The following is a 121,896-nucleotide window of genomic DNA, read 5'->3' on the forward strand; positions in this document are numbered from 1 at the left end:
GTACATCACTTATTGTTAAACTAACAGTCCAATCTTCCTGACTGCTCTCTTTGCCAACTTCTCCCAGAAAGTACAGCTGTTTAACCTCTTCAGTGACTTCTCTCACCGCTTTAGAGTGACATACACGCTCCCAATGTCCCTTTTTATGACACTTGTTGCACTTACTGTTCGTTGCAGGACACTTCCGCTCATCGGTGTGCTGCGTCTTGCCGCACCTCCCGCATTCATCTACTTTGTTGGTTGCCGGACTGCCGCCACCATGACGCTGTCCGCCCTTTTTGTTTTGGCGTTCGTCCCGCCGTCGGGAAACATTGACGTTAGCCAGCAGGGCCTCTGGTTGGTTAGCTTGGAGGCTGAGCTGCTTTGTTATTGCCTCCGCCTGGCGCACTTGTTCAATGACTTTCACCAGAGTAAGGTCCGCTGTGAGCTGGAACTGACGGGAGAGCACCTTATCTTTTATGCCCACTACCAGACGATCTCTGATATGTTCATCCCTCTTGTCCCCAAACTCACAGTGTTCAGACAGCTCATACAATGTCCGGATGTACATCTCCGCTGTCTCTCCTGGCTGCTGGCTACGTTGATAGAAGCACGCCCTCTCATGTATGATGTTACGGCGGGGAATAAAGTAGTCATCGAACTTTTTCAGTACGATATCATAGTCCACTTTATCACCCTCCGCCGCGAAGTCAAACGAGCTGAATATCTTTTCAGCCTCGCTGCCCATTGCATAAATCAGCGAACTCACTTGAATCTCCCCGTCGTCTTTATCCAGCTTTGTCGCGAGCCTGAAGCGCGAAAACCGTTGTCTCCACTCCGGCCATTCAACGGGGCAGTCAAACTTGAATTCACTCGGCGGATTAAACTTCGGCATGACCGCTCGTGTTCAGATACACAGACTATTCTGACACCATGTAATGTCCGTAGACGCCTTGTCTTACTGACATAAGAATAATTCAAGAACGAGCCGACTTCGTAGGTTCTTAACTGTGTAGCTTTTACTAGCGTTCATCCGACATACAACCTTCATAACATGCGCGTCTAACTTCCTGTCTACGTCACACGCACTGCACGTACATCCGTGAGTAGGTCAAGTTAAACACGTGACCTTTCATTCATTACAGTAGACAAAAAGAAAACTCTTTTATAATCGATTTTATGAATGAGAGAGGTTTAATTGATGTATGAAGAGTCCACAATCCCAATTCTAAAGTATTTACCTGGAAAAACAAGTCTGGCTCTTTACAGTCATGAATTTATCTTTGGTTAACATCAGATTCTTTATCCTACTCACATTGTAAAGCTGGAATTATTCCGACACCTCTAACAGACCATAAAGCCATTCTATTGAATTTGAATGTCATCACATGGAATAAATAAAAGGACTCTTGCTTATTGAAAGCTTGATAATTCACTATCACTTAATGAATCTCTAAATTTACTTATTAAAAAATAAGATAACTGAGTACCTGATAATGGCAGAAAATGAAAAGGCTTACGGGAAATATCGGGAACTTCCAAATTTTGAATTGAGGAAACTTAATGGAAATGGGTGCAAATATTAAAAAAAGATAAGAAAAAAGAAGAAAATGATTTGATTGTTGAAATAATTTCCTTATCTTGTATGTTGCCTGAAAACATGTCTTGAGTTTCAAAGAGCACAATTGCAAACGCTGCAAATGAAACTAGATCAGTTACACATCAGCAAAGCCAAGGGAGCTTATGCTCAAGGGTTAAGTGGATCGAAGAGGGGGAACAGAACTCCAGTTATTTCTTTAAATTGGAGAAACAAAGGCAAAATAAAAATGGCATAAGACTTTCCCTAAATGGACTGTTGTTGACAATCCAAAAAACATTGATAAAATTTGTGAAAATTATTATAAAACTCAATACAAAAATAACTTATCAACAGCTGAAATGGAAGATTTCTTCAATTCTTTAGGTGAGGTTAAATCAATTGGAGATGTTAACAAAACAATATGTGACGCCCCAATCACTACTGAGGAAATTAAGGACGCTGGAGTAGATGGGTTGACTTGTGAATTTTATAAAATGTTTTCTGTAGAGCTTGCCCCCTCTCTACTTAATGTTTCTAATGAGAGTATAAACAATGAATAACTTCCTCCTTCTATATGCCAAGATTTAATTACTCTAATCCCAAAGCCCCAGAAAGATGTCTTAATATTGGACAACTGGCATCCCATTTCATTGCTAAACAATTATAAAATTATTGCATTATGTATTGCCAATAAATTAAAGAAAGTCCTAAATTACATTATTGATGAATCCCAAAATGGCTTTACGTCTGGTAGATATATAATTGACAATATAAGACTTGTCCTTGATATCTTAAGACTATTCAGATTTAATACTAGACAACAGTTTCATTCTCTTTCTAGATTTCCACAAGGCCTTTGACTCTATAGAGCATCAATTTATGTTCAAAGCTCTTGATTTATTTGGATTTGGAGAACATTTTTAAAAAAAATCAATACGCACTTTACAGTGGGGAAAATAATTATTTGACCCCTTGCTGATTTTGTAGGTTTGCCCACTTACAAAGAATGCAACAGTCTATAATTTTAATCATATATACATTTTAACAGTGAGAGACGGAATCCCAAAGAAAATTCCAGAAAATCACATCATATGAATTTATAAAAATTAATAACCACCGGATTTAGAAAAATAAGTATTTGATCTCCTACCAAACAGCAAGTATTCTGGCTCCCACAACCAGTTAGTTTTTCTTTAAGATGCACCCCCAATCCCAACTAATTACCCACATAAAATACACCTGCATCACCTCGTTACCTGTACAAAAGATACCTGTCCACACCCAATCAATCAGATTTCAACATCTCCATCATGGGCAAGACCAAAGAGCTGTCTAAGGACACCAGGGACAAGATTGTAGACCTGCACAAGGCTGGGATGGGCTAAAAGAGAATTGGAAAGCATCTTCGAGAGAAAGTAACAACTGTCGGTGCAGTTATCGGGAAATGGAAGGAACACCACACCACCGCCAACCTCCCTCGGTCTGGGGCTCCACGCAAGATCTCGCCTCTTGGGGTGTCCCTGATCATGCGAACGGTGAGGAATCATCCCAGAACCACAAGGGGGGAACTGGTTAATGACCTGAAGGCATCTGGGACCACAGTTACAAAGCAAACGGTTCGTAACACACTACGCCGTCATGGATTAAAATCCTGCAGTGCACGCAAGGTCCCACTGCTGAAGAAGGCACATGTACAGGCCCGTCTTAAGTTCGCCAATGAACACCTGGACGACTCAGAAGAGGCCTGGAAGAAGGTGATGTGGTCGGATGAGACCAAAATAGAACTTTTCGGGCTCAACTCAACTCGCCGTGGTTGGAGGGTGAAGAACACAGAGTACAACCCAAAGAACACCATCCCCACCGTCAAGCATGGGGGTGGCAACATCATGCTTTGGGAGTGATTTTCAGCCAAGGGGACAGGACAACTCCATCACATTGAGGGGAGGATGGACGGGGCCATGTACCGTGGAATTCTGGACCAACACCTCCTTCCCTCAGTGAGAGCGCTGAAGATGGGTCATGGATGGGTGTTCCAACACGACAACGACCCAAAGCACACCGCCAAAGCAACCAAAGAGTGGCTGAAGAAGAAGCACATCAAGCTTCTGGAATGGCCTAGCCAGTCTGCAGACCTGAATCCAATCGAAAATCTTTGGAGGGAGCTTAAAATTCGGGTTGTCATGCGACAGCCTCGAAACCTGAACGATTTGGAGCTTGTCTGCAGGGAGAAGTGGGCCAACATCCCTGCCGAAATGTGCACAAACCTTGTCAGAAACTATAAAAACCGTTTGACATCTGTGCTGGCCAATAATGGCTTTTCTACTAAATATTAACATAGTGTTTGTCCAGGGGTTCAAATATTTATTTTGGACCAAAAATATGCAAATACATTCATAAAATTCATACGTCTTATTCCACTTTTTTTGGTCATATTCTGTCTCTCACTGTTAAAATGAACCTACGCTTAAAATTATAGACTGTTGCACTCGTTGTAAGTGGGCAAACTTACAAAATCAGCAAGGGGTCAAATAATTATTTTCCCCACTGTATATGCTTTTGGGAATAGTTCGATTAAGTTACCTCATGGAACTATGAAAAGATTTAGAATAGAACGCGGGATGTCCCATCCATCCATCCATCCATCCATAATCCAAACCGCTTATCCTGCTGTCAGGGTCATGGCGATGCTGGAGCCTATCCCAGCAGTCATTGGGCAGCAGGCAGGGAGACACCCTGAACAGGCCATCTCCGGATATTTATTTTTACTTCCCATGCAAATGTTAGCATATTACATTAAAAATAGTAGTTTAAAAGGACTCTCAATAGCAGGAAGGATCATCTCTCCGAGTCAGCTAGCGGATGATACAACTGTATTTCTACAGGATAAATCTCAAGTTGATATTGCAATTAAACTCTCTGATACATTTTCTGCAGCTTCTGGTTTCAAGCTTAACTTATCCAAATGTGAATTGCTTCTCATCAAGGCCTGCAGTGATGCAGAAGTTTCAGGAATTCCTGTAAAATTTAAAGTTAAATACCTTGGGGTTACCCTTGTTAAAGACCAAAATGCCAGAATGAGTGAAAACTTTAATCCACTTATTTCTTCATTACAGCAGAGATTTAATTTGTGGATTCAGAGAGACTTAACCATAACTGGGTGAATCTTGCTCTCCAAAGCTGAGGGTCTATCTAGACTTGTCTATGCTAGCTCAGCTCTTGATATCTCATACGAAAGATGTACAAAAATTGATAAGACATTGTTTGATTTTTATATGGAGAAGGAAATCTCATTTCATTCAAAAAAATGTAATGATTAACAAGCTCAGTAATCTACTACTACTTCAGCTGCTCCCGTTAGGGGTCGCCACAGCGGATCATCCGTTTTCATTTCTTCCTGTCTTCTGCGTCCTCCTCTGTCACACCAGCCACCTGCATGTCTTCCCTCACCACATACGTAAACCTCCTCTTTGGCCTTCCTCTTTTCCTCTTTCCTGGCAGCTCCATAGTCAGTATCCTTCTCCCAATATACTCAGCATCTCTCCTCCACACATGTCCAAGCTATCTCAATCTTGCCTCTCTTGCTTTGTCTCCAAACCGTCCAACTTGAGTGGTCCCTCTAATATAATCGTTCCTAATCCTGTCCTTCTTCGTTACTTCTAGTGAAAATCTTAAAATCTTCAACTCTGCCACCTCCAGGTCCGCCTCCTGTCTTTTCATCAGTGCCACTGTCTCCACACCATATAACATAGCTGGTCTCACTACCATCTTGTAAACCTTCCCTTTAACTCTTGCTGGCACCCTTCTGTCGCAAATCACTCCTGACACTCTTCTCCATCCACTCCACCCTGCCTGCACTCTCTTCTTCACCTCTCTACTGCACTCCCCGTTACTTTGGACAGTTGACCCCAAGTATTTAAACTCATATGCCTTCGTCACCTCTACTCCACACAACAGTCTTCCTTCTTCAACTTCTACCATTTGATCTTCGGCGGTGTCTTCACTCGCTTCCTCTTCTTGGTCTCCAAAGTCATCCTACAGTCCACCATCCGATGCTGCCTAGCTACGTTCTCCCGTCACAACCTTGCAGTCTCCAATCCCTTTTAGATCGTGCCTTCTACATAAGATATAGTCCACTTGTGTGCACTTTCCTCCACTCTTGTATGTCACCCTGTGTTCCTCCCTCTTCTTGAAATATGTATTCACCACAGCCATTCCATCCTTTTCGCAAAATCGACCACCATCTGTCCTTCCACATTTCTCTCTTTGACTCCATACCTTCCAATCACCTCCTCATCACTTCTGTTCCCTTCACCAACATGTCCATTGAAGTCCGCTCCAATCACCCCTCTCTCCTCCTTGGGTACCCTCTCCACCACGTCCTCCAACTCACTCCAGAATTCAAGCTCAGTCCTTGATCTTAGACTTGATATCCTTGATATCTTTAACAAGCTCAGTAATGGTGGTTTCAATGTTTCAGACTTTCATACTCTACACGCCACTTTTAATATTAAATGGATCAAAACATACTTGACAAATCCAAATTCGTTATGGAACTTTATATCAACATATGTATTTGACGCATTAGGATGATTTAATTTTATATTAAGATGTAATTACAATATAGAAAAGCTTCCAGCAAAACTCTCCAATTTTCATAAACAGTTACTATTTTGCTGTTCCTTGGTATACAAACATAATTTTTCCCCTCACAAATGCTACATTTGGAATAACCAGTATATATATGTTTCAAGCACAAATCATTGTTTTTTAAGAAATGGGTTGATAATGGCATACTACTTGTCTGTCAATTGTTTAACAAGGAAGGTCATATGTTTACTTATAATGAATTCTTATCAGAATTAAACATTCCTGTACATCCTAGAGAATTCGCTATTGTGTTCGATGCTATTCCGTCAGGTAAATCTCTGTTGTCATCTTCAACCAGAGATATTATCATTCAAACTACTCCACCAGAATTATACATAGGGAATTCAATACTTTTTTGAGTAGAAAAGCTAATAATAAATGTATAAAGGAAATAATCCAGAGGGGCACAATTAGTAAACCTGCTTGTTTTTGTTTGGAATTAATTTATCTATATGGACTGGGAAAAAACATGGTTATTGCCCCAAAACTGTTTTGTTTCAAATAACGTGCGAGGGCTGTCTTTGAAAATATTGCACGTGTTATCCAGTTAATTCTGTTATTGTAAAATGTAGGCTAAATGTTGATCCTCGTTGTTCATTCTGTCACCACACAGATGAAACAATAACTCATCTTTTTTGGGACTGTACCTTTAGTCAAACTTTTTGGTGTGACCTTTATCTGTTGTTAAACAGAAAATTATATATTCAACTCAAACTCAAAATTGAATTCATTTTATTTGGTCTCTTTGATGATGAAATGCCTGTCAAGAAAATATATGTCATTAATCTTGTTTCTCCATTAGCAAAATTCTACGTACATGTCAGCAAATTTGCATAACAGAAAGCCAACCTTACTGTTTTTATGTCTTACTTAAAATCCTACCTGGACACACTACAAGGCTACACAAACTCTAAAGCTGTGAAAACTAGAGCCTTATGTAATGAATTTGATTTAATTTGATTTGTAACCTATTGTAATTTAATTTTGTTTATGTCAATCAATCAAGTTGCATTTCATATAGTGCTTTTCTTCTTTATCCTTTTGTGCATTATTTTTTATATAATTTATCAATACCTCGAGCATGCATTGCCATTTTGAAACTGCGAACATTTTTTAATCTCAATTGTGTAAATAAAGTTTATTTAAAAAGAAAAAAATAGTGTAGTGTTGGTACTCAACCACTGTGTGGCACCAACACATCACACACAGACACTGCTGATTGATTTTTATTTATTTATTTAAATGTCAAAGAAAACACATACGAGACATTACAATAAAACACAATAAACGTACATAAACTTAACATTGAACACAGGGGTACAGTCAATTATTCAAATTTTAGCTTACACTTCTCAAAAATAACGGCTCGAATTGCTTTTTTGTTTATACATAAATGAATGGCCTTGATGTAGTTTTGCATATCTATCAAGAATACACATAGTTTGGGTTTTTTCCCCATTCCATTTCATCCTATAGACGAACAATCTGCCAAGAATAATTAATAAATTTATAACAAACGTCATGTTGGGGTCTTTTTTAGGGAGTTGTTCTTTCTCCAATGCGAGGGTCTAAGGACAGGATGTCGTATTGCTGTAGAGCCCACTGAGGCTTATTTGTGATAATGGGCTATACAAATAAAATTGACTTGACTTGACTTTATCTATGGGGTTAATTAGAAGCAGGATATCTTGCAACTGAAAGGTAAAGATTGAAAGAAGTTTCCTAAGCATAAAATTTGATCAATCCGTCTAAAATTTATTAGCATGTGGGCAGTTCCAGAAAAGGCAGCTTAGAGAGTCAAAGTTATTTTCACAGAATACGCATTTATCATCAATGTCTATTTTAAATCTACTTGCAATAAAACTTTTCACTGGGTCAACTCTATGAATAATTTTGAATGTAACTTCTTTGACCTTGTTATACAGTATTTATGACATTGACTCCAGACATTTTTCCAATTGATATGTTCCACAGTGGAATTCCAAAACATTACCACAGGAGGTGTAATAACATTCTTACAGATTGTTCTAAGATAGTTGTTGTCCTGTCCTCTATCTCCAGTGCTTTGCTGGAGTCGACAGTCAGATTAAACTCCTCTCCAAAATGACCACACTGACAAGAGGGCTCAAGATCACTCTCTTTACTGAAGCCAGATGGAGTAGGGTAAAACTGGGAAATAAACATGCAATGCATAAACATACAATACAATGACGTAATAAACAGCCACAAACAATTTGACTGGCAGGAAAGAAAATATAGTCCGTATATAACTGCAAAATACACAAGTATTGTCATTACAGTTGAAACATGTTTAAAATGACTCAAGAATATATGATATTCATGATCCTAATATATATATATATTTAAATATATATACGTATATATATATACAATTTTGGGTCAAGTAAATTCGTTATGAGACAGTACAAGCCTGTTTCATGCCATAAGCAATCATCAACTGATGAGGGGGGCATGGGAGTTTGACCAGCCAGAGTACATGTGTTTTGTGGACTTGGAGAAGGCTTACGACTGTGTACCCCGTGGCAATCTGTGGGGGGTACTGCGGGAGTATGGGGTACCGGGGCAGTTGCTACAAGCCATCCGGTCCTTGTATAACCAAAGTGAGAGATGTGTCTGCATTCTTGGCACAAAGTCAAACATGTTTTCGGTGGGTGTCGGACTCCGCCAAGGTTGTCCCTTGCCTCCGATTCTGTCTGTGATATTCATGGACAGGATCTCAAGGCGCAGCCAAGGTGAGGAGTGTGTCCGTTTTGGGAACTTCAGAATTGCATCTCTGCTCTTCGCAGAAGATGTGGTTTTGTTGACTCCATCAGAACGCGACTTCCAGCATGCACTGGGGCGGTTTGCAGCTGAGTGTGAAATGGCTGGGATGAGAGTCAGCACCTCCAAGTCTGAGGCCTTGGTTCTCTACTGGAAAATGGTGGGATTGCTCCCTCTGGGCTGGGGATGAGTTGCTGCCTCAAGTGAGGGAGTTCAAGTATCTTGGGGTCTTGTTCATGAGTGAGGGTAGGCTGGAGCGGGAGATTGACAGGTGGACTGGTGCAGCATCAGCAGTAATGCGGACATTGTACCGGGCCGTTGTGGTGAAGAAGAAGCTGAACTGGAAGGCAAAGCTCTCAATTTACCAGTCAATCTTTGTTCCAACCCTCACCTATGGTCATGAGCTTTGGGTAGTGACCAAAAGGGTGAGATCGTGGATACAAGCGGCTGAAATTAGTTTTGTCCATAGGGTGTCTGGGCTCAGCCTTAGGGTGAGGAGCTCGGACATCCGGAGGGAGCGTGGAGTAGAGCCGCTGCTCCTTCGCATCGAAAGGAGCCAGTAAGAAAATTTTATATGTGAGGGGAAAAAAACTTTTAATACATAACAGTACAAGCTTGTTTCATGCGTCGCGCACTGATCAGCTGATCATGTGACTCAACCAAGAAAAACACAGTTTACATTGCCCCGCGTCACGCCCCTAATTTTGTTGGACAGCAACCAATGAGAGGAGAAAACATTTGAACTATTACAACCAATGGGGTAGGTAGTTACGATGCACAGAAACCAACGGTGGGGTAGAAAACATTACAACCAATGGGGTAAGGGGTTGGGGCTTGTTTTGAAAAAGCATTTAAAGGACCAGGGCACTACTGAAATAGCATACATTAAAATATAACAAGGTAACGTCAAATGGGGTAATTTATGCATCTCATATAGTGGGGTGGTGGGGCACAGATGGAAGGGCAGGCAGTTAAAATATAAAAATACAACATCTAATAAATGTCACATGTGTATCATCTAATGGGGGGGGGATAATAGACATTTTACTTGTAGTTACAAGGAAGTTTTTTTTCGTTTTTTTTTTTCGGCCAATTCATTTCTACTATTCAAGGTGGACATATCAGGTTTGCAAATAATAAAATACTGTAACGATCACGGATGAATAAGCTCGGTAGCCCTTGGCTAACGGGTCGGACCCTTTAGTCGACTGGTTAACGTTATCGCCCGCGGTGCGGAGAATCCGAGGTCGCGTCCAGGCTGTGACGGTACGGCCGAGCTGCCCCCCGAATTCGCTACATTGGTGTCAGAAGTGGGATAGGCTCGGTAGCCCTTGGGTCCGACCGGTGAGACCCTTTAGTCGAGTAGTTAACGATGTCACCTGCGGTGCGGGAGCCCCAGGTTCGCGTCCTGGCTGCGGCGATTCGCGGGGAATCCCGAAGGAAGGGGGGCAATGTAACGATCACAGATGAATAGGCTCAGTAGCGCTTGGCTAACGAATCGGACCCTTTAGTCGAGTGGTTAACGTTGTCGCCCGCGGTGCGGGAAATCCGAATTCGCGTCCCGGCTGTGACGGTACAGCAAAGCTGCCCCCCCGAATTCGCTACAACACTTTCCTGCCAAGTACAGGTTACATCTTTTGCCGCTAACTGAATATGCATTGCTCTTTGCAAGGATTTTCCATGATATAGAGTAACCGATATTCTTGTCTACCAATAACCAAATGTGTCGGGTCAAGGCCGTTGCATTTCTTGCATGCTCATTTCTGAAGCTACTCATATGGGCGTTAAACCTAATATATATATATATATACACTACCGTTCAAAAGTTTGGGATCACCCAAACAATTTTGTGTTTTCCATGAAAAGTCACACTTATTCACCACCATATGTTGTGAAATGAATAGAAAATAGAGTCAAGACATTGACAAGGTTAGAAATAATGATTTGTATTTGAAATAAGATTTTTTTTACATCAAACTTTGCTTTCGTCAAAGAATCCTCCATTTGCAGCAATTACAGCATTGCAGACCTTTGGCATTCTAGCTGTTAATTTGTTGAGGTAATCTGGAGAAATTGCACCCCACGCTTCCAGAAGCAGCTCCCACAAGTTGGATTGGTTGGATGGGCACTTCTTGCGTACCATACGGTCAAGCTGCTCCCACAACAGCTCAATGGGGTTCAGATCTGGTGAATGCGCTGGCCACTCCATTACCGATAGAATACCAGCTGCCTGCTTCTGCTCTAAATAGTTCTTGCACAATTTGGAGGTGTGTTTAGGGTCATTGTCCTGTTGTAGGATGAAATTGGCTCCAATCAAGCGCTGTCCACTGGGTATGGCATGGCGTTGCAAAATGGAGTGATAGCCTTCCTTATTCAGAATCCCTTTTACCCTGTACAAATCCCCCACCTTACCAGCACCAAAGCAACCCCAGACCATCACATTACCTCCACCATGCTTAACAGATGGCGTCAGGCATTCTTCCAGCATCTTTTCATTTGTTCTGCGTCTCACAAACGTTCTTCTTTGTGATCCAAACACCTCAAACTTGGATTCATCCGTCCACAACACTTTTTTCCAGTCTTCCTCTGTCCAATGTCTGTGTTCTTTTGCCCATCTTAATCTTTTTCTTTTATTGGTCAGTCTCAGATATGGCTTTTTCTTTGCCACTCTGCCCTGAAGCCCAGAATCCCGCAGCCGCCTCTTCACTGTAGATGTTGACACTGGTGTTTTGCGGGTACTATTTAATGAAGATGCCAGTTGGGGACCTGTGAGGCGTCTGTTTCTCAAACTAGAGACTCTAATGTACTTATCTTCTTGCTCAGTTGTGCAACGCGGCCTCCCACTTCTTTTTCTACTCTGGTTAGAGCCTGTTTGTGCTGTCCTCTGAAGGGAGTAGTACACACCGGTGTAGGAAATCTTCAATTTCTTAGCAATTTCTCGCATGGAATAGCCTTCATTTCTAAGAACAAGAATAGACTGTCGAGGTTCAGATGAAAGTTCTCTTTTTCTGGCCATTTTGAGCGTTTAATTGACCCCACAAATGTGATGCTCCAGAAACTCAATCTGCTCAAAGGAAGGTCAGTTTTGTAGCTTCTGTAACGAGCTAAACTGTTTTCAGATGTGTGAACATGATTGCACAAGGGTTTTCTAATCATCAATTAGCCTTCTGAGCCAATGAGCAAACACATTGTACCATTAGAACACTGGAGTGATAGTTGCTTGAAATGGGCCTCTATACACCTATGTAGATATTGCACCAAAAACCAGACATTTGCAGCTAGAATAGTCATTTACCACATTAGCAATGTATAGAGTGTATTTCTTTAAAGTTAAGACTAGTTTAAAGTTATCTTCATTGAAAAGTACAGTGCTTTTCCTTCAAAAATATGGACATTTCAATGTGATCCCAAACTTTTGAACGGTAGTGTATATATATATATATATATATATATATATATATATATATATATATATATATATACCCACTCACTGGATTATTTTGCTCCTTACAAAGTTATATATATATATATCCTTTAGCGATACTGAACTATGTTTCTTTGTTTGGGAATTATAGAAGAGATAGATAAACTGTTCTAACTTTAGTAATAAAATCTATCCAGTTAAAGAAGTTATCCATTCAGGTAGAAATCAAACTTGTTAAACAAAATGCAAGTTAGCTCCTTTACAAACGTTCATACTAAATACACATTCAGTTCGCATACACCCCGAATGCCCTTCGTTAACAGAAATAAACTTTGCAATTTACATTACATACCAACAATGACTTCAATGACCAGCTTAAAGTCGAAGAATTTGTAAAACACAATGGGCAGCGTGCTTTCCGAACAGAAACAATAGCGGACCCCTACTGATGACGTCATTAATCAAGGACAGATTCGCAAACGTGTTCCTGTGAATTACTAGTTACATTACGTTATGAATTACTAGTTACCAGGAGATGGCGCCAAAGCATAAACTGATACTAAAGAACACAGTCAACTGGCAATAAAACTGCATTGGAAACAGAACACTCCCCGCCTGATACCCAGAGGATTTCACTTTTTAAAATTACACTCAAAACACTTCACATTTTATTAGTCTGGGGGAGTGAGTAAGACTCTCATTTACAGGTCTGAGGAGTAACTTTGGCCTATCTTTTCTGGTGACTTTCACTTGCACTTTGCACACCCCCCTTCCATCTTCACTGGGGTACACATCAGTGATAATGCCTCGAGGCCATTCATTTCTTTTGCACTGACTGTCCTTGAGAAGCACCACACTTCCTTGTTTATGGCTAGGCTGGTCGAATGGCCACTTCCTGCGGAGTTGAAGTGCTGACAAATATTATTTGCGCCACCTGTCCCAGAATGTGTTAGACAGACTTTGAACTCTGTGCCACTGCTGTCTGAATAAGTCTTTGCCTCCATACTCTCCAGCCGGAGTGAGACAAGGGCATACTTTCTGTGTCAACAATGAAGTAGGTGTGAGGATGAAGGGATCTGAAGAGTCGGTAGACACAGGCACTAGTGGTTGGTTGTTCACAATAGCTGTAACCTCAGCTAGAAATGTTGTGAGCACCTCGTGTGTGAGTTTGGATGATCCCATCTGAAGAAGCATCAAATGATCATCCTTTCCCAAGCCCCTCCCATGTGAGAGGAGTGCAGGATGTTGAAAGTCCAAGTACATCCATGTTCTGAGAGAAACTTTTACATGGCTCATTCATCAGTATTGGAGGGAATTCCTAGGTCTTTGGAGGCCCCAATGAAATTAGTGCCCCTGTCAGAACATATGTGCTTCACTGGTCCTCGGAGCACCAGAAACCTTCTAAATGCATTTACAATGCTGGAAGAGTCAAGGACCCAATGACCTCAATGTATATAGCTCTGACACATAAACAGGTCAAGAGAACTGCCCACCTCTTACTCTCAGCATAGCTTCCCATGGTGCGGCGTGCAGATTCAGGCCATGGCCCAAACACATCTATGACAACATAAGTGAAAGGTGGCTGCGTACTGAGCCTGTCCAACGGTAGATCGGCCATTGTCTGCACTTCACACGTTCCTCTAAGCTATGTAATGCATTAAAAAATCAATCTGTTCACGCATCTCTTGCCACCGATGATGCAATAAACAGCAGATCGGACAGCTCCATTGGGAAATTGGTGTCCTTGGTGTTGTGTCTGCTCGTGAAATTGACATACTAAGATGGTCGTCCAGGCAAGAACAATGGTCTTTTTTAATCGGCTCCTACGTTTGTTTCAATAAGATAATCTCCAACACTTAACAGTCCATTCTGATCAATGAAGGGATCCAGGGACCAAAGTGGGTTATTCTTTGGAATGTTGACATTGGATGCGAGGCACTCTAGCTCTTTCTCATAGGCTTCATGTTGGACTGTTCTGATGATGACTGCTGTGCTCTGATTGCGAACATCCACTGTAAGGGGTGTGTGGCACTGATGCCATCCCCTACACTCCTCAGTGGAGTTGTCCTTTCCTTTCTTGAAGCACTGAATGATATGAATCAAAGCACCAACAGCCCTTGTAAGAGAGCTCAAGCATGAGAAATGATTGAAGCGCTGAGACCCAAGATGTTTGAGCACTGCGGCAGACAGTGCTGTCACCTGCGGCTGGATCTCAGAATCTTGTTCTGGCTCCAAAAGCTCAGATGTCTGCACAGCGTGTGGCACATCTTCAGGCTGAGACAAGAATGCTGGTCCAGTGAACCATATTGTGTTTTTCAGATGGTCTGCCAGGATAGACCGTGTTGCAATGTCTGCTGGATTATGTTCTATGTGTACATATTGCCACTGTTGTGGTAGTGTGCTTCATCTGATTCTTTGAACTTGGTTGTTTACATATACACAAAACCTTCTTTTCTCATTGTAGATGTACCCAAACACAATCTTACTGTCTGTGTAAAAGCTGACTGTATCAAATATAATGTCTGTTTCAGAGATGACGACTTCAGCCAGATTTACTGCCATAGCTGCCGCACAAAGCTCCAATTGGGGCAGTGTGTGTTCTAGGTGTGGAACAAGTCTAGCTTTGCTTGAGACCAATCCTGTGTAGCATTTTCCATCTGCATCCACAGTCTTCAAATAACAACCACAGCTATTGCCCTTTCTGAAGCGTCTGAGAAAACACAAAGTTCTGTTAGCTTGGCTGGAGATGATGACACGTATGTGTAAGGCCTAGGGATTCTTAGATTCTGTAACTCCTGAAGAGAATCTCTCCAGCTGTCCCATAACATCTCCTTTTCTGTGGGCAGTAGAGCGTCCCAATCAGAAGAGTCTGTTGTGAGTTCTTGAAGAAGTATTTTTCCATGGATAGTCACAGGGGAGACAAATCCAAGAGGTTACCTCCTGAAAGATCATTTCGTGAGGCGTTCAAGTGCCTGTGCGTGGTTCAAGTGCCTGTGCGCGGTTGTGCGCGGTTGAGGCATTCAAGTGCCTGTCTGCGGTTGTCAGGGAGTTGTTGCCGTTGAGCTCTGAAAGGCGGGGGAGCCATCCAGCTGTTTCCTTTGTCCTTGTAACTTCTTGGTCCATAATGTTAAGAAACTGCATGTCCTCTATTGAAGGAGCCTCTATGTCATCATCCTTTGTTGTCTGAAACACATCACAGTCCAAAGTGTTCTGTATTTCATTAACAAGGCAGTCTTTGTATAAGAGGGGAAGCGAGGGGGCTCATTGTTGCAGTATCTCTCCTTCACAATGTAGTTATTTGGACATGACTGAAAGAGAGAGGTTCGTCCATTTCTTGGTATATTGGTGTAGTTATTAAGAGCTGACCAGGGCCAGTTTGTGATTGTCTCCAATGCACACATCACCTACAATCACCCAACCCAGATCCAGTTTCTGGGTATAGGGTGCATTGTGCGGGCCATTCACCTGTCTTTGGACCTTATGTGCTCTAATTATGTCTCTGCCTAGTAAGAGCATAACAGGGGCTTGTGAATCAAGTTTGGTGATGTGCTTTGTGAGATGTTTCAAGTGGGTGTGATTCAATGCCACTTCGGGTGTTGGTATTTCTGAGCGATTGTGAGGAATTTCGTTATATTCAATTCACGGATATATACCAAGTCCAGTTGCACTTGATTCAACTCCTTTGGATAACCATGACCTGGATGAATGAGAACATTCACAGACATTCAATCAGTGATGGCAATGAGCGCATACTACTGCCATCAATGGGCTCCACCACAAAGTCACGTGCCTGTCTGCCCTATTTCCAATATTCCTGCACATGTCTTCAGAGAGTATGGTGAGGGGTTCCCTGAAATGTTGAATAGATTGAAAAACTCTGTATGTGCGAGTGATCCATTACTTTGGTCATCTAATATTGCATACAGTCGGATTGCAGCAGCAGGATGTCTGGCTGGATACACCCTCACAATGCATATTTTTGAACAAGAGTGTCCTGAGATGTCCTCTCCACAGACCTCAGTGCATGTGGTGGAAACAGTAGCCTCCTTTTGATTGCCATCCCCCTCCCTGCCATTCTCCGGTGAAGGGATTTCTGAGCTGATGGACCATGGGGCGGATCCAGGGTGTAGTGCTGTGACGTGTGTCTTGCTTCCACACTGCACAGCTGATGTGTTCGTCACAGTTCTTTGCTAGGTGTACGGCTCTGCAGCATGTGTAGCAAATCCCATGTTTCTTTAAGAGCGCCTTTCTTTCCTCAATGGGCTTTCCTCTACCATGGCATTTGGATAAGGGGTGAGGTTTTTTTGTAGCAGGCAATGTTTGGCTGTGTCTTCACTGCTAGTGGACTTGGGGTGTCAGTTGATACGGGTGAGGTATAATGATGGATGGGTGAAGTGTTTGGAGAGACCCCCGTCTTGAGAACGACAACAGCCCTTTGACTATCAGATTTAAATGTTTGTTTGTTATGAGCAGGTGGCCCATTACTGAATGCTGCCAGTGTGAAGCCAGGGTCATTTCGCATCCTCGCTTGCTGATACACAAAGTTTAAAATAAAGCTGACTGGAGGATAGGGAATCTTGTGTTCTTCTTTATACTTAAAACCTAGCGTAAGCAATTTTTCCTGCAGATAGAATGGCAGCTTCTGCACCACAGGGTTGGCACTGTGAGGCATGTCTAGGTAGGTAAGTCCAAGTAAATCACCATCTGTCTTTGCAGCTTGCATTCCCATTAGCAAATCCCCCAGCTCTCTTAGTTTTTGACCATCTTTATTGGAATTTTGGGAAAGCTGTCTAGCCCCTTGAGCAAGGAGCTCTCTATGACCTCCAGTGTGTCATAATATTCATTTAGCTGATCCCATGTAGCCCTGAGCCCATGTTCTGGATGATTCACATACAGGGTTCTTATTCGCCTGGCATGTTTGGTTGAGTCTTTGCCTAACCATTTCACGAGATGATCAAGCTGGTCATTAGCTGAGAGGTTAAGGCCTCTGATAGCATTTGTAAAGGATGCTCTCCATGCCCTATGGTATTCAGGATGGTCATTGAACTGCAGGAGTCCTGTAGCCACAAGCTTGCGCTGTGTAGTGGTCCCATTTGCTGATGACTGACATCGCCTGACAGGTGGGAATTGTCAAAAGTCCTATTATAGGCAGTGCCACTGTAACAACAATCTAACGCAGGGGTGGGCAATCTTATCCAGAAAGGGCCAGTGTGGGTGCAGTCTTTTGTTCCAACCAAGGGGTTACACACCTGATCCCACTAATCAACCAGTAGAGTCTTTGCTGAGGAACTTGATTAGGAGACACAGGTGTGCAACTTCTTGGTTGGAACAAAGACCTGCATACACACCGGCCTGATTTCTATGTACAGTCGTGTACAGCTTGACATGCTTTAGAACAGTAAAGCACTCTTCTGCACAATGTATATCATCTCAAATTTCCACCTTTTTCCATTACACCACAGTGTGCACATTGGTGGGATGTTGCTATTGGACTGGTCACCCCTTGTCCTGCAGGGGCGACCCTTCTTCGTTTAAAAGGACATTCTCCAAACTGCCTCTGCTCTCTCACCCTGCGGCCAGCCAGAAAATGTTCGCTGCAGCCACACCTGTAACAATGCATGCAGTAGTTGTTAGTTCTGCTTTGCCGACAGGCAAAAAAATCTTCTCCTGCAACGAGGGGCTGACGTAAGAAAAGGGGCTTGAGGAGCGAATCGCTGCTGGTACTGGGCTGCTTCTCCTCATTGTTGGTATATGAATTGTCTGGGCTGACACCTGCTGAACTGAGCTGTTATCTGGCCCTCCTCCTAGAGGAGGGGCCTGTCTGGGCAAGTACTGTGGCTGTTGCATAGACTCTTTAATCTGAGGGACCTCTGCTCTGAGCTCTTTCAGTACAGCCATGTCAAGACTTCATCTCCCTGAGCTCAGACAACACGCCAGAGTGGACTTTTCTGTGGTTCTGTTGTGTTGATGCTTTCTTTTTCTGTTCAGTTGGAACATCGCCAGACTGAGCTGGATGGACAGCAACAGAGTGCTGTGGTTTTATGATTTTCCTCATGTGTTGTCTCTCACTTTCATAAGCACACGCAATATTCACTTTATCAAGCAATAGTTCATCAGACACATCTGACTGCTCAAGTTATGGCTGGAGTTCATGCTCAATGTTGTCATTCTGCAAGCCAGTCAAAATTGAATGAAGGAACATGTTCTGAACTAGTACCGGGTCAATTTAGGGGTGGGATGAGTGACAAATCTCACGGTTCAATACATCTCACGATTCAGGGCTCACGATTTTGATTCAATATGATACAGTGGGGGCGGCACGGTGGCGCAGTGGTTAGCACGGTCGCCTCACTGCAAGAAGGTCCTGGGTTCGAAATGTTAATGTTAATTTTGGTGTCAGTCGTTTCCTAACAGACATATTAACATATGCAATCCATTGATATCTCAATTGGTTATTTATCTTGACAGAATATAGAGTTTATAAACTGACGGTCATTAGGTAGGAGTGGGCTGCATTAAAATGAGTTTTAGATCAATTGCACAAAAAAAAAGTTATGATAAGGTCTACCTAAGATTGGATGTGGTTTGAACCCAGAACCTTCTTGCACCGTCACCGTGCCGCCCAACATCCTTGTTTAGCTTATTGTTTCCACATATAGAGGCCTGCATGATCAGGCACCTGTGTACATCTGTGACCTGCTCCATCCCCATATCACCAGCAGGTCGTTTAGTTCTTCTGAGCAGGGCTTACTGGTTGTCCCTCGCTCTCAACTGAAAACAAAGGGTGATGGTGCTTTTGAAGTCGTGGCTCCGATACTGTGGAAACAAGACATACAACCTGCAGATGAAGGCTCGTTCATTAAAAGTGGCCTTTGTCTCACCTCGTGCTGTCTAGTGTTTGTAATTTTGTGTGTTTTTAAGGTCATTTGTTGCTTGTGTTTTATTGTTGGCTTCTTTACTTCTTTTTTTTTTAATGGTTTTATGGTCTTATTTTTAACAATCTTATTCTCGTGAAGCACTTTGTGACCTTGCTCTGTGAAAGGTGCTATACTTAATAAACTCTTACGTACTTGCTTACATATTATGGTGTTAAATAGGCTAATCCAGCCAAAATTATTCTCTGTGTTTGTGTCAGATTACGACAACTGCCACTCTGTACCATATCTAAAAGTTAACTTCGCAAAAATACTTTTAGATATACCAGAATTTGTTGAACTTTTGTCACTTTATACTAAGTGCTAGAACTCTAATGGTATACATCTTATTTTTTAGATCAAGATTAATTAGATGGAAATGATCAATATCATCCATCCATCCATCCATCAACCAAGCTGCTTATCCTACTCAGGGTCACGGGGATGCTGGAGCCTATCCCAGCAGTCATTGGACGGCAGGCGGGGAGACACCCTGGACAGGCCACCAGGCCATACAAACTCCACACAGAGGACGACCTGGGATGACCCGATAAGTTTGGACAAGCCCACGGTTTGAACCCAGGACCTTGTCGCTGTGACGCAACCACACTAACCACTGCGCCACCTTGCTGCCCCTAATATCATACAATTTCAAATAAAGTGATGTATGTTGTGTTGTCAGATGGTGACTTCCTGTTGTTGTAATAATAATAAAAATAATAATAATAATGTACTACATTTATATAGCACTTTATCTAGACACCCAAGCACTTAACAGTGAAGGAGGTAACTCACTTCAACCACCACCAATGTGTAGCACCCACCTGGGCGATGCACGGCAGCCATTTTGCACCAGAACGCTCACCACAGATCAGCTTGAGGTGGAAAGGGAGGAATCTTTGGAGATGATTAGGTGGCCAGATGGAGAGAACCAGGCTGGGAATGTTGCCAGGACACCGGGGGACCCCCTACCCTTTTTGATAAGTGCCATGGGCTCCTTATCATCCAAGTTCAAGTAAAAGTGGTGTACTTTGTGTTGTCAGACGGTAACTTCATGTTATTGTAAGTAGGCTTATGCACCTTTGACCAAGAGCCTGCTGAGTTTTGAGCCTGTGGGTTGTGTAACATCTGTCGTCTGAGTTGTGCTCTTTCCCAGCTGCATTGAAAGTCAGTTGGATGAAGAGAAGTTGCTGAGCTCTCTCAGCAACTTCTTGAAAGAAATATTTGTTGCTTCACTGTGCAAATCAGTACCACTTTTAACTGTTTGGTGGCACCCTTTCATGCAATATGTATACGCATGAAACGGCTGCCTGCCTAGCAGTCCAATTAATTAAGATCGGCAAATTGCATTGAGATGAAGCCCTAAAATGAGGAGACAGTGTTGCAAAGTCGTTGCAAAGTTTTTGGCTATTTAGATAGAAACTGTGTCATGCATTTGAAACCCAGGGTTGTTTCACCCCGGGTTTCTCAAAGTGGTGCAAAGCATTTGCTCCCCGTCTTTCCAGAGGGGCCCATCAGTCAGTGGGAGGCGTGAGAGGACTAGCAATGGAGTGAAGAGGGGAGTGAAGCAACAAAACAACCTCGACTCAGCCCCTTCTCTTAGTGTCCTTTCCTTCTCAGCTATTTCACTCTTGACCATGTCCCATTGTTCTTTCCATTGTGACCGCCTCCCTTAGATCCCTCTGCAGTTACACACAGCGGGTTTCCACACAAAAAATGCAATCATGTTTTTCTTATTCTCTTGTTTCATCTTGCTGTGTAGGCCGAGGTCAAGATCAGGACCTCTTTTGGGTTGATGCTGGTTTGAAACCAAGCAGGAACTTAAGCAACACCGTAGGGGTCACACGTGTTTTTGTGATACAAAGGCGGGAAATAAAAAGAACTGTACACACTTTCTGCATGCAGAGTTTTTAGATTTATAACAGAAATGTGTTTTTGGTGGCTTACAAAATGTTCTATGAAACTGGGATGAGAAGCTTTATTCCGTCTTAATCATTTGTCCTAGCCTCGCTGTCGTTTTTCAAGAAATTGCACAATCATGCATCTAATTCTCTTAACTATGAGGAGAGAACATAAAAATGATAATGACTTCAGCTGGTCCTGTAGTTGTTTGTGTCAAGGCAGATGCACCAAAACGTTATATGCATAAGCTGCAGTCATGGCTGTCTTGAGGGATAAACTTAGCGCCGTTAGAGCACTATTAACTATTAATCTTTCTTCAGATCTTGCAGCAAGATATCTGTGAGACACACCACCGGGATGACACTAAAACAGAGCAAAGGTTAACATTTGAGAAGGCCTCGCGATTGGCTTGAGAAGTCGACAGCAGCGGTTGACAGCAGACACTTCAGCACTATTGTCCTCTGCTGCTGGTCTCAGTTGGCGGCAAGGTGGCCTCGTGCTGTTCATCAGGACACAGATCTGCAACACAACAGAGGAGGTCAAACGGAGCGGCCTGGTCAGATACGCTGCTGGATCGTGTGATGCAGGGACAAGCGATAGTGTTACCCTACCTTTGTTTCCTCCAAAGTGGAACACCTGGGGGAAGTTGAGACATGCCGCCTGTTTCTTAAAGACCTCCAGTTGAGAGTCATCCAGGTTCCCGGTCCTCGCTGTAGTGATGAGGGAGGGAGGGAGAGAGAGAGCGAGAGAGAGAGAGAGAGAGAGAGAGAGAGAGAGAGAGAGAGAGAGAGAGAGAGAGAGAGAGAGAGAGAGAGAGAGAGAGAGAGAGAGAGAGAGAGAGAGAGAGAGAGTGAGCAAGCGAGCGAGAGAGGTAGAGAGAGAGAGAGAAAGAGGAAGGGAGAGAGAGAGAGCGAGAGACAGACAGACAGACAGACAGACAGACAGACAGACAGACAGAGAGACAGACAGAGAGAGAGCGGTTATTGGGAGGGTTGACATCATTGAAAACAATCAAAACTTATACCTGATCAAGGTCATCATCAAAGTGGGGGGGGGGGGGTGTTGAACTCACTGTATAAGAACAGGTTTCTGCCTTGTTTGGTGCCCTCTGAGGTTGATATCTCTGCACTGTCTGCCCACAGGATGCAGTCAGGGCAGGTCTCAATGTACTTCCCATCATGCCAGGATGTGTAGAAGTTAAACTTAACTATGGAACAGAGCAGAGCAGCCAGCCGTTTATTTTTCCACAGTAGTCGCGGCTACAATTTGAATAGATAACCCGAGTTAAATTCGAATGAGTCCATAAAAGACGTTTTACTTACAGGAGACCTCAGAGCTGTTGTCCGCATACGTGGAATTAATGCACCCCAAAACACAGTTTTCATTGCTGGAGAAGAAAGGCAAAAGGAATTGGAGAACATAAAATGAGCTTGTTTCATGCATTTGGTTTCCTTCAAGCTTATACTGATTATCTAGTTTGTCAGGAAAACAATGACGTGATGATTATTCGCTGCCTTACATTCTGTCTCCCCAACGCAGGGTTATATTTCCGCTGTCAGCGATAGGGGCGATGTCAATCCATGACGTTTTGATAGTTTTAAGAAATTTAAGGAAGTCTTCAACATCTGAAGTCCCAGCATAGAAAATCCATTTCCCGTAGAGCTAAACACAAATTAGAACAAAACGCAACCTGGATGATGCAAATGTCTTCCTGAACAAAAATGAACTTTTTTTTTGTGGAAATGTCAGCTTTAAGCCTCTCTTTGTATCACTGCACCGTAGTGGTGCAGGACATGAAAATGGTTTTGTGTGTACCCATGCCTAATAAGGAAAAATAATAACGATCTGCTCCTGACAAATTGAAAAGACGCATGTGCCTCTATTTCATACCTAACCGGAACTCCGAGGGCAACTTACCGGGCTGCGGTCGTCCAGTACCAGGGGCTTGAGCAGCTCTTTACAGTCGGGTTCGGATGCAGCTCCAAGGCAGGAGAGAGCCAGCAGACCGAAGATGAGATGAACAGCCATGGTGGGAAAGAAGGACATACGCACTGAGTGCTCTGCTGCAACCATAACAGCTTGTTAGTGCAAGAGTTATTGCTGAGGCGATGGATGTAAAACTCCAAGAGGAGAGCTTATATATAGCTATGTAACTGACATATAGAGGGGAGGAGCACTAAGAGGCAGGGAGAGAGAGTGAGAGAGAGAGCGAGAGAGGGAGAGAAAGGAAGAGGGGGGCGAAGAGCGAGAGAGAGTGAGAGAGAGAGGGAGAGAGGGAGAGAGAGAGAGATGGATAGGAGGTGAGGACCTGTGGGGCATTCATGCAAATGGTAATGCCAGAAAAGAAAGCTAGGGCAACATCTGACAGTATCATATTAATATGTATATTAAATGATACCTTATACATTACTATGCATGGTCGAATACTGTACACGGGTGAGTAGGACAGCTAAAAAGCCCAGTCTTTTGAGTCTATTTGATTTTTCTTTGCTACGTCATAACATAATCCAGGGTGTTTTGCAGAAGACAGACAATTCCTTGTGATTTGTCACTGCCACAAGGGCTCACACACATTTGTTTCACACCGTCTTAATGTTGGGCAAGGAAAAGGGGACAGAGAGACAAATATCGACACAGAGAAATGGAGAGAACAAGATCCGTTGCGATGTGAAACCAAGTTGAGGCTCGGCTATTCAACGTGCAATAACATCCCAAAACGTGCCTGACCTGCAAATCACTGTTTTTCATTAACCACACACACACTCTTGTCCATTAGATATCGCCAACAAAAACATCAGCAAATGTGGCCGTGGGGGTGGGGGGTGGGTGGGGGGTTGCAGTGGGCCCAGCGGGGTGGTGTCTTGGAAAAAAAAAAAGTCTATAACAAAATAATAAATCATAAGCCTATCTTGACACTCTCCTACTGGCTTGGCTATTTCCCTGGTGCTTTTGGTTTTCCCATCTTTAATCCAGTCTTTGACCACAGCAAGGACATTTGATTATCTCTTACGAAAAGGTTTGGGACATTCAACTATATAATGTTTTTGCATTTAATCTCACTGTGGCTAAATACTCGATTACATTGGTTCATGCCATCTGTACATATTCATACCTGTGCAATAAACAGTATCAATAAAGCACAACTGCAAATCTATATGACGAAAGATTCACTCAATAGATGGACATAAAAAACCCCAAAACAATTTAAATCATATTTTTTTTTAAAAATCAATTACTAGAATTCCCACTGTTGTGTAACAGTCCACAAAGTGCCTAAGGTCTACATACGGCCATTTTAGATAACAGATATCTTATGGGTTTCTTTTCAGCTGCACAACCCCAGGAAATTAATTTCACTGCTCACTATAAAGCTAGCATACTAATTTGTTAAAAATGTTCTAAAATGATTTTGCTTGTTTATTTGTCTCATCGTGTGTGCAAGCAACAAAGCTCCAATATAGGAGCTGTGTTAATGCATTTGTAGGAGAGGTGAAGGGGTTAATTTCAGATATGTTCCAAGTTTCTTGTCAGTCTGCGTTTGCAGTGGGGTCTCCTGGGTAGCTGTCTGCCAAGGCTCAATATATAAGTGCTTTTTCAAAGCCCTGTGACAAACTGGCTTGCAGCCACAGTACATTCAATGATCTAGGAGTGAGGTCAATACTAATACATTGCTGTGAAAAGACTTACTGCTGCATCTCTGTTCTTCGCAGTGTCTTCCTTTTGGGGCACAAGATGGGTCGCTCTGCACAATACAAGCAGTATGAGGGGCCGTACAAGCCATAATATATTCTGGTCCTCTTATAAACATATTCTCCTTTCACATTCATACATTTTCACTCTCACACATTTAACATCGTCCTTTCGCATACATATGTTGTTATTCTCATATTTATATATATTTTAACTCACACATTCATACATTTGCTCTCACATTCATATATTTTTATCGCATACATTTATAGATTTTGCTCTCTTTTGTGAGAGTGAAAGGATAATGTAATGTGTCTGAGAGTGAAAATATATGTTTGTGAAAGGACAATGTATGTATGTATGAGAGGGCCAGAATATATTATGGCTTGTGCGGCCCCTCGTAATATATTATGGATTGTACAGCCCCTCATAGAGCAGTGAATGAGTTGTGTTTGCAGTATGCAAAGTCCCATTCTAGGCCTTTCTCACACACACACACAAACACATGCACGCACACGTGCATGCATGCACGCACACACACAGGTGTACCCAATAAAAAGTGCTGACACGTTGACTAAGGGAAGAGAAGCTTTATACCAGCATATTCAAAACTCATGTAGCACTTCTCAGTGTATTTACAAAAGCATAATACAAGAATAAAAAAAGAGAAAATGAACACATCACAAATGGAGTCCCACATACTGCAACGAAACAGTAAAACATGACCCAATTTACAAATGCATCTTTTTTGTAGTCCGACTTATGGCTTCAGATGAACACAAAAACCAACAAAACATCTCAGTTTGATTGCGATGCTGCACCACCAGTCCCACTTCCCTTTCGCTGCTCCATTCTCCAGTTTTTTTTCATTTTTTTTTTCAAATTATAATATCAAATACACATACAAGACAAAGGAGCTACATTTGTGAACAGTACATTTTGCTGTAAGGGAAGAGGGAAGGAAAACGTTCACAAGCATATTCGTCCTTCTATACATAAGAATAATATTACATCTTGGGCAGTGAAAAAGATTTTAAACACTGATTAAAAACAAGCCAACCCTCCAAACCTTCTGAGATCACAGTTTATCCGGATGACAATAATAAATTAAGAGCGAGCGACCTAAATGAATTTATAGGCTTGTAGATTACTAGATACCCCCCCTCCGTTACTTATCCTGAACCCTGACCCCCCCCCATTCTATGTATTTCATACCCCCACCATTTGTTTTACAGAATGCATTTCCTCTCCTTCTATTTCATTTTACTCTCATATTGGTTTTGCCAGTTGTTCCGGGGGCACAATCCATTGAACCATTTTGATCACAAATTCGATGAGAAGGCAGATAAGGAGCCATACAAACACAGCAAACAAAGAAGAAAAAAAATATTCAAAAACAACTTCAATATCCGCTGATGCCGAACATGGCTGACTGAAACAAAAAAAAAACAAAAAAACAAAAAAATCTGGTCTGCATTCGAAACATCTCTCATGTACCGACCTTTTTAAGCCCTTATTCTCTACTCTCTCCATCTCTCCCAGCTCGTGTCCTGTGTACTTGTGCAGGCAACACAACATCACTCGTGGAAATCTCCAGATGGATTCTTAGTAAAGCAGTGACATTTGGGGAAATGCACCGGAAGATTGTGGCGATGGTTTTCTGATGAAAAGTAGAAAGATAGGTCATTTGTGTAAATAAAACTCATCAAACTTTCGGTTTACGCCAGTGGGTATTAAAATATGCACATGGCTTTTGTCTTCTTCTCGTTATTCTTATCATAGACCCTCCATTCCTTCTACGGATAAGGGTTAGGGGTAGAGTTCTAAGTGACTTTTATATTTTGACTGATTGGGTACAGGCCTTGACCCATGCCAAACCAGGGGCCAAATGTATAAAACTGTATATTTAGGTGTAGAAATCTGTGTATACACAAAACAGGAAACATGCATACGCAGTCTTTTTGTCGGATTTATAAAACCCCACGTACATCTATTCCCACGTGTTTCCCCCCCCTCATATATCTCAATCACCCTGAAATTGTGCGCACCTGCACGAGCCTTCTGACCACGCCATAATTTACTGTAAATGGTTTCCAGCACACCTCCAACTGCCTGGTTTGCATATAAAGAGCCAGCATTTAGTTTAGTTTTGAGCAGAAATGGCGGAAGCATTTATAGAAGATAAGGTGCAATTTTAACGACTGGGAACTTGAAATAACAGCTTACCTACCTGACAGAAAAAAAGACGTATTATTTGGGAGCCTAAGCTCTGGCATTACCAACAAAATGAAACAAGTTGAATGGCAGGAAGTGACCGAAGCAGTGTGAACGCCGTTAGGGTCTGAGTCACGGACCCTGGGGGAGATTAACAACTAAAAACAAGTCACAGCTGAAGGTGCAGGTTATTCTTACTCCCTAAAGATACAGAACCATCTATTTATATAAAGATCTTGAGCTATTTGTTTATTTATAAATAAAGATCATTTGTTTTAATGCTTAGTGGAAAAACATATTGTAGTGAGCCCGGGTCTCCCGCACCACGGGTGACTACGTTAACCAGTCGACCAAAGGGTCCGACCCATTAGCCAAGGGCTAGCGAGTCTATCGTTACACTGCCCTCCTCCTTTGGGAAGCACGCCCTCGCGCTTCAACATACACGCTCCCTCACGCCTCTGGGCGCACGCGCTTCCGATGGCCTCATGGTCTCACCATCACACTTCTGACACCAATGTAGCAAATTCGGGGGGCAGCCGGGAATCCACCGCAGCCGGGACGCGAACCCTGGTCTGAGCTAACCAGTCAAGTAAAGGGTCCGACCCGTTAGCCAAGGGCTAGCGAGTTAACTTGTGCAAGAATATCAGGGTAAGCCAATAAGAGGCAGAGTAGGGCTGTTCATGCCTTTGCCATCCTTGGAAAAAAAAATCAGTCGCGGGAGATCGTACCCGCTCAACCCAAGTCACATAGTGCAAGAATTCAGAGTGTGGAGTGGGAATGAAAGAGGCATAATTCTTCCTATTTCAAGTCAGCGTACCACCAAAATGATTTTGAAGCTGTGGTTTTAAGGTAAAAAAAAAGTTACCAAATGTTGCTTTAAAAATTAATATTGTCTTGGTGAAACTAACCTGTGATTAATTTGTAGAAGTGCTCGAATGTGTTTTAAGTAAAGGCCATGTGAAAGAAAGGGCTTAAAGACATTGTTGCATGCTTGTGAAGAAACACCAGGGTTGTTACAGTTGGCGATCTGATAGTGGAAAGATCAAGGACACACTACAGAATGATAAACACCTCACAATCCATCTTTTGTTCTTTGCTGACGAAGAATATAATTTGTATGATCAAAAATTATTATGTACTTTTGTGGGAACAATAGGTTTCTTTATTGAGACTGAGTCAGGGTGCATGTGACAGAGAAGCTGAAATAATGTTGCACTCTTGGTGCATGTGCAAATCTTCCCCTGACTTTCACTTCCCCTGATATTTTGTGTTAAGGATACTCCTAATATGGCCTCCCCTTGTCTCTGACCACTGTGAAAAAGGCTTCCCGTTTCTTCATCTTATCCAGCAAGGAAGAATGTGTTACAATTTGCTCTATCCATCCATTATCCAAACCGCTTATCCTGCTCCCAGGGTCGCGAGGATGCTGGAGCCTATCCCAGCAGTCACTGGGCGGCAGGCGGGGAGACACCCTGGACAGGCCGCCAGGCCAGGGCCCACACACACACACACACACACACACACACACACACACACACACACACACACACACACACACACACACACACACACACACACACACACACACACACACACATTCACACCTATGGACAATTTAGTACGGCCAATTCACCTGACCTGTATGTCTTTGGACTGTGGGAGGAAACTGGAAGAAACCCACGCAGACACGGGGAGAACATGCAAACTCCACACAGAGGATGATGTGGGATGACCCCCAAGGTTGGACTACCCCGGGGCTCGAACCCAGGACCTTCTTGCTACATCTAGTCTGCTGCAAATTTATCAGCAGAACGTTACTGCTGCAAGTGTCTCAGACAATATCTGGTGAAATATTTGGCTAAAAAGCGCTAGAAAACACAAAATTGGAGGCTAAAAAGGGTTACTGTTCATTATAATAACAACTTTAGGGGAGAGGCGTAGTACGGCTATCACCTGTTATTTCTTGAGCCCCTCCTTGTTTGCTACACAGTATAAATTCATATGTAATCCTATGTAGAATGCTTTTCACCTTCTCTGCACAGACACACTACTGCATCGCTATTGAGCTGTTTGTATTGTGTTGTAAAATAAAGCCTCGTTTAGAAATTTAAAAAAAGGACAAGAAATGTTGACTGGTTAGCGCCGTCGCCCGTGGTCCGGGCTATCCGGGTTCGATTCCTGGCTGCGACGGATTCTCGGCTGCGACCTGAATTCGCTACAATCTTTACTCAAGATAGAACGACATCAAGGCTTGTCGAAAAATGGTCGGGGACCACTCACGCGTGAAGTTTTTTTTAAACTATAGCTTACATCCTAACACAATGTGGTGAAAGAGGAAAAAGCTCTAAATAAAAAATGTCATCCAAATTCACACTTTTCTTATCCTTTTTTTTTTTTGCCAACTCGCAACATCACAGTAATCGGACTCAAAAGACTGCGTATACGGTGCGCATGGTGTGAAAGATGCGTACCGGTACGCACATTCTCACCGCACGTGGATTTTTATACACCCGGAAACCTGTGTGGAAAGTGGCGGAAGTACTTTTCGTGTGTACGCACGATTTATACATTTGGCCCCCCGACTATTCATCACAACTTGATTTTTAAGCAATTTTGATTTTTCGCATACACACAAAACATTTGCCAAGTGTGCTTTTGACATGAATCCCAGCTCACAGAGAGCAGATGCTGAACAACACTTCCTTTTTTGCCCATCAGGCAAAAAGAGACGGTAGCATACAGTCATGGTCGAGCGAGGGATCTCTCCTTTTTTTTTTTTTTTGCCACATCTTTGATTAAGATTTGGCCTGGAATTTAACAAGACTGTGGTACAGCTGATTCACACGCCAACGATATGAAAAGCACAACATCTTTGTGGTCCTAAAGACAAGAGTTTAGGATACGTATTCAAATACACCTCAACAAACTGCCATCCCAATCTGAAACGAGTGTCACGATGCTGTCACTGTGAGCTCTCCCCTCAACCTGAGTTCAGGCCAGCTGTCCCCAACCATTCAGGAGAGCAGTGGTTTGCTGTCCACATGGGGGAAAAAAAACCAAAAACACAAAACACAAAAAACGGGTGTTTTCCATGTTTCTGTCATGTGATGTTAAATTGGGCTGAAGTTTGCCATCAATCAAAAACTGTCAGTTTGTCCTGGAACCCTCAAGAATGTCCAATTTGATGTCAATAGGGTCCTGGCCTTTTTCTGTTTTGTTTTTTTTAACTCGGGGCGGGGTGGGGTGGGGGTGGGGGTGTTAGGGCACCTGTTCCATGATATGGTGGAAAACACAAGATCGTCTCTTTTTGACCGGAGCACATTTGACGTGTTTGCACAGTCACAAACACACACACTATGCAAAAAAAAACAAAAAAAAAAACAAAACAAACAAACAAACAAAAAATGCACAATTTCCTCCTTTTTGCTTGATATTGATTCCTTTGTACAGTCTTGGAATTGCAGAGGAGAAACCGCTGAACGGAGGAAATCGGAGAGAAGAGATGTAGACAGAGACCAGGAGGAGGAGGAGGAGTAGAAGGGTGCAGGATGACAGTCATGATCGAAAAAAGGTGTAGGGAAAAAAAGTCACTGGCTTAGGTGACATCACATCCGGTCTCCTTGCTTTTCACCAGTGCACGCCAACTGACTGACGACTGGCCAACCGCCGCCCAAAGCCCTCACACACTCATTGTCATGTTCGGAGAGTACTGCGGGGGAAACGGAGGAAGACGGACAGGGGGATAGGTGTTTAAGCGAAAGGCAAGGCATGCCCAAATACATTGTGAATCATGTGGTTTAATTAACAATATTGAGTATGTGAAAAATCACAACTTTCTGTACTATTTATTATTCTTCTCTAAGCAGTCGGCAGTGATTAACCAGTCCAAACTGCGAAAATACTCGTTCCAAAATCAAGAGTCAGTTTCGTTTGACTGTATGAAACACCAGTCACGTGCAAAGCAACACTGTCAAAATTCAAGCTGAGCAGAAAGATATTCTGTTTTGTTTTTTTTTTAAATCAACTTTTTGTGTACCATTTAGAGGGTCATTCGTATGCGTGCTAAGCGCTGCACATCAGCAATCACTGTAACCTCTGTCCATAGAGGAGGATGACGGACTCACACTCTCATTCTGAAAAGGGTTAAGGAAGTTTCCTCCCATCTCCCCGTCCTCTCTGGGGGTCCCCGGCTGGTTACTCATACTTAGGTTACCAGGAGAGTTCTGCCCAGAGGTGAACACAGCAATATACAGCACAGATTGTAAGGTTTTTTTGTTTTGTTTTGTTAATTGCTTACAAAATCAGGTATGGATCACTTTTATAATCTGTGGGTGCAAATGAATGTTTTCTCTTACTTTGGGGAGACTGTCTATATCGCCAGACCCTGAGAGAAGAGGCATAAAAAAGAAAAACAAAATATGTGGAATCTCAAGTTTCTTGAGCCAGTGGCCATTATCATAATCTATTTAACAGTTTATATCTATATCTATATCTATATCTATATATATGACATATCCCTTCAGAAAAAGAGAGAGATTAACGGATGATGGAAGCATCTGATGCAGACTAACAGTTAGTTACCTAGTGAACCGTTCATGTGATGAGGCTCCATTCCAGCCATTCCCCCTAACGGACCATCACCACCCGGACCCATTGGAAACTGAGCAGTGTGGAAAAACAGTATGACAGCAGACAGATCACTTAAATGTCCATGCTCACACACATTATTCCATTAGCTGCTAACAATGACCCCCCCCCCCACACACACACACACACGTGCCTACACATTATGACCACACATATTGACGCACATAGGCATGCATACAGAAAGAAAGCGATGTTGCCTCACGTTTGGTCGGCTTCCACCTGGAGGGACTGTGTTTATCATTGTGTACATGTTGTCGCCAGAGTTGGTTGAATCTTCACATCCAAAAACAGATTACGAGAACAAATATTATTCCAATCAAATTTGCACTACCTTTTCCAACTGTCCAAGATATTCAGAACAGAAATCTGAACAGACATAGATACAACACAGACACACACACACACACACACACACACACACAAAAACAGTTTACCTGCTGGGCTGGGCATAATTGGGGTGCCAGGCGGCCCCCCTCCACCTGGAGGTCCCTGAAATGATGATTGTGAAATTGTAACAAGGCTTCATAACTAAAATGACTGGACAATAAAGTAATTGGAAACAGTTATCATATTCGACAAAGTCATAGACACACACCACATAACTTCCTGGGGATGCAGAGGAGTAGGGGATCTAGAGAGAATGACAGCGAGAGAGAACAATTAGTTCAGTTTTTTTCCACCTCAAGCTGTTGATGTGTGTATGGATACTCACAGAACTGGTATTTGGAGGATTCGGCCAAGGTCTACCCCCTCCAGGTCCCCTGAAAATAAACACACACACACACACACACACACACACACACACACACACACACACACACACACAGTTTAGTGTTGTGCTTGAAGCCAGTCTCTTTGTTTCACAACTCATTTCGGCGGCGCTGGCATCGTCGAGCCACCGAGTTGCCAGGGAGCGGCGACAGAAACGTCTAGAGAGCACAGACAAAGAGAACACAGCTCCCCTCTCATATCTCTCTCTCCCTCTCTGTGTGAGCTAAGAACTTACAGAGCAGGAGCGAGTGGTTGAATGCACCTATTGTGATGCACTACCAAAGACTTTTGGAGATTTTAGCTGCAGAACGTTTGAGACATTGACCGAGACATGGGCGCTCATCTACATTACGCATTGGGAAGTCGCACAAAATGCAATAGTAAAGCAGAGAGTAAAGCGAGGTAGTATTCAGTATTTATTTTTCTCATATAGGTGCAAATATTATTACCACATACTCCACTCGACTCTTGAGAGCACGTGTGTGTATGCGTGTGTACGTGATTGAACGTGAGTGCAAGCAACACTCACATGTTCATGCCCGGCATCCCGGGGCCCATGAGAGCATTCAGAGGTGGTCTCATCCCACCCCCGTAGCTCTGAAATGAAACATGAGAGGAGACTCAGGAACTACAGCGTACACAATGCTGCACACGCACACACACACACACACACACACACACAAACACACACACACACAGACACACACCAAAAAAACTGTTACAGAAGAAAAATAAACAAGACAAGACAAAAAAATCCAAACAAAGAAAAACCAAAACAGCAATGACGACACACACCTGCTACAGTCTTAAGAGTCTGTTTACAGGCCACTACTTCAAGGAAAAATAAAGACGGGTGTGCCAACCAAAACACTCTGTCACAAGAATCAAAAACAAAGCCCGTACAAACCTGCTAATTAGCAGTGACATAGAGAAACTCAATGCATAAACGTTCGCATAATCTATAAATATGTGTAAATGGTCCTGGGGTCACACACCTGGGGCCCTAGAGGAACCATCCCCCTCGGTGGAGTCATCCTCTGCATGGGTCCTCCCATATTTGGATGTCCTGAAAAATATGAAAAAAAAAGTTTTTTTTTTTAAATTGTCATCATGTAGATTCTGTTGTTTGCCATTTTAGCAAAAGGCTGCCACCCATTGGACAAAGGCAAGATCTAAAGTTTCTCTACGGCAAAGATTTCTCATATGTTTGGCTGCACACATCGACGAACTGTTACGCAGCTGTAACTTTCTGCAGCTGTTCCTGCCCTGGATGCTCTTCAGCTGGAGTTGTCTCACTGCTGTTGGTCGATTCTCAGTGTGTGCATTTCATAACGAATTCCAACTTCGGTGACTATTTGCACACAACACACTTGATATTTCGCTTACCAGAGCATGCTTAACTTTGTGGTCCTGACTGAGTGCACAGTGAATTCTCACCATTGTTGTGGCCCACTTCAATGCTGTATACATTTTGATACACTCTATTGATCCCCGGAGGGAAATTATGCTCTGCATTTAACCCATCCTAGCTGTGTAGCTAGGAGCAGTGGGCAGCCGCCGTGCAGCACCCGGGGACCAACTCCGGTTCGTCTTGCCATGCCTCAGTCAGGGGCACAGACAGGAGTATTAACCCGAACATGCATGTCTTTTTGAGGGTGGGGGAAACCGGAGCACCCGGAGAAAACCCACCGCAGACACGGGGAGAACATGCAAACTCCACACAGAGGACGACCTGGGATGACCCCCAAGGTTGGACAACCCCGGGGTTCGAACCCAGGACCTTCTTGCTGTGAGGTGACAGAGCTAACCACTGGGCCACCGTGCCGGCCAAAAAAAAAGAAGAAGTGTAAATTAGGACATGTAGCTGACACTGACATTGATCAACACTGAGCAAATCACTTATTCAGTGTCATTTTTTCTTTTGGTTTGTCTGTTTTCCAGTTTTGCAGACTGGAACCTCTTTTCTAAGGCAGTTTAAGAGGCATCAAACCTTGTTTATTGCAGAATGCCATATTGTTACCTACTCGTCTAACTATGCTCAATAACACACTGCAAGGGTAGTAGAGAGTGTGTGTGTGTGTGTGTGTGGGGGGGGTATGTGTGTGTATGTGTGTGTGCATGAGTGTATGTGCCGGTGTATAACCTTGTTGTCTCGTGGGGTCCATCCCACTGGGTAACATAGGCTGGCTGCCGGGAACTCCTCCAAGTCCCTATGAAGAAGAGAGTATCCATCATCATCCTCATCAAGATCATTGGTAAGTCATCAACTTTATTTGAACTCTCATACTTTCACGCTCTTCATCATATGCTGTCCGTTTATTTACCAAGTCATCCTTCCTAGTTTTTTTAGCATGCCTTATGGCTTTATTCTGCCTAATCCCAATTCAACAATCTGTGTCTATACAGCCATCTGTGCCACTGCATTCTCATCCCAAGGCATCAAATACTGACACTTTGCCAACTTTTAATGTGAAACTGCAACCTATAAAGTTTAAGTGAAAAACAAACCTTTTAGGGAGAAAAATAAAAAAACTTACAATAATGGGGTTGTTTAAGAGTGCACACCCCTAAAATAATACGTTGTTGAGTCATCTTTTGATTTTATTACAGTACTCAGTCTTTTTGGGTAAGAGTCTATGAACTTGGCACATCTTGACTTGGCAGTATTTTCCCACTCTTCCTTGCAAAAACCTTCTACAGCCATCAAATTGCAGGGGCATCTTCTTTGCACAGCCCTCTTCAGATCACCCCGCAGATTTTCTATTGGATTCAGGTCTGGGCTCTGGCTGGGCCTTTCCAAAATGTTGATCTTTGGGTGAAGCCATTCCTCTGTTGATCTGGACGTAGACTTTGGATTGTTGTCGTGCTGAAAGGTGAAATTCTACTTCATCTTCAGCTTTCTAGCAGACGCCTGAAGGTTTTCCGCCAAAATCGACTGGTATTTGGAGTCATTCATGATTCTCTCCACCTTGATTAAGTAAAGCCCCAGTTCTGGCTGAGGAAAAGCAGCCCCAAAGCCTGATGCTGCCACCACCACGTTTCAATGTAGGTATAGTGTTCTTCTGGTGATGTGCTGTGCTGTTTTTGTGCTAAACACACCTTTTGGAGTTATGGCCAAAAAGCTCAACCTTGGTCTCATCAGACCACAACACATTCTTACACATGGTTTTTGGGAGATTGGATGTATCTTTTTGCTAAATTTAGCCAGGCTTGGATGTTTTTTTTTTCATGTGAAAAGGCTTCCATCTTGCCACTCTACCCCATAGCCCAGACATCTGAAGAAAACAGGAGGTTGGTGTCACATGTAGGGAGCAACCAGTACTTGTCAGAAATTCCTGCAGCTCCTACAAAGTTGCCGTAGGCCTCTTGGCAGCCTCCCTGACCAGTTTTCTCCTTGTCTTCTCCTCAATTTTGGAAGGCTGTCGAGGTTCTTGTTAATGTCACTATTGTGAAATATTTTCTCCACTTGTTGATGATTGTCTTCACAGTGTTTCATAATATATCTAATGTCTTGGAAACTCTTTTGTACCCCTCTCCTGATCGATAACTTTCAACAATGAGATCCCGCTCCTGATTTGTAAGCTCTTTGTGGATCATGGCTTTCGCAGTTGGATGCAACCAAGATGTCAGGAAAATCCTACAGGAACAGCTGAACTTTTTTTGGGGTTAATCACAGTCACTTTAATTGATGGTAGGTGTGTACTAACTACTATTTAGCATGAGTTTTAATGTGATAGGGTAATTCTGAACACAGCCACATCCCCAGTTATAAAAGGATGTGCATTGTTTTTCACTTTATTTTTATAGATTGCAATTTCACGTTAAGGGTGGAAAAGGTTCTGACATGATTTATCTTGGTTTCATTTATTTCCATCTCAAAAACCTGCCATTTTAACAGGGGTTTGTGGACATTTATATCCACTGTATATGACGCACAAGGTACCCTTCGGTGTCTATAGAGAGATTTAGTAGGTGCTCAAAACAGTCCAGTGTTGAACTTCTGAACTAATACATGAATATTAATGACATATGGGTTAGGTTCTGGCTAAGTTTTGGGTTCAAGATTAGGAAGTAGTTAACCCAGAATGTCTATATACAGATGCCAAAGGGTACTTTGCATCTCATATATCGACACTTTGGCAAATAAGACGATATATGACACCGTGGGATGAGAATGAGCTCTCTGCACTTATTTGACTGAGGTTTTGATTGATTTAACAGGTGTTGTTACCTACACAACCTGAGGGTGTCAGTGTTGCTTTTACCTGGTTGGGTAATCTGAGGGGTGGCCTGGGTCCTCCAGGGTACCGAGGTGACATGAATGGCTGACAAGACAAGAGTCAGGTTTATAAAGCTTGCTTGGACATGCTGCACAGTTCCAACCATTTCCTGATTTACTATTCTCTTGGTTTATAAGAGAAAATATTCATAATCAAATAATGATTATTGTTGTTGTACAACTTATGGTAAGTTATATAGTAATTTTGGTTGGGTTTTTAGACTTGGCTCAGATTCCATGATAGCAGATTGGAAAAAAAATAACCATGTTTGCATTAAATTGGGTTTATGGAAAAAGCAATGCGATGAAGAACGATGCTTTATAAAGATATCCATTTGGCTTCTTTATGTGTTTGTTTGTTTATCTCTGACACAGCGCCGCTGACTGCAGCCAAGTTTTGTCGCTCATGCCTGTTTTGCTCGTTTTTTTTTCATTAGTTTTGCCTTTGGTGATTGAAATAGGATAACTTTCTCTGGAGAAGAACTTCTTAACCTCAGACATTAGGTACCACCTCATCGTGCTCCAATGCCTAATCCCATTTGTCGGTAGTTCACTGACTTCCTGTCAAACAGGACACAGCATGTGAGGCCAGGGAAGCTGACTTCAAAGACTGACCCTCAGCACTGGAGACTCTCAGCACTGTGTGCTCTGCTCTCCCCCTCCACATCTCACCACCAGGGATCCTTCAGACAAACTCCTTAAGTATGCTGATGACACGACACTCAATGGACTCATGAACAATGGAGATGATTCTGGATACAGACAAGAGGATGAGCAGCTGGTTTCCTGGTGCAGCTACAACAATGTAGAGTTTAGTGCTCTGAAAATGGTGGAGATGGTTGTAGATTTCACAAGAAATACTCCCTGCCCCCCCCCCCCCAAAAAAAAATCAAAGGCTCCACGGCCAGCAGGGTGGAGTCTCTCAAGTTCCTGGGCACCACAGTCACTTCAAAGGGGAGTCAAATATAAACCCCATCACCAAAAAGGCACAGTAGAGGATGTGCTTCCTGAGGCAACTGAGAAAACTCAGTCGGACTCAGACCGTGATGGTTCAATTCTGCACTGCCATCATCGAATCCATCCTCAGCTCCCCCATAACCGTGCGGTTGGGTCAGCCACCAAAAGGGATGGGGACGGACTAAAGCACATCATTTGGACTGTGGAAAAGACGACTGGATGCAATCTGCTCAGTACCTCTATGAGTTCAGGTCCAGGAGGAGGGCTAAAAAGATCATGGCTGACCCATCATACTCTGGCCACTTCATTTTCCGAACTCTCTTTTCTGAATGGAGACTCCACTCAATCAAAGCAAAAACTACCAGTAACAAGGGCAGTCGCCCTAATCAATCAAGAGCTGAATGTACCTACTACCACTTTGTACATCACTTCTGCACTCCACAGCTGATATACAGCGGCGTCACTATCTGTCTATAGCAATTCTGTCCATTATCTACCTCGTGTTCATCTATCTGTATCTTAAGTATATGTATGTGCAATCCATCCACCCATCCATCCATTATCCAAACCGGTTACCCTGCTCTCAGGGTCACGGGGATGCTGCAGCCTATCCCACCAGTCATTGAGTGGCAGGTGGGGAGATACCCTGGACAGGCTGCCGGGCCATCACAGGGCCGACACACACATATTCACACCTAGGGACAATTTAGTATGGCCGATTCACCTGACCTGCATGTCTTTGGAGTGTGGGAGGAAACCCACGCAGACATGGGGAGAACATGCAAACTCCACACAGAGAACAACATTGGGCAACCCCCAAGGTTGGACTACCCCGGGGCTCAAACCCAGGACCTTCTTGCTGTAAGGTGACTACGCTAACCACTGCACCACCGTGCTGCCCTGTATGTGCAATATTCTCGATAAATTACTGTCGATAAAATCATCTTATTGCAATAATCTATAAATACACTTATACACTTACAGTTTATACGCCTCCTTGCTGTGCAAAACATTGTCATCTATATATAATTTGTTTGTATACTTAAAATATTCTTACCCCAACGCTTTTGTTGCTGTTGTTGTTTACTGTGTGTATTGTATATGGTGGACTACATATTGTCTATCATCTTTATTGTATGTTGTATATATTGTGTATTGTATATCATACTGTACATTGTCTAGCGTGAGTTGTTTGAGCAAAACTGAATCAAATTCCTTGTATGTAGAAACAAAATAAATCCGATTCTGATTCATTCACACTTCCTTGCAGTTAAGAAGAGCAATGACTTCGCCTTGTGTATTAAAATAACAACACTTCTGATTTTATTTCTCTTTGGAAAATTCATCTTGCAGGCACTGGACAAGACAATACTGTAGTGCAAAGGCCAGCCACTAGAGGGCAGTAGCCCATTATTTTCAACAGCGAAGCGTCTCTTTAAATATTCCACCTCACATCTTTCCATTGTGCAAGAAGATTCATTGTAAAAGGAATAATAGCTTACGTGTCTCAGGACTATTAAAGGGCTAGAATAGTTCAAAACCTTATTATCTGGCACACTTGCTTTTCAACAAGTGCTTTTAAGTCAACGTAAATGACTAAACGGGATCGGAAATGAATGGATCCAGGAAAGAAAGAAGGAGAGAAAGAACGTGTCCCTAATGCTTAATCAATAATCCAGGTAAGAAAACTCACAGAGTTGAATCAGTTCATCTGGACACGTTTATTGAGAAAGAAACGTTTTTCTCTCAATAGGAAAGGAAAGAAAGAAAGACAGACTGAATTGACGGACGGATGAGGGTTGGGGTTGAGGAGACATATGGCGATTATCTTATTGGTACATAGCTAATATAAATGAATAGGCTGTATATGGGCATTGTTGTGTTGACTACACAGGTATTCTATGACCGACCTCATTCTCGTAGCGCTCTCTGGGATCTGAATGAGAAATTGGTAATTGTGGCGTTTCTTTCGCTGATAGGCCCTGATAAGACATCGTCTTCAAAGAGCAATCGATCATCAGAAAGGGACGGCTGAGGTAACGGGGAAAAGGGTGTTCACGCTCAAGTTTTTTCTGTAAAGCTGAGCTAAGGAATGACCATGAAGGCTATTGATCAGCGTGTCAGATGTGAGCAACTGAATTTTACTGGTAACGACAGGAAATCAATCTGCAAACTAGCAGACTCCTTCTGATGGAGAGCAAAGATCATCTTGGGCCAGGGTGGGTGTGTGTGTGAGTGAGCGAGCGAGAGTTTCCTGTTTTCCTCCTTCGTAAACACACACACACACACACACACAACAAACTTGGGGACAATTTGGTACAGCCCGATTCACCTGACCTACATGTATTTGGACTGTGGGAGGAAACCAGAGCACCCAGAAACCCACACAGATACGGGGAGAACATGCAAACTCAACACAGAGGACGACCTGAGACAACCCCCGAGGTTGGACTACCCCAGGGCTCGAACCCAGCACCTTCTTGCTGTGAGCTAACCACTGGGCCACTGTGCCGCCCTACTCTGAAAGTGAGGACGTCAAATGTAGCTTCTCTAAGGCAATGTGTTCTGCTGCCGCTACCTCTGACCTCTACCTCTACATAAGTCAAGTCAATTTTATTTGTATAGCCCAATATCACAAATTACACATTTGCCTCAAGGGACTTTACAGCAACACAACATTCTGGCCCTATTAGACCCTTGCATCAGATAAGGAACAACTCCCTAAAAAAAAACTTTTAACAGGGAGAAAAAATAGGTAGAAACCTCAGGGAGAGCAACAGAGGACACACATACATACACATAACATACACACTCTACCACACACACACACACACACACACACACACACACACACACACACACACACACACACACAGTGACATCTCAGGAACTTCCTCAGATGGTGCAATACTATTGTACGCAGGGGGCACAATTTGCCACATGCTCTATTTTCTGTAATATGCCTATAGGTTACCCAGTAAACAACTCCTTTCTACTGTGTAGATATGTTGTGTTCGTGTGTGTATTTGTGTGTTGTATACCTGGAAGAATCCTGGCGGGACTGGCCCTACTGGCATGCCTTCTCCCGGGGGAAGGTTCCCAAGGACAGGGCTGGGAGCTGCTGCTGCACTCTACAGGATGCACGCACACACACACACACACACACACACACACACACACACACACACACACACACACACACACACACACACACACACACACACACCAGGGAGAAACAGAGACAGACACCGAGATAAACTCACAGCAAACAACTAGATACACAGCTAACATCCACAATATGTCCTGCTGAACTTGCCATAAACAAATGAAGGCTCTGTGAGTCATGTAAAAACCCACCTCAGCAAACCAGCAGACCTGTTTTGATCAACTAGACCTCCGCAGCTCCCCAAGCCCTCTCCCTCACACTGGTTTATTTCCTGTTTCTGTTGATACCCCCGGCACGCTGGCCTAGACAGGTTATTTTTATAGCTTGTTTTTTGTTGTGCTTGTCCCAGACAGGCGGCGCTGGGCGCTTTTCAGCACTGCCCCCCGTCTGCTTCCTGTGGCATTGTGCTAAGTAGCCAGGAGGTCCCTCCCGAAGTACTAATCCCATCTTCAATCCTTACTTATAGATATGTAGACGGGACGGTATGTGGTGACAGTGACCGCCTGCAGACGTGCTTGTTTATGTATTTGTGATTGTACGTGCATGATAATGAGTGAAAAGCCAGTGTGTGTGTGTGTGTGTGTGTGTGTGTGTCTGTGTGTGTCTGTGTGTGTGCGCACATGCTTGTATGTGTGAAATATTTTTAGACATCCAGCCCCTCTGCCCCTCTGTTCCGTTGCTATAATCTCCCTCTACCTCTCTCGTCTTTCTGATGGCATTGACTGGGTGTAAAGGGCTCGGGTGAAATTCACCCGCGCGCTCTCTGAAGTTTCCGCCGGCTGACTTTTTAGGTCAGACCGGAACAATGTTTAATCAGAGCCAAGATAAAAGCAAGCTGACTAGACTCCTGTATCTGCTCCACCTCACCACCCTCACTGTTTTCCCCTATTCCCAATCTCTCTCACATCTCCCAGTAGCTTGAGGTTTGAGAACAGGGCGAAGGACGCAGTGCAGTCTTTGGATCCCATGTTGTGCCGCTACGAACACGGAGCCAGTGTTTATCTCAGCAGATGAATGTGCAGATGGACACAGATGGATACTGTATCTGAGTGGTTCAGTGATGAGAGGCTGGATTAAGAGGGCGTGTGTGTGTGTGTGTGGGGGGGGGTGCGCGCACTCCACGTGCATGTTTGTGAGTATACATGCATGCACGTGTGCCTGTGTGATTTGGTTTAAGTTTTGGTTCTCTCTCTTCCCCGTCTTCCTCCCTGCACCCTGGATTATCCACAATACCTTTTACCAACTGGCCGCCTGGAGGTCTGCTGAGTTTGCCTTTGCACTGGGATAGAGAGAGCGAGAGAGACGGATGAGAGGTGAGAGATAGATGAGAGGAGGACAAAGAAGAGATTACGAGAATGTGTGTAAATGTGTTTGAGTGTGTACGTGTGTGTGTGTGTATTTTCTTGTCTAGCCATATTTGTGAGGACCATTTGGAGTTTTTAACTATGAAAGCGAGGACATTTTTGCAAAGTGAGGAAATTTAGCTTTAGTCATCCCAGGTCATCCTCTGTGCGGAGTTTGCATGTTCTCCCCATGTCTGCGGTGGGGTTTCTCCAGGTGCTCCGCTTTCCCCCACCATCAAAAAGACATGCATGTTAGGGTTAATACTCCTGTCTGTGCCCTTGACCAAGGCATGGCAAGACGAACTGGAGCTGGTCCCCGGGTGCTGCACAGCAGCTGCCCACTGCTGCTAGGATGGGTTAAATGCAGAGCATAATTTCCCTGCAGGGATCAATAAAGTATCTCAAAATAAAAAAAAAAGAAAAGAAAAGAAAAAAAAAGTCGAGCTTCACTTGTTTAAAGGGTCTATTTTATGGTTAGGACTTGGCTTTAAGGGTTAAGGTTAGAATTATGATTAAGTTAAGGTTAGGGTAAGGGTTAAGGTTGGAATTATGATTAAATTAAGGCTAGGGTAAGGGTTAAGGTTAGAATTGGGATTAAGTTAAGGTTAGGGTAAGGGTTAAGGTTAGAATTCGGATTAAGTTAAGGTTAGGGTAAGGGTTAAGGTTTGAATTAAGATTAAGTTAAGGTTAGGTAAGGGTTAAGGTTAGAATTATTAAGGTTATGGTTAGGGGCTAAATAATGAATGTAGTCAATGTTTGTGTGTGCATGTGTCTGAGTTTGCACATTGTGTTTGAGTGAAAGACAGGAAATGGGGGAAGGAAAAATCTACCTGACCTGCTGAAAAAAAAAGAAAAAAGGATATCTCTCTTCTCCAGTCCCAGCACCAGCTTCCATCTGCACAAAAAATAAAATTCGCTGCAACCAACACGTCTCGCACTCACTGTCTTCACTATGAACGACTGGGCTGAGCCAAAAGGCCTTTTCCAAAACATAATCACCTGAGACGCACTGACGGGACTACACAGAACAGGACCTGCGCTGAGCAAAGCATCCTTAAACAGTAGTCATGATTCTGGTTTCAGTTTTAATGAACATAGTGCAGTCCCTGGAGTCAGGTTCAGCTCAGCCTGTTCAATATGTACAATAAGATACTACAGCCAAAACAATATCTCTGTGCTGGGATATATATATATATATATATATATATATATATATATATATATATATATGTTACGGCCCCAGTGCCGTGTGTTGTGTATGCGATTACCCTCTTGTAGACAGACCTAGGGTTTGTATTTATGGGATGGGGTGTTACGGCCCCAGTACCATGTGTTGCAGTTACCCTCTCATATATACAAACCTAGGGTTTGTACTTATGGGAGGGGGTGTTACGGCCCTAGTGCCATGTGTCTGTAATTTTCCCTCTCCAGGTGATGCCCCGCCTCCCGTGGAGCTGCTGATTGAGCCCAGGTGACCCCAATTCCTCATCAGCTGGGTATATAACTTGGAGAGAGACACCCAACAGTGCCAGTGGGCCATTGTTGGTAGCAGTGTGTGGAGAGAGGCGGCCAGTGGGCCATTGTTGCCAACCAGAGAGCAAGCTCTTGTGTCTATACTCCTTGAGAAGGAGGGTGAAACTTATTAGTGTTCTTGTTTCGGTTTGGTTTGATCTGAGTTTTTGTTAAAGCCTGGTTAGTTAAGAGCCAGCATCTTTAGTTGCCTGTTTATTCTATAGTTTGACTAAAGGTTCGTTTTGTTAATAAATCTGTTTTTACACCTGGTTCCGCCTCCCACCTTTCTTATTCCCCCGGGACACTTTTATTTTCTTTGTTACTTCCCCTCATCCCCTGGACCTTTAACGGGGAACGTAACAATTGGGGGCTCGTCCGGGATCAATCAGCAGCTCCACGGGAGGCGGGGCATCACCTGGAGAGGGAAAATTACATACACACGGCACTAGGGCCGTAACAAAACAAAAAAAATATATACACTCACTGGCCACTTTATTAGGTACACCTTACTAGTACGGGGTTGGCCCCCTTTTGCCTTCAGAACTGCCTTAATCCTTCGTGGCATAGATTCAACAAGGTACTGGAAACATTCCTCAGAGAGTTTGGTCCATATTGACATGATAGCATCACGCAGTTGCTGCAGATTTGTCGGCTGCACATCCATGATGCGAATCTCCCGGTCCACCACATCCCAAAGGTGCTCTATTGGATTGAGATCTGGTGACTGTGGAGGCCATTTGAGTACAGTGAACTCATTGCCATGTTCAAAAAACCAGTCTGAGATGATTCGAGCTTTATGACATGGCACGTTATCCTGCTGGAAGTAGCCATCAGAAGATGGGAACACTGTGGTCATAAAGGGATGGACATCGTCAGCAACAATACTCAGGTAGGCTGTGGCATTGACACGATGCTCAATTGGTACTAAGGGGCCCAAAGTGTGCCAAGAAAATATCCCCCACACCATTACACCACCACCACCAGCCTGAACCGTTGATACAAGGCAGGATGGATCCATGCTTTCAAGTTGTTGACGCCAAATTCTGACCCTACCATCCGAATGTCGCAGCAGAAATCGAGACTGATCAGACCAGGCAACGTTTTTCCAATCTTCTATTGTCCAATTTTGGTGAGCCTGTGCGAATTGTAGCCTCAGTTTCCTGTTCTTAGCTGACAGGAGTGGCACCCGGTGTGGTCTTCTGCTGCTGTAGCCCATCTGCCTCAAGGTTCGACGTGTTGTGCGTTCAGAGATGCTCTTCTGCATACCTCGGTTGTAATGAGTAGTTATTTGAGTTACTGTTGCCTTTCTATCAGCTCGAACCAGTCTGGCCATTCTCCTCTGACCTCTGGCATCAACAAGGCATTTTCGCCCACAGAACTGCCGCTCACTGGATATTTTCTCTTTTTCGGACCATTCTCTGTAAACCCTAGAGATGGTTGTGCGTGAAAATCCCAGTAGAGCAGCAGCTTCTGAAATACTCAGACCAGCCCGTCTGGCACCAACAACCATGCCACGTTCAAAGTCACTTAAATCACCTTTCTTCCCCATTCTGATGCTCGGTTTGAACTGCAGCAGATCGTCTTGACCATGTCTACATGCCTAAATGCATTGAGTTGCTGCCATGTGATTGGCCGATTAGAAATTTGCGTTAACGAGCAGTTGGACAGGTGTGTCTAATAAAGTGGCCGGTGAGTGTATATCCTCGCTCATGGCTGTCAGCAAAAATAGGTAAACTGCCTCAAAATTTTGCTCGTGTACTGTATGATGCCGCTCAGGAGCTTCAGGATAGAAACTCTGATTACAGTGGAAGTGAGCTTTGCTTTGCTAAACCAAAACTCCACTATTAGCCTATGTTGCCATCATTGCGGTCTCATTGTTGGCATACTTACTTCATTGGTTTGGTGTTAACTCTGTTTAGTTACTTTATACCCATGAAAAAGTCTTTTACAAATCCAGTCATACTGATACAGGATATATGCTTGGGTATGGGTGGCTGGGTGTCGAGGGGTGGGATCTGGAATGGCTCTCAATATGTTATATGTATGGGCGCCACCCGGGCGCCCATACATATAGCATATGTATGGTGTATTTCGTTGCCTATCAACATGGGGCTCGCTGGTTTGAATCCCCGTGTTACCTCGGGCTTTGTCGGGCATCCCTACAGACACAATTGGCCGTGTCTGCAGGTGGGAAGCCAGATGTGGGTATGTGTCTTGGTTGCTGCACTAGCACCTCCTCTGGTCAGTCGGGGTGCCTGTTGGGGGGGGGGGACTGGGGGGAATAGTGTGAGCCTCCCACACGCACTACGTCCCCCTGGCGAAACTCCTCACTGTCAGGTGAAAAGAAGTGGCTGGCAACTCCACATGTATGAGAGGAGGCATGTGGTAGTCTGCAGCCCTCCCTGGATCAGCAGAGAGGATGGAGCAGCGACCGGGATGGCTCGAAAGAGTGGGGTGATTGGCCAGGTCCAACTGGAGGAGAAAAAGGGGAGGGGGGGTATGCTATATGTATAAAACCAGTATATTCAGATGGTAAAGGTGCAGGATCCACATAAAAAAATTACTATCCATATTGAATGTGAAACTATCGCATTTTAGGAGTCGGGTGGCAATGTCGTATGTTGAATGGTGAGACCCCCCACCCCCCCACTCCACCTAATCCCCATGTTAGGAGTCAACAGAGGTCTAGTTTCTTTTGGCAAGGCACCGAATTCCTGCTGTTTTGTAGTGACACTGCACACTACCCTTGCTATCGAAGGGGCCGCAGACAACGGCATCTATATAAGGTTAATCCAAGAGAGCAGATTGGCATGATACGCCGTGAGCTAGCCAGGTCATTTTAAGTGATAGGGTAGACTAGATAAAGCCTGAGGATTTGTAGCCTCATAAGAGGTGGTATCTCTGGGAAATGGGGAGGCGAATTGATGAGTTTTCAATAATGAAAATTGCCCACCAGACTCTTGCTCGCACCAATTTCCTTTATCTCCTGATTTGCGGATAGTGACACCACATTAGTTGAAAGACCTTTAATGTCTATTGTGATCTAAACAACAGAACATAAATCTTATCGGATAACTGCCCGAAATACAATCGATTCATAGATAATTGCCAGTAACACGATTGCCAGTCAAACCAAAACCCAATGATGGGCCAACTTCATAATATAGCTGAATTTAAGCAGGGTTTATCTTACTTACCGCTGACAAGCACATTCTTTTAACACACTAGTCACACACATTGCAGCGGAGGGACTACTGAAACCCTGGTAGGCAGTACTGTTTTAATACTGATAAGCAGTCAGGCTGCGGTTATTCAAGCACTTAACCTTTTCAAACAGAAAAGGCACAGTGTAATTCAGTGGAAATGAGTCGATCATTTTACACTTTGCACACATCAATGTTTACACTTTTCTGACAAGACCAGGACCAAAGAACAATGAGATTCAGCTGATGGCTGCACATGTAAATAGGTGTGTGTGTGTGTGCATGTGTGTGTGCGTGCATTTGTATGTGTGAAACCAATGCAACGCACTTATTTTTGATTCATCTCTGGCTATGGGTCACTGCCGATCATTGCAGATCAATGAAATTGACAGCGAGTGACTCAAAGGTCACAGCAGGGGGCGCTATTTACACTGCAGGCCAGACTAGATGGCCTTTTGTGTAATCTTCATTTACTAAATAATCGTATGTGTATGAGGCTTGTTTGCCTCCCATAATCCTCTACTTAGCTTAAATGTCCTGTTGCGAAGGGAAAAATAGAAAGCGTTAGCACCTTATTAGACAAATAATCCAAAGCAAAGAACAAAACACTACAACGGGAAGCTCATAGTCAACTTGAGCCTAAGAACCTGTGGCAGCCAATGTGAGGCAATATGAAAAAAAAAAAAACAACCGTTAATAGACCTTGTTACTTATTTATATGTATCTATATATTGTTGCAGCACGGTGGTGCAGTGGTTAGCGCGGTCGCCTCACAGCAAGAAGGTCCTGGGTTCAAGCTCCGGGGTCGTCCGACCTTGGGGGTTGTTCCGGGTTGTCCTCTGTGTGGAGTTTGCATGTTCTCCCCATGTCTGCGTGGGTTTCCTCCAGGTACTCTGGTTTCCTCCCACAGTCCAAAGACATGCAGGTCAGGTAAATCGGCCATACTAAATTGTCCCTAGGTGTGAATGTGTGTGTGTGTGTGTGTGTGTGTGTGGGGGGGGGGGTCCTGTGATGGACTGGTGGCCTGTCCAGGGTGTCTCCCCGCCTGCCGTCCACTGATTGCTGGGATAGGCTCCAGCATCCCTGTGACCCAACTTCAGATAAGCGGCTTGGATAATGGATGGATGGATGGATGAATGGATGGAGGGATATATATTGTTGCTATATGTTTTTGGTCCGTTGTTAATTTGGAAAGTAGCCGGAAAGATGCCGGAAGAGAAACACAGGTAGGAACACTATCTGATTCCTGCCCCGTGGGGTTCATGTCGTTACATGGCAGGGAAATTAATGTATCATTGTGTTATTGTATTATGGAATTTATTATGGCTTGTAATGTAAATGAATCCCGACAAAGCCAGTGAAGGTGTGAGGGGGTGTTAATCTGATGGAATCTGAGGCGGTGCAAAAGAAAACACTCACGTCTGGTCTCTAAGAAAGGAACACCTGCACCTCCTGGCAAACTCAACGGCTTTGCGGCTTTTTTTTTTCAGACAGCCGCTGTCCACAACAGCACTTATGGCAAACATTCACACCCGACACACATGACATTACACGATCGCATCACTGGACTTCCACTGTACCCCCCTCTGAAGGAGGACAGGTCACCGCTTGCCCGAATGTGATCCATATTAGTCTCAATAGTGGACACCTCACAAACACCTGTTAAAATTGATATTCTGATTTCCAAATTTAAAAAAAAAGGCTCAGGTAGGGGGAAAAATGCATTGGGGGGGGTGGCCAAAAATGGCCAATGGGGAATGTTCAAAACTTTCTTGTGTAAAATGGGAAAATGTGTTGAGAAACTGCAGATAGGGGATTTTTTGCAGACTTGCGCTGACCTAAAGCACAACTGCAGTTTCTCCACGCTTCAAGTAATCCTCTCCGGGTTTCTATGACACTACACCTCAGTGGACTAAGGGCTCAGGAATACTAACAACGCTTAGACATCTCTAACCGGTGCAACGTTGATTTACTAATTGGTCAAAGCCAAATGCAACATTTTGACAGTGAATCTAAGTCACGACAACACAAGAGTGCTCTCATTTGCTCTCACTTACAACACAAGAGTGCTCTCATTTGTTCTCTTACATATTAATACTAATATTAATAATATTTTTATATTATACTATATATTATATATATGCAAGTCAGGTGAATCGGCCATACTAAATTGTTCCTAGGTATGAATGTGTGTGTGTGTGTGTGTGTGTGTGTGTGTGTGTGTGTGTGTGTGTGTGTCGGCGCTGTGATGGCCTGGCGGCCTGTCCAGGGTGTCTCCCCTCCTGCTGCCCATTGACTCCTGGAATAGGCTCCAGCATCCCTGCAACCCTGAGAGCAGGATAAGCCGTTCAGATAATGGATGGATTATATATATTAAGAGTATTCCTGAAGATCTAAGTATAGTCCTGGAGGTTTATGCGTTGTTGCGTTGTGTTGTAATTCTGTGTAAGTACATAGACAGCCACTAAACCAGAGTCATATTCCTTGTATGTGCAAGCATACTTTGCCAAATAAAGGTGATTCTGGGCATCCAGGTGGTGTGGTGGTCTATTCTGTTGCCTACCAACAAGGGGATCGCCGGTTCGAATCCCTGTGTTACCGCCGGCTTCGTCAGGTGTCCCTACAGACACAATTGGCCGTGTCTGCGGGTGGAAAGCCGGATGTGGGTATGTGTCCTGGTCGCTGCACTAGCGCCTGTTCGGGGGGGATCTGGGGGGGATAGCACGATCCTCCTGCGTGCTACGTCCCCCTGGTGAAACTCCTCACTGTCAGGTGAAAAGAAGCGGCTGGTGACTCCACATGTATTGGAGGAGAGATGTGGTAGTCTGCAGCCCTCCCTGGATCGGCAGAGGGGGTGGAGCAGCGACCGGGACAGCTCGGAAGAGTGGGGTAACAATTGGGGAGAAAAAAAAGGGGAGAGACCCCCCCTCCCAAAAAGAAAAGTGATTCTGATCCCGATTTGCCTCTTAAAACATTACTGTCACTTTCCACACCTGCATGCAATAATGCCCCAACAACATACAGCTACATTGTATCTTCAGTCCAACTAATCACTGCATTCCAATTCTGGTTCTTTGAGGACAATCCTTACCCACACAATGGGCTTTTAACTCTTTCACCACCACACATAATGATACAACAAACACAAAAGTCATCCGCTTAGCTACATGGAAAAATCTACTGACATAATGACAACAGTCATGTGATGTCTAACTTTTTTTTATAGCTAAGTAAGAGAAAGTAATGTGCGAAGTAATGTGTGTAATCGTGTGTGTATGCGTGCGCGTGTGTGCACGTGCGTGTGTGTGAAGGTGGGGAGTCATTCATTACTCCAGAGACTGAGAGACACTCAAAGGGACGTGCGTTGAATCTCAAAAGGCTGTCTGTTTCCATTTTCTCCTTCTCTGTATCTCTCTCCCCCCGCTCCCCCCCCTCTCCCCGCTCTCCCCGCTCTCTCGCTGTCTCAGCCTGCATCAGTCGTCGTCTGCTTTCTCCAGCTCCCTGATTATCAGTGCACTTTGCCTCTCACACTAAAACTACTTCAATATCAAACTACTGGATGCAGAACAATAGGCCAATCAGATGTCTCAGTGTATTATTCAATGATTCATTGTGGAACCATTCCCAATATATAATTTAGACCATCATTTAAGATTATTTTCATTATTGTTTAATCTGTTGAGTATTTGTTTGATTCACCGATTTATCATTCAGTCTATGAAATGTCAAAAATAATAACAAATGCCAATCACAAAGTTCTCAGAGCCCAAAGTAATAATCCGACCAGCAGCCAAAAAACCCGAGTATTCGTTTTATAGTGATACAAATCAGAGAAAGTCCAGTAAAATCAATTAACCAATTAATTGTTTCAGCACTACGGAATACAAATCCTGTAAACAAAAAGTGTGAGGAACAGGTGTACAGAGAGAAAGAAGGGAACGAAATGTACGACTGAGCAGATAAGAGCACGTAGTATAGTGAGAGATGTTTACCAGCCTCTCCTGACTCGGCTCTGGTCGGGTGTGGAAGGGAAGGGTTTTGCCGCCGAGTCTCAAGGCCACCCCCGTTACAACAGGATATACAAATGACACACTACACAGGAAGGAACTCCCTCCCTCCCTCCCTCTTTCCCACTCCCTCCATCCTCTCAAATACCATTAGTCGACTTCCTGGAGGAGGGAGGAGGAAATGGAAAGCGAGATGGTGCCACTCTTCATGAAACACACACATGCACTACAGTGGCACAAACACACAATGAAAAGCAATGCGTGCAAGCATGAGACTGAAAGAGGGGCCAGTAACTGCACTTTGTCTGCAGAATGCAATTACAACTTTGCAGGCCGGGGTTAAATCATAACCGTATATCTGTGCATGCACGACTACGAACGAGATTCAAACTATGAGAAAATCCGTTGACTTGAGCAACACAAGAGAACAGAGACGGGAGAGAGAGAGAGAGAGAGAGAGAGAGAGAGAGAGAGAGAGAGAGAGAGAGAGAGAGAGAGAGAGAGAGAGAGAGAGAGAGAGAGAGAGAGAGAGAGAGAGAGAGAGTGAGTGAGTGAGTGAGTGAGTGAGTGAGTCTCTGTTGCTGGGTCGAGATGAGAATGGGTGTGCTCTGCTTTTAACCATGTATTATTCACAGTCTCCTGTGGCGACCAGAGACAGTTCAACACGCTCCACTGTCCAATCCCCAGCCAAATTCACTTTTCAATTTCAGGGCAGATAGGCTTAAAATCACCCTCTGACACTCGCAGCTCCCCCTTCCTTGCAAAATATGCCAAATACATAAATATATTTTTACACACTCCCTACGTTTCTGCACAGTCTGCTCCTCACACACAAGATGGGGGAAGTTTGCTTAACTTTGCTTCTCAAGCCTGAAGTATGAAACAGTTGAGTTTCTGTGTGTGCGTGTGTGTTTCTGTGTGTGTGTTTCTTGAATAATGCTTCTTACTATCACTCTATTTACGTTTTGAATATTGATTATGTGCCTCTGTGCATGTGCATTCACACAGCAATTCATGCAAATATTTGGTGAAGTGCCTGTGACATACCCTTCCACAGAAATTGCTATCTTCCAACAAAAAAATCTATACACAAAGGAAAGATCTAACAAGACTTCGCCCGGTTATCTCAGATTTGGAGTGATTGAGCGTATTTCAACGACGGAGAGATCACATTGTAGATGGAGAGTCAGCATTTCACAGGGTTACGCAGCGATTACCGATTTCACGTCGAACAACAAGTTTCTTTGTCCTCCCACAAACATGCTCCATCTTTATCTTATCGCACCCTCGACGACACGCTCTCTCCTGTACAACCAAGTTCCCGACGCCGCACAAACATTCTGTGGTGTATAATTAAGGTTGATTACCCATATTTCCCTTTTCAATATTCATCAACCTGGTGTCACGGGGTGATTACAGGTTGGGTAACATCAGCCGCACAGTGCCAAAAGGCACAGGGACCACTGACGGCAATTTCTTTATTACTTATATCATTACCGACCAAACATCTCTGGGTTGTGAAGCTGCTAGCAGCTGGATAATATGCGAGTCAGAGCTGTGTGCCGATACGTTGTCACACACACACACACACACACACACACCACACACACACACACACACACACACACACACACACACACACACACACACACACACAGATTTGCGTGGCTGTAAATGATAGTCACTTTGGAGCTGGGGGGACAACACTCCTCCAGTCGCTATCTCACTTGGTTCACTGACACCGGAGGAGATAAGAGAGATGGACCGAACACGGAGGAGAGGCTGGAGAGACACTAAACTGCCACGGAGACCGATTCAAATACCACATCTCCAGATGAGGAGGAGATTCTGTCAAAGTTAGCCAGATAGTTGTGTATACTTGGCAGACTAAAAGATAGGCCTACGGTGATCTATTTATAAACTGTATAAATTGTGTATTATGTATACACATGCACAAGACATACATGCCAATGACATGATCCAGTCTTTTGTCATAGCTTATTGCAGCGAGGTTAATGAGCCGGGTCAGAACATTCTAGTGAGAAGTCCTAGTTGGTAGTTTATTGTGCCACCCATCTAGTTCAGGAAGTCCAGACACAGGAGACAACACAAGATAAGGACATGGGTGTCTACAACAGAAAAAAAAAACCCACCACCAGGGTTCGCTGGGGTAAAAACGATACCATGCAGCTCTCTCTCCTCCCTCCCACTGTTCTCACTCTGTGGCCTTGTCACAACTCCTGACTCTCGAACCCGCCGTCGATCTCCGCCAGCGCACCGGCCCGGCTGCGCAAAGCATTACGGATTCCTAACGTGCCCTCCTCACACAACCCTTTGAATCTTGCAATCGAACCGCCGCCCAACTGCAAACTGGTCCCTTCTCAGCCCCCCTTGCTCTCATTTACACCTCTTTCAAGTCGTCTACCCTGAGGTAACCTCTCCCCTCTGCTCTCTTGCGTGCCCTCATTGTCACCCTTCCCCACGGCAGAGCAGCTGGCCATGGATAAGCCGAGCTGACACACACACACACACATGCACACATGCACACACACACACACACACACACACACAAACTCAGCATGTCCAAACACGTGTGTGACACGACTCAGCATGACACAGCGGTGGAAAGAACACACTCCACTCCTCAGAGACACTTTGCAAGAAACACGAGCGCAATATGCTTTAAAGGAAAATAGGAAAGAGGTTGGGAGGCAGGAGGAAGACAGAGAAGAAGTAGGAATGAGGGAAGACAGGGAAAAAAAGGGATTAATAGATAAGACTTATAAGTCTTATCTATTAGGCCGCAAAGAGCAGCAGAGGCTGAAAAAGGCAACGTTAACGGTTGCAGGTTTTTTTCTTTCCTAGAGTGGCGGGGCGGCACGGCCGCCTGCGGCGTTGCGGAAAAGTGCAAGCCATCCAGCCTGCGATGAATGTGAAGCATTGAAACGCGTGTTGTCTTCCACCACTGATGTCATGACAACCATCTCCGTGCAATGTCTGCGCAGTCTGTGGAAGTTCCCATTTTTCTCTCGCTCGCTCTCCTTACTCCCTTTTCCACTCTGCTCTCCATTGCCATGGCAATGATGTTACAGTGAGTCACCTCCACATCTTTCTCCCCTTCAGCACAGGAAGAAACGGGGGTGAAACGGGGAGAAGAGAGAAGACAGTGTGTGTGTGTGAGAGAGACAGCACGCAAGAGAGAAGACTGTGTGTGTGTGTGTGTGTGTGTGTGTGTGTGTGTGTGTGTGTGTGAGAGAGCGAAAGAGGGAGAAGACAGTGTGTGTATGTGTGCGTGAGAGAGAGAAGACTGTGTGTGAGATAGAGAGAGACAGACAGACAGACAGACAGAGACAGAGAGAGACAGAAGACTGTGTGTGAGATAGAGAGAGACAGACAGACAGACAGACAGACAGACAGAGACAGAGAGAGACAGAAGACTGTGTGAGAGAGAGAGAGAGAGAGAGAGAGAGAGAGAGAGAGAGAGAGAGAGAGAGAGAGAGAGAGAGAGAGAGAGAGAGAGAGAGAGAGAGAGAGAGCGAGAGAGCGAGAGAGCAGTAGTGGAGAAAGGGCTCTGTTTCCCTGGAAACAGACTGGGGGACTCCCCTGCCCCCATTGGTTCTCAGATGGGTGGAAAACTGCTTGTTACCCACAATGGTTGAAACCAACATAGTGACTGTTTCTAGGTTGTCTATGTCTTCCCTCACTCTTATCTCTCTTCTCTGCCTTTAACACACACACACACACGCGTGGGGGGGGGTCAAAATGGTCAAAATAAATTAATAAAGTTTCCCCACACAGAGGGGGGGGGGTCTGCTTGTAACGTGCTGGTGTGAGTTGCATCTCCAGTCACAGAATCGATCCTCAAGTGCTCAAGGCATATTCTAACCACCAGCCACGCGAGAACCCCCTTTCCTACTTGATGCACATCTCTTTCGATGGTTTTTTTTTTAATCTTCATCTTCGATGATGATGATGGTGACTGTCAAATGAGTAAGAGAAGACACCTCCGTTAAGAAAACGTCAAAGTAGTCAGGTTGGGTATTGTTAAAGGGATGTCACACTGAAAATTACAGCTCACTGCGTCGCTCTCGGGGGCTGCTTACAATTTCGCCCTCGTCAGCAAACTGAAGAAGCCCCCAGTAGGTGGTCATACTACAAGCGTTCCAGAGAATTAAAGTCTTCATGTTAAACAGAGAATCAGTCTGGTCATTCTTAAAACCGCCCTCACGAAATCTAACCGGAGCCTAACCCGAGCTCCTAAACGGTGTAACGAGCATTTCCAGCAATCCTCCAGGCAATGTTAATTTACTTTACTTAAAACAAGACTCTGTTGACTTAAACCCCTCTCAAATACTCACGCCATACTCACAGACGACTGTCCATACCTATTATGTTTACTGTAATATTTGACAATTAGAGCAGCGCCTTTCTGTTCCTCTGCTGACACTATATTGACATTATGAAATGAAAAGGGTTTATTTTTCTTCCTAAATTCATGTGTGAAATACTTGGCAATAGAGCAAAAAAAAAAAGGCATTAATTTAAACGGGCAGAGTGATATCGTTTCATATTTCGAATGACTTGATATTTGACAAATAAGTTAGACTACCGTCCATCCATTACCCAAGCTGCTTATCCGAAGTCGGGTCGCAGGATGCTGGAGCCTATCCCAGCAGTCATGGGGCAGCAGGCGGGGAGACACCCTGGACAGGCCGCCAGTCAATAACAGGGCCGACACATTCACACCTAGGGACAATTTGGTACGGCCGATTCACCTGACCCACATGTCTTTGGACTGTGGGAGGAAACCGGAGCACCCGGAGGAAACCCACACAGACATGGGGAGAAGATGTAAACTCTACACAGAGGACGACCCGGGATGACCCCCAAGGGTGGACAACCCCAGGGTTTGAACCCAGGGCCCTCTTGCTGTGAGGCGATCGCACTAACCACTGTGCCACCGGGCCGCCTGTTTCCAATTCACACTTTCAAAAAGCATCCACAAAATACCCTTGCATATACTATAATTCAGCTTTGAGAATCATCCGTCTTTAACAATATGTGCATTTTCTGCTAGGAACAGAAGAATGAATATGTATGTATGTGTGTGTGTGTGTGTGTGTGTGTGTGTGTGTGTGTGTGTGTATGTGTAGACAAACGTGGAAGTTAGACTTGTATTTCCTTATAATGCAAAGTTCTGGTCTTTTCAGTGTTCAGCAGTATCTCCAAACCTGAGCGGCTTTAATGACGGAGAGTCCGCCGTGGATGAATTTGATTAAAATGTAGAAATGCACAGACATGCATGGCCCCGTCTCAGTCTTTAGTATCAGAATCTGCACATTCAAGATAGATGGTGCAGCGCGATTGAGTGGTCAAATTGAATAGTCACGGGAAAGAGACTGACACACTTATCGGAGAGTAAATAACATTTCCCCCCTATCCCAAGAAGAATATTGGTTCTCCGCGACCAGCAGCGTGAGCCTTGCACATTGACATTCACAGTATATCAGAAATCTATACAGATCACGGAGCCATTATGTCACATTTTACCAGAACAAGTTGTGCATATTTTAAGGAGCGACAACAAATCACTGTGACATGGATGGAACAGCTTCACGTTTACAAGTGGTTCACACAGGTGATGTGACTGGAGAGTGCCAAGCCATTTGTAGTGTACCTTTTAATCAATTTAACAAAACAGCATGGCTTCCCATTCTATCTGCGAGGTACTATTGTGGGTATATTCCCTGTTATTTGGAGGACTGTTGCAGAAAATTGCTGCTTTATTCCCCCGTTTAATAACTCGACACGTTTTGTTTCCACTCCAGTGAGCATTAGCTTTCATTTAATTGTAAATGCAAAACAGCACAGTGGAAAGAATCCACTGAACGAACTTAACCCAAACATTTTCCCCCCTCGGATCACATTCATGCAACAGTAACAAAGGGAGAATGCCCCGCTGTTCGGGGGAGCACAGTATGGATGTCAACTGTTTGGGATCGGTATAGGGTCGGAGAACGTCTGCACTTAAAGAATAAAATTTCGAGGCAGGAGATCAACTAGGGTGTTTCCTGGGATATGGAGACACTAAATTGGCGCAGTGCTCTCTGAGTCAGTCTCTAATTCATTGTTGGTGGATCAGTTCCAGAGAGTGTCCCTTGATCCCACCACAGATGTTCGTCATGCACCTGTGGGCTCAAACTGGCAGAGAGTCGCTCGTGTTCATGGATAGTCAGAACCTATTGAAGAGCAATGGAATAAACATGTGAATTCTGATCCCCTCTTTAAGATTTGTAGATTGTGTGTGAGTGTGTGTGTGTCTGCAAATGTACCGACAGCATACTGCATGTCCGTGTGTGGGTGTCAGTGTATTTGTATGTAAGGGTGCACATGTTTTCATGTTTCTCAAGTTTAAGTTGTGTTCAGACACAATGTGATGTATCGCTGAAGTTGCTGGTGCTTACAGTTTGTGGGTAAATCCCTGTTTTTTTTTTTGGCTTCCTCAAAGCAGCTTCCATGTGCTTACAGAATTCATCAGTTCATATGTAATTTATCATTGCATTTATTACTCGAGTAACCTCTTTCTTCGTTGTTCTTTTTGTTTTTATTGTGATAGTCTTGTAGCTGATCACTGTATAAAATAATCCATAAACCAGGGGTGTCCGGGCAGCATAGCGGTCTATTCCGTTGCCTACCAACATGGGGATCGCTGGTTAAAATCCCCATGTTACCTCCAGCTTGGTCGGGACACAATTGGTTGTGTCTGCGGGTGGGAAGCCGGATGTGGGTATGTATCCTGGTCGCTGCACTAGCGCCTCCTCTGGCCAATCGGGCCGCCTGTTCAGGGGGGAGGGGAAACTGGGGGGGAATAGCGTGATCCTCCCACGCGCTACATCCCCCCGGTGAAACTCCTCACTGTCAGGGGAAAAGAAGCGGCTGGCGACTCCACATGTTTCGGAGGAGACATGTGGTAGTCTGCAGCCCTCCGCGGATCGGCAGAGGGGGTGGAACAGCGACCGGACAGCTTGGAAGAGATAGGTAATTGGCCAAGTACAATTGGGGAGAAAAATCCAGGGAAAAAAAAAAATCCAGACGGTAAATGATAAGCCTCCATTTTTGTTTTAGCGGGAATTGGGGCGAGGGATCCAAAATTTGGTTTGTCGTTTCAGTGGGACATGTAAAAAACAGAACACTTTGGCTATTGCTTAAAAAGTTGATCATTTCTCAAGTTTCTCACAGGTCACCACCCCGCCCATAACGCTGAATCGCCCCATCTCCTCTACCGCTTGCTCTCATAGCCAACGAATTGAGTCTGGCAACCAGTTTCCTGCATTCGCCTCATGTCTGAACGCATCTTTAGAGTATTATCAGACAAGAGCTGTTCCCGGTGTAGTCCCAGGGTGCACCAAACCCTGATTTCAACTCACCACACCCTCCTAGCCGAACACCAAAGGACACACCTGACAAAACCATGTGTAAAAAAAAATTGGATTTGCACAAAAGTCAACAATTGTGCATACATCTAGATTTAAATGAATCATGCATGTGTGCGTGTTTTCTTATTTATCAGCCTCCGTGTAAACATTAAGAAGTACTGCAAGGTGTGAATGTGGGCCCTGCTGTTAAATTGAGTGGGGCGAATACATTTCCACGCATGAATGAGTGAGCACGATCTGGCCGTCTGAGACGGCGCATTTTGTCAAAGGAAGTTGGTGCTGGCGCTGCTTCTTGGTCTGTTCTTCCCCTCCAACAGGCTTGTGTCTGCTATCTGTCACAGTGATACCACATGCCGATAGCAGAAACCCCTCAACATGCTCTCTGTGGCTGCCTCGCTAAACCTAATGCCCGCTGTCAAGCTACGCTGTGCGCCAGCGCTGATCTTTGGAAGTGCCAACAGGGTGTGACATCTTTCCAGTGTCATTTATATCTCTTTCAAAGAACACGTGGCCAAAGTTTGAAATGAGGCGAGGAACCCCGGTCGCTTCAAATGTCACTCGGAACGAGAAATTTTGGACTGGAAACGAGTACCACCGCATATATTTTTTTGCCAATATTTGAAAATTGGGGGGAAAAAATGCATGTGTGTGTGTGTGTGTGTGTGTGTGTTTAGACATGAGTGCACACAGTGATAGACATTGTGTGTACATAAGTCAACTATCGGATGTGGATGATGTTATCATTCCAGTTAGTCATTGACATCGGCCTTCACTGAACGAAAGAAAGATTTTAATAGTTAAGAAAACTAGAGTAATCGGTAATTGCTCGTTGTTTTGTCTGCATAGTTGGCTTCTTCTGCGTGTGTGGCTTTGTGCTGCTCTATCTGTGTGCTTGCCTTCTGCTTGACTGGATGGCTCCAATTCTTGCCTGTTTGACAGCATTAACTATATACATTTTTAAGCCACTGCTAACAAGGACATTCACGGGTGCCTTGGCCGAGAGAGAGACAGACAGACAGACAGACAGACAGACAGACAGACAGACAGACAGACAAAGACAGAGAGACACAGCAAGAGAGAGAGGGAGAGAGACAGCGAGAACGAGAGACAGAGACAGTTGCTGTTGTGGTTGTTGCTGTTACTATTATAATCATTGTTGTACTGTGTTGTTGTTGTTTTACATGCTTTGGCAATATGTACACAAACGTATGTCATGCCAATAAAGCACATATTGAATTGAATTGAATTGACAGAGACAGAGAGACACAGTGAGAGAGAGAGAGAGAGAGAGAGAGAGAGAGAGAGAGAGAGAGAGAGAGAGAGAGAGAGAGAGAGAGAGAGAGAGAGAGAGAGAGAGACAACGAGAGAGAGAGAGGGAGAGAGACAGCGAGAGGGAGAGACAGGGAGAGAGACAGACAGACAGACAGACAGAGACAGAGACCTTTGAGCTTTAACCAAGTCTGTAAAGGTCTAATTTTCATTCACATTAAGATAACAATATCAACACAGATACTCATATACATAGTGAAACACAACAATCCTCATACACGGTATAAACAAAAGATACAGACCTTCCCTTTTTCAGAAATTAAGAAGCAATTGGTTTTCTACAGTGCACAGAACATCTCTATGTCCCCAAACAGAAACACATTCTTCCAAGTTTGAAATTATTTTGAAAAAAGTGAACTCAATTTTCAGCCAAGACACAGCAAGAGAAGCAGCGAGAGAGAGAGACAGACAGACAGAGAGAGAGAGACAGAGACACAGTGAGAGAGAGAGACAGAGACACAGTGAGAGAGAGAGACAGAGAGAGAGACAGACAGAGAGAGAGACAGCGAGAGAGAGACAGAGACACAGTGAGCGAGAGAGAGAGAGCAGTGCACGTGACACTCCCTTGACTGATGTTCAAGAAAGATTTCAACTCACATTTCCCCACTCACATTTTTTCATGCAACGTGGGTGTTGAACTAGCACTCTTCTGGTCTGCGTCTGCTTCCCTGACCTCTGGTTTACTTTCATCCCAAAGGCTTCTTAGAAAAAGGAAGTCTTACACCTAAACTGTAGCGAAGACTACAGTCTGCATACAAACATAGATTTATACACAGGCGTGGCCCTGGATGGTTTAAGGGGCTCGTCTAACATACGTTTCACTAGGAAAGGAATCAAGATGTCACAGTAATGTGCAATTTGGCAAACGCTTCTATTAAGATATAAACGTGTCTATATGAAAGCGTCACAACATTTGGAGGTGACGGGCAGAGGCACAGTTGTTTAAAAGTGATGCAATTAAATCAGTAATTCTACATGAAAATCACCCCGCAGAAGATAGGTTCGCTTTGTTTTCCCACATGTCACCGCAGTTAATATTCCTGTAGCGAAGCTACAGTACAACATTTCATTTGGGTAATGATTCTTTGCTTCATGAGGTGAAACTGCAGAATTATCATGTAGGCAACCGCTTGAGAATTGCTGTTAACACCATAACATTTTAATTAATATTGACTTATGCAATTTCTATGCAGTTGCCAACAAAGAGAAAATGTCTCGCCATCTAACGGAACCAATAAGTTCTGGACTCATCCACGCTCACCTGCTAAATGGGGACTGGTGAGCTTAAGTTCGGCATGGGCAGCTCGCTGGCACACTTAAAACAATTCATGCACATTATGGACATTTACATTGGATTCAAATGGACTATTTTGCAGTGTAGCAGATATCTTATAAGGTCTAAATGTCAGGATTTCACACAAAGTAGATTCGTTAATTTGCCTGATGTGTTGATTTCACAGTTCTCTCAAAGCAATTTCATGCTGGTACGATTCATCCTCGTTCTCGTTGAATTCTTTAAAAATGTTTAATGCTTTGATACAATATTAGTGATCAAAGCAATAATCTGGGATAATTGCCTGCTCTCAGTAATGAAACCACTCTAGTAAGAATGGACCATTATTCTCATGGTAATCAGATCGCAGCTAGACAGTACAAATCAATTTCCTCCTTTCCTGCAATAAATGAACTTGACAAAACACAAGTTGTTTGTTTTAGCCAAAAAAAATGCTTGCTTTATAATATCCCAGTTATATTCTTAGAGAGTAAAACATCCATCACTACCGTCAATCGCTAAAATCCAAACTACATTGTGGACAATAAATCACTTTTGATGTGGCCACTCTGTAGAACCAAAGATAACATTAAAGAGGCCATATCATGTTTTTTTTGGGTCTTCCCCTTTCCTCTGGTGCGTTATATAGCTGGGAGGTGCATCAAAAACGTCTGCAGATTTACAAAGTCCACGCCAAAGGGAGTTATGGAGTTACGTCCTGCTGTTGCTGCAGATATTCATGCTGTCCACTCTCATGTTCCGGATCATATTCCAGGCTCAAATGTGTACACATGGGTTTGAGAAGTTGCCATTTCCCTTTTAAGGATTTCCCCCCCCCTTTTTATCCCAAGTTGTACTTGGCCAATTACCCCATTCTTCCGAGCCATCTCGGTCACTGCTCCACCCCCTCTGCCAAGCCGGGGAGGGCTGCAGACTACAACATGCTTCCTCTGATACATGTGGAGTTGCCAGCTGCTTCTTTTCACCTGACAATGAGGAGTTTTACCAGGGGGACATAGCGTGTGGAAGGATCACGCTATTCTCCCCAGTTTCCCCTCCCCCCTGAACAGGCGCCCGAACTGACTAGAGGAGGCGCTAGTGCAGCGACCAGGACACATACCCACATCCAGCTCCCCACCCACAGACACAGCCAATTGTGTCTGTAGGGATGTCCGACCAAGCCGGAGGTAACACGGGGATTCGAACCTGAGAGCCCCATGTTGGTAGGCAATGGAATAAACCACTACACTACTCAAACACCCCAGAAGTTGCCATTTCCAATAAAGAACCAGAAATTATGTTACTTATATTTTGCTTATGGAACCTTCTACACCGGTGTGATATCGAACTCTGTTTCTCTGTCGAGATCTGTTTCCCCCCTATCCACAAGAAAGCGTCCGCATGGAAACAGGTTAGCTATCGGTTACGATTAGAGTAAGGTAAGCACGAGGTTAAGTTTAGAGTTAGGTTGAAGTTACCTCCGTGAAGTTGGCACCTTATGTAATCAGCACATGAATAAAAATATTGTCATTAATTTGTGCAGCGTTTGTGCTGATTTGTGCCACAAAAACTATTGTTTGTGTTGTAATGTTCTTTGAGATATTAAGCATTATATTTCATAGGCAGTGACGTCACCCTGCACCCCATTATCATTCAAATCGTTCAAAACTGGTCTTGTTTATTTGTGCTCAGTTTGTGCCGTTAAAAGAAACATTTGGCACAAACCGAGCACAAACAAACAAGACCAATTTTGAACGATTTGGATGATAATGGGGTGCAGGATGACGACAAAGCGTATAAAATATAATGCTTAATATCTCAAAAAACATAACAGCACAAACAACAGATTTTGCGGCACAAATCAGCACAAGTGCTGCACAAATGAATAATATTTCAAGACCTCCATGAAGTTGGCATCCCATGTAATCAGAACATGAATAAAAACATTATCATTCATTGGACAAAATGTTTCATATTTAAAATACTAAAAGAACACAAATGTTTATTTTGACGGCACAAACGGGCACAAACCAAGCACAAACAAACGAGACCAGTTTTGAACAATTTGGAAGATAATGGGGTGCAAGATGGCGTCACTCCTTAGGCAAACGCTGTTTTATATCTAAAATACTAAAAGAGCAGGCGTGCCCTTTTATTTTCACATCGGCCAGAACAGACCAGAACTGACTATACACAACGACCTCCCCCCCCCCCCCCCGCCGAGGTCATAACTGGCGACATCAGCCTAAGTCACAAGCCCTACGGTCAGTCAGTAACAGTCCTCTACCCAGTCCGAGTCTAACCCCCCCAAAAAACAACACAATAACCAAAACATGAACACAACATTTAAACACATAAATCAACGAACTCAACTAACAATAACAGTCCCATCAGCCATTGCGCTGCCCCAGCACGGAGCCGCCGACAGTCAGACCGACTGCCTCCCCCGGTTGTTACAATATCTCAAAAAACATTACAGCACAAACAGTAGTTTTTGCGGCACAAATCAGCACAAACGCTGCACAAATGAGTGATAATAATTTCATTCGTGTTCTGATTACATGGGGTGCCAGATTCACGGAGGTGTTGAAGTTGGGTTAAAGTTAATCAAGCGTCCTGCTGTTGTATTGAACCCCCCCCCCCCGCCCGGCTTCCAGAAAATGGCCAATCAGAAGAAAGTGGGCTTTTAGGGATGGGGGCCTTAAAGAGAAAATAGCCCAAACAGTCTGAACTGAGGGGCTGAGAAAGGGGTCAGCATAAGATAAAGAGGGATTTTTCTTTTTAACTTTGAATCCATCCAAGGCTACTCTAGTGGAGCCCCAGAATAAAAATATAGAGCTGGAGCTGGATCATGATATGGCATATTCAAAACTTGCAGTAATCCACAGCTATGATACAGGAAAGTTGTCTCAAGTCAGGTTGCATAAATAATGAATTTCCCTATTTTCAACTTTCAAAGTCACCACAAGAGAAAGTGAAGTGACAGCTCAGATTGACACCTTGTTTTTCAAAGAAACAAATGATATTCTCTTAGTTTTGTCTGCTATGAGGGCCACTTCCAGGCCAAGCAAAATAATCTAAAAATGGTTTGTTTTTATGACTTCATGGCCCCCCTGCAAACGGAAATTGCTCATTTAGTATCGAAAACCCAATATATGAAGCACTTAACAGGACTGTAAACAAAATTTCTCGTGCCTGAAAAGCCTAGACTGTGGATGAAAATCAATAACAGATTCCTCTTCACTTCATCTGGGTTTTCTTTTTTGTTTTTTGTTTTGCAAGATTATTAACTTCCTGGCATACTATCTTCACTGAGCCAAGCATAGTTTGGTCGACGCTACTGCATAAACACAATTAAGTGCAAGCAATCATACAGATACTTAATGTTCACAACAGATACTTAATGTTCACAAACAGGCAAACAACAACCCATGAATCACATACTATATTTTCACTTCGCTCCTTGTCGCTCTGAACCACAACACCACCAGTAAACAAAGCGGACACAACAATGTGACTGATCTCATACGTTTCCATTAATTCGGCCCTAATCCGTAATTAGCACTCTGAATATAAACACCGTCAGGACGTCTGATTAAGATCTCTATCAATCTCAAGGTCAGGGGAGTAAAAAGAAAAGGAAAGTGCCAGCATTGAATTAAGATGTGATACTCTTTCACCGTGCTGGCCCCGTTGTTTTGTTTTAATTGAGCAAGTGATAGGTGGGTAGTTCCCCTGATCTGATCTGAGAAGCAGTGCGGTGTATTGAACAGTTAATTGAAAGTGACCCCAGTCTAATTACAATCAGTCTAATTATAGTTCTCGGGTTGCGTCCATGAAGGAAATGTAAGAATGGGGATTGCTGGATGGCCTGCGCCTGCCACATTAAGACATTTTCTGAATTGATTTAGTGTTTAGGATAAGAGGCAAGATATTGTTTTTTTTTTTTTGCTTTCAGACGATATCCACTGCACTAATGATCTGTTTGCTTTGTTGTGATTGAATGATGTTTGACGTGACTACATTAGGGACATGCGAGTGTCTCCGGCTCTCCTTCACAGACTCAAAGTCTGACTGTTTTCATTCATTTCTTCCCCCATTTCAGACTCTCACTCGCTCATCGTACCACTCTCACAGGATCTGAGATCCCTCCCTTTCTTCCTCCTTTTAACGTCCCTCCCTCCCCGTTTTCTTGCGTCGTTTTGTCCTTATCTTTCCATCTGAAATTTTCTCCATTCCTCGCTCTCTCCCTTTCCGCCTATGTCTCTCTACTCCCACTCTCTTTCTACCTCTCTCAATCCTTAACTATCTCATCTTCCCCTCCGTTCTTTCTCTCGCATCAACCACTTTGCCTCTCTCTCTCTCTCTCTCTCTCTCTCTCTCTCTCTCTCTCTCTCTCTCTCTCTCTCTCTCTCTCTCTCTCTCTCTCTCTGCACCACATGCTCTCCACCTTTCTCTTTCCACCTTTTCTTCCATTCCTCCCTCCCTTGGGGCTGAGGTCGCGCTGCCCTCCAGCTCTCTTCCCTAGGGCCAGGATGACATCATCACATGGCGGCTGTGTTCCCAGAGTGCCCATTCATCACCCAGATCATCATCGCCAGTATCAGCAGCATCTTCTGCACACACACACACACACAGCTACATATATATACACACACACACATTCACAAAAACACACACATGCACACACACACACACACACACACAGGATAAAGAGGGCCCCTAGCAGTCTGCAGTACTGCAGGAAGAAATGATAGTGCCTTCTCTCTCTCTCTCTCTCTCTCTCTCTCTCTCTCTCTCTCTCTCTCTCTCTCTCTCTCTCTCTCTCTCTCTCTCTCTCTCTCTCTCTCTCTCTCTCAAGAAAAAGAGAGTGACATAAACAGAGACAGACAGAAAGAAAGAGACAGGCAGAAAGAAAGTGAGACAGACAGGCAGAAAAAGCAAGAGAAAAACAGGGAGGAGAATTCTGCTGGGGTAGGCAGAATGCTCTGACCTGTACACTTTCAACGGTGCGTCTCAATAAACCGCTGCACAGACAAATCTGATGAGTCAGACCCCAGGCTACCGAAAGAAAACAACAACATCAAAAACCAGGAGAGCAGACAACCCCCCCCCTTCCATCTCCAAACATTCCCAGAGGAGAGGCTCGCTTGCGCTCTCTTAGTCACCAGTTAATCTAGGACTTCATGTGCTTCCATGATGCTTACAGTGTTCCAGTAACTGAGAGGTGCATGAATGAATCAACCGATGCTCCGACATGGGAATTACAACAGCAGAGTAAGTTTGGCACAGTGTAAAAGAAGTGAGGGAGGGGGGGGCAGTTGCAACCCCTTCAAAATTTTTGTGACTGATTGCATCTACAAATATATGCCGTTGTAAGAAGTTTTTAAAATCAACATTATTGATCCTTGCTGGTAAGAAAATTGGCAAAATGAACTTTTCCTCACCCCGCCACTGTTCTCGCTATCTATTCCGTTGCCTAACAACATGGGGGGGGGGGATCGGTGGTTCGAATCCCCGTGTTACCTCCGGCTTGGTCGGGCGTCCCTACAGACACAATTGGTCATGTCTGTGGGTGGGAAGCCGGATGTGGGTATGTGTCCTGGTCGCTGCACTAGCGCCTCCTCTGGTCAATTGGGACACATGTTCAGGGGGGAGGAGGAACTGGGGGGAATAGCGTGATCCTCCCACGCGCTATGTACCCCTGGTGAAACCCCTCACTGTCAGGTGAAAAGAAGCAGCTGGCGACTCCACATGAATCAGAGGAGGCACGGGGTTGTCTGCAGCCCTCCCCAGATCGGCAGAGGGGGTGGAGCAGCGACCGGGACGGCTCGGAAGTGTGGGGTAATTGGCCAGATACAATTGGGGAGAAAAAGTGGGAAAATTCCCAAAAAAATAAAACAAAAACAAAAACCCACGATTCAGATGAGCGAACTGTTGGTATTAAGTATCCAATCAGGACATTATGCAAACGATATATACTGTAACATAGGATACTCAGTTGAAAATGTGCAGTCAATGCTAGGCCTGCTTCCAATTACACACTTGAGACAATGATCCTGCATCGTACTGTTCACAATAAAGTCACAAAATAGTAATTGTAATTCGCATCTACAACACTGCATCCTCGTCCTCGGTGCCTAGAAGATGCATACCACTAAAGCCGGCGTTAGAAGCTGCGCATTAGAGGCGTTTAGTATTCAGTTGCAGGAAAGTATTCTCGACCTCAGTCAGCGTGTTCTCAAAATCATGACTGCATCTCCCTACTTCGGTGAAGCATGGAAACTGCATAGACCACTGGCGGGCTTGCAAAAAGAAAGACATTGGTGCTTACTCACATAGTCATGGAAGGCCTTGGCCTCACTGGAGTGTTCACATGTCTCTCTCCTCTCTGGTGCTGCACAGTACAGGTCCCAGAAAACACTGCAATGCATGATGGAAAAACAGATGGGGGGAGGGGTATAAACAAGAGAGGAGAGGCACTGAGACCTACTGTGATCAATAAAAAAATATAAAGCATAAAAGTAATGACTCTGATTTTGTCATCATCTTCTATCATATTAAGTGACAGCTGTGTAATTCACAAACAGGATCTGAGCCACAGATGCTGAATGACATGAAGACGAGGAAGGAAGGAAGGAAGGAAGGAAGGAAGGAAGGAAGGAAGGAAGGAAGGAAGGAAGGAAGGAAGGAAGGAAGGAAGGAAGGAAGGAAGGAAGGAAGGAAGGAAGGAAGGAAGGAAGGAAGGAAGGAAGATGCTGGCAATAGGATGAGGATAGTGATTTTAATTATTCAGGTCAAGGGTGGGAAAAAAAGTTGAATGCAAAGAAAGAGAGGGCTGCTAGGATAAGTAGAGAAAACACTCACCACCACCATGAGTGGAGGAACCCTGGAGGTTCCCCTAATGTGATGTTCTTCTCCCATCGGATCTAGATGGAGGGGGGCAGAAGAAGAGAGAGACAGAGAAAGAAGGACAGAGGTAGAGAAGAACAAACAGACAGACACAGAGAGAGAGAAAGACAGAGGGAGACAGGGCGAGAAAGAAAAAGAAAAAGAGAGGTAGTGAGAAAGGGAAAGGGAGGACAAGGGGAGGGAAAGAAAGGAATAATGGGAGAGGGAGAAGGGCAAGAGAGAACAAGAAAAGCACATGGAGAGACCAAGAGACAGAAAAAGAGGTAGAGAGAGAAAGAGAGATGCTTAGAGACTCTAGGGTGAATTTGCTAGCCGGGCATTTGAACTTCCTGCACAACAAGGTTGGACAGGGTACACATGGATTCTCACATACATACCATCATACAATTACACTGAGTCTCATGCAATGAGCTGAAGAGTGGGGGGGGGGGGGTACAAGCCTGTTGGTTAGTTGTTTGTTAGAGCTAAGTTGAGCGGTGTATAAGCCCGAGGAGCCCAATCAATCCATTGTTACAGTCCACATACTCTGAGCTTAAACTCAAGACACCCCAGAGCCTGCCTGTCTTCAATATCATTTATCCTTCTCCTCCCTGCATTTTTCTTTCTTTCTTTTTCTTTCTTTCTTTCTTTCTTTCTTCCAAAGACAAGGTTAATGACTAACACAAGCACTGACATCACCCACTGTGCTCAGTAGTTGATTTATGTACACACAATGTCCATCAATTTGTGCACTCACTTGCACTTACAAGCGCACATAACATCCGTACACACGCGCACACAAGACACACACACTTGCATGCATGCACACAAACACACATGCACACATGCTCGCACACACACAAACACACATATGCGCGCACGCACACCTGCATGCATGCACACACACACATTTGCTCGGGCAGACAAAAATGTAGACTTAGTTAGTGAGAGACACAACAAAAGTCACATAGAGGTACACAAACACACACAGTGGTCTGTCTGGACTGCAGCTGGGGGTAGCAGTCTGAGGAACCTCTACAGAGCAGCTGTCACGGTATTGTTTAGGCTGCCTCTATAAACACAGTGACATCATTCCCTTTATGACTTCAGAGGAAAATAAGCTTCCTTTCGTCCCTAGGATGTTCTGTGTGCCTTCAACATTCATCGCCATATTGCTAGGTGTATAAGCAACAAAAAAAAACAACCCTAAAAGTTACATTTTTGACCTAATTTACATATACTTACAGAAAAAAGCCGGATTACTAAAAAAAAAATAATTTCTATCTGGCAGCCATGACTTGGGTTGCACAATTGCACACAGAGAGTGATGTCACACATCCTGGGAAAAAAGGTCTCTTTGTTATATCCTCGTGATTTTCAAAGGAGGGGATTGCTTTGAAATATATATATATATTTTTTTTTTTTCTTGTCAGGAACTGCACAGATTAGTGTATCTGCAGTGCTTGGAGTCCGAGTTAGCAATTCCAGGGAAGACTTAGGTTAGAGGATGAAAGACATGAGGCATTTGCATGTAGGACGAAGAGGGATTTACTCTTTCATAATTGCTAACTCAAACAGAGAAGGGTAAAAAAAAAAAAAGTGCAAAAGAGACCTGACATCCACCGTTTCATCCATCCAGCTCTGCTCCACCACAGTGTCAGACAGTCAAGGGCAATATATGTTCTAGGATGTTCCCTAATTGATTTCATTGAATTGCAAACCCCTCGCAAAAGAGCAAGAAAAAGGTATTGACTTTGCCCACACACCCTGTCTTGTTGTTTTCTTCACCACGCAATGCTTCATTAATTTGGCTTCACTTTGGCATAGTAAGGTACCCCTTAGCATGACTACAGTGACTATTTTCAGTGCCAATTTTAGCAAGTTTTAATCTTTTTAGACCTTTTATTGCCTTTTTAATCTGAATTTAATTTGAATTTAATCCATGGTCTGGTATGTACAGTTAAGTCAAGTCAAGTCGAGCTTTTTCTGCTTCCGATGTAGGAAGACGGCGGTGTGAATTCAAGTTTGCAGCGGCCTCACCCAGTACCAGTGTGGGGAGATGGTGGCGCGAACTTAAGTTTGCGGCAGCCTCATTCAGTACCGTCCATGCGGTGTCTTTGTCCATTTCTGTCCACGTCTTCATTTGATGGCTGGGAGAGCTGGCGCTGGATCGGCTGGGAGAGCTTGGTCTGCTGTGTCCTGTGGGCCCAGGGACCACGGCCCTGCCCGGAGCTACACCCGAAGAGGAAACAATTAGTGCGGTCTTACACGATGTGGAAGCAGGGCAGGCTACGCTAACTGCTAGCCCATGCAGACCGGCAGTTCCAATAACACAGAGGGCGGTCTGGCGGCGGCCTCGCCTAGCGTTGACTGTCTTTTTGGTGTCATTGTGTGGAGTACAGGGAGGTGTGTCGAAGGTTTCTGGCTGGGAGAGCTGGCGCTGGATCGGCTGGGGGAGCTTGGTCCACTGCGTCTGGTGGGCCCAGGGACCACGGCCCTGCCTGGAGCTGCGCCCGAGGAGGAAACACTGAGGGTGTTCTGACAGGACGCAGAAGCGGGGCAGGCTAAGCTAACTGCTAGCTCATGCAGACTGGCAGTTCATTGTCATCCTGGCGTTCGTTCTCTCGGACAGTGATTTTTTGTAGTTTGAAAAATTTGTTCTTGTAGTTTTTAGATGTGTTTTTGTCATTGTGTTGCACTGTTGTGGGCTGGGGGAAATGATATTTGTGTGCAAGTACATGAAATGAAATGCCAAATAAAGTGTTCCTAATTCCTGATTTATTTGTATTGCCCAAAATCAGCCCCGAAGGCCTTTACAATCAGTACAATACCTGTTGTTAATCACTTTTTTATCTATTACTGGTTGGACCTGGACTTAAATCTGTGTTTGTACTGCCACTACAATCGGCTTGTGTTTTGTCTGCGACTTGGACCTGTATTTGAGTGCGACTTTTTGCACTACATTTCGGGCTTTTTCAATGACAGCGTTCGCTCGCTTGCATATGGGTTTGATGTGCGAGCCTTTTTTCAAGGCTTTTAAGTCCTGAGGCTGGAGATGTAAACAGATGTGGATGATAAAGAGTGGATAAAAGGCCTTTAAAGCCATGTTCTACTCCTCCCCTCGACTCTCCTATACTCCCCCACCTCCCCACTACACCCCTCTCCTCTATGCCTGCAAGAGCTGCACGATGGTGTAATGTTTTCTCTGTTTATGTGTGTGTGTGTATGTGCGCACATGGGGTTCAAGTGTGTGTTAAACAGTTAAAGAGACAGAAAATGTGTGTGTGTGTATGTGTGCATTTCTTATAACGGTATACGAGGTTGTTGTACATGAGCAGGCTGTGTTTAATCTTGTTGCTTTCTTATGTGTCTCTTAATGTTTTCCCACACTTTTAATACAGCACCGCCTACTCCTTTCATCTCGAACATCTGCAGAAGACAGAGCAAGTTATTTTGCAATGGATGCCAAAGAAGAAAGGACGTGAAAAAAAGAAAAAGAGAAAGCAAGAGTGGGAGTAAGAGAGAGAGAGAGAGAGAGAGAGAGATGTGGGCATCCTGGGAAAGACGATGGGGGTTAGGTGGAAGGGCAGAACAGCAGAGGGGAGAACAAAGGTAATAAAAGAAAATGAGATGAAAGAAAGTTTGTGTGCGCTTGTTTGCAATGGATCACAAAACGGGTGCCAGGTGATGATGTAGTCTTTTTCCAAAGCCCTCGCTTTGATCCCCTCTTTCGCTATACCCTCTCCATACCCACGACCACTCCACCTCTGCCTTCCACATTGTAATCTAGAATCGTTTCGAGTGAAGCACTACAATCACGAAACCCCATTTTCGGCCCATCGCCTTTTTTTTTTTTTTTTTTTTTACCTGGACAGAAGTAGAGTGAGAAAGAGTGGTTGAGAGATGAATACCGGCGAGGAATAGAGAGGGAAGAAAAGAAGAGTCCGAAAAAGATATAAAGAGATAGAAAAGGATAAGAAAAGATGGGGAGGCGAACGAGGGACGGCGCCTGGAGTGGAGCTACCGTGAGGCAAGCAGAGAGAACAATGTCAGGCGACTATGTGAGCTCCAGGCTGAGTGTCGTAACTCCTTCTGTGGTTCAGGCCAATCTCACTAAATGGATCCCTAATGCTAAAACCCCACCTGCCTGTATGGGCCTGCCAGCTCAGCACTGTGCAGCCAGGCTAATTCAATTAGCTGCTACACACTCTGGCTGACTTACCGGACACTGCACGAGGGTCAGTAACCCCCCCCCCTCCCCTTTCAGAGACGGGAGTGGACACATGCATGAGTTGTGTGCATGTTTGCACCCACACACAGGCTCATGCTTGCACATGCGCACACAAACCCGCCTGCACACACACATGCACGCATGCACATTCACACACATGCATGTCATTGATGCGCGTGACTTACCTCTGAGAGGAAGGTCTGTGCTGACTTCTGTGCTCCTACATGCAGCAGGTATTCATATACATACAGAGCTAACCTGCACACAAAGACACAGAGAACAATGGGAAATCAATAAGATCAACTCAAGATCAAAACACTCAGCTGTGACTGCATGATATGATACCCACTGGGAAATAACGCAACATCAATTGTCTATTACCTAGATGCAAAAGTGGTGCCTGTTTTTTTTAAGCTTCATTCAGGTAGATTGACAACCTACATTGACAATCTATCTATCTATCTATTTATTTATTTATTGGGGGGATTTCCCCCTTTTTTTCTCCCCAACTGTACTTGGCCAATTACCTTATTTTCCAAGCTGTCCTGGTCACTGCTTCACCCCCTCTGCCGATCCGGGGAGGGCTGCAGACTACCACACGCCTCCCCCAATACATGTTGAGTTGCCAGCCGCTTCTTTTCACCTGACAGTGAGGAGTTTTGCCAGGGGGACGTAGCGTGTGGGAGGATCACGCTATTCCCCCCAGTCCCCCCTGAATAGGCACCCCCGACTGACCAGAGGCGGCGCTAGTGCAGTGACCAGGACACATACCCACATCTGGCTTCCCACCCGCAGACACGGCCAATTGTGTCTGTAGGGACACCGGACCAAGCCGGGAGCAACACAGAGATTTGAACCAGCGAGCCGCAGCCACAGTGTTGGTAGGTAACGGAATAGACCGCCACGCCACCCGGACGCCCCGATTATCTATTTTACAATGACAGCTTGCGTAAGACTTTTTGGCCATCAATAAAAGTGATGAGGAGAGCTGCAGTGACATATGACATCAGAGAGCTGAGGATGGTATAAGATGAAGTAAGGGAGACATGTAGAGATAAAAAAATAAATAAATAAAGGAAGAGACAGCGAAATAAGGGGAGGAAGAGACACAAAGAGAGGAAAGGCCATTGTACAGTTTGACCACCCAACATTAAGTAATTCAAGGAAATTGTAATTTGGCCTGCCTATTGATCCCTCTTCCATAGCCCTCACTTTGTGCTCAGCAAGAGGAACTGCCCAAGCTTTTGCTTGCCTTTTTGGATCTACGACTTTAAAACACACTACTAGATTGTGATGAAAATATGATTCCCCTTGGATTTTTACAATCAATACATAAAAATAAAAGAGCCCAGTCACGGACGGGAATTTTCTCGACTCGTTATTGCAATGCAATGTGCAACCAAGAGGGAGGGCTTTGCAGCCCATAGCGAATCTCAGGCGAAACGGAATTCAGTGTCTCCAACACACAACACACGCACACGCCCAAACACACACACAGAGCAAGTTATCAGCATTTATCATATTATGAGCACCAAGAAACAGGCCAGGAAACTTTTAAAGACATTAATTTTTTTCCTCCATTACAGTACTGTCCAGCTGCGCTGTGACTGGAAATGGAAGACCTAAAGCAATGAGCAGTCACCAGCTACGAACGGAAATGGCAGAGATTAGGTGTGGGTATGTATCTCCCCCTATAAATGTTAAATTTCGGTACTTTTTAAACTTTTTTTCAAATCCAGGTTTTATTAAAACATTGAAGGGGCATCATTAAGAGGGTTATTAATTTGCACAATTTTCTTGCTGGGTTTCAACACAGTGCAATGGGTCAACCATTTAAGTCTTCTAAAACCATATGTCAGAACAGCTATATCTGCTTTTCATATATGGGAAGCCCTCAGCACAGTCAGAAATGTTTTAATATGTTCCACTGACAGAAATAGCCCCATAGTTGTAATACAGGAAGTATGCGGCGGTGAATAACACTATGGACGGCTGGGACTTGCTCTCGTAGTGTGGGAGTTTACAGACGGTTGGTTTACACTATGTCTGCTGCAAAAACTAATACCAGATCAAATCAGATTACTCAGAACAAATTCAGAATAAACATAAAACAAATGAAGAAATGTGACTGCACTGTGTTTCCCTTTTTTTTTGTGAAAAGGAGCTATACCACGGTTTCTGAAGGCATAAATGACTGTCCCTTTGTAGCCCCATAAGACGACTCAGCAAAGTGGCAAGTTAATCCTGACGCAATCAGTAAAGTTTGTCTCTGTCCCGTTCTTAATGATGCCTGGTGACTTTTTTTTTTTAAATGAAGACTGGGGTCAAAAAAGTTATCATACCCTTTAAGTTTCTTTCCTAAATTGGTTAGGTATCTACCCTGCAGAGGTCAAGGCAAAGAGGAGAAACAGGTTGAGGCATCAAGGGGATGACTTGTCATTAAAAATAACCTCTCACTTGGGTTTCCACTTTCCGCCTCCGATTCCAGCGGCCACAGCCACAATCTACAGGGCTGTGGCTAGACCTGGACCCCCCACCCCCCCATGCAAAATCTAAAGACATACTCACCTACAGAAAGGGTTACCAATCTTTGATCTGATTTGATCTGGGGCCGCAGCTATCGATTATTTTAGTAATCGAGTATTCGACCGATTATTCCATCGATTAATCAGATAAGAAATACTTTCATTTTATTAAATAGTAAATATGCCCCGTAACCCTGAGAGCAAGGTAAGCGGTTTGGATAATGGATGGATAGTAAATATGCAAAAGAGAAAAGTACATGACTCTTAAAATTAATTGATTTCCTTTTTAGAAAAAAAATTAACATTTTCATTGGTTAAATTGTATACAACAATATCTGTCAAAACTAAATCTATTTAGTGCATTTACATTCTGCCCCCCCTTTTTTTTTCTTCTGAACTGTACCCAGCCCATTACCCTATTCTTCCGAGCCGGCCCGGTCGCTGCTGCACCCCCTCTGTCGATCCGGGAAGGGCTGAAATCTACCACATGCCTCCTCCCATACATGTGGAGTCGCCAGCCGCTTCTTTTCACCTGACAGTGAGGAGTTTCGCCAGGAGGGACGTAGCGCGTGTGAGGATCACGCTACCCGCCCCCCCCCCCCGAACAGGCGCCCCGACCGACATTCCGGGTTTTAAAGAAAACATTTTCTGAGATACAATAACAAATAAAAACTACTTTCAATTTACATGAAAAGGGTATACATATAACCTAACCCTAAATTAAAATAATGTAACGAATGCGGGGGGAAGTCCGGGAACCGCCACAGCCGGGACGCGAACCCGTATTTCCTACTCCGCAGGCGACAACGTTAACCAGTCGACTAAAGAGTGGGATCCCTTAGCACAGGACCAACGTGTCTAATTATTCATGCACGTTACAATAATAAACATTTAAGTTGTGCAAACTAACTTTCAGAACTTCAAGTTTCAATTTAACTACAGCTCAGGCATAATGTGAACCTTACTCTCTTCTTGGAAGACTTTGTGGTAGTATTTGATTTACGTTAAACGCTAACGTCGTGTCGGGTCCGATCTGTGGAATAGACACACGAGAGCTTTCGTTTTGTTTCCGCTTGAAATAATCCCAAACTTTGGAAACTTTATTTCGTTTTCTATGGCCTGTCTCTTCTCGTAGCCCGTCGCTACTTTCTTCATTTTAATCTGCGCCATCGTCTTCTTCACGTCACGTGTCCACGGCGGAAGCGCCTTGTGCGACGGTAATAACCATCCGTGCGGAACACGGTGAGCTGTGTATCGTTAAATGGATTAAACATTGAGTTACTCGAGGAATCGTTTCAGCCCTACTTTGATCACAATAAGAATTAAATACAGCCTTGTTAATCAATTCTCCTCCCTGACTGTTTTTACTGGTACTAAGAGCATCTTGGAGGGGAAGAGGTGATCTACTGAATCCATAAACACAAGACAAACATTGATCCAGAGATCAATAACAGATCACTCTTAACTCCTAACTGCATCCGGTAGGTTCAGAGTGGAGTCCAATGGAGACACATACTGCACGGGCCTATAAAAACAGGAAATCTGTAGGAAAGTTAACAAGAGGAATGGTGGGCGTGTAAATTGGTGCTTTATCCTCACAATTTCCATTGAAATCGATGGCAACATCATCTCATAAAACTGCCTGCTTTCTATTCTTTATTATTGTACTGATTTTCTTAATACAAGGAACTAGAGGATCCTTTACCCAACAAACGACATATTTCACAAAATGAAGGAGAGGGGTGTATGGGGGGGGGGCAAAGGAGCGTTTCACACAACTCACTGGGCGGTCAGTGATAATTGCATGTTCATTTAGCCAAATACAAGAAAAAAAACCCTGTGTACAAGTGAGCATACTTAAAAAACAACTAACAGAAGGTTAGGGTAGTGCACTGATTGGGAAGATATATATGGATGAGAAAACTGTTTCTACAGTCGGTAAGTATAGTTATAAATATGATCTCGTACAATTTTTGACCTCTGGTGGTGTCAGTGTGGCTGTTTTTGTGTTTGTGAATGCATGCGTGCATGAAAGGTGTGCACGCAGGGATGGCAGCTGCCCAAGTATGCCTGCTGAAAGGTGCAGCCAGCCTATTGTAGCCAATCCCAGCTCCTCCCTCCTCCCTCTTCCCTCCGACTGAGGTAAAAATAAACTCCCCAGACAGCCCTGTCTGCCTGTCTGAAGATGATGGACTGCACACCATTCTGTTCTGCACACAGGTACTCAGTCTCCATTCCCCCTGTTTCTCTCTCCCATTTCCGTCTTTCTCCTCTTCTTCAATTCGTTCATCTTCATCTATGTATGCATTTCTACATAGCTTACGCTACTTTTCTTCTTGCACTGCTTTTGGTCTGTTTTTTTTTCTTCTGATAAAAGGAGGCAGTGGAGGCTCACTGACTCCTCCTCCCCCCCCCCCCTTCTTCTGTCCCTCTCTCCAAATCCTTTTCCTCTTGTGGCTTGGCAGTGATGTTTAACCAAAGAGATAGAGACAGAATATTTCACAGGAGCAAGGTTAACAGAACAATGAGAGGCCTGACAAAACTCTTGACACCTCTGTGACTGAACATGAATACAACATTTACCCTTTTTTTCCCCCTCCAAACATCCTCCGGGACTAACATGTTTTGTCATTCTGTTCAGCCTCTTTTTTCTGCCAGCCTCTCTGGTGGCTATTCCCTCATATGTAGCCCTCATTCAGACACAACAGTAACAGTTATAGACCTATTCATCAATACTGAAACCTTCCTCCTCTACCGTGAATACATTTACAGTCATTGTAGGCTGCATGAATGATGCAACTGTGCCACTAGAAATGTGTAAAGACATGTTCCTCGTGACATGTTAAGACAGACTGGTCTTTATTCACTCCTCTCTTTATCCCCACAGGAAAACAGCTCGGCGATTTGCTCTGTCTCGCAGATTGATAAGCTTGGCCTATGACTGATCTAACAAGACCTTTCAGATCTGACCTTTGTCCCTAATTTAAGGGAAATGGTTGAAAATAGGGGGCGGCACAGTGGTTAGCGTGGTCACCTCACAGCAAGAAGGTCCTGGGTTCGAGCCCCAGGGTAGTCCAACCTTGGTGGTTGTCCCAGGTCATCCCGTGTGGAGTTTGCATGTTCCCCCCATGTCTGTGTGGGTTTCCTCCGGATGCTCCAGTTTCCTCCCACAGTCCAAAGACATGTAGGTCAGGTGAATCGGCCGCACTAAATTGTCCCTAGGTAGGTGTGTGTGTGTGCGTGTGTGTGTGTGTGTGGTGTGGTGTGGGGGGGCTGTAATGGCCTGGCGGCCTGTCCAGGGTGTCTCCCCGCCTGCCGCCCAATGACTGCAGGGATAGGCTCCAGTATCCCCACGACCCTGAGAGCAGGATAAGCGGTTTGGATAATGGATGGATGGACGGTTTGAAAAGAGAGAGGACAGAAACTGAGAGTAGGAAGGATGTGGGCAGTGGGGAAGACGTATGTTATGAAAAACAGCTTGAAGGGTAGAAAAGGATTAGAGGGTATCTTAGAAAAGAAACATGTTCTGGTGAGGAGATGGGGGAAAAACAGCGGGAGTGTACTGATGTTCTATTACCCTTAATGGTACAACTATTGATGTTAAAACAGATTTACTGCTCCACGAATTGGCAAAAACATGCATGTAAATTATACTTAAAGGAGATTTAGTTTTCATTTCTCTCCATCTTTGCATCTCAAACACATGACGCAAGCACACACACACACACACACACACACACACACACACACACACACACACACACACACACACACACACACACACACGCATCATCAACATCATCATCATCATTGGCGATCACTCTGGTCAAGTATGACTGTCCTCCCTCTGAGTCCCTCTGGGTCCTCAGGTGGGTGTAGAGACCGATCCTGGAGCCGCATAATGGGAGGATGCCTGTGCGTGACAGCTTTTTACATGGAGTGGCTGATGCATCTGCAGCCACCACACGGTCCTTGGCAGGGGGTGGTCAGAGTCCAATGGCATGGATAACCAAGACGATTGGAGACCACCCTCTGTTGCAGCCTTCATCTGCCTTAACTGCCGTTGTGACCTGGAGACATCTTCTGCCAGTTCTGCCACTGAGGTCTTTGTTGGATCACACGTCGTCTGGAACTTCCCCCTTAACCTGTCTGCCTTGAGTGACCCTACTAGGGAGCCAAGTTCCCGACGGCATAGCTCTTGGGATAATCGGTACACACCAGCTTCTCCACCATGGCAAGGTGGGGATCCAGGAGAAGAAACACACACACACACATCACTAGTGGTCACTCAGGGTCGAGTATGACCGTCCTCCCTCTGGGTCCTCAGGTGGGCGTAGAGGCCAATCCTGGAGCCGCCTAATGGGAGGACACCTGCACGCATCAGCTTTTTACGTGGAGTAGTAGAGGCTCCTGTAGTAACCACACAGTCCTTGACAGGGGGTGGCCAGAGTCCAGTGGAATGGAGAACCAAGATGATTGGGGACCACCATCTGTTGCAGCCTTCATCCTCCTTCACTGCCGTTGTGACCTGGAGACATCTTCCATCACTTCCGCCGTTGAGGTCTTTGACCCTACCAGGAGCCAAGCTCCGGACAGCATAGCTCTTGGGATCATTGGTACAAGCAAGCTTCTCCACCATGGCAAGGTGGTAATCAAGAAGAAACACACACACACACACACACACACACACACACACACACACACACACACACAACGATTGTGCGTAGAGTCATAATGGGGCTGATAAAGCTGACAGTAAAGCAGCAGATGAAAAGCACTTCCCAAGATGCAACAGTGCTGATTGAACTTTAACCCAAAAATTATAGTTTCCTCAAAGACACACAGTGGGCTTTGAAAACACTCTCTCAGCTAACAATGGTTCAGCCGAGCTTCTTGTTAACGAAAACTCTCAACTATATGAAGCTCAAGCGACTGACTGTCTCAAACCGCTGAGCCGAGCGAGGATAAGGAGCTGTTCAAGATGACGAGTCCTCTACATTTGTCACGGTGAGAAAAGTGTGTGAAAGAACATCAGAATAACTCCCCCGACGTTAAAAAACATTGACTTCTAATCATCTATCATCTATCTAGCGCAAAGCGGGGAAAAATGCTTTAACTGAGATGGTAAACACATTTCTGTGGTATTCAACCCCCATACAGGTCATTCAACATGAAAGATATTTTGTGTTTTTACCGTTTGTCCTTGCCATCAGTGTGCGCATTAAATGAAACACTTTCTTATAATTTCCATCTACCTTGGAATATTACACGGTGAATCAGAAGCACTTAACATAAAATAAACCACAACTCCATCTGTTGTGATTGAAACGAGATCAAGTTTTAACTCCTCTTAACTCCTCCTTGTGTGTATTTGCTGTGCTATACATATATACACTACCGTTCAAAAGTTTGGGATCACCCAAACAATTTCGTGTTTTCCATGAAAAGTCACACTTATTCACCACCATATGTTGTGAAATGAATAGAAAATAGAGTCAAGACATTGACAAGGTTAGAAATAATGATTTTTATTTGAAATAAGATTTTTTTTACATCAAACTTTGCTTTCGTTAAAGAATCCTCCATTTGCAGCAATTACAGCATTGCAGACCTTTGGCATTCTAGCTGTTAATTTGTTGAGGTAATCTGGAGAAATTGCACCCCACGCTTCCAGAAGCAGCTCCCACAAGTTGGATTGGTTGGATGGGCACTTCTTTGAGCAGATTGAGTTCCTGGAGCATCACATTTGTGGGGTCAATTAAACGCTCAAAATGGCCAGAAAAAGAGGACTTTCATCTGAAACTCGACAGTCTATTCTTGTTCTTAGAAATGAAGGCTATTCCATGCGAGAAATTGCTAAGAAATTGAAGATTTCCTACACCGGTGTGTACTACTCCCTTCAGAGGACAGCACAAACAGGCTCTAACAGGTACTATTTAATGAAGATGCCAGTTGGGGACTTGTGAGGCGTCTGTTTCTCAAACTAGAGACTCTAATGTACTTATCTTCTTGCTCAGTTGTGCAACGCGGCCTCCCACTTCTTTTTCTACTCTGGTTAGAGCCTGTTTGTGCTGTCCTCTGAAGGGAGTAGTACACACCGGTGTAGGAAATCTTCAATTTCTTAGCAATTTCTCGCATGGAATAGCCTTCATTTCTAAGAACAAGAATAGACTGTCGAGTTTCAGATGAAAGTTCTCTTTTTCTGGCCATTTTGAGCGTTTAATTGACCCCACAAATGTGATGCTCCAGAAACTCAATCTGCTCAAAGAAGTGCCCATCCAACCAATCCAACTTGTGGGAGCTGCTTCTGGAAGCGTGGGGTGCAATTTCTCCAGATTACCTCAACAAATTAACAGCTAGAATGCCAAAGGTCTGCAATGCTGTAATTGCTGCAAATGGAGGATTCTTTGACGAAAGCAAAGTTTGATGTAAAAAAAATCTTATTTCAAATACAAATCATTATTTCTAACCTTGTCAATGTCTTGACTCTATTTTCTATTCATTTCACAACATATGGTGGTGAATAAGTGTGACTTTTCATGGAAAACACAAAATTGTTTGGGTGATCCCAAACTTTTGAACGGTAGTGTATATATATATATATATATATATATATATATATATATATATATATATACACACACACATACATATATAGGTGTGGAAGACGTATTAAATGTATTGAAACAGTCGAGAGGCAGAGATCTCTTTTTAATCACAACTCCCATGCCCCATATAGTGCACGACCCCAGAAGTGCACTTTTATTCACACCAGCCAGAACCGACAACGACGTAACAAGTAGACCCCCCCGCTCCCGCCCCCCCACATCCCAAGTGGTGACATCAGTCCCAGTCATGGTGCAACAGTCAGTTAGTCAGTAAACGGTCTCCTGCTTAGTCTGAGTCGAACCCCCAAAGCAACAACACAAGAATAACCACAACATGAACACCACATCATTAAAACACAATTTTAAATCTAACACTAACAGTGCGCTCCCCCCAGCGCAGAACCGCCGACAGTCAGAGCGACCGCCTCCCCCTGGTCGCTACAGTATGACGTCATTGTTTTGTTTGTAAGGCGCGTGTGTAGAAAGGAGTGTTTACTCACTTGATTATTAAAAATTTACATTCCACGCAGCCCTAGCCCTCTGTTTAACATAAAGGTATGTCTTATTTTTTTGCGTTTGTACGTTCGGAAAAGTTAGGCATACTGTTGGGTCTAAGATGTTACACAGCCACCTACCACTACTGGGGGGGGTGGGGGTGCACCTACCACTAAGGAGAGCTGCAGCCGCCCCAGCCCAGCCCCCACTTCCCGCACTGTGTGTGCATATTATTTATATATATATATATATATATATATATATATATATATATACACATACACACACACACACACACACACACACACACACAATGTGGTTAAACCATCAGCCGCTAATGTGGTGTGTGTGCGTGTGTGTGTGTGTGTGTGTGTGTGTGTGTGCGCATGCACGTGTGCGTGCACGTGCACTGACGAGGGCTGTGCAGATCTCCGCATCTGCACCTGACCCCTTTCTCCTTCAAATCCAAGTGGTTTTTGTCTTCAGTGAGTCACATCTAATTAAATTCATATTTGAAGCCGAGTCCCCACCAGGCTGCTCCTGTAAATCTACAGCAGACCACACAGTGCAGGAGTCAAGCAGCCTGGGTGGAGACGGAGCGCTTCGAGTAATTAAGGCACAGAGCAGAAACAATGACCATCTTCCATATTGCCTTTGTTACTATCTGCACAGCCACGCAGATGAGGGAAGGAGCTCTGAGAGGTGCTTACCTGCAAACTTAAACCACTTCCCCAGTGCAGGGGACGGACACGAAGCTATTCTCCACAATCAGCATATTAGGAAGACCGGCGGATCACTGCTAATCAATTTACTGCCACGGTGATCAAACTCTGGCTGAGCTGCTAATCAGAACAGACAGTGGCTTTGGTGATTAGATTGGCCTGTTATAGATTAGCTACAGATTATTTTACCCTTGTTATAGATGAAATAGAAAAGTGATTATGCTCAATTTGAATCGGCCCGTTAATTGACGTATTTACAAGGCATGCTTATATGTGAACATGTCTTAATAAGCGTTTGACTTATCAGACACTTGACCAAGAAGTCATAATGAATACTGAGTATTAATAAGCAAACATCAATTACACGCTGCTCCCTCAACACACACACACACACACACACACACACACACACACACACACACACACACACACACACACAACCCTGATTACTAAAAACTGTACAACATATGGGCATGTAAAATTATCCTTTTTTTTTATTACCTATAATTGTATTAACTGTCTCATTCCAGTTTTGTAAATGCAGAAATCAGGTGGCAAGATGAATTAATGTCTCTAGTTTCATCAGAGCCATTTTCATATTGGACTGGGCACAGAGAGAGAGAGAGAGAGAGAGAGAGAGAGAGAGAGAGCGAGAGAAAGCTAGATAGATAGATAAATAAATGCAGACAGACAGTGATAGATAAATAGATAGAGTGAGAGAGAGAGAGAGAGAGAGAGAGAGAGAGAGAGAGAGAGAGAGAGAGAGAGAGAGAGAGAGAGAGATAGATAGATAGATAGATAGATAGATAGATAGATAGATAGATAGATAGATAGATAGATAGATAGATAGATAGATAGATAGATAGACAGACAGTGATAGATAGATAGATAGATAGATAGATAGATAGATAGATAGATAGATAGATAGATAGATAGAATGACAGAGAGAACAAAAGAGAGAGATAAACAGAAAATAAGAGAGGAAGACAGTGTGAGTGAAAAAGATGAAACTCTGGAACAGCAGAGAGGAGGATAAAGAGTGGTTTAGAGATGTAAAAAAAGTGTGTGTGTGTGTGTGTGTTTTTTGGGGGGGGTGGGGGGGTCTGGTGGGTTAGCGGGTGAGTCCCCTGATGAAGACTTGTGCGATGTGTAAACTTTCATATTCTAATGCAGAGGATCCTCACAGAGCAGCCCCTGAGTTAGAGGAGCACCCTGCTGTGACCTCCTTCTGCAAATTAACACAACCCCCCCACCACCACCACCCCCCCCCGACTGGAGGAGTCAGAGGACTGGGCTAGCCTTCTGCCATCTCTCTGAGAAAATGCACACAAATACAAAGTGAAGCAAACGACTGATAGCCAGATAAGCAGGCAGGTTGTTATGCCTTGGCCTCGATCAGATGTCATTACATTTTTGATATGGATTTCAATAAGCTCTGTGGGAGAAGTAATAACAATGGAAGGTAATCCTAGATTGAACCAAGCCAGAAGTCAGGAAGTCGAAATACTGTAATTACCTCCTAGATATGCTTACCAAACTACAAAAGACTAAATTACCACCTTAAGTCTCCGCTCTGTGTGTTCGGGGTTGGTTAAAGCGAGACAGTCAGAGATCTACTGGGAGCTACAGCTTCTTGCAATTTCACCACACAGGAAAGCTGTTTGAACTTCTTAATGAATAACAACACAAAAAGGTGATAGAAAGTGGCTCATGTTTTGAGAAGATGAAAATTGAATTTTATTTTTTTTTTGCTCGTGATGAGTGCTGCTCTCCTCTGGTGGCCTACCGACATAATTTACTGTATGTATGTCTGCCCCATACTCTTTTATCTCCTCCGACAGCTGACTGTACATCACTCCGGCTGCTAAGGCCCATCGTACCGCACAATGCTGCACAGCCACAAGCCACAAGAGCAGCACAAATCACAAACGTCTGTCTCTTTCTCAGAGGTGGTATCATCATCATTATCATCCCCCCCCCCTAGTCAACGGCAGAGCCAAGCAAGCGCTCATCTAATCTTCAATCAAGCCTCCCAAAGCCCTCCATCAAACAAACAGCACCTGTGGATGAAACGAACGCTGGCTGCTCGGGCTCCCCTATCGTTTACGACTCCAGAGGAAGAGACGGGGATCCTGCCATAAAAGAGAGCAGCCATCAAGCTGCCGCCCCTGCTGAGGACAGCCCCCGTGTGTGACAGCCAAACACTTTCTCTGATTAATCAAGCCCAGCAGCAGGGCTTTATGTGCCATTAAGAGGCTCGCTAAATGACATCGCTTCATTCATTAGAGTGGCGCATCCTTGGTGGGTAGGCAGCCACTGCTTTGCAAGACGGACGGATGGACAGATGTAAAGACACACGAGTGTGAAGCTCGGAAAGGATGGTGGTGGTGGCGGTGGTGGTGTTGCTGGCGGGAGCACCGAGGCACGGCAAACAACAACCAATACAGGGCCCATTACAATGCTGAATAATTCATATATGCAGGGCTTCAGCAAAACAACACATGATGAAAAAAAAGAAGACAACCCAAAGGGATTATGTGGCCCTTACATTAGTACCGATATCATCAAAACAGGACTACTTATGCACAACACCTTGTCTGTAGGAGGTACAGTTAGAGGATCAAGTCCAAATCACTGTGTGAAAAATCAGGTTCTACTGGACTAATCCCTGGTGGATTTTCATTAGGCACAAGTACCGTCCTAATGATTCAGTGGTGAGGAAACGGGACAGCTAGGGTGGGAAACAAGTTAAAAGCATTGTTAGCTGCACACTTTGATTGGCAAGCTATTTATTTAACTCAGTTCTCCACACAGTTATTTGTTTAACTCTTCCACACTAGAACGACCAGGATTTCACTCCTACCTAAAACGACCATGGGCAGGTAAAATGACCGCCGGTTTATAAACTATATTCTGTCAAGTTAAATACCCAATTGAGATATTAATGCATTGCATATGTTAGTATGTCTGTTAGGAAACGACTTACACCAAAACATTTTAACAACTATAACACTATTATTAAACATTTTAAAGTTCAGGGACATAGTCGAACTTGAATAGCAAAATTTAAAAAGTGAAAATATTACCTGAAAAACAAAACGGAAAACTCATATTGCTAATCTGACAAACGTAGCAAGGCCTATAAAACATGAAATGTAAAAAAAGAACTGAAAATAACCATTGAAACAGTCCCAAACAACGACCAGAACTTAAAAACTACTAGAACGACCACCGCCCGCGGTTTTTAAACTCTATATTCTGTCAAGATAAATACCCAATTGAGATGTTAATGCATTACATATGTTAGTATGTCTGTTCAGAAACTAACTGACACTAAAATTAACAATCCAACAGATTTCATATTATTTTACAAACAATTTAAAATGGCCGCTGTCCAACGCCTGTAAATACTGCAACGCCTCGGTGGTAGTCATTGTGCGCCTGAAATGGCATCTGTAACCAGACATGTTGGAAATAATCAAAAATCAAGTTTAGACTATTACTCTGCACCGGAGAATGCTAGTGTGTTTCTAGGACAGAGCAATGAACTTCACGAAGGAAATGTCATAAATAGTGACATGGCGCGCACAATCACGCGCAGTCATTTTGACGGCTCATGGTCGTTTTAGGTAGATCTTATCGCTATAACCTTTTTTGTGCAATTGATCTAAAACTCATTCTAATGCAAATATATGCAATTTTAGGAGCATTCAGGGAGCGGCAGGTCTGTATCTTTTTTTTCCCCCACAAAGTTATTAAACTTTGAAAATCCAAAAGGGTCAAAATGACAGACTTGATCAGGCTGGCATGGCTTCTGCTGATCATCTTGTGTCCCATGTGTCCCAGTAAGTGCATGCACAGGATATACATATGCACATTTGCACATGAGCACACACACCCACACATGTGCACGCGCACACCCACACCCACACACACACACACACACACACACACACACACACACACACAGAAAGTAATGGAATACAAAGGACATGAAGGAATGCAGATGCAAGGTACACAACAGCTGAACTAAGGGAAAGTAAAAGGTAGGTCATTCAGCAGTCAACAGAGAGGTAAAGATGGGGAGATGTGGAACAGATAAACACAGATAAGACTGACAACAGAGAGACATCTTAAGAATCGACAGAGAGGAAGTGGAAGACGCAGCGCACAGGGGCAGCAGGGCGAGGGAAAAACAGAGAAAGACAGGGATAGAGAAGGAGAGAGAGACAGAGAGACAAGAGAGAGTAGATGCTTACTGAATGAGCTGGGAAGTGCAGCGAGGGAGGTCAGGATGGAGGAGTAAAGGAGTGATACTGTACCCTGTGTGTAAAAACTTCAAGGACAACAAGACGAACACGCTTGCTCCTGTCAGAGACGTGGATCAAGGAGGATCTGATATTTCTGGTCGATATGCCCCATTAACACTGAATAAAAACAAGCAGAACTGTGCAAATGGAAAATGACCCCCATCTGTGAAACCCCTCAGAATTGGAGGGTTTATTAAGAGTTGGTGAATTAAGACTCAGCTGAAACCCTTTAATTTTTCAAGACAGAAAAAAACAAAAAAACAGAAAACAAGAACCCATTATCAGTTCCATCACATTGTAAAACTGTAATTGGGGTTTCAGCGTACAGTATCGTCACACTATACGGCAAACTATAATTTGATGTTTATGCATGCTCCATGCTTGAGAGATATTATGAGCTGCTTACGAGGTGCGCGGTATGCAGACAGCATCATGATGGCGTGATCATTATGTGGACGGTCCCTGTCATAAACATAACATGAAAAAAATCTGCATATAGAGCAGAACTCGTGTTTTATGGACACCCAAAACTGACCTGCCTCTCAACACACTCTATCGGTGGATACTATTTTTAACGTCATACATCTATTAAAATAAAACGCAGAGTACTGAAATATCAACAATTTCAGCAGGGCAAGACTTTGAAAGGCCTTCGACCTGGTCTGGCGTCTCTTGCCATAATTCAACCGAGAACACGCCTGTACGGTTGGCTGTTCACTGATGCATTTCTAATTAGTATTTTTGCTGATGGTCACAAGTTAAATCTATATTCTCCATTATCCGTCCACAGCATCCCTTGGGGGCTTCTCTAATGGTTCCTGCTAAAAGAAGAGCGCTTGCATCGAGATAACTCGCATAAAGTTTACTCTCACTTCGACTCTGGCTTGCTCCCGCATAATAATCTTCAACTCCTGGTGTACATGGTTGAGAGTTGGGAGGAGCAGGGAAAAACTTCACACCGGCTTTGAAGATTAACAACGCACACGTCATAATCCCACATGGAAACAGCCCGAGGAGAGACACTTATACTCAAATAAACTGTGTTTCATCTGCCCATGTTCTCTGTTTTGTCTCTACCGAGATGGTCTCACGCACTGCTATGCTGAGCAAATGTTTGTACTAGCCTTTATCCCTCTCACTTCCAGCAAACACAGTAAAACCCATGCTGAGCTTTGGCTGGGTGACAGGCTCGAGCTCCCTAACACCGGCTTGGCAAAGATCATCGCAGGCTAAGATCAGCCGGGGTGAGCGGAGCAGGCTAACTTCAGTAACTGTGAGACAAGGTTGATAAGCCACATGAATGAAATACTCGACATTACAAAAGACACCTGGTAAAGGCGGTCGCTCGGGTTGGCTGCATTCTGAGGATAGCCGGGTTGACACACCGTGCACGCCGTTGCACGTCACGCGTAGACTTGATAATGCACTAATGAGAAAACACCGTTGCTTTGTTAATATGGGCGGCACGGTGGCCAAGTGGTTAGCGCTGTTGCCTCACAGCAAGGAGGTCCTGGGTTCGGACCCCATGCCGTCCCAGGTCCTTTCTGTGTGGAGTTTCCATGTCCCCCCCCCCCCCATGTCTGCATGGGTTTCCTCTGGGTGCTCCGGTTTCCTTCCACCATCAGGAAACAGGAACAACTTATTGTCATTTCTGTTCTGTACTTGCGTACACAAAAGAAACGAAATTTTGTTTCACCCAGCCCACAGCAGTGCCACACAAAAGATAAGAACACATATCTAAAATGTCCAAAAATGACATCACAAAAACATACAAGAACAAAGCAAAAAAAAAAAGAACAGTTAACAACACAGTCCATTCAGGGCAACACAGTCAAAAAATTCCACTGTCCAGAGACCGAAAGCCAGCCATGATGACTGTCAGAACTGCCGGTCTGCATAGGCTAGCAGTTAGCTTAGCCTGCCCCGCTTCCTGTTAGACTGCCCTCGGTGCTTCCTCTTCGGGTGCAGCTCCAGGCAGGGCCATGGTCCTTGGGCCCACCGGACGCAGCAGACCAAGCTCCCTCAGCTGATCCAACGCCAGCTCTCTCAGCCAGACACCTTCGACACACCTCCCCCCGCACTCCACATGACGACACAAATGCAGACGCAAACAAAAACACTGCACAATCAACGCTAGGTGAGGCCGCCACCAGACTGCCTCGGTGTTTCCTCTCGGGTGCAGCTCCGAGCAGGGCCGTGGTCCCTGGGCCCACAGGACGCCTCAGACCAAGCTCTCTCAGCCAATCCAACGCCAGCTCTCCCACCCATTAAAAAAAAAAAAGAAGAAATCGAAGATCAAAACAAAAACTTCACACGAAAACGTAGATGCAGACATAGACATGGACAAAGACACTGCATAGTCGGTACTGGGTGAAGCTGCTGCAAACTTGGGTTCGTGCCTACATCTTCCCACACCGGGAGCCAAAAGACATGTATGTTCCAGTTAATACTCCTGTCTGTGCCCTTGAGCAAGGCAATGGAAGGAAGAACTGGAGTTGGCCCCCGGGTGCTGCATGGCAGCTGCCCACCGCTTCTAGCTACACAGCTAGGATGGGTTAAATGCAGAGAGTAAATTTCATTTGTATGTATGTTCAAAATTACTAATAAAGAGTATTCCATTCTTCTATTCTATAAATACAGCAATCAAAGAGAAATACCGTTCAGAAAGCAATCAAGGGCCAAAATTGCGAACGTGGTTGTAAACAACAACACAGCAAGTATCGGTCGAACTCTACAACTGTGTCCAACCGCACCTGCGAGATGAGGAATTTGTGGCAGAAGAGGTGAAACGTCACACACGGAGGTATCACTCAAAAGAATGAAGTTCATATCCTGAAGAAGAGGAAGAGTGCTGTTAACTTTGGCTCTCCTCTGTAGTCTCTGTGTTTACCTTTCATTAACTCAAGGTCCCAGAATTCCCTCCTCTGTCTCGCCGCCTCAGGGGCATTTAAACGCCTCAGGTCAAATGGACACCATTCATAGAAGTGGCCACTTGAACGAAAGAAAAAAAACCCAACTATTTCAATACAAACATCCCTGCAAAGAGCTAAAGCTTCAGCGTAAGAAACCGAGCTTGGGATGTACGGAGAGTTAGGATGCTCATATGTTATTCATTCAGCTATTTATTTTGAGCCTTTCCCAACCTTACGCAACTGCACTGACAATTAATGTAACACAAAATATGCACTGCCTTAATGAACAACACTACTTTGATCCACACAGAGGCTTCAGTGACAAATCTCTGAGTTGTTTTTTTTTAATTTTCCTTACAAGAATAACAGTAAACTCAGCAATTATATAGGATACAAAGACTCTGCTTAACAGAACGTAGACTTGGTAACAGTTGAAATCCACTATGAGGGCGTTTTTCTGACATTCCTCCGCGTGACTGTTGTCAGTGCCACCGTGTGTTGTGAGAGGGAGGAGGACGCTTTTTAACGACCTTCACAGCAATGACGTCAATTTCAGTCCTTCAGAGCTCATCCGGATCCATTGAGTTTTTTGCTGATGGCAAGATGAATGGGGTTTCGGCTCCTTGTTGCCATTCACTTGGCTCTTAAAATAGGTTCAATATTGTAAAATACGACACATGGCACTACTATGATATGCTTAAATTACTATATATATATATCCCCCAAAGTTATGCCACAGCCATGTAGAGCTCAATCAAACAAATACTTGTTCATCATATTGGTGTGCTTTTTGTTCTGATCATGTCATATTTTTTGCCCTCGTATGTTAAACATTTTGGGGGGTTTTGTCTATTTGTTCTATTCTTTTATTTCCATTGATCTGACTGAATGGTAAGCAATGCGTACACCACTTGAAATGTATTCATTGAGTTTTGATTTTTCTGTCTATAACCCAAACTCATCCTTCATGTTATTGGACAATGGCCAGTGAACGCTGCCTGCCCAAGGGCTCCATCTATGTCTGCCAAAAGATAAAGGATTATTGATCAGTTTTTTTTGTTTGTTTTTTTTGCATTGTGTTTCTACTGCAATTAAATTAATGATCATGAGATTCAGTGCTCCTCGGGTCTGGGGGAAATGCTACCAGAATATATGGCTCTCAATTGTCCCTAGTAGGTAGCAAATCCGGCAGGATACACTCCCCCACTCAGATCCTCCGGAAAGCAGCAAATTAGGACAGCTGCAATTAAGACTCCGACAGACAATACAATAAATAGGAGGCATTTCCCTCCTGCCTGATCAAGACAGAATCCCAAAAAGTGATGGCATGAAAGTGAAACGGTTGTCGAAATGATAACAGTTAGAGACTCGACTGTCGAACAGACCAGACAACAATGACTATGGGCAAAGATAACAGGAAATGCCAACTCATCAGACAGAGAGAGAAAAGCAAGGGAGAAAGGAGGTAGCAAGAGAAAGAAGAAGGAAGCAAATGAAGGGCGGGCCTGTGTCAAATGCAGGCCCATTATTACAACCAGATCAACTGTGTAAAGCAGTAATTTCCTTTATACCAAAAAACACTGTTAAAAAATACATATTGTAAGCAACAACAATGACTTCTCTACATGTGAGAAATGGCTGCAGACCATGTAAACTGGATAAATCAAATAAGTAGAGTGCAGATCCCCACCAGGTGTACGTATCTCCCTTCTCTGGTGTTTAGACTTAGTGACAAACTCTTTCGGGAGAACGGAAATACACGCACACACGGACAGAAAAACCAGTTTATCCTGCCATTATAAAACTTGTGCGCAGCGCCCAAGTCGATTGAATGGGAAATGGGGGGGAAGTTTTAAACATGCAGTACTCAAGCTAAAAAAAAAATCTACCTAATAAAAATGTTTTGCCTGTCAGTCCAGTCTGTGGACCCTCGCACGAATGTGATCAAGTCTGACATGAAAATGACAGAAATCAGGCTGTCATAATTTCAAAGCCCCTATTAAAAAGACTTCAAATGTGTTTAACCGTCGCGGTTTTCATATAAAATGAATGAAGGCGAAAGGCTGCTCCACTGGTTGACCTTCATTCATAAAAAACAATAGCAAGAAAACAGATCAGCCATGGGAAATGTTTTATTGCAGCTACTGAGACGATTTCCAGCTGTGACTGTGATTAATCCCGCTCTTGAAATTGTATTTTTATGGCGGTTTTAACACTGGAGACTGTGGCGTGGCGGCGAGGTGAATGATGCGAATTCATCCAGCTGCGAAATACGATCCGACTTCTCGTTTACTTTCAAGACCATGTTTTGGCACTGTGTCGCTGCCCGATCCGACTCAACCCTAGATGTGAGTTGCGCATGCGCACGGTTGACTCAGCGCGGGGTAGCGACGAAAAGCAGCTTTGGTCAGGCGAGCTACAGAGTGAATGAAGAGAGGGAGCAGCGGGAACGAGAACAAACGTTTTTCGGAGGTTTTTCATCACCGTAACCACGAGAGGTTCTTCATCATCGTTATGACCGTCCAACTGAAGATTTGAGACCGACAGGTCCAGTGGTCTGCGAGATTAGCCGCAGAAAGACAAACGTACGACCAAACGCATAAAAAGTAAGACGAATCAAATCCGCCGCCTTAATTTGAGCTCCGTTTCTATTGGCGTGATTTGTTTAGATTAAGTCACCTCTCGTGGGGGAGTTTGCTTAATTTCACAGCCGAGAGAACACCAATGATTTTTAGAGGATTTTTTTTTCTTGTTCAACTTTCTCTACAAGCTATTACGAGTAAATATTGAAGTCAATAAAACCATATATTCGGGAACAATAAACCGGCGTTCAAAAAGAGAACTGGGAGGTTTGGTGACAACATTTAGGGCACTTATGAGGTAAATAACCCTTTTCTTTAGTTCTGTCGTCAGAGTTTTTGCAGACTCAGTTGGCATTTGTTCAATCATTCGATCCTTCCTGAACGCTACAAAACCCAACATACTGAACTCAATAATCCCGAGACGAAATAAAAAGGCATGCTCAATAGAATTCACACACACACTGATGTACCCCCCGCGCACACACACGCACGCGCATACACGCACTGATGTACCCCCGCACACACACATGCGCGCGCATGCACACACACACACACACACACACACACACACACACACACACACACACACACACACTTGTACTCACGCACATGCATACATGGATACACCCCACTAACCCTGGAGGTGCTAAAATCACACCATGCTCATGATCGAGCTTCACTGCTTTCAAATCAGCACCTTTCCCTTCTTTCTTTTCAGAATCAGAATCATATTTACTGCCAAGTAGTTCAAGAACATACAAGGAATTTGGTATGTTGGTGCTAGAGGGGAAAATTAACAGCAAACGGTAAGGGAAAAGTTAAAAGAATAACAAAATATGTATACAACATGAAATAAAAATACTTTTTCTTTTTCTCATCCTTTCTTTCTTCAAACATCTCTTTTCTTTCCTTTCTTCAAACACTCTCCTTTTCTTTGCTTTAATTTACTCAGTTGCTGACTTTCTGTAACACACACACACACACACACACACACACACACACACACACACACACACACACACACACACACACACACACACACACACACACACACAGTTTCCTAGCTGGAATCCTCTATCTGACCCCAGCCAACGCCTCCCAGTATTAGAATGCTGGACCTGTTATGTGACGGTCTGAATCGCTCACCTCATCTGACAGCACTTTGTTTAACTTGCACAGTGCAACTCTCCTCAACCATCCGCACCTCCGAGAAAGAGAGCACTAGGAAGAACTCCAGTACCTGCTGCGATTTCAAGGGTTGTCAAGTAATCTCGGGATTAAAATTCAGCTCTATGGGTCTTTAATAGGGCTTTATTCTTTGAAACAACAAAACTTGGAGATGAGGTCCAAGAAACCGATGCAGGCAATCTACAGAAACTGAAGGGAGAACACGTGGCTGCGTACAGCAAAACAGAGACTCTGGAGAAACGAAGCAATGGGCAATTGTTTCAATTGTGAGTGAACACAACATGTTGACCAGTACAGTGGAGTAAAGGACGGTATTGGGATTGTTGTCCCGCGGGTCCCACAGGACCCAACGCAAATCTTGCGTGAGCATCCCGGGAATTAGCTAGCACTAACCAGAAGGATGGAGTCAACAAATAAAGTTGAAAAGAAGATCAAAGCAGGTCATTACACTAAAAAAGCAAAGTACGGCTAGTTTGACAGTTGGAAAAATTCTCAGTTGTTATTGACAAAAATGGAAATGAACTGGACTTTGTTAGTTGCGACAAATGTGCAAAAGTATTGATATGGGTAGCGTAGTGGTCTATTCCATTGCCTACCAACATGGGGATCGCCGGTTCGAATCCCATGTTACCTCCGGCTTGGTCGGGCATCCCTACAGACACAATTGGCTGTATCTGCGGGTGGGAAGCCGGATGTGGGTATGTGTCCTGGTCGCTGCACTAGCGCCTCCTCTGGTCAGTTGAGGTGCCTGTTCAGGGGGAGGGGGAACTGGGGGAAATAGCGTGATCCTCCCACGTGCTACGTCCCCCTGGCGAAACTCCTCACTGTCAGGTGAAAAGAGGCGACTGGTGACTTCACATGTATCGGAGGAGGAATGTGGTAGTCTTCAGCCCTCCCTGGATCGGTAAAGGGGGTGGAGCAGCGACCCAGATAGCTCAGAAGAGTGGGGTAATTGGCCAAGTAAGAATAAAAGGGGGGGGGAATCCAAAAAAAAATGTATTGTTCTACAATTGGCACAAATCTGGCATCTCTGGGTTAAGGCGACATAACTGCTCTGTTCTCCCCAACATAATACTGAGAAATGTGTGGCACTTTGCTGTATTAAAAGTGTATTAAAACTTTGTTGTATTAAAAGTGCGACACATTTATGCAACACACGTATGACTTCGTTGTCAAGAAAGGCTTTGTTGACATAGTTCAACATGTTGTTAAAGCGGCTGTAGACAACTTTTCAACTCCCCCCTCCCCATAGCATTTCCAAGTGTTTTTATTGTTTGCGCCGCTGTCGCAGACAACTGGATCGCATTTCATTTTTTAGCACCTTGGTTACTGTCCAAATCAAGAAACCACCATAAGAATCCCAATTTGAACAAGAAACTCCGATCTAACTGCTAGTATGATAAAGGCAGAGTAAAACATCCGGCAGTATTAATAAGTAGGTAGGTTTTGTTACTTACTGATCCAGTAGAAAAAATGCCAAATAAATGTTGGCTTGGAAACCTCTCAATTCTCGGGTGTTGTATCGAACTCTGTTTCCCCATCGAGATCGGTTTCCCCCTAGCCAGAGTTCGATAAAACACGGGGATGCTTGATTAACCTTAACCTAACTCCATACTAACCCCCTTACCTTAACCTAATTGTAACCAATAGCTAACCTGTTTCAATGTGAACGCTTTTGTCTGGCTAGGGGGAAATAGCTCTCGACAGGGAAACAGAGTTCAATACAACACCAGAGCTCACTCCATCAAGCAAATGCCCGCCTGAGGTTCACTCTTGTTTTACCTCCGTTTCTATCACTCCACCTCTTTGCCTTCTTTGCCTCCTCCATCAATGGGGTTCTTTTTCTCTTGCTGGGTAGAGTTTCCACTGTCACTTCGGTTGTTCCACCATCCGCCATTTCCGCTACTGGGGATAGCTACCAATAGCTACCAGGGAAAACAAAAGCCCTATCCTCTTCCTATTTTGGTTGCACAATGGTTGACACACTTCCTTTGTGCTGTAAATCGAGCCTTAATTTTCCCGTGAGATCATACCCGGTGGCAGACGGAATTTGGTTCCCTATAACCCTGAAAGCAAGGCTTATAGGGAACCAATCTAAATGCTGATGGTGACATTATTGTATAGCATTACACTGTGCGATCAACATTTACTTCATAATGATTCTTTAAAGCAAAAAAAAGTTGTCTACTGCTGCTTTAATATAACTGCTAAATACGGCAAATTGGATGTAAAAGATGTTCTGCCTCATCCATCCACTGTATTACGAAATTAGGAGCGCTACTCCTGATCAGCATGATAAAAGACACAGGGAAACGAAACAAAATAAAACAAGCTCAGCAAAACAAACAACCACAGCCAACATGTTCTAAAATAATAAGTAAAATGAATAAATACAATGCAATTTTGCCCTAAAATAGGTGCATTTATTGCACTACAATAACTGTACCTATTGCACTAGTATGGATATAATTATGCACTAGAACGTAATTTTGCTACGTTATTACCGGGATATGCATAACCTTAGTAAAATAACATTTTCCCTGCAGGATGGGAGAACATAAAAATCAATGGAACTCTATTGGTCAGAATGTTCGCGGGTGCGGGCGGGATACACATCGCGGGAGCGGGCGGTAATGGTCAGAAATCCAGTGGGAGTGGGATGAAGAAAATGGTCCTGCGCAGGGCTCTGCAGTACAGTAACCTACTGTACAGGCGGACACAGTACCTTGCTATATATACAGCATGATGGCACATTACTTGCAGCTCAGTTTATGTTATGGGATGCCTGTGAATTAATCGATAAATTTCATAACTTGAAAACACTCACTGTAATATATTCGCATTTTAATAATGCTGGGTGATATGCAAAATATCATCATGGCAATCACCAGGAATTTCACACAATATCGATATATACCCATCACACTGCATATGCTTACATATGTAAGTGTACCATGTTTGTGAATCCAACTGAAGTTCATCACATTGAACTGTTTGATATGTTAAGTATAATATAAAACCAAAAACTAGTTTACAAATAATACTCCCTTAATATTTCAGATATAATTCTATGGGAAACTTTGGGTTTTCGATTCTCGTTATCATCAGTTTAGACAACAAAATTGTGTCATGATATTGACAATCTGCAAATTTTAATCCCACCACTATACCACTGAAAGATGATAAAGAACAATATTGACTTATTGCCCAGCCCTACATTTATGCTCTACATTTCAATTCAAATATTTCAAACGCCTTGTTAACCCTGCATTGTACCAAGTGTTGTCACTGACCTCTGTCCGCCTCTCTCCCGTTCTCTGTGATTGAGAAATAACATTAAGTGGATTTTACGAGTGCCAACAACTCCCTGTCTGCTATTTAAGTCCAAAGTCAGATGATGTACGGCTTTGGTTCGGGGGGCGGTGGGGGGGGGGGGTGTCGACAAGGACTTTATGGGGATCAGTGGCAGCAATGTATGTGGTCATGAGAGGGAAGGTGGGGAAATGCGGAATACACACTGACATACATTTATGGAGACTTAAACTGGAGAACTCGGTGGCCTAACATAAAAAAAAATCGGAATAGGGAAGGACGGCGATAGCGAGGTATTGAACCATTGAGGGTAATGCAGTATGAGGGGGATGAGTGAGAGAGAGAGAGAGAGAGAGAGCATGTGTGTGTGTGTGTGTGTGTGTGTGTGTGTGTGCACGAATGTGAGACAGATTCTGAGAGTATGTCAAAATGTTTTGTCTTAAGAAGAGTAAGAAAAAGTGAGAGAGAGAGAGAGAGAGAGAGAGAGAGAGAGAGAGAGAGAGAGAGAGAGAGAGAGAGAACGTGATAAGGAGAGAGAGAGAGAGAGAGAGAGAGAGAGAGAGAGAGAGAGAGAGAGAGAGAGAGAGAGAGAGAGAGAGAGAGAGAGAGAAGTCTGAGGCAGTTCCTAAGCCTGGCCGTCACGCATGCTTAACCTTGCGCTAGTGCCTGGGTGATGCAGCTTGCATATCAATGATAGAGAAATATCAGCAGAGGGGCCTCCAACAAACCTCCTCTACACCAGGCAAAAGGCAAACCGGGGATCGGGGAAGAGGGGGCAGCTCAGCAAGAGCAGCCACAGACACAACATGAGACCGATATGTCAAGCCGGGCTAGTGTGAAGCGGAAGAATGCAACTTTGAGACGGCATTCACACATCGGGAATAAGAGGATGAAGAGACAATACCTACGCGAAACAGAAAGGGACAGCTTCGTCGATGAAGATGTCAAAGCTTAACCTACAGTGACGAACGAACGCAGTCAGAAACACTTCTGTGCTACGGTACAGGCCTGTCTTATTCGTTATTTAAATTATCTTTCGAACAACCTTTCCTACACCCAAATATTTGAAAGGAAGAAAAAAAAAGGCTAGAAATCTGCCACTGAAAATAAAAGCGGTAAGCAATTTGTGTGTTTCTGTAGACAGATCGTTTTCACCACAGCCTTTACTTTTACCCACAGCTCGGGTTACAGGAAGCTCTGAGAGGGAGTGTCCGCACCGAACTGTGGTTGGCAGCAAAGACTTGCGTATTTGGTGTCACCAGATACAACAAAAACACTTCCTACCAACAACCACAACTGCTACCGCTAACTACATGGACAAGGTTCCCACAGCATGGGTAGCAGGTCGCCGTGAAGGTCGAGGACACCAGCTCTGAAACGTCATGATGCCAAACCGTACCTAACCAACCCTTCCATCCTTCACACCCACACTGATGTGCTTCCTCTGCAGCCTTGATTTTGCCGTGTTAATTATTCATGAACAAACTACTGTTGTTATTATTATTAATAATAATAATGAATTTTATTTAGCACATTGTCTACATGAAATGCAGGTCAAAGTGCTTTACATTGTTACCGATCACACAGAAAGACGATGACTTTTTCTTTAGCGAGTCGAAGCATAGGGGTGAAAGTGGGGGAGGAAAGGAGAGGAAACCAGATGAGAGGCGAAGGGGGGATAAAAGAAAAACAGCACGGAAAGGAACGGAGGAGAAGAGGGGAGAAGGAATAAAGGAGGGGTTGGTCGGCGTGCGTCTAATTAAAACAGGAGTATTCAGGGACGCCCATGGGGTCCTGAGGGACGAGCGCTGGGTGATAAACTAACTCAGCGGTTCCCTTCGTCTTTTGAGGGGAGCGATAAAAGACTTTGAGAATCCTGTGCCCTCGCCCCCTTTCTTCCTTCCTTCCTTCCTTCCTTCCTTCTCGCGTGGTATCTGATGCCGACGGAGGCCTTTTTTTGTCACGTCGATACATCCCAAGGACCCCAAGGCATCCTGCGAGAATGCCTGATATGGGGGTCCTTGCTGTTGATTGACACATCACCCCCTTTTCTGCCTGTGTCGATCAGACGCCATCTCCCGTCCCCCCGCACAGCTCAATAAAAAGCTGCGGCTTTGATAGGAGTTCTGTGGCAAGTTACATCTCTGGCAGCCGGGATAAGAGGGGAGGCTAGGAGGAACGCCAGCAGATAAAAGAGGACTTCTAACAGGCTGTATGTGTTCGGCAGGTTAAAAAGTGTTTTCTGTCAGGGCCTTGTCAAACTGTCATCATCGCTGTCATTTGAAGGCAGCTTAGTAAAACAAGAGGGGGGGGGGACACACAGACAAGGGCAAAGATTTTTTTCTTTAGCTTTCTTGTAATCCCAGATTGATGCTAATCTGATGGGCTCCGAGGATTAAGACATTAGGGCCGCAGTTTTAAATGAATTCACAGACTGTCAAATCTGGTTGAGAGACAACAACAACCGAGTGGTGACAGTCCTTTGTGTTCTCGCCGCCTTTCACAGGCATCCCACGAGGGCCGGAGAGGCTATTAGCAGTGTAATGAATACTGGATGTTGTAGTTCACATTCGCACAGCCAGCATGGCAGACAGATGGAAGTTGATTTTTGAGAGATGAAACATATGGGGAAAGTGGTGCAGGCAGACGGCTCAGACAGGCTTACAGACCGTTTACACATAGAGTATGCTCTCCATTGACCCGCAACAGTAAAGAGCCGACACAGATGCGTGTCCCACTACACGCATCTGTGTCGGCTCTTTACTGCTGTACAAGTGCGCGCACACGCACGCACGCACGCACGCACGCACGCACGCACACACACACACACACACACACACACACACACACACACACACAAGTACAATATGGTCTCCTTTGAACTAAAACATACTCAAGCACAGCTGAGCTGATGTTCAGGCGTTACCACATGGCCTTTTGGTGTGCATGTGTGCATGTGTGTGTACATGCACACATGCGTGCATGTGTGCGTGTGCGTATGGGTGAGTGGGTGGGGTCTCAACAGGGCTTTTTACTCCCGTTTCTGGATTTTAGCCAACCGAACCAGGTGCGGCCACCTACAGGGTTAAGTGATACACAGACAGAGCAGGATGTGTGTAAAGTGCCCCGGTCCAATGAACAGACATTATGGGGCATTCGACCATGAGGTCCTCCAAGACGTCCCCTGACCTCATCTGACCTGCGCACGCGGGCTATCTCTATCTTTCTTTCACTCTTTCTGTCTTTTAATGTCTCTTTCTCCCATTATGTTGAACCCTTCCAGTTCACACTTCTTGTCTTCCATTCATTTCAGTCACATTTACTTTTTTTTTGGCTCAATTTAAACGGAGAAACTAGTCCAAGTACACAGCTTTAGCTTCTGACTACAATCTTTAATTCTAATATTATCTCTCTCTCTTTGCCTCCCCCCCCCCTAAAGTATAATGACGGTGCCAAGCAGTAAACAAACAAAGCATCTCATTATAATGGAACATTTGTCAGTTGACGCTTTGCCACGGACAAACCAGATTCCCCAGATTTTGGGAGTGTATGTGTGCGAGTCGCTGTGCAGTTTCATTGTAGTTTCCCTGTAATGCGACTCGCTGTCAGAGCCCGAGTGGCACACTGAATTGCTTCTGTTGGATAAACACTCCCAGCATGCAATGCTTCAACTCACTGCGCAATGCTGCATCGACAGCCTTCTGGCAGGATTCTGAGGTGTCTAAGTTCAGAGGCAGGTGTGTGTGTGTGTGTGTGTGTGTGTGTATGTGTGTGTGTGTGTGTGTGTGTGTGTGTGTGTCCAGAATGATGATCCTCATAGTACCGGAATTGCTTATGTCTGCACCAAATAAACGCAACTGATACATGAGCCACCGATTGGGGAAAAATGACATTAATGATAGTTGCATTTTTCACAATTGCCGGCTTAAAGTTTGTGCTCATTAGTCTGATGAACTGTAAGAAATACAGCCGAGTGTACTCTGTACAGTAAACAAATCCTTCTAGGAAACAACACACTGAGGAGTAATCTTTTCTATTATGTGTAGCAGGATTTGTGTTGCGTCTGAGTGTGTGTGTGGGTATGTGATCCAAAAAGCTTTATGTGTCTTGGGCCTTTTTAGTGACTTGTGACTCTAAGCTTAAAAGAATGTGTTCTATGATAAAAATCACACTCTTTCAGGACCACGATCCCAGAACTATTGCGACATATGTCCTGTTCCTGCCAGTGACCGAAAGCTACCCTCATGGAACAACTGCGGTACACAGTAAGTGGTTGCGTACTGTCACTCCTAATAAAAATCAAGGGCAGACTGTAACACAGGTACAGCGAGAGAGAGAGAGAGAGAGAGAGAGAGAGAGAGAGAGAGAGAGAGAGAGAGAGAGAGAGAGAGAGAGAGAGAGAGAGAGATGTATGGAGCTTGCTAAGAGTCAGGAGGAGAATGCTAACTAAAGGCAGGTGAGTAGCATAAGCTATCAATTTCATCTTAACCTCAGTGGTTTGCACACAAGTGCACACCAACCTATTCATGTCGTGTAATATGTACAACAGACTTAAATGATGTATAAAGACGACTTACCCTGAAAAAATATATGCAAATCATGGTTGTTGTTTTTTTTAAAGAATGTTTGATATGAAAATATAACTCTCTATTTAAACTACACACCTTGTGGAAATTTTAGGTCACTAATATGTGGTGCACCACATAAACATACGTTTGAGATATTGGGTTCTATTTTTGCAGGAGCACATGGCTGGTAAAGATGCAAATGCAGGCTGATTGGCAATTTCCTAAGGCGTAGGGGGAATTTGTCTTGCCTGCACCAGTTTGGTTATTTCGTGGCTCGAAGGAAACCCGCCTGCACAGACATGGGTGGAGTGGCACAGCTGGGTGTACGTTAATGCAGATCCACTGGCACAGTACAATTTTGGTGTCCATTTTGAGAATGGCTGAGGAGAAGTTGTTTTTGCCTTGCGCATGTTTGCCTCTCATTCTGTCATTGGTTATTGCACATCTCCAGTCTCAGACACACTAACACTACAAGACTTGGTGCGGATAACTTCAAACGTGCTTGAAAATGTTGGGCATCTGGCACAAAACACAAACTGGGTCAGGAGTCGCTCATACTAGAAGAGCGTCAGTGATGAACATGAGCCCCAATCTGACTCCAATATGGGGTTTTTGTCATCATCATCATCATCATCATTAGCTGCTTCTCCGGGGTAGGGTCATGGTGGCAGCAAGCTAAGTAGGGCACTCCAGACGTCCCTCTTCCCAGCAATGCCCTTCAACTCCTCCTGGGGGATCCCAAGGCGTTCCCAGGCCAGACTGGACATGTAGTCCCTCCAGCGAGTTCTGGGTCTACCCCGGGGTCTCCTCCCAGTTGGACGTGCCCGGAAAACCTCCAAAGGAAGGCGCCCAGGAGGCATCCTCATCAGATGCCCAAACCACCTCAACTGGCTCCTTTCGATGCGAAGGAGCAGCGGTTCTACTCCGAGCTCCCTCCGGCTGTCCAAGCTCCTCACCCTATCTCTAAGGCTGAGCCCAGACACCCTACAGAGGAAACTCATTTCAGCCGCTTGTATCCGCAATCTCTTGTATCTTGCGATCCGCAGGTTTTTGTCACAAATCTCAAATATTTGTCTTGGAGAGGTAGATCGGGGCGAAAATCGTAGTGTGCACCCGGCATTAGAGTCGTAGTGTGCTTTCTCTATTGAGCACCTCACCTGCCAGCTCCATTCTTGCACTACCCCTAACATCTCACTTGCAAGAACCAGGCCTGCATGACCTACATTTCCACCAGTGTAGGCGTACAGAGCTCCCTGAGTTAATGAGCGAGTGAATAAATGAGTGAATGAATGTGTGAATAAATGAGTGGGGGAATTGACTCGCTCAAATTTCCCAGTCTCTGCCCACAGGGCTGCACCATGCGGAGCGCCGTGGAAAAAAAAATAAAGACAGTCTGTAAAAATGTCAGCTATAGAGGTAAAACCGTACAATTATGTGGGCGCTTATTTCGACTGTATTTTCACAGCAGTCTTTTTTCTTCCTGGTATCTAAAACATTTATTAATTTTTTTTTTTTAAATGATAGTTTTTCAAAGTAGTTTTGAGAATTTGCTAAGCTGTTGGCATAATTGTGGGCTGTCATTTGATGTCTCGTCTGTATACCAGACCATGGCAGAAATGTGCTGACGTCACGTTTTTTGGCGATACTGAAACAGCTGTTGTGGCTCTCTCCATGCGTGATGACGTGGAATGATCCTTGTTGCGTTGTTTCCAACGGCTTCCGCAAAGTGTTCTGAAATCCCGCTGGGTTTCTTGCCTTTAAGGAGCTATGTTCCTCAGAAATTATTACTGCCACCATCTAGTCTTAACAACTGTTGTTAATTAACAGCACAAGTGTTTTAAGTGCCTTTTTCCCTCACTACAGTGATGAACTTGGTAGGACTCTGAGCAAATGGAGTTTGTTTAGAGCCACGCTTCCTGTTGCATCCTATAGCTTTCAGAGTTTGTTTTTTTAATAAGAACACACAAAGTAAGTGAAAAACTAAACGCAGAGTAAGTATTAATCTATTGCTAGACAACTGTTTGGAGATAGTTGTGGGAGTTGTTTAAGGATGAGGCCATGAGGCTTAATTTCATCCGTACAATTACATGAAAGACGTTTTTAGTTTTGCCTCCGTACTTTACGGTAATCTCACGCAAAATCTGCCTAATCATACACTGTTAAAAAGACAACGCTTTTAAGCTTGAAATGTGGAAGAAAAAAAAAAAGCATTCCATGTTGGGCTTCTCCTCTCGAGTTAAATATTTATCAATGGGTATCCACACAGCAATATAACAGACATCTATAATTCTCTGATAAATCAACTGGCTGTAAGGCAAGGATGCTCGCAGCCGCAGCAGACACACACCACAGCAGCCGGAGTCTTGAAACGTACCCACACAAATAGATGAACACAGTTGCATAGAGGTCAGACGTATCGCGGGCTAGCCTAATTCTACATGGGCGAGATGCCAGAACCCAATATCTGCGGGGGTCCATTCTGAGGTCAATACTACAACACTGTAAACTAATGATCCAGCAAATTCCCCCAGTGCTGCTCTCCCCTCCTCCCCCACCTCCTCTCCCACAATCTGTTGTTCTCCTCCGTCTCTCCCGCTCTCTGATCTACTGCTGCGCTGCAGAAATGAGAAACAACTGAGGACATGGCAGCAGCGGGCCGGCTCGGCTTCTCTGATACATGCCACTGATAAACAAGGCTGCTTGTTAGAAACGTAGAACTTTCCTTCTCCCTCTCTCTCTCCATCTATTCAGCTGGTGATTCTCTGTCAAGGTCTTGGCAGTTGGATTCAGTGGAGCGTCACCATCAAATAAACCGTGCCTTGGGAGATTAAAGCAACAAGAGAGTCAAGCAGATACCGCATGTCAGACTAGCTAGTTGCTACAACACGTAGCCCTTGTTCTCGCAGATGCCACAATCAACATCAACACACGGGAGGACGGTAATGTATTGCAATGATTACACACACACAGTATAAACCAAAATACAAAGCTAATCTTAAACAGAGTTTACTCGTGGGATCCCTATTGTTGTTGTTAACATGAGATTGTTTCTCATGGGAACAAGACTCCCAACCTCTGATACCAAGCTGCACACACTACTGGAGATGCTCCACTTCTGATAAGGATACACATAGTCTTTGTAGCCCAAACACTCAAGTACCTACACTCAAATAAACCATAGTCCACAAAGTCAAGGTCCCATGAATTTTCAATGCATCAGCTCCAAATGGTGTCAGCTGATGATGTCACAGTCTTGGTTGTCAGCTTTTCTATGCTAATTGAGCTATCAAAAAAAATGGGAATAACATCTGTGAATAAAGTCTGGATGGACTTTTCAATGGAAAAAAGGGGGGAATCCACATCCACAAGATCAAGGCTAATTATGCCATGCCAATTTGATCTGCACAGAGGAGCGGAGTCTGAAGTTGGCCATCACAGGTGAGCGGGGCCGATCGGCAATCTAACAACAGAAATGGGAATTCCACTTGTGCGTCACACACACCCTCCCACACACACACACACTATCTCCATGCCTAACAGAGAGGTTTCCATCTCTTCACTCTTCACAGTGCTATCCTGTTCTTATTGATTGAGCATAAAGAATTGGACCCCAGGGATTTGGTTGAGAACTCAATCACGTTGTTGACAAACAAGAGTGAACAGGATTCAAGGGACACAGTTAAGTTAGTAGTGCTGTCTAGCACTCGACACGAGTCAAGATGCTCAATCATGCCTTCAACGAACAATGCATATTCATAAAACCAAGGACTGATGGCGACACCTTTCGAAAAAGACCTTATATGAGGTGGTTATAATGCAATACTAACAGAGGCATTTTGTGCACACCAAAGCTCCGTCTTCCTGACTCTAATTGCCTTCATCAGCCGGAGAGGTTTGCCTTTCACGTAAGATAATGCACAAGAAATACCCTGCAAAGATGAAGTCTCTGTACAAGCAGAGGCATACGCTCAGTGGTGCATCACATTTCTTCCCAGAGAGTGCTGACCCACTGATGTCAATAAAAAATCGAGACACGAACCAAAGGCCACGAGGATGGTCAAAGTGAGCCCTCTTTTCAGGTCACATCCAAACGATGTGGCCGATGCATCAGCGAAAAGTAGATATTCACCTTCACCGCTTAGCAGAATGTGTACTGTTCTTTGTTTTTTTCTTTACAAATATGTTTAAATATCACAGAAATGCATTTTGTTACAAACAACTTATGGCAATACTACAGTGTTATTACAGCCTAATTTGACATGATTGTCAATAATACAATATCATTTCTAGTTCCTTCCTGACTCCACATTGCAATACAAAAGTTTCATTGTCTTGTATATAAAAAAAAATCAAACTCTATTTAGTCTTTGAAAGAGGGGAGATTACAGTAGTCAGTCATTCTTAATTCAAAAGCTGATCTTTTACACTGATGGTAAAAAAAAGAAGCAGAGTAGAAACACTTATGTGGAAATATTGTTTGTTATCCCAAATAATCACAGTCCATACATTATCACTTGCAAAACTTCCGCTATAAGGCAACAACGCGATCACAAATTAGCCAACAATTTACGACCGTCTACATATTGACTGACTGTCGCAACACGTTGTAGACCATCTCTCTTTACTATCTGGCGGTGACAACAAGAATCGATCACTGTTATTCAACACAGCACACGAAAAGGAATAACAGCGTGAAGAAGACATAAAAAAGAAAAGAAAAGGCTTGTAAGGTAAATAAATGCGTGTAGTTGCTTGCTGCCGTGAATGCTGACAGACGGTCCTTAATATCTATCAACGCCACACGCACGTACAACCTCCCACCAGCGGCACACGAGTCAAAATAAACACGCATCGACTAACACGGCCGTCAGATGAACGACCCCAGAAAAGTGATCGTCGAGATGTTTCGAGAGAATGTCAAAAGGAAAAAATAATTCTTCCCACTATTAATTTCCCCTAAACCTAAACGAACACGGAGTAAAAGGGGGTTCAAATTAAAAAAAAAAATCCTCCCGTTCCAAATAAAGACGGTCAACTTTAAAAGCCGTGCGGTGCGCTGACCGAAAAGCCCCACAGAGTGCCACAGAGTCTGACAGCGTCTGCGCTCTCTCGTCGCGGCTGCGTGTGTGACTGACTGCCCCCGGACGCTGGTGAACTTCCCCCGTCGCCGCGGTTTCCTCCCCCATAAATAAAACTTACTTTTCTCTGGCTTGGCTGTCGGACGGCACGTTGCTACTCTTGCCTTTGGCGTACATGCTTGCAGAGAGCTCCGATTGCCACGCACCTGTCAACCCATCACAACCTCCCTGGGCACAGCCCCGTCACCATGGTGACACAAGCAGCGTCGTCTCCCATTGGATGCCCCGCTGATCGGGACCGCCCATTTGCCATGGTAACTGGCGATGAGTGACGGGCGTTTAGCCACGCCCTTTTGCCATAAGACCCCCCCATCCAGTCCTCTTTCCCTGCACACCCCCCACACACCCTCTCCGTCATCCCTTCCCTCTGCGCTCTCTGTCTGTCTCCTCTCTCTCTCTCTCTCTCTCTCTCTACCGCTCTCTCACTCTCACTCTCAAACTGTCTCTCTCTACCTCTTTTCTCTCTCGCTCTCACTCACTCCTCGTGGATGGAAAGGTGCTTTGCTCTCAATCCTCCTGACAAGCAGACAGACACAAATATAGAGACAAAAGTATATACTAACACATGCGCGTGCACACACAGATCCATGTTTGTTCGCTCGCTCGCACGCGCTCACACATCCGCGCGCACCCCCATACATACATATACGCGCGCGCGCGCGTCCGCACTACCTCCCTCTGTTCTCTCAGTACAAGGGGGGATTTGAAACCGTCCAACTAGGATTTTAAACAACTGGCTTTGGCTGTTCCTTTTATAGACAATCACACCCTCTACCAACGCACAGACAGCGCACTGCGCAAACAACTCTCGCAAATATGAGCTGCATTTGCATTGCTGTTCATTTATATGTAGGAATGAGTTATCCAAATATGGGGAGCTAAGAATGCTGGAGAGAGGCAAACTAACTAAAGACCAATCAACAACATACCCATTACCATGGAAGGGTTCACAGTGCAAACATGTTGGCATATTGGAAGTCTTACTTGTATGTTAGCTCCATGTACTGCTTCTACATGGTTGCTTCATCCCCTAGAGGAGCTACTTGGGAATTCAAGCAATTTCATAATGCAGGATAAATGGTTGGAGAGACTTGACCTGGGAGAATGGTCATCCCCTAAGGAGTAATCATGCTATGTTGTTGACGCAGCACAAGCATAAATTTGTCAGTTAAAGGTGTGACTGGCAACACCCATTAAATGTTGCTCAGAGTCCGCCGCCCACCCCGCAAACTGCTGAGGCCTCACACACATTGTATGAAACTTTTAAAAAAGTGATATATAGGGCATTTTCAGGTATTTTCAACTGGACTGATTAATGCTACAATCAAAAAATCTAGTCTTGTCTCAGCGTAAGGAAAAAGGGATACGATAACTGTGAAGACACATCTAATGTTTTGCAAGAGCAACGGAGAGGAAATGCCATGTCATGCTTCAGTCCAGTCTGCCAGCTAATAGTGAGTAGGGTTCAGTTCTCTGTCATGATGTACTTATCGCAGATCCACTGAGGGGAAGACAGAGAGGAAGCGGGCTCTCCATTTGGTTCTATTTAGGCTCTGAAAAACACCACAGTCTGTCCTACAAAACAGTTACAGTCCAGACAGTAGGAGCCTCTGGAAAATTAAAATTGTGTGTATCTGAGCGTGTGTTTTTGTGTGCATGCATGTGTGTGCGGGTGTATACACATACTATCAAGGGCACAGCACAGGGCAGCAGTGTTTATGCTTACGTAATGTTCCGGCGATGTGACCCAGTTGGAATGGGATGCACACCTCCGCCTCATTCTTTCTCTATCTCTCCCCCTCAGCCACTTCCTCTCCCTCCCCCTTCCACTCTCTCTCTCTCTCTTTCTCCCCTTCCCCCCTCTCTCTACCTGTCTTCCCCTCATCCCCTCTTCTTTGTGCTCTCTTTCGCTCTCTCGGATCTCTCCTTTTTCTATCCTCTCATTTCTCCTTCCATGACTCCAGTCCTCCCTCCATTCTTCATGTGCCAAATGAACCCCTTTCCCCTGGAGAGAGGCGGAGGATCTATTTCCGAACTTTTGGTTTTGGAATGAGTCCCCCTGGGGTCCATCACCATGACAACCACTCACAGGCGACAACCATGTGTTTCAGAAGATGGGGGGGGGGGGGTCATGTTGTATAAAGAGGACAAATCTTGTCTAATACGATCTGACTCTGTCCCCATAGTCCATGACTGCATGTCAATAGATGTTTCGGGCTAAACATGGAACTAGCCAAGTATCATTATTTGTAAGACACATTTTCTTGGAAGGAAAGCCATATGATTAAAATATGCGTAATAGGGCTGGGAACTAGCAGTTACCTCCTGATTCAATATTATAATGATATCTTATTGCTGCATTGATTCATATTCCAAAATCACAATCACAGATATTGTGATTAGATATTACAAAATTTTATTTATTGAGGCTCCATCTCCATCTAAACTACAATAAAATGTGAAAACTGCAAAAATGTAAAGAAAATATACAACACAATGCAATTATTTTAAGCTCCATCTGTTGCAAAGGCTCAAAACAAGGGTATGCGTCCTCGAGTGAACATTCAAACAATTCTGATTTAAGCATTCGGACCTGTAGAAATCATCCCATCAAACCTCTTCACAGAAGCTGGGCTTCAATATTGCAGTTAAGGGGAAATGCTGTGATATCAAAATCTTGTGTGGCGTTCAGGGAGGAGTTAAGACAGGCACTGGGTGGTAGTGAAAAGTTGCTGGATGGCTGGGCAAACACTGCAGAAATAGAGAGGAAGACAGCTAGAAAGGTACTTGGTGTGTCACCACGACAGAGGATGGAAGACAAGGAGACTTGGTGGTGGAATGAGGAAGTACAGCAAAGTATACAGAAGAAGAGGTTGGCAACGAAGTAGTGGAATAGTCAGAGATGAAGAAAGTAGACATGAGTACAAGGAGATGCAGCATAAAGCAAAGAGAGAGGTGGCAAAGGCAAAGGAAAGGGCATATGGTGAGTTGTATGACAGGTTAGACACTAAGGAAGGAGAAAAGGACTTGTACCGATTGGCTAGACAGAGGGACCAAGCAGGGAAGGATGTACAGCAGGTTAGGGCGATCAAGGATAGAGATGGAAATGTGCTGACAAGCAAGGAGAGTGTGCTGAGAAGATAGAGGGAGTACTTTGAGGGGCTGATGAATGAAGAAAATGAGAGAGAGAGAAGGTTGGATGATGTGGGGATAGTGAATCAGGAAGTGCGGTGGATTAGCAAGGAGGAAATGAGGGCAGCTATGAAGAGGATAAAGAGTGGAAAGGCAGTTGGTCCTGATGACATACCTGTGGAGGCATGTTTAGGAGAGATGGCAGTGGAGTGTTTACCACAATCTTGGAAAGTGAGAGGATGCCTGAGGAAACGACTTTCAAGAATAATGGCGATGTGCAGAACTGCAGCAACTACAGAGGTATAAAGTTGATCAGCCACAGCATGAAGATATGGCAAAGAGTAATAGAAGCTAAGTTAAGAGAAGTGATGATTAGCGAGCAGCAGTATGGTTTCATACCACTAAAGAGCACTGCAGATGTGATGTTTGCTTTGAGAATGTTGATTGAGAAGTATAGAGAAGGCCAGAAGGAGCTACATTGTGTCTTTGTAGATTTAGAGAAAGCATACGACAGGGTGCAGAGAGAGGAGGTGTAGTATTGTATGAGGAAGTCGGGAGTTGCAGAGAAGCATATAGGAGCGGTGCAGGATATGTATGAGGGAAGTGTGACAATGGTGAGGTGAGCGGTTAGAATGACAGATGGGTTAAAGGTGGAGGTGGGATTACATCAAGGATCGGCTCTGAGCCCTTTCTTGTTTGCAGTGGTGATGGACAGTTGACGGATGAGATCAGGCAGGAGTCTCCATGGACTATGATGTTTGCAGATGACATTGTGATCTGTAGCGAGAATAGGATACAGGTTGAGGAGAGCCTGGAGAGGGAGATGTATGCACTGGAGAGAAGAGGAGGAGCAAGACAGAATACCTATGCGTGAATGAGAGGGAGAACAGAGGAATGGTGAGGATGCAAGGAGTAGAGGTGAAGAAGGTGCATGAGTTTAAATATTTGAGGCCAACTGTCCAAAGTAACGGGGAGTGCCGAAGAGAGGTGAAGAAGAGAGTGCCGGCAGGGTGGAGTGGGTCGAGAAGAGTGTCAGGAGTGACCTCCAACAGAAGGTTATCAGCAAAAGTTAAAGGGAAGGTTTACAAGATGGTTGTGAGACCAGCTATGTTATATGGTTTGCAGACAGTGGCACTGATGAAAAGACAGGAGGTGGACCTGGAGGTGGCAGAGTTGAAGATGCTAGGATTTTCATTGGGAGTGACGAAGGAGGACAGGATTAGGAACGATTATACGTATTAGAGGGACAGTTTGGAGACAAAGCAAGAGAGGCAAGATTGAGATGGCTTGGACATGTGTGGAGGAGAGATGCTGGGTATATTGGGAGAAGGATGCTGAATATGGGGCTGCCAGGGAAGAGGAAAAGAGGAAGGCCAAAGCGGAGGTTTATGGATGTGGTGAGGGAGGACATGCAGGTGGCTGATGTGACAAAGGAAGATGCAGACAACAGGAAGAAATGGAAACCGATGATCCACTGTGGCGACCCCTAACAGGAGCAGCCAAAAGTAGCAGTAGCTGTGATATCAAAATCTTCACAGTTTAGTATTGTGATTTTACAATCAGTCAACCCCCCCCCAACTTTTATGCATAACCTTCCAAATATACACGAATCATTGTTTTATGGCAAGTGTGTATTGTGTTGTGTGTCGTGTTGTGTTTATATTAATTAGTCCATCCTAAGACATTTAACACACAAATGAAGACTCTATATGACACTTCCTTGCTACTGGCAAAAGACAGAGCTGTGATTAGAAGGCAGCAGATAATGACAGCAATGCAGGGGAAGAAAAAAAAGAGGGAGATAGAGTTCCTGATAAGAGGTTACTGGTATGGCAGAATGTAAGGATCACTGGCTGGCATGCTGTTCCTGTCGTGGCACATCCTGCTAACAATGTGCTGCGCTTCATGTTAGTAATGAACAGTTACCCTCTGTGGAGTTTGGAGATTAACTTCTCCCTCCCCCCCTCAACTGTTATCATATGCTTGAACTGTTTTCTGTTGTTCTTCTCTCACTCAATTTTAGTCTCATAAGCCACCCAACCATCTCATTCTCTCTTTCTGCTTTTACTTTACACCCATTTTTCCCCTCTCTTTCCCGTTTCCCAGCTGTCCTTCTCATCGTGTCTATATGCATGTTCAATAATCCAGGTAAGGAAATCACAGAAAGTTTAATCAGTTCATTTGGACACAATGTTTATTTGGAGAAAATTTTCATCACTCATCCAAGCGACTTCTTCATTCTCAAACAACAGCAGGTATCCCCACCCTTATAAACAGCACAGTTGCATAACGACGGAACCATTGTAACTCTAGGTAATGGCCACGTCAATTTGCATATGAAACCGATCGTTGGTTTCAGACATTATGTCACTGTATTGTTTATAAGAGTGGGGATACCTGCAGTCAGTTGAGACCGAAGAGGTCACTTAGATGAGTGATGCAACGTTTCTCCCACTAAACCAAAGAAGGCTGAAGTGAAGGTTTACGTGACATCTTCAGTCTGAAGCTGTCACTTAGTTGAGTGATGAAAAATATCTGTCAATAAACGTTGTATCCAGATGAACTGATTCAACCTTCTATGATTTTCTTACCTGGATTATTGAGCATGGATCAAGACGTTTCTACCAATAAATTTGTGTCCAGATGAACTGATTGAATTTCCTGTGATGTTCTTCTCATCTGAGATGCTATTTCTATTAACTGCCCCCCCCCCCGAAGTTTAAAGATCATCCTGTCTTCGGGGATGTTTCAAGTGGACACATGTTGACACACTGCGATATCAGAGAGGACAGCCTTGGATCACCACAACCAGCATTCATTCGCAAAGGGGAGGGAAGTAGTATAGCGATTATCTGATAAACTTGCCTGCTGACTGATGTGCCAACTAGCATGTCCACCAACTGATTGACTTACTAGCAGGTTTGCTTAGCTGGATGAGTGCCTGGGAGGCAGGCTAGTTCAATGCAGCAGATACTCCATCTTCAGAGACATTGCTCCTTTCCAATTGACTATGGCCCTGTTAACCCGTGGGCCTGCTGTGACAATCTTGACTAATGCCTCTTTTCCACTACATGGTACCGGCTCAACTCGACTAGACTTTTTACATTTTCCATTACTGAAAACTACTGGCATTTTGGTTTGTTGAGGTTCCAAAAAAACTGGAGCGGGTACCAAAATCAATGCAGACCAGTTACAGGGTACTATTACGGTAATGGAAAACGACACTCTGCAAGTCGAGTCGAGTTGAGCCAGTACCATGTAGTGGAAAAGGGGCATAAGTCTCAACAAGTTGCACTCCATCAGTTAAGAATACAACTGCAGTCAAGAATCATCATACGTAGTGAGACAGAAGGGAGTGAACAGAGTGTGTGTGAAAGATAGAAAGAGAGAGAGAGAGAGAGAGAGAGAGAGAGAGAGAGAGAGAGAGAGAGAGAGAGAGAGAGAGAGAGAGAGAGAAAGAGAAATAACAAGGATGGGCAGTGATAGTGAAAGAGGAAATGGAGATTGGTTTGTCGTAAGGGTGTAGGAAGGTTTTAGGATTGCGATGACTGCAGCACGTTGGGGTGAGAAGTTAACAAAATGAATTTTAAATCAAAGACATTCGGTGAACAAACCTATGTTTATTTTCTCAGATCACAGCTTCAGTTGGACCTTAAGGTTTATCACGAGAGGTAGTTACACATTCAGTTTTTACACCAAATTCACAATTGTGTGTTTACAGTATACAGAAGCTTAAAATTTTCTTCTCAGGGTTGATATCCACCTTGTTTCACCTCACTTTGCTCCTCGGTTCTCTTAACTTAAGTTCCATTAGAAAGTTCAAACAAGTAAGTGAAAAACAGCGTGAAAAACAACCCACTGGACAATGAAGATTTTGCTTCCTAAAGACTTTTGGGTGTATTTTATGGATTTTGGGCTGCTGATCACAAAAATCCCCTTAAAATTTTCCCATCACATACCATTTTGTAGATATAACCAATTTTTTGTGATTTCCCGTCATATTGCCCACAAAGCAAGTTGTTTTGGTCAGTCCACGCATGCCTGGGCATGCACTCAGTGTAGGTGCTATGCAAAAGTTGTCTTAGGCATGCCTGGGCATGCTTAGTCAGGTTAGATGCTGGTAGACAGGCTATAAAAGCTGCTCACATTTACAGATGCTGTTTGGACGCATGTTGATGCACATGTTCTTCAGGCAATAGCACAGTGAGTATACTTCTTTTGGATTTCACCCTTTTTTCTCCCCAATTGTACTTGGCCAATTTAACCTATTTTCAGAGCCAACCTGGTCACTCCTCCACCCCTTCTGCCGAACCAGGGAGGGCTGCAAACTACCACATGCCTCCTCCAATACATGTGGCGTCACCAGCCACTTCTTTTCACCTGACAGTGAGGAGCTTTGCCAGGGGGATGTAGTGCGTGGCAGGATCACACTATTCCCCCCAGTTCCCCTTCCCCCCCTGAACAGGCACCCCAACCGACCAGAGGAGGCGCTAGTGCAGCGACCAGGACACATACCCACATCCGGCTTCTCATCCGCAGACATGGCCAATTGTGTCTGTAGGGACGCCCGACCAAGCTGGAGGTAACACGGGGATTCGAACTGGTGATCCCCGTGTTGGTAGGCAATGGAATAGACCACTATGCTACATGGACGCCTCATAGTGAGTATACTTAATAACAGGATTTATTGTCTTCAGGAAAATTTAATACAGCAAAAATGTCTAGTCAAATTTGCAACAGCTGCGATACATTCTGTTACTGGTGAGTATACACTTATGGCTCAAAGAAGCATCATGACTGCACTCAGTAAGAAAGCCTATGAGCTCTACTAGTAAGAAAGCCTATGAGCTCTACTTTGGGTGTAAACTTGGTGACCAAGAGAAACCCTGGGCACCTCAAATTTGTTGTGCAACATGTGCGGTCAACCTGAGAGCTTGGCTCAGAGGTACTCGGAATGCCATTTGCATTCCCAATGATATGACGAGAACAGAAGGATCACATGACGGACTGTTACTTCTATCTGACCAATGTATCTGGCTTCTCTACTAAAAATGAGAAATCTATTGAATACCCCAACCTGCCTTCAGCCATGAGACCAGTGCCACATGATGACAGTTTGCCAGTACCGAAGCTACCAGAGACATGGAGGCTGGATGAGGCAGATGAAGATGCCACAACGCATGAACCTGATGTGGAGAACGACATTGATCCAGATGTTGAACCCTTTATGCCTGGTTATCCTCATCTGCTAACACAACCAGAATTAAGTGACCTGGTCAGGGACTTAGATTTATCAAAAGCTACAGCAGAACTACTTGGTTCAAGATTGCAAGGATGCGGTTTGCTGTCACAGGGTACAAAACATTCTATCTTTCGAAACTGTAAAGAACATTTGACAAACTTCTTTATGCAGGTTGACAACCTCGGTTTCTGCACTGAAATTGGTAGATTTTTTTATGGCTTTTGGTTGTGTGCATGACCCATAACAATGCTGTCTTTTTATAGATTCGTCAAAGTTAAGCCTGAAAGCTGCCCTTTTATGTCAATGTCCATCCTTCAGTACCTATTGGCTATGCAGTACACATGAAAGAAACCTACAACAACGTGGAACTGTTGTTGAAACACATACAGTACAATTATGACTGGAACACCTGTGGTGATCTAAAAGGATTGGCACTGCTACTAGGAATGCAGCTTGCATACAAAAAGTACTGTTGTTTCCTTTGTGAATGGGATAGCCATGCTAAAGAGTCACATTACATTAAAAGAACTGGCCGCTCCATAAGCATTTCATTCCAGGGCAGAAAAGTGTGACGCATAAACCACTTGTCAACCCAACAAAGATATTTCTGCATCCTCTTCATATAACGCTAAGATTGATGAACATTTTTGTGAAAGCAATGAACAAAGAAGGTGATGGATTTCATTATTTGAGACAGATGTTTCCAAGAATAACTGATGCCAAGATTAAGGAAGGCATTTTTGTTGGTCCACAAATCAGACAGGTCATCAATGACAGGGAGTTAGAAGATCTGCTAGTGGGGCCAGAGAAAATAGCATGGAAGGCATTTAAGGATGTTGTTGAAAATTTTCTTGGCAACTACAGCGCACCAAATTACATTGAGCTGATTGACAACATGTTTAAAGCACACAAAACCATGAAGAGCAACATGTCATTGAAAATTCATTTTCTGCATTCACACTTGGACTTCTTCCCTGCTGATCTTGGTACAGTCAGTGATGAACATGATGAAAGGTATAGCCAGGACATTGCAACCATAGAAAAGAGGTATCAGGGCAACTGGAATCCATCAATGCTGGCCAACTATTGTTGGACACTGACACAAGAGGCACGATATGCTGAGTACAAATTAAAATCAGCTGCAAAAACATTTTAAGCTCAGTTGAACTAACACAATGTGTCAGCATCATTATGCAATTCTTCTTCTTCTTTCAGATTGTTCCCTGTTTCTCAAGGGTCGCCACAGCGGATTGTACAGTTTTCATTGGTACTCTGTGAGGGCACAGCACCAATGGCGGCTGTTGTTAACCTGAGCCTCAGCCAACCCCGTATGGAGCCTCAACTGATCCAGTATGGTAGCATCGTTATGCAATTAAACATTTTAAATTCAATAAAAGTTATTTTAATGTTTCTCCAAATTCCTACGTGATACAGCAAATCTGAAATTATTTTTGTGTTCAGCTTGACATCATCTATCATAATCTCTAATTTTTTTCAGGAAGCAAAACGCTTGAAAAAATGTGTTGTACAGTGATAAGTTGTTCTTCTTTCTTTCCTCTCTGCCTATTTTTTCCCTATTTTGTACACCTATACTTCAAAGTTAAGCTTAATAAGGTGGTGGTAGCACCAAGGAAAAAACAGTAGCAGGAGAGAGAGAGAGAGAGAGAGAGAGAGAGAGAGAGAGTGTTGCCTGATCAGCTAGTTTTGCCTCTGACTTGTTCCATCTGGGCCGGCCCTTTAGCTGCTATCATAGGCTCACACCGGGGTCAACATCCCTGGTGAGTCGGTACAGTCAGCAGCTCCCAACGCTGAACCCCACGCAGTAGTTAACTAACCTGGAAAACTCAGCTCGTCTGAGTCGAGGCATGTGAACACCTGGTGGAAGAAATTCCATCTAATGGTCTCTGGACCATCCAATGCAACCAGGTCCACCTCCAGTCATCTTGACTACGTCTTTCCAATGGGTACAAATGGGGTTGGTCGAGAGAGTGAGGTTGATGCTGTGCAAATCTCCTTCGCTGAAATCCCAAGTTTTCTGCCAAAGTCATGGCACCTTACCACTATCTAAGTCCTGTGGCAATGGTTGAGCGATGAAGCAGCAGGGATGGATATGCTGGAGGCTGTATGCAGGCAGCTCATGATATCGGTCGTTCCCTCACTGAACTGAAGCAGCATTGAACTCCGGCTGCACCCTGAGCGAATGAGCAGGTGACAGTGCTGACCTCCATAGTGAGGAGAGGGTTAGAAAAGCTACCCTCTGCTTCAAAACATCCTGACCAGCCTCCCGCAGCTGGATCCCATACTTGTGGTCAAAAAACAAATAAGATGAAAAAGACCAAAGTGATACCACTCATTGTTGGTGCGTGGAATGTGTACATTTGAGTGGACACATCTGGATCAAAACAATCTGAGAGATGCACCGCCCAATACTGGATAGATGAATGAAGTGGGCACAGGTTACATGTTCTTCTGGAGTGGACGAGGGCAGGAGAAGAGACATTAAGTGGGTGTTGGTTTTGCAGTAAAAAAAAAAAACTACCTGGTCAACCAACTGGCAAGCCTACCCAAGGGTATAAACAACCGTGTGATGACCCTAAAGTTCCTCTATCGGGTAAAAAGGAGGCCACCACCATTAGTGCCTATGCCCCTACCATGATCAACTCTGACGAGATCAAAACCAAGTTTTTTGCCGACCTGCAAGTCGTCATTGCTGCTACAGCCAACTCTGACAAACTCCTGATAATTGATGACTTCAATGCTAGAGTTGGAAATGACTGTCAGTCATAGGTGCACACAGCACTGGAAAATATAACAGCTACAGTCATCTGCTGCTGAAAACATGCTCCAAGTTTGACCTATTCATCACTAACATGATATTCCAACTACCAAATTGAAAGAGAACTTAATGGATGCATCCACATTCATGCCACTGGCACTTGATTGACTACGTCAATGAGGAGGCGCGACCAACATGATTTCAGGGTGACTAAGGCTATGTGTGCTGCTGAATGTTGGACTGACCATCATCTCATCATTTCCAAACTTAACAGTTCATACAGTGCACAGAAAAACCCTCTGGTTGCCCTAACCAGTGTATTAGGGCAGAATCAATTCTCTGTAAAGCAGAAGACACAACAGTCCTTCATGTCCCTTTGAGAGCTTATTTGGCAATGAAGTTCGTCTATCTTGTTAGCAAAGGACTGGACGTTAGACAGCAGTATGCTTGGAATTGGGGGTTGGATAGCACACCACCAGGGCACCAATTCGTTTATCTCACCTCTGGCAGCACTGTCTGTGGCCATTACTCCATGGTGAGACCTGTTTGTTGTAGGTAATCTCTCTCAGCAAGTCCCGCGGTTTAAAGCTGTTGAGGATGTCTAATCTTATGTCAAGTAAAGTCTGGCGATCATGGGTAATTATACAAGATGCATTTTGTGCAACAAAAGTGACTTAAAACACACACAAAAAAATAAACAACAAAGCGAGAGCCGCTCGTAGCAATTTGCCATAGTACAGAGCCATCTTTGATCTCATCACATGCTTCAAATAGGTTCAGATACTTGCAAGGTGGGCTGAACACTTCAGCACAGTCCTCAACTAGCCATCATGCATAAATGAGGAGGAAATTGTGAGTCTGCCTCAAGTTGAAATAAACCAGTCCCTTGCTGTTCCACCTTCTATTGAGGAAATCGGAAAAGCCGTAAGCCACCTCTCATCAGGCAAAGCTCCAGGGTCCGATGTCATTCCTGCGGAAATCTACAGGGCTGGAGGGCCTTGCTCAGTCAAGAAACTAACAGATCTCTTCCATTCTCTGTGGAAATTAGAAGCCATTCCCCAGTGTTTATAATCCATCGCTACAAGAAGAGGAAAGGCAACCGGCAGGCCTGCGACAACCACAGAGGCATCTCCCTACTATCAATTGCTGGCAAAATCTTGGCAATAATCCATTTGAATGGTCTAATTGTCCACCTAGACCAGGATCTGCTGCCTGAGAGTCAGTGTGATTTCAGAAAAGACCACGGAACCCTAACCCACTGACATGGTATTTACTGCCCAGCAGCTAAAGAAGAAATGCCAAGAACAAAGTGTTAATCTATATATGGCATTTGTTGATTTAACAAAAGCATTTGACACAGACAGCTGGGAGGGCTTATGGACGATCATGGCCAAGTATGGGTGCCCAGACAAGTTCATTGGCATGGTAAGGAAACTCCACAATGGCATAATGGCTAGTGTCAGAGACCAGCAAGAAATCTCTGTTCCAAATCAGAAACAGGGTGAAGCAAGGCTGCATCCTAGTACCAATGCTCTTCAGCATGGTGTTTTCTGCTGTGCTGTATGAATCATTCGAGAGGAACAACACTGGGATTAGCTTCATCAACCGTTTTTGACGATGGCCTATTCAGTCTGCGGAGGATGCAAACCAAAACCAAAGCAGAGGAACTCACTGTTTGAAACCTCTTGTTTGCTGATGATTGTACTCAGGTTGCTGGCTCAAATGAAGAACTACAGCCCAGTATGGACCACTTCTCATCAGCTTGCAACAGCTTCTGCCTAACAATCAGCACAAAGAAGACTGAAGTCCTGCACCAACCTGCTCCTGGGAAACCCTACACTGAGCCCACCATCTTTGTGAACGACCAAAAGCTTACAGCCATTGACAAGTTTACTTACCTTGTAAGTACTCTGTCTTGTGCTGTGCACATAGATGATGAAGTTAACATCACGACTGTCAAGACCAGTACAGCCTTTGGACGTCTACACGACTCAGTATGGGAAAGGACTGGCATCGAGCATGAGACAAAACTGAAGGTCTACCAGGCTATCGTATTACTACCTCTTCTGTATGGACGTAAAGCCTAGACAGTCTACCAGCGCCATACCAGGAAATTGAACCACTTCCACCTGAGCTGTCTGAGGAAATTGCAGAGGATCAAGTGGCAGAACAGAATACCTGACACTGAAGTCCTCAGCAAGGCCAACATTCCTAGCATCCCCACCCTACTTGTGAAGGCACAGCTCAGATGGACTGGCCACAAGACCAGAATGCCCTGCACGAGACTGCCAAAACAAGTCTTCTTTGACAAGCTGAAAAACGGCAAGCCAGTGCAAGGTGGCCCCAAAAAGCCCTTCAAGAATACCCTGAAAGCCTCCTTGAAGAGCTTTGTATTTTGATCTGAAAAGCTGGGAACCCCTAACTCTGGACTGACTTGCCTGGAGAAGCAGCAGCATAACAAGGTAGCACCAGGCCCCAATGCAAGTTAGATAAAGTGGGCCCCAGCCTGCCCATCATTATCAGAAGTAACATAACATCATGTCAGTAGCGAATGAAAGACGTGAAAGGATGCAGCTTTAAAATGACAGCGAAATGCACTGCACAATTGATGCCTAAATTAAAGAATTACTAGGAAAACAGACCGCTGTGCTATAGAAGAGGAGTCATAACAGCAAAGCCGATGGACTAACTTACTTAACAAAATATAGTGTCGGAGCACCATAACAGATGAAAACATAATCGGTGACAGCGCACCTTGACACAGATGAAAACATAACCGTGACAGTGCACCCACACATAGATGGTATTATTCATGTCGGTGCATAGGCCTTATAAAAACAAAACACAAGTATTAAAGTTGTTGTTAGTCAAATAAATAATAAATAAGTTCTACTTACATCATAGGCGCACTCCTCTGGCTTTTCACTGAGTGAAGTCATCAATTCTACTGTGTAGTACGAAGTAGTACGCATGTCCATAATTATGCTTGGGCACACTTTGCACATTTTTTAATATACCATATACAACAGATACAGTGCTCAAGATCTTTGAAACTACAGTCGCAAGATAAAGCGTCCGTGCATGTGGGCCTGAAACTATTGCAGGCCCCAATGCAGCTACATTATCTGCATATATGGTAATTTCACCGCTGTGGAGTCCAGGAAAGTGCAGTCCTCTATGAGATCAGAAGCTCCTGTGATAAGTTGAAGAGGCAGCAGTACAAATCTGCCAAGGAAGGACTTGTGGCTGCACCTCAGAGCTCTACATCCTCCTTGACATGTCCAGTGTGCCACAGAGAATTCTGGGCTCAGACCGGTCTGTTCAGGCATCTGTGCACTCACCAAAACCCAATGTAATGCAACGTGCCATGGTCATCATCAACTATGATGGATGAACAAGAGAGAGAGAGAGAGAGAGCGAGAGAGAGAGATAGATAGTGTGTACACACATGCTCTCCCTGTGTGTATATGCATATACATGTGCAAGAAACATGCGCAGAAACCCAGGTTGAAGAAAATTCTCTATAATCCTTTACTGCTTCAATTTCGTGTTGAACACAAAATTTGGAAATAGGTCATGTTGAGACCACCATTGCCCAATAAGATGTGGTCAGATGAGGAGACGGTCTCTTTACATAAATTACCCATTGCCTTTCCATCTGTTTATCCCCCTCACTGTCTCGGTCTTTCCCTCTACTGGATCTCTCTCTCTCTCTCTTTCTCTCTCTCTCTCTCTCTCTCTCTCTCTCTCTCTCTCTCTCTCTCTCTCTCTCTCTCTCTCTCTCTCTCTCTCTCTCACTTGTCCTTTCTTACCGTTTTGCTGTCAGTCAAATCTGAGGTCATTTTTTCCAGGAGGTCTAGAGCATATTTTGTAGTCTCTATGCTGTCACTTAAAAACATGCCAACATGTTCACTTAGATCTATCATGGAGCCAGAGACATGTATACCCATGCAAGCACATCCTTTCTCTCCCTCTCCCTCTCCTTGTCTCTGTCTCAGTCACAGCTCAAATATGTACATGCACAAACATGCATTGAACATGTACATGAGTAAGCACACACACACACACACACACACACACACACACACACACACACACACACACACACACACACACACACACACAAACACACAAAAGCTCTGTCCCTGTACAGTTTTACAACAGCTAGGGTCGCGTTTTGGCAAACAGCCTTTGTTTACTGAGCCCATCGA

The 121,896-nt window shown here is 44.2% G+C and overlaps 2 protein-coding genes across 3 annotated transcripts; both read right to left on the reverse strand.

Annotated features, from left to right (window-relative positions):
- Positions 1-21,216: 21,216 nt before the first annotated feature.
- Positions 21,217-23,382, reverse strand: LOC130119354 (uncharacterized). Its single transcript, XM_056287857.1, has 6 exons — positions 23,144-23,382; positions 22,746-22,888; positions 22,549-22,613; positions 22,299-22,433; positions 21,838-21,936; positions 21,217-21,745 (listed from the first exon to the last, which is right to left on the reverse strand). The coding sequence occupies exons 1-6, from the start codon at positions 23,297-23,299 to the stop codon at positions 21,678-21,680; spliced, it is 666 nt and encodes a 221-aa protein (XP_056143832.1). The 5' UTR covers positions 23,300-23,382; the 3' UTR covers positions 21,217-21,677.
- Positions 23,383-30,489: 7,107 nt separating this feature from the next.
- LOC130119206 (single-stranded DNA-binding protein 2) lies at positions 30,490-106,670 on the reverse strand. Of its 2 annotated transcripts, XM_056287748.1 has the most exons (17): positions 106,597-106,670; positions 72,361-72,433; positions 67,921-67,982; positions 67,392-67,476; positions 40,826-40,915; positions 36,814-36,873; positions 34,692-34,758; positions 33,544-33,614; positions 33,078-33,145; positions 32,490-32,538; positions 32,373-32,408; positions 32,212-32,266; positions 31,980-32,050; positions 31,712-31,790; positions 31,486-31,514; positions 31,255-31,353; positions 30,490-30,839 (listed from the first exon to the last, which is right to left on the reverse strand). In XM_056287748.1, the coding sequence occupies exons 1-17, from the start codon at positions 106,650-106,652 to the stop codon at positions 30,810-30,812; spliced, it is 1,080 nt and encodes a 359-aa protein (XP_056143723.1). In that variant the 5' UTR covers positions 106,653-106,670; the 3' UTR covers positions 30,490-30,809. The 2 variants fall into 2 exon arrangements, with proteins under 2 accessions (XP_056143723.1, XP_056143650.1); XM_056287675.1 differs by lacking the exon at positions 30,490-30,839 and having other exon boundaries at positions 31,117-31,353.
- Positions 106,671-121,896: the final 15,226 nt, after the last annotated feature.

This window comes from Lampris incognitus, chromosome 1, assembly GCF_029633865.1.
Source record: "Lampris incognitus isolate fLamInc1 chromosome 1, fLamInc1.hap2, whole genome shotgun sequence".
Classification (NCBI taxonomy): Eukaryota; Metazoa; Chordata; class Actinopteri; order Lampriformes; family Lampridae; genus Lampris; species Lampris incognitus.

Excerpts from the sequence above, each read along its gene's own strand:
- LOC130119354 (XM_056287857.1), bottom strand. The coding sequence starts at position 23,299 with ATGGTTGCAGCAGAGCACTCAGTGCGTATGTCCTTCTTTCCCACCATG. Across the intron at positions 22,614-22,745 it reads CTGCGTTGGGGAGACAGAAT|CAATGAAAACTGTGTTTTGG; the intron begins GTAAGGCAGCGA and ends TTTCTTCTCCAG. Across the intron at positions 21,937-22,298 it reads CAGAAACCTGTTCTTATACA|CGAGGACCGGGAACCTGGAT; the intron begins GTGAGTTCAACA and ends TCATCACTACAG.
- LOC130119206 (XM_056287675.1), bottom strand. The coding sequence starts at position 106,652 with ATGTACGCCAAAGGCAAGAGTAGCAACGTGCCGTCCGACAGCCAAGCC. Across the intron at positions 67,477-67,920 it reads TTCCTCCACTCATGGTGGTG|TGTTTTCTGGGACCTGTACT; the intron begins GTGAGTGTTTTC and ends CATGCATTGCAG. Across the intron at positions 33,615-34,691 it reads GGACCCCACGAGACAACAAG|GACATCCAAATATGGGAGGA; the intron begins GTTATACACCGG and ends CATATTTTTCAG.